The 134773-nt window shown below is 45.0% G+C and overlaps 8 protein-coding genes across 14 annotated transcripts; 5 read left to right on the forward strand and 3 right to left on the reverse strand.

Moving 5' to 3' along the window:
* Positions 1-2219: 2219 nt before the first annotated feature.
* Positions 2220-5393, forward strand: LOC308150907 (monocarboxylate transporter 4-like; the record flags this gene model as incomplete). Its single annotated transcript, XM_080523695.1, has 5 exons — positions 2220-2442; positions 2605-2748; positions 3427-4052; positions 4474-4654; positions 5023-5393. The coding sequence occupies 5 exons, from the start codon at positions 2220-2222 to the stop codon at positions 5391-5393; spliced, it is 1545 nt and encodes a 514-aa protein (XP_080379821.1).
* A 9180-nt stretch (positions 5394-14573) lies between these two features.
* On the reverse strand, positions 14574-56058 carry csnk1da (casein kinase 1, delta a; the record flags this gene model as incomplete). Of its 5 annotated transcripts, none has more annotated exons than XM_080524841.1 (9): positions 55935-56058; positions 45992-46102; positions 42515-42663; positions 41692-41920; positions 30682-30852; positions 30323-30471; positions 29732-29903; positions 28721-28833; positions 14574-14624 (listed from the first exon to the last, which is right to left on the reverse strand). In XM_080524841.1, the coding sequence occupies exons 1-9, from the start codon at positions 56008-56010 to the stop codon at positions 14574-14576; spliced, it is 1221 nt and encodes a 406-aa protein (XP_080380967.1). In that variant the 5' UTR covers positions 56011-56058. The 5 variants fall into 5 exon arrangements, with proteins under 5 accessions (XP_080380967.1, XP_080380968.1, XP_080380966.1 ...); XM_080524842.1 differs by lacking the exon at positions 14574-14624 and adding an exon at positions 27438-27488; XM_080524840.1 differs by lacking the exon at positions 14574-14624 and adding an exon at positions 27438-27488 and having other exon boundaries at positions 28721-28837; positions 29706-29903.
* A 6076-nt stretch (positions 56059-62134) lies between these two features.
* Positions 62135-76103, forward strand: engase (endo-beta-N-acetylglucosaminidase). Of its 2 annotated transcripts, none has more exons than XM_080524783.1 (14): positions 62135-62283; positions 68747-68841; positions 69056-69257; positions 69870-70018; positions 70568-70722; positions 71431-71579; positions 71993-72164; positions 72280-72386; positions 73032-73143; positions 73522-73706; positions 73875-74017; positions 74175-74274; positions 74642-74753; positions 74994-76103. In XM_080524783.1, exons 1-14 carry the CDS (start codon positions 62171-62173, stop codon positions 75396-75398), a joined length of 2199 nt encoding a protein of 732 aa, XP_080380909.1. In that variant the 5' UTR covers positions 62135-62170; the 3' UTR covers positions 75399-76103. The 2 variants fall into 2 exon arrangements, with proteins under 2 accessions (XP_080380909.1, XP_080380910.1); XM_080524784.1 differs by lacking the exon at positions 62135-62283 and adding an exon at positions 63827-63881.
* Positions 76104-83405: 7302 nt separating this feature from the next.
* eef2kmt (eukaryotic elongation factor 2 lysine methyltransferase) lies at positions 83406-87462 on the forward strand (the record flags this gene model as incomplete). Its single annotated transcript, XM_080523159.1, has 8 exons — positions 83406-83501; positions 84248-84310; positions 84429-84509; positions 84629-84730; positions 85055-85188; positions 85404-85648; positions 85763-85912; positions 86650-87462. The coding sequence occupies 8 exons, from the start codon at positions 83406-83408 to the stop codon at positions 86754-86756; spliced, it is 978 nt and encodes a 325-aa protein (XP_080379285.1). The 3' UTR covers positions 86757-87462.
* A 2867-nt stretch (positions 87463-90329) lies between these two features.
* On the reverse strand, positions 90330-94647 carry alg1 (ALG1 chitobiosyldiphosphodolichol beta-mannosyltransferase). Of its 2 annotated transcripts, none has more exons than XM_080550673.1 (13): positions 94388-94647; positions 94106-94183; positions 93784-93887; positions 93505-93653; positions 93179-93268; positions 92777-92887; positions 92572-92690; positions 92213-92251; positions 91852-91911; positions 91648-91758; positions 91442-91556; positions 91112-91187; positions 90330-90801 (listed from the first exon to the last, which is right to left on the reverse strand). In XM_080550673.1, exons 1-13 carry the CDS (start codon positions 94533-94535, stop codon positions 90676-90678), a joined length of 1326 nt encoding a protein of 441 aa, XP_080406799.1. In that variant the 5' UTR covers positions 94536-94647; the 3' UTR covers positions 90330-90675. The 2 variants fall into 2 exon arrangements, with proteins under 2 accessions (XP_080406799.1, XP_080406798.1); XM_080550672.1 differs by having other exon boundaries at positions 93505-93656.
* A 756-nt stretch (positions 94648-95403) lies between these two features.
* On the forward strand, positions 95404-98603 carry cUnh16orf89 (chromosome Un C16orf89 homolog; the record flags this gene model as incomplete). The annotated part of the gene is made up of 8 exons (XM_080523161.1): positions 95404-95572; positions 96150-96302; positions 96463-96613; positions 96954-97071; positions 97230-97392; positions 97844-97948; positions 98112-98201; positions 98472-98603. The coding sequence occupies 8 exons, from the start codon at positions 95404-95406 to the stop codon at positions 98573-98575; spliced, it is 1053 nt and encodes a 350-aa protein (XP_080379287.1). The 3' UTR covers positions 98576-98603.
* Positions 98604-99433: 830 nt separating this feature from the next.
* On the reverse strand, positions 99434-110763 carry ift70 (intraflagellar transport 70; the record flags this gene model as incomplete). The annotated part of the gene is made up of 19 exons (XM_080523942.1): positions 99434-99628; positions 100083-100212; positions 101003-101081; positions 101460-101563; positions 101771-101842; positions 103057-103267; positions 105154-105230; positions 105548-105613; positions 106083-106136; positions 106336-106401; positions 107018-107170; positions 107634-107683; positions 107977-108105; positions 108436-108540; positions 108768-108903; positions 109026-109082; positions 109690-109899; positions 110231-110296; positions 110710-110763. 19 exons carry the CDS (start codon positions 110761-110763, stop codon positions 99492-99494), a joined length of 1956 nt encoding a protein of 651 aa, XP_080380068.1. The 3' UTR covers positions 99434-99491.
* A 2065-nt stretch (positions 110764-112828) lies between these two features.
* On the forward strand, positions 112829-116800 carry LOC308150316 (uncharacterized protein; the record flags this gene model as incomplete). The annotated part of the gene is made up of 6 exons (XM_080523162.1): positions 112829-112868; positions 113234-113298; positions 113459-113520; positions 113780-113877; positions 114904-115016; positions 116501-116800. Exons 3-6 carry the CDS (start codon positions 113495-113497, stop codon positions 116798-116800), a joined length of 537 nt encoding a protein of 178 aa, XP_080379288.1. The 5' UTR covers positions 112829-112868; positions 113234-113298; positions 113459-113494.
* Between the last annotated feature and the right edge of the window lie 17973 nt (positions 116801-134773).

Genomic DNA, 134773 nt, shown 5'->3' on the forward strand with positions numbered 1-134773 from the left:
ATTTCGGATAAGTACAAGTTCATTTCAGAGAAGCCACAGAACCCACACCCATTCTGAGAGGAAGTGGTATGATCCTGTTGGCGACAATTCGGTTTATTCAAACATGATATATTATCCTCATAACCACGGATGTAACAAGTGAGCTGACTCCACCCATCGTCTGACGTTTCTCTCAGCTCTTTTTTACATTACAGACCGTTGCATCATGTTGTCATACTGGGGCTTGAACAAATACTGTGGTTTTCTTTATGTTTCAAACACTAAAACAATAATAAAAATGCGCGCACACACACACACACACACACACACACACACACACACACACACACACACACAGGTGTCAAAATCTGACAGTGAAAACACGTAAGCCCCTCAGGGACCCCCCAGTGGTTTTTCATCTTCTTTGCTGACGCAAACATTAAAACCCCACAATATACAAAAAACACAATTTCTGTTCTACGACCCAGATCTGAATGCAAACTGAAATCTCTCAGCATGAGAGCGAGAAACCTATGGTTTCAGGCTTTGGTTATACCGTCAGGATGTCCAAATGAGAGTGATGCTATAGATCTATAATATAATTAGGCTAGATGTATACATAATATCTAGTAAATAGATCCTACACCCATTGCAATGGATGCCACCGCCGCCAATGAAGTCTCATAGCCTATTCTTTTCAGGGAGCGCGCATTTGAGACAATTGTGGCAGGGGCAGGACCTGCCAGGAATGCTATGCCTAATAGCTGGGCTTGAGATTTACGCTGGGGACAAGATATGTGTGTGTGTGTGTGTGTGTGTGTGTGTGTGTGTGTTGGGGGGTGGGGGTGGGTGGGGGTCCATTGTCTTTGAAGAGGAACAGTGTCATTCTACAGTATGTTGCCTTCAGATAAATAAAACAGGTTTAGAATTGTGTCTCAAACTGCCCTCATGCCATCCAAGGATTGAATGTAGAGACCCCCAAAATATGCACATATATTAGCTGGTTTTCCATAGTTAGAAGTTGCCATGGTACTTGAGTGGTACTTAATTACCAAGCATGATAAAAGGATTGAGGCCAATGTTGCGAAATCACAGCGAAAAAACTGATTCAAGACCATTTATTTCCCTGAAGCCTAACGTGATGTCTCCACACATGGTGTCCATCTATGCCCGGTTTGAATTTGAATTTGGTTAGAGAGGCTTCAGTTTAACCTTACGGCCAGTTACTTTATCACAGCTTAGTACCAGTCCTTGGCTTATTGCTCTGAGACAACGTTTTTCAATACATGTAGATAGCACCTGGTGGCCAAGGTTTCAACCACCCTGTCACGGTCAAGCTAAACTGAATTAGGATTTCGCAAAAGGGTCAAGTTTACAGTAGATAGGAACGTTTGTTTTAATTACGTAGAAAAGCAAGTAGAAGGTCTTTTCTTAGCATTAGTTCTACTCACATAAATAAAAAATGAGCTTGTTTCTGGAAACCTTGAATAAATAAAGCCCTGGCTGGCGCTAAAGATAACTCTTATAGGCAGCTCTCTGGTGACTGCACAGTGGCAATAAACAACCCTGGGTCATGCTTGGCAGGGCTGGTGTCGCACCATGGTGGTGATGTGTGGATGTGGCCATAAAACCATGGCTGTCCCCATTGCTGGAGTGAAACTGTAAATCTCTGGAGTCCATTACAGCTCTCCCTGGAGCCGTGGATGGCCATTATCAGCTGTAATAGAGCAGGCCATGCCTGTAATTCTCATTCATTGTAATGCGGCATGTGATGATTACAGACTGTGTATGCCAGGGTAAACTGAGAATACTGTAGTGTATAAATGCAAGGTTTTCAACAACACTACAACACTCATTGTTTTCAATACTTTTACTCATTTACTGTTATTCTTTGTTACTTTTTCTTTCTTTTGCATTGTGTTGTTTTTAATCTGTGTATTGTGGTGCTATATAAATAAAGCTTACTATTATTATTATTATTATTATTATTATTATTATTATTATATTGGACACCAAACCATTCAGCTGATGGTTGTGTTGAACACCCAAACAGTCTCTGTTCCATACATTGTATATACACTATATGCAGAATGAATAAATGATTCTAATTAGACTTTTCTATGAGCTGTCCCTCTGGACTGGATGCTCTTTGTTTTATCCGTCACACTTCTATGCATAGATATACATGGCTGACCCGTTTCTCTCTCTCTACCTTGTTTTAGAACCAACCCTAGAGGATCATGGGAGGTGCGGCGGTGGACGAGGGGCCTGGAGGGGCGAAGGCCCCTGACGGAGGGTGGGGCTGGGCTGTGCTGTTTGGCTGTTTTATCATCACTGGCTTCTCCTACGCCTTCCCCAAGGCTGTGAGTGTGTTCTTCAAGGAGCTGATCCGAGAGTTCGGGGTGGGCTACAGCGACACAGCCTGGATCTCCTCCATACTGCTGGCCATGCTCTACGGCACAGGTATATACACTCACAGAGTCAAACACAGCCACATACACACAGGAAAGTACACATACACACACACAAACACACACACACACACACACAGACACGCACACATACACACACACACACACACGTACAGATACAGACTCAATGTGGTGTGTGTTCTGTCCTCTGCAGGCCCTCTATGCAGTGTGTTGGTGAATCGTTTTGGGTGCCGGCCAGTTATGATGGTGGGAGGACTGTTCGCCTCTCTGGGGATGATCCTGGCTTCGTTCTCCACCAGCATCATCCACATCTACCTGACCACCGGTGTCATCACAGGTCAGTGTTGCTCTGGGTTTGCCCTACATAATGCCTTCAAAAACGTTCTTTTTTCACACTGTTTACTTAAACTCCATTTCAGTAATCACTATTCTCTCAAAACGTTATTAAAAGACAAATAATAATAATAATAGCTTCAATTTATATAGCGCCTTACAGGGGACCCAAGGTCGCTGTACAGAATTACAAGAAAATGTTTAAACAAAAAACAGTCAGACAAACAAAAACAACAACTAAACTAGAGGCCAAAGGCCATTAAACAGGTGGGACTTCAGGGCTGTTTTAAATGCGTCCAGGGTAGGGACGTTGCGGATCACCACAGGGAGAGAGTTAAAGAGGGTGGGGGCTGCCACACTGAAAGCTCTGTCCCCAAAGGTTCGCAGGTTAGTGCAGGGGGTGGCAAGCAGACCCGAGTCTGAGAACCGCAGGTTCCGGGGAGGGGCATGTTGGCGGAGGAGGTCAGATAGGTACTGGGGGGCCCGGGCATGGAGGGCACTTGTAGGTGAGGAGGAGGATTTTGTAGATAATGCAGGACTTTACCGGAGGCCAGTGGAGGTGGATGAGGGTGGGGGTGATATGCTGCCAGACAAGGTACTATACAGTACAATGAATGCTCTATTCTATTATTTTCGACTCTATTCTATTGCTCGATTTGACTCATCTCTATTCTATCCACAGGTTTGGGCCTGGCGCTGAACTTCCAGCCGTCCCTGATCATGCTGAACCGCTACTTCTGCGAGAAGCGTCCCCTAGCTAACGGGCTAGCAGCGGCGGGGAGCCCTGTAGCCCTCTGCTGCCTCTCCCCCCTGGGCCAGGTCCTCCAGTACAACTACGGCTGGAGGGGGGGCTTCCTCATCCTGGGGGGAATTCTGCTCAACTGCTGCGCCTGCGGGGCCCTCATGAGGCCCCTGGTGGCCCCCAAGATGCCTGAGCTCAAAGGTGAAGAAGAATGGGACGGAGAGAAGGAAGGAAAAGAGGTAGAGAAGATCAAGTCGAAGCCGAAAGCCAAGCTGTTGGACTTCACCGTGTTTAAGGACCGCGGTTTCCTCATCTATACCGTAGCGGCCACCATTATGGTGCTGGGGCTGTTCGTGCCGCCGCTTTTCGTGGTGAGCTATGCCAAAGAGTTGGGGAACGAGGATACCAAGTCTGCTTTGCTTCTCACCATCCTGGGGTTCATAGATATCTTCGCCCGGCCCACGTGCGGCCTACTCGCAGGGACGAAGTGGGTTCGCCCCCGCGTCGTCTACCTCTTCAGCTTTGCGATGCTCTTCAACGGCTGCACGGACCTGGTGGGGTCGCAGGTAAAGTAGGGCGACGTGACGATATGTTGATTTGATTGGTGCTGATGAAATGGATCATGGATATAAACAAGATGTTTCTTGTCAAGATGTCCCTGCATCGATACTCATCTTCATGTATCATACCACTGTCCCGATACTATAGCACTGGGTTGTTCAGAGCCAGCCTTGAGGTCTGTGAAGCTTCAGATTTAATTTTCTCCCTGGTTGCTGATTGGCTGGTTAAAGTCTTTGATTGATTGGCCTGAGAGTCACTCACCTGGCAATTGGTGCTACAGACTTCAAGGCCTGGATTTCCCGCTGTGTTGTATCATTGTGATGTGCATCAATGGCTACTTGTCCGCCCACCGTTAAACGTTGCTTTGCATGGGAATGGTATTCTTCTGCTTCTTCTAACTGTGAGTTTCACCTCTCCTCTCCGCAGGCGAAGGATTACCAATCTCTGGTGGTGTTCTGTATATTCTTTGGGATCTCGTACGGGATGGTGGGGGCCCTGCAGTTTGAGGTTCTCATGGCGATCGTAGGAACGGAGAAGTTCTCCAGCGCCATCGGCCTGGTTCTGCTTATGGAGGCCATCGCTGTGCTGGTGGGACCGCCTGGAGCAGGTACACAGCAATACTATGAAGAATACTACTAATGCAACTCTTACTCAACCACTGATGAAATAGCACTACTAATACTTCTACAATACTACTGCAGCACTGCTACCGTCATCAAGACATACAGTGAGCCCACTGCTCCATATTTGTCCTTTGAAATGTGTTTTTAGATCCTCTCTGAATCCACCCTCCGTGTCCCTTTCTCTTCATCTCCTTTCCCCCTTACTCATTCTGCCTCCTCCATTGTCTTTTCTCATTCCTTCCACTCTTCCTTCCACTCTCTCTCTCTCTCTCTCTCTCTCTCTCTCTCTCTCTCTCTCTCTCTCTCTCTCTCTCCTCTCTCTCTCTCTCTCTCTCTCTCTACGTTTCCTCAGGTCGGTTGCTGGACGGCACCAAGAACTACATGTACGTGTTCCTGCTGGCAGGAAGTGAGGTAGTCCTTTCAGCCCTGGTGCTAGCCACATGTAACTTCCTGTTTATCAAGAAGAAACCATTGGAGCCTGCAGCACAGTTAGAAAACGGAAAGATGGCTTCTGAGATGGAGCAGCTCAGCAAGACCCCCGAGGAAGGGGAGGAGAAAGGAGAGAAAGAGGCGAAAGAGAAAGAGGAGGTGAAAGAGAAAGAGATGGCAACGGAGGAGATCAGACCAGAGAGCGCGATGGTGGACTCAGAGGAGGTGGAGAAATTCCTGAAGGAACCCGAACAAAATGGCGTCGTGGCCTCCAGCCCAGAGACCTGTCTGTGAGGGGAGGAGGAGATCTATAGTCTAGCGACAGACTAAGCTAGATACATTCAACTTTAAAACAGCTAATGGCACTTCTGCTTTGAAGTATGCTAAGAAGGAAGACAGAGCTGTTCCCATTCTCCTGTATTTATTCAAGGTGTTGTGTGTGTGTAGATGTTCCTTATGGGGCTGTGCCATATCAAGACACTCAATACAGACACACACAATAACACTGACACACACACACACACACACACACACACACACACACATACACACACAGACACACACACGCACACACACACATACACGTGAAAAATGTTTATGTTAAGTGATAAATGCACAACTACTCTGCACTGCCATGTAGAAGATGAAGTGATAAAGCATAAAGCACACTTTGTGATAATACTGTAAGATCATGGTGCTGTACAGAATATGGTTCTCCCATAGAAGGTGTTTAGTTGAACCTTATCTCAAAACATTCAAGAACACCTACTGTACTACTACTGGTTCTAGTAGAACATGGAGGATTATTACACACTCTACCTTCAGTGGCGAGAGAGAGAGAGAGAGAGAGAGAGAGAGAGAGAGAGAGAGAGTGGGAGTGAGAGAGATAGAGATAGAGAGAGAGAGAGAGAGAGAGAGAGAGAGAGAGAGAGAGAGAGAGAGAGAGAGAGAGAGAGAGAGAGAGAGAGAGAGAGAGAGAGAGAAGAGAGAGACTGAGCTTGAGGGAATACGGATGGATGAATGAGATGTGGATGGATGGTACAGAGATTTAAAATCATCGGTATCAGGGAATATTGAAAGGTACACTACCTAGCCAAAAGTATATGGACACAATCATGGTTTGGGCTAGGCCCCTTAGTTCTAGTGAAGGTGAAATCCTAATGCTACAGCATACAATGAGATTCTAGAAAATTGTATGCTTCCAACTTTGTGGCAACAGTTCGGGGAAGGCCCTTTCCTGTTTCAGCATAACAATGCCCCCATGCATAAAACGAGGTCCATAATGATACGGTTTGCCAAGTTTGGTGTGGAAGAAATTGACTGGCCTGCACAGAGCCCTGACCTTAACCCCATCGAACCCCTTTGGGATGAATTGGAACGCCGACTGCAAGCCAGTCCTTCTCGCCCAACATCAGTGCCCGACCTCAGTAATGCTCTTGTGGCTGAATGGGAGCAAATCCCCGCAACACAAATGTTCCAAAATCTAGTGGAAAGCCTTCCCAGAAGAGTGGAGGCTGTTATAGAAGCAAGGGGAGGGGACCAACTCCATATTGATGCCCATGGTTTTGGAATGAGCACATCAACAAGCACATAATGGGTGTGATGTTACGGTGTCCACACACTTGTGGCCATGTAGTGTATGTGTTGTAACAGTTGAAACAGAGGTGAATAGCAACGCAAGACTGTTGTGTTCCTGACTCACGGCACAGCCTCACTCAGGCCTAGTATTCACATAAATGCTTTAGTGTTTGAATCACCAGGCGTCATTGAAAAGCACTTATCTTGTGGCAATGTTGTTACTGTTGTGGTCTTGGATAGTTATTATGTTCATGTAAATAAGTGGTTAAATTGATTGAGAGAGAGAGAGAGAGAGAGAGAAAGAGAGAGAGAGAGAGAGAGAGAGAGAGAGAGAGAGAGAGAGAGAGAGAGAGAGAGAGAGAGAGAGAGAGAGAGAGAGAGAGAGAGAGAGAGAAAGAGAGAGATGGCAGAGTGAGAGCAAATTAATACTGTATAATGGGTTGAATTTACTGGTGTATTTTATACTGTGTGAAAGAGATATAGAGAGTTAGAGAGATAGACACAAGAGTATTAAGGGTATTAATCTTACTACTGGTGACATGTTTGTTTGTTTGCTTGTTACATAACATAAACTATGTTGACAGAAAAGGGTCATGTACTAATGGTTGCTTCCCAGTTGAATCAGTAAATATCTTGTCATTGAAGAACTAGCTGACATTAGACATTCCAGAGGAAGCAATGGCCTCCAATACGTTATCTTAGACACAAATAGCTACAGTGGCATTCAACATTTCCAATGCTGTTATTACTGTCTTTAGAGTATATTCATACCTTAAAGTCAGTATTTCTCAAGCAGGGCGTCAACCCTTCTTGGTTCCGCAATGATTTCTATTCAACTTTTCACCATCACTGTTGTTATTACATTGTGTACTATTTTATAAAAGATAACATGGGTAACACTTTAGATTAGAAAACACATATTAGGTTCTGATTTGTAGTTTATACGGGTTTGCTTTCTACCCAGCCCGTCAAGACACCTAAACATACACACCCACACAACAATTGGTGTCAATATTGGCTTTGAGTTTAGGGAAGCTAGCCAGTAACCGCAAGGTTGCTGGTTCAATCCCCAGAGCCATTGATTAGAGGGTTACTGAAATCACATCAAACCTACCACCTCCTACATGACTAATATCATGAGGATAAGAAATCCTTCCCTTATAAGGTAAAAATTACTGCTCCGATACTGAATAAGTATTTTCTATACTGAAGTGTTACCGAAACTTGAATTGAGACGTGCTGCTATGTCTTATTAAGTTGCCGTGTAGTGCTGTGGGCATTATTTTAACTTGATTGTCTTGTCTGTTGGCAGCTCAACCAAAAACCTTGAAAATGTTAGATTGGAAGTACAATAATATAACAAGCCAGGATTCAAAGTCAAGGTTTACATTTCCTTGTCAGGATTTCTAGATGAGTTATTCCAGTTTAAAAAAAAAAATACTGACCATCATGTGAAAGTGTGGTTTCCAAACTCCAAACAACACTTTTCACACACACACACACACACACACACACACACACACACACACACACACACACACACACACACACACACACACACACACACACAAATACACACACCCATATCGGGTATCTGCACTGCCGGATGACTGTTGTCTACTCTGACAGTTTGTTATTTATTTAATCTTTATTTATCCAGGCTATTCTCAGTTAGATAAAAATCTATTTTTCAAGAGACATTTGGTCCAAGAAAGCAGCAGTTGCTTTCAACACTGCCCACGGGGGGGATTTACATTTCCCTTTCCTTCAGCCACCAGCTCAAACTGATATGTAACATCTGATGTCTGATGACTCACCCGCACCCTCACATTCAAGAAAAATGAATAAATAAACTGCCATGGTAAAGCCTCTGGGGAACTGTCTGGTGTTTTGCTGACATCACTTATGCTTGAGGTAAGAGCAGATATCTTTACCCTCACCCTTTGTGGTGTTGCTGCATGTGTGTGGATGTGTCAAGAGGAGGGAGCTTGCAAACGCAGTCAATATCCAAGAGATAGCATTATGACCACACTTTCACCTCACTTTCACCTCAGCTTCCTCTTGCTCTTTAGTTGCAACATCACATCACACACACACACCCTTACAGAAACTGTAAATCATCTCTCAACTCAGCTTATTCATTACATTTATGAAACTCATTCGACAAATATCTCAGCAAGTCTTAGTTTCCAAACTCTGTGAACGAATTGAAAAGCACCCAACATCTCGTCCACCTATTCTGCTGTGTGTTTATGGGCTGGTTTCACAGACAGGGCTTAGATTAAGCCAGGAGTAGGCCTTAATGGGCCGGTTTCACAGATAAGGCTTAAGCCTAGTCCTGGACTGGACTTTCAATGTGAAATCTCCATTAAAGATGCTTTTTAGTCTAGGTTTAGGCTTAAGCCTTGTCTGAGAAACCAGCCCAGTGTGTAGGCCTACTAGTTAAACTAGGACATTGAAGTAGCTTTCATGAACGTGGCTTAAATTTGGCTTAGTTAGTCGGAGACTATGCAGTCCTGGATTAAGGTAAGTATAAGCCTAAATGAGAACGCCTGGGTTAAGCCTCATTATGTTAAGTATGAGCCCATGCTGTTGGTCTGATGGTGCTCATAAAAACCCGGAATGGTATAAAAAAACATTACCACACCCATCCTACTGGTGTGAATCTTTAGATAAAACAATGGCAGATGCAAAAATAATTTGTTCCAAAAACTTTAGTGAGTATGAAAAAACACTACTAAAACTAATTGTGTCAAACCATCCAGGTATTGAAAGTAAAAACCATACTACTGCTACTGAGCAAAAGAAAAAGAGTGGTTGGACTGCAATTTGCTCTGAATTCTATGAAAAGGAAAATGTAACCATGACAACAGTACAACAACTTCAGGTGAGATATCTTCATTGTCAGTATTTCACATTTCTCATATTCATATTTTTGGGACATCACTTAGCCTATATTTAATATCTGCCTGTAGAGACTGTGGAAGAACCTTAAACTGGCTTTAAAAAGAGAGAAATCAAGAGACAAAAATACGATGTTTTGTTATTTGGATATTCATGAGTGAGAGTATTTTTAATCACCACAAACTACATTTTTAACCAGCCTTGGTTCAGTCACTCATTTGATTTCCTACAGAACAAACATGATCAAAGCAAGAATTGTCCATAATGAATACATTCCATGTTCATATGCATCTCATCTAGTTAAAGTACTGCAATGTGATGAAAGCAACTCTGTGTGCAAGTCCTCATTGGTCAAAGTCCTCATTGGTCCTGCCTCAGCCATGGACACATCTGCTTGATCCTTATCTTCCATTGGAGGATCAGGACAGCAATGCTGCTTCAGGTAGTTGTGCAGCACAGCTGTAGCAATCATCACCTCGCAGCATCTTCTTGGCTTGAAACGAAGTGTATTGCGTAAACACTGGAATACATTTTTACCATACTCCAAACATACCCTCGACCATCCCTCTAGTGTGGATATGAGCTCTGTTCCTCTGACCATATATATCTGCTGTCACCAAGGAGTAGTCAACCTGTTGTCCTCTCTGAAACTGAGCACACAATGAAGAGAGCAGAAAAACCCTTGAAAGATGAGTTGCAACTTTCCAAAGGGCAACAATGTTTGAAAACTCTAAATTGGGAATGCATACACGCTGAGCATTGATGGCAAACCAGTTCTTACGGTTCGGTACAGTATGAGTTGATGGACACTTATAAAAAATAAGTTTTTAGGGAATTTATGCTTTATTGGGATAGAGACAGGAGAGATTGACAGGAAGGATGGGTGAGAAAGGAGAAATGGCATGCAGGTTTGGACCGTTCGGAATCAAATCAGGGACCCTGCGATTTCGTGGCATACGCCTTAGTGAGCTACACCACACAGGAGCCCCGTTGATGGACACTTGATAGGAACATGACATCCATCTATACAGCCAATCACTCCTGACCAATCACTCCCGCTTTATAGTTGGCTTGGCCAGCAGCATCAGGAAACTCCTCAGTTCACAAATGGCCCTGCAAACTTGGTGAACAATTCTACACACAGTTGCTTCACTGGCACCACACAAATAACCATCCATTATCATGATGAAAGATTGCAGATGCCAAAAAACCTTTAAGTGATCAGAACTTGGAGAGAATTAGGTAAAGGCCTTCCTCTTTGAGACAGAGAGGAAAGTCTAGGCTCAAGCAAAGATATTATCTCCAATGCATTTTCTTTGTACATAGGAATGTGGAAAGCCTCAAAGTTATTTCATCTAAGTAATTTAATGAATGACTCCTATCCACTAGTACTCATCTGGCTGGTCTCAGTAATGCATGGTGGTCTTCATTTAGATATTCCAAATAGTCCATGCTCCCTCACACACAGTACCAATCAGAAGTTAAACTTGCCTCTTTGAAGGATTAATTAAATAAAATCAATTTAAGGATTCAATTTACAGTTCTAGAGTAGCTCTAATCCTCCCTCTTGCAATCGGCTTTGTTTAATCCAGAACAGGCTAAATCTACGACTATTTTAAGATAAGTCTGTGAACGTTAAAGAGTTAAGACACCTCAAACAGGCATTTTAGATTGGGAGTAGGCTTAAGCCTTGTCTGTGAAACCGGCCCTTTATCAGTGCAGGAGAAGGACAGGACACAGGGAGAGGAAGCGACATTAGACTTTGTCGATGCACCCCATATTGCGGAACTTAATACCTCTTTTGGCCCACTTCCCTCCTTCATCTGAAAGCCCTGGCTGCCTGAGTGTGAATTCACAGCAGGGATTCACCATTGCTTTCACCTGAGCAGTTCTTCCACATCGATGCAGATGAGACTATAAGAGAGAAGCCAATTTTGACTATTGACATGACACCCACCTATCCCTTCTGGCGATGCAGTCCTGAAACATTTCCGTAGCCTATCCTCATTTTTGTGTGTAAATGTGTTGCGCTGTTGTTTCAAACATAAACTGCACAATGTTATCCGTGACATACATTCTGTCTGTTTTCACAATGACCTTGAGAATAAATACATATTCAGTTTTTATTTCTCCTGTGTTGAGGCCCTGTTCATATGGAGGATGGAGGGAGGAGTTCAGATTGTTCACCATGACCTATTGTATAACTGTCCTGTGAGCAGTGTGTAGAATGTAGTAAAACAATGCCACCTAGTGGTGGGATAGTCATACATCACACAATGTTCATCAATAAATCAAGGCAGTTGAGGTCAATGCATGTTCAGACAAAACTGTGATAGAATCATCAAGGTGAAGAAACTGAATTCCATGTTCCATGGAACAAGCTTCTGTCAGTAATTGAATCATCCCATTGCACACCACTGAAACAATGACAAGTGTACAAGTACTTATTCATTTATTTACACAATTTTAAAATACACAAATACAGTGGCATTACAAATGAGGAGCAAAAATCTTACAGGGCGAGAAGATTCCCATGACTCCACAGTGAGTGATGCATTGTGGGACGTGAGGTACCGTCTCCACCAAGACAGTCAAACGCAAATTCAAATCAACCAGGAAAATAAAAACAAAACAAAAAAAGGGAAAACAAAAAGAGAGAGCGAAAGAGACATAAGACCTGAAAACAACTGAACCCACGTAAAGTGTACTTGCGTTTATCGCCACCCACAACTGGAGAGAATGAGTTGGGAGTATCAATTGAGACTATCAGTTGAAGATTAAAACTAAATTTACCCAAAACTACAATGGAGTGAAGAAGCATTCCAACCCCCTCCATAGACTATCATCATCGTCATCATACTACATGCATACAGTGGCTAATGCAGACATGGTAGTTTGCCATCAGTAGGCACATCCTATGTACATGAGAACAGAAGAGATTATCACCACTACACCCACTTTCCCCCAGACTACAGAAAAGGCCTACAGTACGCCACTACGACACTGAATGATATGACGGCACACACGTTTACGTGACCTCTGTGATGGACAGAGCCACCGTTAGGGCTGTTATGAGTCACTCTTCTGACGGCGTGATGTAGTCCTTATGACAGAGGGTCCAAAGAAGGTGTCACCGATATGACAGAGGGACAGACGACTTGTGTCTGACCCATGGGTACCCCCATCAGAGGCCTGACTGGACCAACGGGACATACACAACCCAGAGACCCATAGAACCGCGACATGTACAACAGTCAACCCAAACTCTCTGGTTAACTGTCACTAAAAGCCTGTTGTAAACACTTGAGTTTTTCCTTTAAAATCCAATTTGCATAACATTGTCAATATTTGTAAAAACACAAATCCATAAAAAGTAAAAATTGCAGTGGGTTCCAATGGGTGTGGGGGGCAGGCAGACTGCTCCCAGCGAGATGAGGTGATCCCCGCCCCCATCAGAAATACATCAAGAGCAGCTGAAATATATTTCTCCTGCTTCTCTCTGAAAAGGCGGGCTGGAGGGAATGTGTCCTCCTTTTAGAATCCCCTATTAGTTGTTAAAGCAGACCCTGCCAACCCGCCTTTGACATTTTCACACACACAAACTCCCTTTTTCTGTCCACCAAGGGTCATGGGGTGTCAAAACATTAGGGGGAAAAAAAGCTACACATGAACATCTCTACATCACAGGCGTTTGTTTCACAGCTTTCAGACCCATCACACAATGGTACAAGCCAGGCCACAAAGAGAGCGCTGAGGTGGTGAGAAACGTGTCCTCTTCACCGTGTAGCACACACCATCCCACGCAACCCCCATTCACAAGAGGCATAAACCCTTTAGAACGCACCTTGTTAAAAATACACATCACTCAAAAGAACAGATGAGGATAAGCTTTTTCAATCCAGTCCCACTTTCACATCGGAGACTGGCATCACCCTCTTAACATTGAACGGTGGGATTTGGAGTCTTCCAGGACTCAAAATGGAGACCAAACGGTCCCTGATTACACTAGCAAAAAGCCTGCCGATTCCCAACACGTGATGGGTATCTGCAGTGTCATGATTATTCATTTGTTTTTCCTTCCTTCCGTAAAAATAATAAAAATAAAAAAAAGGAGAGAAAGAAAGGAAAGCCAGACCTTTCTTTCAGACACAATTCAGTTCACATTCTCAACCCATAAAAACAGCAACACAGAGAGTCTGTGCAGTCAGACGAACGCAGCCGGTAGAAACAAGTTTTAATCAGCTAAATTACAAACAAATAAAAACAGGAAAACGACAGTTAAGTAAAGACACAAGGTCGAGAAGAAAGCGAGTTCATGGCTTAATCAGCACCACAGTAGCACTGCTGGCCGGCTGTGTATGTGTATGTGTGTGTGTGTGTGTGGAGGTGGGTCTTTTTTTTCCTTGTTGGGGGAGGGAGGGATGGAGCAGAAGAAGTGGAAGAGTGCAAGGTGTGTTGGGGCAGATTGGTGTGCCCGTCGACGTTGTCCTCCCTGGCGAAGGTGGCAGGTGACTCTGTTCAGGGTGTGCCAGGGTGGTTAAGGCAACTAATATCCGCCCCCCTTCTCCCATTTCTCCTCCCCCACCCCACTCCCCCCTCCCTGTCTTAAGCCAGACATCCTCTGACAGAAAGCGAAAGAGAGAACACGGCCAATCACTCTCTCATAAGAGTGTGTGTGTGTGTGTGTGTGTGTGTGTATACACATCTCCACCCTTACACCAGAGTGAACGGGAAGCTCAGCTGGGTTCAGTTGATATCAATGGGACGGAGTGTTCTCAGTTCTGATTGGTTGATGTGAAGTCCTTGTCCTAGCGTTTCGATTGGCTTACTGGTTGTTTTAATCCAGTCTTGGTGTGTGCGTGTGTGTGTGTGTGTTGGTGCGTGCGTGTGTGGATGTGGGTGTATGAGTGCGAGTGATGAAGGGGTATGGTTTTGGCCGTGCGTTTTGAGCCCCTCTGTGGTGTGATGTGATGTGATGGGGGGGCAGGGGACTCATCGAGGGGCAGCAGACGGGAGGCCACTAGGGGTGACGCGAGAGAGAGCCTGAAAGAGAGAGAGAGGAGAGTTAGTACAGGACATATACGCCTACATAACATAGTGCACTCTGCTTTTAAGAATCATGGATACAATAAATTGCAGCTGAGTGTAAACAACACAATACTTACAATGGAATTCAAAAATCTATTGATTACAACACCAGAATACAATTGTCATAGGGGCATATGATGATTCTTATGAGAAGAGTGCATTCATTGTACTAAGATAGATCTTTAACATAAGTCCCCTTCTGCCAGGATCAGTGTATAGACAGGGTTGACATTAACGGTTGCCCAATTGCCTGGGGCAAGTAAAAAATCACCGGGCGACGACGCTGCTGGATCCTGGATCCTGTGTGCAGGAAGAACAGGAAGAACAACAAACGGCGCAGGCTCCAGACCAGACTAGATGATCGTGGAGTGAAGATATTATTATACGTGGGTAGTGGTGGTCTAGTGGATAGTGAGTTGGACTTGGGATCGGAAGGTTGTGAGTTCAAATCCCGCCTGAAGCCACACCACTACTAGTGTGCCCTTGGGTAAGGCACTTAGCCCTCAGTTACTCCAGGGGGAATGTCCCTGTAATTCGTAATTGTAAGTCGCTTTGGATAAAAGCGTCTGCTAAATGGCAAAATTATTATTATTAAATTAATTATAGCGTACGCCGTCCGTTGTTCTTCCTGCACACCAATACACAGATCCAGGATCCAGCAGCGTCGTCTCTGTCGCGCAAACAAACCCGGTGAATTTTTTACTTGCCCCGGGCAATCGGGCAACCGTTAATGTCGAACCCTGATAGACTACATATTGCACAGCACACTTCAGAGTTTGGTGGGCGGACTGGGTGGGGTTTTAGAGGTAGTACAGGTACAGGCAAACCCTCAAATATTTCTCCTGAATATTTGTTCTGGACTTCAGTCTTGGGAAGATTACACACACAGGCAGGCAAGTGGAAACACACCCATAGAGGAACACCAGGGGTTCAGTCCCATGCACGGATCATTGTCGCCTCTGTTATATATGCAAATGAGTAATTAATCTTTCACGGCCTAGAATATTCATGAGCAGGGGGCTCGTGAAGGTGCAATGCTAAATGGAAAGATAAAACAGGGGGAAATGATTTGGACGTTTGGAAAAGGGTTTTAATATTCTGAATATCGCACGCTGCCCGCTCCAGGCTTCAGAGGCGGGAGTGGGATGCCAAGGCCGTGGAGGACTGTGGATGACTGCTGCTGTGGGACAGGCTAGCCTGCAATGTGGCCCCTGACCTCTAGAGGGCGAGGGAGTTGAGTGACAGGAGGAGGAACTAAAGAAGTCACCTCTGCTACACACACACACACACACAAACACACACACACACACACACTGTGTAGTATAGGCCCTGTTTGAGTACCGTGAAAAAGCATTCTTCTTTCCTCCCTCCTTCCTTCCTCATCATCTCAGAAGATTGAGGAATGCCTCCTGAGCAACGACTCCAGGCGGATGTGGCAGGGGGTTCAGCAGATGACAAACTTCAGAGCCAACAGGCTCACAGCCGCAGAGGACGACCCCCTGCTGGCGGGAAAGCTGAACACCTTCTACGCCCGGTTCGACGAGGGGCGAACGGAGGTAACCGCAACACAAACACCACTCTCTCCAGCTCTCAGCAGCCTCACCCTCACAGAGCATGAGGTGAGACGCGTACTGAAGGCGGTGGACCCCAGGAAAGCCTCGGGGCCGGATGGCGTCCTGGGACGGGTGCTGAGAGACTGCGCCGACCAGCTGGCCGGGGTTTTCACCAACATCTTTAACCAGTCCCTGTCCCAGGCCACCGTCCCACCCTGCCTGAAAACCTCAACTATCATCCCAGTCCCGAAGAAAAGCACGGTGAGCTGCCTAAACGACTACCGCCCGGTGGCACTCACACCAATCATCATGAAGTGCTTCGAGAAACTAGTCCGGGCCCACATACTCACACGCCTCCCGCCCAACCTGGATCCATACCAGTTCGCCTACAGAGCCCACAGGTCCACAGAGGACGCCATAGCGACGACTCTCCACGCCACTCTATCCCACCTGGAGAGGGGAAACAGCTACGCGAGACTGCTCTTCGTGGACTTCAGCTCCGCCTTCAACACCATCCTTCCAGACAGGCTAGTGACCAAACTACTAGACCTGGGTCTATCACACTCTATATGTGCGTGGATCAAGGACTTCCTGACCGACCGCCCCCAGAGGGTGCGGGTGGGCCCCCACACCTCCACAGCCCTCAGCCTCAGCACTGGGTCCCCCCAGGGCTGCGTGCTAAGCCCCATCCTCTACAACCTCTACACCAGGGGTCACCAACTATATTTGTCCAAGTGCCAGAATTTTTCAAAGCATACACTGTGGGGGCCGGACTTTAATATATATATATATATAATTATTTTATTTAGGCATACTATTGTATATAGTACTATTAGCATATTACTGTTTAATATTTTCATTTTCTTACTAAATTAATGTTATTAATGATTATTAGCCTATTATCAGTGTGAACAGACTCCTGACACCTATTATCCATCCAGCCACCAGGGGGCAATCGAGATATTTTGGCTTACATTTACATTTACATTTTTGGCATTTAGCAGACGCCTTATTCCAAAGCGACTTACAGCGGCTTCACTTCATACCTAATTTTCAATGATTGTTCTGACTCTAGTGTTCCACCTGCAGTTCTTATTCATTGCCTTTGGTAATTGGAGCTTCATTCTGCTATCTGTTAGCTATCTCATTCTGTTAACTATCTGTCTAACCAACGGCTCCGAACACAATTGTGAGGACAGACAAAATGTCACTGTCAAAGAAGCTGAAACGTAAAATTGACGTGGAAAACCGCAGCTTTAATGAGGAATGGACTGAAAGGTACGCATTCATCTTGCCCACTTTTTATAACGCAAAACCTGTATGCCTCATCTGCAATGAAACGGTAGCTGTAGAAAAAGAATACAATATTCGCCGTCACAATTACACAAGGCATGCAGCCTTCAGAGAGTCATACCCTGAAAAGTCAGAGGCCCGTCACAGAAAGATTGCGAGCTTAAAAGCTGCATATGGACATGCTAGTGGAATTATTAGCAGAACGTCAACTGAACAAGAGAGGGCAACTAGTGCATCTCTTCGGGCTGTCTGGGTTCTCTCCAAGCATAACAAGCCATTTACTGATGCTGAGGTTTTTAAGGAGTGCATGGTCACTGTTTTGGAGGAACTTGCCACCGACAAATCGATGGACAGGATAATCGCCTCTGTTAAGCAAATACCTCTGTCTTCCACAACTACCGCCCGCCGTGTCCACGTCTTGGCAGAGGACGTCGAACGATGTGTACTTGATGGGGTCAAGGAAGCGCAACACATATCCCTGGCTATTGACGAGTCCACTGACAACACTGACATTTCCCAGTTGTGCGTTTTTGTCAGATATTTTGATGGGAAAGATTTCAAAGAAGAACTTTTGGCTTTGATTCCGCTGGAAGGTAATACCACTGGTGAGATAGTTTTTGGAAAATTGGAGGAGCTATTTAATAAGCATGGCTTGTCATTCGAAAAAGTCAACCTAATCGTCACAGATGGTGCTCCTGCCATGGTCGGCAGAAACAGGGGTCTGGTTAGCAGAATTAAGAATGTCGCTCCCAAAATTAATGCACTTCACTGTCTCATTCACCAAAGCGTGCTGTGTGCCAAACTAAGTGGGGATCTGAAAGAGGTTATGGACAAAACAATGAAAATAATTAACTTCATCAGAGGAACTTCCAGTACGCAGCATCGCCTGTTCCGCAAGTTTGTGCTGGAATCTGAAGCCATTCACGAGGACCTCTTACTCCACAGTGACGTGCGCTGGCTGAGTAAGGGCAAAGCCTTGGAACGCTTCATTGAACTCAGGTATAGTAAACTACCAGACTGTGAACTTTATGCTGTTTAGATGTGAACCTAGGAACTGAAATGAGGAATTAATTATAACTGATAAGCCAAGGACAAGCGATAACAAGAATCCCGTAGCCCAGGGTTTCCGTTAGAAAAATTTGCCGTCGGACATCGTGTCCGGGAAGAATTCGATTTACCGGACAAACGTGATATATTCCGGTCATCATATTAAAATATAACAATTTTTTTTTTTTGCAAAATCATATTTTTTTTCTCCAAATCTAATATAGCTGTTTGTCGCGGTGATTACTGTTGTGTAGCAGCCTATATATGCCATTTAATGTCTATTTCTCATCCGATACGATTAGATGCGAGCTATATAATATATAATAATATAACATGATTTGACGCATGCGCGCTATGCCATGCGTCAAATCCAGCGCTGAACGGGTCCAGCGCTGAACGGGCGCCTCACTGGGAACTGAACAGACAGCATCGATCAATGAACGGACTCCACATTACGTTAACTGAAGTTTGTTAAATTGTTTGGGATTAATGTGAGTTTTCTATTTTCTCTTTCCAGTTTTACCCTTTTTTTTTAAATCAATAAAACAACGTCATTTCTATAACCAGGTCTCGCTGGTTGGGAAGGCATTTCGTTTAGTAGATGTCGTTTTCGATAGCCCTGTAAGCTCATACGGGTCTGTATGTCGTCCTGAAGACCGGCTGTTAGATCATATCGCTGAAGTTTGTCTCCATCTTAGTGTAAATGTTGTCCGTTTCGTTTGTTATCCTTGTTATTGTGCGATAAAGTTAAAGCGCTCCGCTTCGGGACACCATTTTCAGCTGAGCACCAAACACACACACCCAACACTGCCCGAGAGAGAAGGACCCGCCCCCTTTAACTAAAGGGGGCGGGTCCTTCTCTCTCGGGCAGTGTTGTGTGTGTGTGTTTGGTGCTCAGCTGAAAATGGTTAGAGGGAATTATTTTCACCGGACATTTATGTCCGACGAGTTTTCAATGTGTCGGACTTCAACTAATTTTACCGGACAAAGACCGGTAGTTACCGGTTAACGGAAACCCTGCCGTAGCCTACTACTGGTTCTATATTATGGCGAAATAAACTTTCTATTCTATTCTATTCTATTCTATTCTATTCTATTCAGGGATCAGGTTGTGGATTTTCTGAAGCAGAGCAAATCACAAGGAGCAGCTGGCCACCTGCACATCATTCAAGACAAAGAATACATGGGCAACGTTGCATTTTTAGCAGACATATTTTCACATTTAAATGCACTAAATCTGCAACTACAGGGGAAAGGAAAATCCGTGCTGGATATGGTGGAAAGGCTTGATGCCTTTGGGAACAAACTGCATCTATTCCGCGCGGATTTGTTATCAGGGAAGTTGTTGCACTTCAAAACACTGAAGACAGTGGGTGTGAGCAACGTCACAGAGAGTATGAAGGACTTCATCACACAGCTGCGGGAGAATTTCTCTCACAGATTTGATGACTTTGGCATTTCCAGGGATATCATCAAGTTTGTGCGTGACCCATTCACGATCAGCCCAGGCGGAGAATTCTCCGCTAATGCGAAAGAGGTGATGCTGCTGGACGAAGCCGCAATTCAAAGTGAACTAGTTGACATCCAGGCCTCCAGCGAAATGAAAGCTGCTCTCCATAGTGCTGAAAGCGTGAGCACTTTTTGGGTGGCTTGTCCCCAAGACTATGGCACACTGAAGACGTTGGCTATGTATGTGCTCACCATGTTCGGGTCAACTTATACGTGCGAATCTGCGTTCTCAAAGATGAACGCTATCAAGACGCATGAGAGGAACAGCCTGTCAAACGAGTCTTTGGAGGACTGCTTGCGCATAAGCCTAACAACTGTCCAGCCTGATTTTAAGAAGTTGGCGTCAGAGGGGAGATGTCAGTTCTCTCATTAACAAAATGTGAGTATTGCAGACATAGGATTTTATTTTTGCTATGTTAAATGGCATGGTTTATTCATTGTTAAAGTGTAATTTAATGACCTGTTTATTACCGTTTTATTTGATATAGGCTACAGATGCCAGGCGATACCAGGATGCCGCGGTGAACGTTTGACTGACCGACTTGAAAACAACATTTCTGGCAACGAAGGCCTATCATTTGCCATGCAATTTTTTTTATTTAAGTGATGTTAATCTTTTTCATTTTCTGACTGAGAAGTTAGTTATTTAAGTCACTGTTAATGTTACGAAATGTTAAACAAGAGCAACAAAGAGTGAAAAATAAAATAAAACGAAATGTTAAATAGGCCTATGAGTAGGCTATGTGAAAAAATAAAATACAACGAAATGTTAAATGAGAGCTATGAATTTGTCCTCATTCTTGCATGAGAATAGCGCTACGTCTGCCGCATTCCATTTAATAAAAGAGGGGAATTAGTTTCAGCTTCGCTACTGCTATTCAGTGCCCAACCAGAAGCAAGGCTGCAGCTTTGTGAATGAGGTAGGTCTGACTCCTCCTGCATTGTAAGAACTATATGAATCTATGATATATGTTTTATATATGTTTTGAAAAAAAAAAATATATATATATATACATGTTTTTATAATTTTCGAATTTTCAAAAAAAAAAAAAAAAACGTAAAAAACCCCCGTAAAAACATGAATATTCGGCGGGACCGATGGAAAGCTTTGGTGGGCCGCATCTGGCCCGCGGGCCGCCTGTTGGTGACCCATGCTCTACACCCACGACTTCACCCCCGTCCACCCCAGCAACTACATCGTAAAGTTTGCAGACGACACCACCGTGGTGGGATGTATCTCGGGGGGGGACGAGGCGGCGTACAGGGATGAGGTAGAGCAACTGAGCAAGCTGTGCAAGGTTAACAACCTGCTGCTAAACAAGTCAAAGACCCAGGAATTCATCGTAGACTTCAGGAGGAAAAAGTCAGAGATCCAGCCCCTGCTCATCGACGGAGAGAGCGTGGAGAGAGTCTCAACCCTCCGATTCCTGGGACATCACATGCGGGATGACCTGGCCTGGAAGGACAACACAAAAGGCACCATCAAGAGGGCACAACAGCGGCTATACACCCTGAGATGCCTCAGGAAAGAACACAACAAGCAGGAGATACTGGTGGCCTTCTACCACGGCGCAGTGGAGAGCATCCTCACCTACGGCATCTGCAACTGGTTCCACAGCTGCACAACAGCGGAGAGAAACGCGCTACAGAGAGTCGTGAGAACAGCACAGAAGATCACCGGCGCCCCCCTCCCCTCTCTGGAAGAGCTGTACAACACACGCTGTCTCAGGAAGGCCTCCAAGATCTCCAGGGACCCGACCCACCCTGGGCACGTACACTTTATCAGGCTGCCCTCGAATAGGAGGTACAGGACCCCGGCCGCTAAGACAAACAGACTGAAGAACTGCTTCTACCACAGGGCCGTCAAGGCCCTGAACACAGCAAAGGCCTAAGTTCTGGGCCCAGGACAGTCCGGACGGATTGTATGGCAGCTAGTGCTGAGGCACAAACATGTACATTTCAAGCCTGCAAACTGTGACACTTTAAAATAACGTGAAAAAATACTTTTGTGCAATATGACAACCCTAGTTGACTATCTGTGCAGTATAGTACAGTGGATTGTATACATAGCCTTTATTTATGTAAACCAGCTCCTTACCTTCTTGTGATTTTATGCTTTTTCAAAACAAAAACAAAACAAAACAAAAAATCCTTTCCTAACACCAGGGGAGCCACCCCTCCTAAATTTCGTTGTTTGGTACCTGTACTGTAGCAATGACAAATAAAGTCCATTCCATTCCATTCCAGTCCATTCCATTCCATCAATTTCACCTATCATGTCAGATATGATGACGTTAAGGAAGAGAGGAGGGAATGATTGTTCTACACTGGTGTAACACGACTTCTCACTGTGGAGCATTACATCACCCTTCTGTCAAAGACTTCTCTTCCAAGGAACCAACTTGTACTGTCAGTGCTTTGTCGTACATACAGGACTCACCTTAAGATTGGAATTTCATACTCATGAGTGTTAAACTAAATTTCACTCCCAAAGACAGAACAATGAGACTTTTGTACACATGCATTAGGAACGTCTTGGTCAGGGTTGTGTTGCGGGTGGGAGGACAGTCAAGTGGCGCTTTTCCATTGACCGGCACGGCACGGGTCAGCACGGCTCGGCACGCTTTTGAACAGTTCTGGGTACGAGACGTTTTCCACTATACAGGACCGACCCAGGACTGTAGGACGAGTTACGTGTCATAAGATTCCCCCCGCTATACAGATCAGCGGGGGGAAATGCGATAAGAATTCAGTGTTTCCCCTAGGTTTGCTGCCTTGGGAGGGTGAAATGGATCCTCCACCTCCACCCCCCCCGTTGTGAAATGTTAATTTCTCCTCACCCCCGCTCGCCCCCCCCGCCCCCTCCCTGTTGTGAAATGTTAATTTCTCCCCCCCCCCCACAATTAGTGTAGCAGATTAGTAACAGAACAAGTTATCTCTGTAATATCATAATATCAATTATGTGACTAGAACAAATATGATAATTTATAGACTTTATTGTTGAGCCACAAAGCCATCACTTATTTGTTATTAATTGTTTTACTGTTTTGACACTATAACAATCTTGACTTCACTATCTGTCCACTTTCTCACCTGGTTCTTCCTGCTCTTGCTCTCTCTCTCTCTGTGTCATCTCCATCCTCCTCTCTCCCTCTTTGCACTGACAATCACACACAAACATATGTGACAGGGTCTGGTTAAAAAGTCTGCAGTTTTTTTACTACCTTTCATTATCTACCTGTCATCTGTCAGTGATGACATGCTGACATGTTTAAATAGCAAAAATGTTTTGCTAATTCAAGATTCATGTTTTTTTATTGCCATGTGTGTCAAACGTTTATTACATCCTATTACAAGTAATGAAGGGGGGTGCTGAGGGTGCTGCACCAGAACCATAGGTTCTCAAGGCTACTTGTGGTCTTGACTACCTGTCCACTTTCTCACCTGGTTCTTGCTGTCTCTTTGGTGTGCCGACACCATCCTGCTCTCTCTCCTCCTCCTCTCCCTCTCTATCCTCCTCTCTCCCTCTTTTGCTGTCCACCGAAAGGCAAACATAACAACCAGAATATGTATAATTTAATAAGAGGTATAAATTGATCCATATCAATTTATAACATCATTATAATTGTATATTGGGTTGCTGTGGGCAATGCAGTCAGATAATGTCATTTTGACTTGACTCTCTCACCTGAAAAACAATCTTATGTTTTCTATGGAAAAACAGACATTTCCAATGAGTGAGGGTTTGTTCCAATGCTTCAATCCACTTTTTTATTGTATTTTATTACCATAAAGCCCAATTCTAGCAGAATAAGACATATTGTATTATTACTACTACCATCTATTATTACTAATCACCTCTGAGCTAGCTAGCTAGCTTGCTAGTTCGTTAACACTATTCACACAATGGAACTAGACACTTTCTAGTCACCATGGAACTACAATCAGACACTTTCTAGTTAAGTCACAATAATAACGAACAATTTGAACCAATGTTTTCTGTCAGAAATTCAGAAATTATATTTGCTACGGTTGCTTACCTCTCACACACACGCACACACGCACTAAACAGTTATTCTCCGGGCGAAGCGCGAGACTACTTGCGGACCAACGAGGTGCGTGTATGTAGGCTACTGGACCGGAGTTTGTAACATCATGACTGTAATTGGGCTAGAATGATTTCAGAAAATAATAATAATAATAATGATAATGATAATAATAATAATGATTATTCTTTTTTAGGTCGTGCTGAGATGAAATTTAGGGATACTCAAGCACCCCTAAAAAGCGTCTAAAATCGTCATTTCATAAATTAGGCAAATGACACAGAAGAAACATATTTCGACCACAAACATATTTCGGCCATATACAACTGGGAGAAAAATATGATTACTAAATTTTTTTTTTTTTTGACATTGAACATTTTTCTTGCGGGGGCGGGAGGTCCCGTTGGGCAAGGCAATGGTAGGGGAAACACTGGAATTATGTCAAAATGCAGCACTATCGTGCACAGATCAGCCTTACAACATGTAACGTTAAGTGCCTGTTACTTACCGCTTTCAGTTCTAAGGAAATGCCGACATGAAATGCGACACAACTCTCTTTTTATTTCTCCTGACACGTTGAGCACTGTGCTTTTTTTGTTGGTAGACTACCGTAATAAGCCTAAAAAAGTTAAACTGTTCAAAAAGTGCAACTTCTCTGCTTTCAGAAACTGTTTGAATTCTTTAGATTGGGCATATAGTTCATGAATTACGACAGTTTGAATGAACGCTGTAAAATCCTGTCTGCCGACAGCTCCCAGCTCCGGTTTCGGAGCAAGACGCGAATCTATCGGCATTTCAAATACATGCTCACATCCAGTCATCCGCTCACTGCTCTCCATCAAAAAGGGCACATCCATCAATAATATTACATAATAACAACTGCTCTGATTAGATTGCTTAGATTGTTTAATACATCAACGGGGGGGAAAGCGAGATGAACTCTGAGCGAGTATCATGCTTCCTCCATTGAATTCCATTCAAAGTGTTTAAGCCTTCCCCCTTTCCACTGGTAATAAGGAATTGGCAAGAATAGATCGATATAGATAGATCAACATAATGCAGCACTATCATGCACAGATCAGCCTTAAAACATGTAACGTTAGATATATAACGGAGCGATGTATTTCTACGGAAAGGCTGACTGATGCGGGGCTCATACAATCTCCGCGTTTGTTATAGATGAGTGCTCCGGTGTCTTGCTGGTAGTCAAATGTATTTATTTATATATACAGCATATGGATGTTACCGGTACGTGCCTGTTACCTGCCGCTTTCAGTTCTAATAGTTTAGATCTCGCAACCAGGGAAACGCCGACATGTTAAAGGGAGCAAGACGCAAATCTACCGGCATTTGACTGCAGCTGGACTGAGGAACAGCATAGGCACAGCACATCGCCATAATAGCGATTTTTTAGTTATGCTTGTTGTAAATAAAAGTTATATGATGCATTGAAATGACATTAAACTAAGATAGTACGATGGTTAGCATAACTTTTCTAATCTTTATTAACCCTAACCCTAAGTTATTACAGAAACAGTAAGTGACATTTTCCTAGAGCGAAATCTGTTGTGGTATTTAAAGATGGCGGTTAGCGAAGAAATCTATGAACATGGGATGACGATTTCCATTGACCAATCAACGGTGTGCAGCGTCACACGTCACACGCAGCCTGGCAAAAAAGTACCTTTCGCTACCCATCGCGAACAAGAACTTATTAGGGTACTTTTGGCAGCGGAAAAAGGATAATAAACCGGGCCAGCCCGGGCTGACCCTGTAGTGGAAAAGCGCCAAAGGTGAGCAGACAGCATGCTGGAGATCTGGGAGATCAGGTGTCAGGCCAAGCCCAAGCATGGAATGAGAGGAGTGCGTGCACACTCTCGCACACGCACACTCTCGCACACGCACACACACACACACACACACTCTACAGTAGACACTGTGTAATTACTCATACACCAGTAACACACACTGCAAAGACAAGAATTTCTCAAAATAGAAGACCAACTCGTTCAAAAAGGAGGAAAACACACAGGCAGGGGGCACTGTTGAGCACAGAGCAGAACAAGCACCCAAACAAACATTTCCCCAGATGAGGAAGAGCTGGAGCTATTTCTGTAGAAAACCTCCTAGAGATGCCATTCATACAGCAGAAAACTAATTTTAAAAATACAAAAAATATCAGCATGTGGCCTCTTCTGTAGGACATATGGAAGTTACCATAAAGGTAAACTTTAACAATCTGCCTCGAAAGACTGCATTTGTTAAAATCTTTGCACAGCTACCTTTTAGTAGGAATGCATTAACATGACAATGGGACACAATGCTGTAGTCTTCCAGAGGTAGATAACGCACTCCCCGTGTCACTTTCGGGGGCATCACACTGAACAGGGCGTGTGGATTAGGGTTTTTTAATAGAGCAGATGGACTTTTAGTGAGTGGATTATTGCTGTACAAACACAGGCATCTGGTCATGCCTGAATGACACAGCAGCCCCCCCAAGGCCATCGAGAGCTTCTGAGGAGCACAGGAGATGTGTTCTCTCCTAAGGAGATGTGTTCTCTCCTAAGGAGATGCCATCCCACTCTTGACACTTACAACCTGCCCCACTGCTGGGGACGCACCCAAACAAGTCTTCCTTTCCTTCACTGACACTCCTCTTGACACTCCTCTTGACACTCCTCTTGACACTCCTCTGGATGAATTTGACAGGTGAAAGCATGATGGAGGGGACCTACGGTGAACCTGTCCGGTTCTCTGGGACCAGTGCAGACTAAATGAATGAGCAGAGGAACTTGAAACTATTAAGATGCAGCACGTTTCTAAAGGGGGTGGGACACCAGTCTTATCTGTGGTGGTGGTTGAGATACAGAGAGAGGAGGGGAGGGGAGGGGGCACGGAGGGCACACCCACACTTGATGCCTACACCCAAAATCAACCCCTGACCCCAAACCCATAGGGCACTAGTATAGATCTGAGAGGATTGCGTATACCCTGCCTTCCTACCTATTCCATTCTCTCAGATCCAGGCCAGGTTAGAATACTCTTTAAAGGCATCCTTCCTTCCTTCCTCCCTTCCCTTGAAGGAATGACTGCTCTGACATGATTTGACTGGCAAAAAGCAAGGTAGTTGGGAAGCTTGCTGCTCGAGGGACCAATCCAAATCATGATGACAGGTCAGTGTTGACGAGGCGACTTCATATAAGGGAGGCAAGGAAGGATGCATTCTTTAAGTATTTGAACAGAGCCCTATACTTTGCCGAGGAGGTAGGGGGCTAGTGGTCCATTTGGTATTGGGCTTGTCACTCACCCGGTGCAGCCCTTCACACCAGGACGTGTCGAGCTGCTACTTTCCCAGATGATCGAAGGGAATGCTATTCTGAGTTGGGCGGGGGAGGGGTGGAGGAGGAAACACAACCATTTGTGAGGAATATTTTTTTTTTACTAATTTGGTAAGCAAGGTGCTAAAACCAAGATCTAATGTCAAGAATGCCCTAGACAAAATATATATGAACATTACATGAATTATTATTACATGAAGGTTGACGGATGCTTGTATGTCGTAGTGCCTTTAAGAATATATCTTTTTGAAATATGGAACCTTTCCCACTGATCACATGTATGATCCTTAAGACACCAGAAACCAGTAAAAACCTGGTACTGTGGTTGCCTGCACCTTCATCCGAGCCCTGAGTTCATCTCTGACACACACAGCTACAAAGCTCCATCCGCTTCATGTCATCATGCCAACAGCCAGCCAAGCCATATGGCCATCACCAGTTACCCACACAATCATGCCAGCCAGTGCAATACTAAGACAGATGCCCAAATCAACCTCGAGGCTCTTACACACTTCTATAGTTGCTCTGAAAAGATCTGATGGGTGTCATCAAGATGGCTATAGCAGCATGAGTAGCTTGCATAACATTGCGCAACACCCATTGGATCCTCTCAGATGGGTAAGCGGTGTGTAGGAGTGGGGCCTAGGAGTTGATGTTGGTACTGAGCAAAAAGACTTCACTGTAGCCATTCCGGTCCTGAGTCATAAAGCATGTTTGGAAGTACGGTTCCTGCACCCCACCTACACTTTCACTGCCTCGCCGCATCAACAGACGGAGGGTGTTAAGTGTTCCCTTGAACATTATGACCGTGTTATGCTGAAAACTGAAAATGCTTCACATTCCTACGTGTGTGGACTCCTTTTTGTGGAGAACTGTAAAAGTGTCAAGAGTAGAGACTGAACAGGTATAAAAAAATAATAATAAAAACATTTTTTTAAAAGTTGGCGAAAACAAGACTCCTTATGAAGAGAAGCTCCCTATGAAGCCGTGTTGAACGTTCTTCCTTGCGTGTGTGTGCACTGTGAGAACCCCGATTAACTGCTTGTTAATGAGGGGCACAGATTACCTGATCTATAAATCACCTCAATATATATAGAACTTTAAAACATCAACAGATCCTTACTATTGAGAGATTAGTACATCTGCACCACGCCTTGTTCAGGCCGAGCCTTGTGACCTTACAAAACAACGTACTGCTATACTGTGAACCAAAATGAAGTATTGTAAATGTGTGTGTGAGATGGTAATGGGTGAGTGTCTGTCACCTGTGAGGTGGACATGCGGGAGGTGTCTTGGCGTCCTGTCAGGTCAGAGGAGGAGATGTTGACGGGCGCTCCCCGGTGCAGGCGCATGCTCACCTTCCTCTCGCGTTCCATGCCTGGGCGAGGGCACAGGGGTTAGACAGACGCACACACACACACACACACGATAGATATTACATATATAGAAAAACACATTAACATAGCCTGCCATCCTCTTTCAAAGGACAACACAGAAGTCAACAATTCACTACATGGGAATGGACATGTGTTGGGACTGAAATGTAATAATTACACGACATTGGACAATAACAAAGAAAAAAAAAAAAGAAAAAAAATGGACTGACTGGTAAGAAGTCCTCATTACTTCCAGGAATCTCTGGTATTCTACCTTCAGGTGAAGCAATCTCATAACCAACAGCTAGGGGCCTATCACAAATTGCATTTTAATCATTCAAGGAGGTTCGACAGTCCATCTACCCACGACTTTCCGCGTGCGGTGAACTTTAACGGGGCTTTGAGAATGCCTGGGTCTGACGCATACATGCCTCACCACTAGCTGATCATAGGCCTGTCTTAATCCAGCTGCCATTCCAAGTGTGATCTCCACTGTAATTTCACTGCTGCTGTGCTACACAGACAGATGCTTACACACAGCCACAATTTGCACTGACTGAGGGAGCGTTTGAAGGTCACTGTAGCGTGTCGACCGTGTGTATATATATATACTGTCACACACACACACACACACACAAATGCACAAGTGGCCATTAGCTGCCTGTTGAAATTACAGAGGATGGCAGGGTTTGACATCAGTGTGTGTGTATGGTGTGTAGAGTCCCCAGGCTATGATTTACAGAAAGGCTCGACACACGTCAAATGTACGCGTGTCGGTGAGGTAAGTAGGTCTGAGGGGTATGTGAGGTGCGCATATGCATGCCAACCTGAGTGTGTGAGGTGATGATGAGGAGTGAGTGTGTGTGATCAGCACTGACGGCTCATTGGAACAGGCCTCACCTGTGTGTGAGGTGGGGGTGAGGGGTGAGGGGGCGGCGACGACCTCCTGGGTGGCGCGGGGTCTCCCGGAGCCGGAGGGCATCACCCTGGCAGCAGGAGTTCTGCCTTGCCGGAGTCTGTCCTCGCGATCTCTCCTCTCCCTCTCCGCATCCTCTGCCGCCCTGTTAGCGCCCTACACACACCCAAGCCGTTGTTTACACATCAGACCACACACTGCTGCCATCTTGATCATTTACTGTCACACATGATATAATACAACACCTGTCAGAGAGACTTAATATCCTCTACCAACCCCACCACCATTTCCTTACACATCAATTAGGTCTGAAGAAATTCCCCTGGCGGGAATACATCCATCCCAAACTCCTCCCTTTCCTCCTAACCACCAACTGTTCCTCAGATCATTCACCTTTACCTTTCTTAAGTCACTAACACAACTATCAGTAGGCAGACATAACGGCCACACTAAACCACAACATGACTTGGTGTGATGACACGCGTCTGGAGGAACCTACATCTGATCTCAATGACACTAGTCTGGTGACGTCAAGGCTGAAATCATCTCTTATAGGGAAAAGGGGCACAACTCACAAACTTGAGCATGTTCCAGTCAAACACGTAGTCGTAGGAGAAGCCCTGTCTGTGGAAGAGGTTTCGGAAGAGCTGCCGGAGGTACGAGTAGTCGGGCTTGTCGTCGAAGCGGAGCGAGCGGCAGAAGTTGAGGTACGTGGCGAACTCAGCTGTCAGGGGGGAGGACGGGATGGGTCAAAACAAGGAAGAGTACGTCTCTTCTACTTAACAATACATTTTTACTAATGTATGGGATTGGAACAATCCTTGACAAATTAACACATTTCTAAGGGGGGTCGCATGACAAGAACAGCTACAGAACAAACATGCTATGATATTTGGCCAGACCAACATCAACTTCACAGACAGACTTGACCTACAGGGGTATCCTTTGCAGAGCACTTCGATGGGGGTGGACATTTTCTTCTCGCTGATGCGTTCGTACTTCTGCCTCTTGGTGGCGGCCTTGAGGCCCTGCCAGGGCAGAGAGCCCAGGTTGAAGTACATGAGGACGTAGCCCAGAGACTCCAGGTCGTCACGCCTGGACTGCTCTGTGAGAGAAGAGGTGACAGAGGAGCCAGAGAGTCAGGATATGCATGGGCAAACTGGAGCTAACGCTAAGACTAGGCTAAATGCTAATACTAAAAATAACATGATTCAGGTTGAGAATAATATTACAACTGAAAGAAAGTGGAGCCCTACATCGTCCTAGTGAAGGGGATGTTGCTCTACACAACTATGTGTGTGTGTGTGTGTGTGTGTGTGTGTGTGTGTGTGTGTGTGTGTGTGTGTGTGTAGGCTCCGTTTCTGTCCCCAGGTGATTTATTGATATATTTAGTGAGAGATTTCGTGTATCTCACCGATTCCATGGTGTGTAAATTATGTAGTCTAAAGAGTGTGTGCAAAATTACATTTCCTCCGAGTGCATTAGTATGTGTATGTACAGTGGGGAGAACAAGTATTTGATACACTGCTGATTTTGCAGGTTTTCCCACTTAGAAAGAATGTAGAGGTCTGTAATTTTTATCATAGGTACACTTCAACTGTGAGAGACGGAATCTAAAACAAAAATCCAGAAAATCACATTGTATGACTTTTAAATAATTAATTTGCATTTTATTGTATGAAATAAGTATTTGATCACCTACCAACCAGTAATAATTCCGGCTCTCACAGACCTGTTAGTTTTTCTTTAAGAAGCCCTCCTATTCTCCACTCATTACCTGTATTAACTGCACCTGTTTGAACTTGTTACCTTTATAAAATACACCTCTCCACACACTCAATCAATCAGACCCCAACCTCTCCACAATGGGCAAGACCAAAGAGCTTTCTAAGGACATCAGGGACAAAAATTGTAGACCTGCACAAGGCTGGGATGGGCTACAGGACAATAGGGAAGCAGCTTGGTGAGAAGGCAACAACTGTTGGCGCAATTATTAGAAAATGGAAGAAATTTAAGATGACGGTCAATCTCCCTCGGTCTGGGGCTCCATGCAAGATCTCACCTCGTGGGGCATCAATGATCATAAGAAAGGTGAGGGATCAGCCCAGAACTACACAGCAGGACCTGGTCAATGACCTGAAGAGAGCTGGGACCACAGTCTCAAAGAAAACTATCAGTAACACACTACGCCGTCAGGGATTAAAATCCTGTAGCGCACGCAAGGTCCCCCTGCTCAAGCCAGCGCATGTCCAGGCCCGTCTGAGGTTTGCCAATGATCATCTGGATCAGGGGTGGCCAACCCGCGGCTCGCGAGCCGCATGCGGCTCTTTGGCTGTCTGTGTGCGGCTCTTCAATCCATTCATTAAAAGTGTTGGTGTAGCGCTCTCTCTGACAGGCCGCGTTCGTAAATTCACCGGAGCAACGTTCTCAGAGCGAATTTACTGGGCTGGAATCGGCCAAATCAGGCAACACTGTTCCCTAATTGTCCGTTCTGAGGAGAAGCTGTAACACGGCTTTTTGACAGTTCATTTGACAAATTACGGATAACAACAACTGTTGTGAAGGCCCACAGTTTAGAGCCAGTTTAATTTCCCCAAACCAGCCCTATTTTGCCCCAGTTATTTCCTTTCTTATTTTCCATACTATTTCTGTACGTTTCATGAAGGTGTATGTATTATTATTGTAATGTTTATGTATATGTTTGATGACGTAGTATATCCGGGGTGTGTCCGTGACCCGGATGCTAGGTTCGGTGGTGTATATATAAGAGACGGAAGTGGTCAGTGTGTCAGTGTGTGATGAGAATCAGAACGAGAGAGACCAAACGAGAGAAGCAACGAGAAGTCAATTCTAAGATGGCGGATTCAGTAACACGCACACCGTGCAGAAGCTGAAGACGCCAGGAAAGTGATTATTGAGTTTACCACTGTAGCCCAGTTTAGTTGTGTCCCCGTTAGACAGCCTTGCCAGCAGCCGGCTGTTAACGTCGGACCAAGCGAGACGCCAAACTGGACAGAATCGTCGCCTCCACGAGCGGACTGCGACCGAACGCTGACTCCATCGGAGCTTCGACGTGGACCACCGGACCTGGGCCCTTCACCTCGTCGTGGACCACGAAGAAGGCCCTTTCCCTCCGCGTTGCTACGTCACCCCCCCCCTTTTGTCTGCTACCTTCCTCGACGCACATGCCATCCAACCAGGCCTCAACGCGCACCACAGTCCGGGACTATAAGCCTGTTCAGGCCAGACACTATGAGTGAGTGATTGAGTGTGTGTGTGGCCGGCGGGGAGGGAATGTATATATCTGGGGATGTATACATCAGTCATGTAAATAAATGTGTTGTTCATATGTGATACCGTTACCGTGTGTTAGTTGTTTGTATGCTAATGCTAATTCCAAGGCTAATGCTAATGCTAATTCCAAGGCTAATGCTAATGCTAATTCCATGCTAATGCTAACGATAGTAACTGCTAGTCTAACGGTTTGCTGGCGCCCCCTGCCTGTATCCTCCTACACTGCCTATTTAGCTTAGAGTTAGTTAGATAACCAGCCCCTTCCTAAATTATACAGTCCTTTTAGCTACTCCCTGGTTACAATTGGTCCTTCGAGCCGGATAGGTAGTGTAGTGATAGCATGGCTGAGCGCAGCCAACCAGACCAGACAGTTACCCCCCCTTCTCCGCCCCCTGAGCCAGAGCCACGACCACAGAGAGTCCCGCGGTTGCCTCCGAGGTTACAGGAGTATGAGCTTGAGCTCGAAAGCTCACTGAGTGGTAGCGAGGAGCGCACTCCACGGGATACAGTGGTCGGAGAGGCCGAGGTGTCCGCCGGCGCGCGGGTGGCTAGCACTGAGACAGCCCTCAAAGAGCACCAGCCTGAGGATGAGATGGCAGAACCGCAGGGTTTTGCCGTGGAAACGGAAGAGCAGGAAGGAGAGGCCCGGTCCGACAGCGCCTGCGGGCGGAAGAGGGAGGGCCTCAGCCTTAACGATCTGCCTCCCAGTACGGCGCGCTCGAGACCTAGCTCCTGCCGCTCAGTGGCTTCCTCCCGGTCCAGGGTTTCCGTGGGCAGTTCTGCCTCTGGGGCGGATAGCCTGCACTCCAGAGGGAGTAGTGCCGCGCTGTCCGAATGTATGCGCCAACAGGCCGAGGTGGCGTTAGAGCGAGAACGCCTCCAGTTCGAGCGTGAACGAGAGAGGGAACGCCTCCATTTCGAGCGCGAGCGCCTCCAGATGGGGGCGGCGGAGAGACAGCGCCAGGAGGCGCTAGAACGTGAACGCCTCCAGATGGGGGCGGCGGAGAGACAGCGCCAGGAGGCGCTAGAACGTGAACGCTTCCAGATGAACGGAGCGGAACGCGCGGCGGAGAGACAGCGCCAGGAGGCGCTAGAACGTGAACGCTTCCAGATGGAGCGCGACCGCCTCCAGATGGAGAGAGAGCAACTGCACGCGGAGAAGATGGAGGAAGTGATGCAGACCATGCGCGACGTGTGCATCAGCAGAGCTCCGTCGGCCCGTAGCTCCAGAGCATCATCCGCACGGCCCTCTCGAGTGCCATCTCCTGAACCCCCCGCCGATGGCTCCATGACCCCCGCCATGACTGTCCAACTACAGGCCCAGCTGACCACCTGGAAGGAAGAGGACCAGGGACCCGACCGCTACGCGGCCCAGAGGGAGCCAGCGTCGCTGCCCGGGAGGGGAGCCATCCCCCAAGAGCGTAGCACACCCCTAGGTCCTCCAGTGCACCAAAATGCATGCAGGCCGGACACCCAGACCGTCACTCCAGCCCCGATCATCCACTACAGGATGTTTCCCCAGGTGGAGGGACCCAAGTTCCCCTTCTTCAAGGACGAGGACAGGAGCCAGTATGTGGAGCTACGCATCTGCCTAGACACGCTCTTGGACGACTCCTGCTCAGAGTCCTACAAATATGCGATTCTCCTTCAGCATGTGAGGAACCCCAGAGCCCACAACATGGTTCTGGCCCATGCCTCCGCACCGACACCTTACACCAGAGCGCTCGCCGACTTGGATGCCCGCTACGGTCGTCCCTGGAACCACGCCCTTGCTGAACTGCAAGCCCTCGAACAGCAGGCCCCCATCAAGGATGAACGGGCGCTGGATGACTTCGCGCTCCGCGTGCACACCTTGGTTGGAATGCTGAAGACGCAGGGCCCAGCTGGCGCCAGCGAGATCAACAGCACCTCCAACGTAGAGCGGCTGCTCCGCAAGATCCCACGCTTCCGGCAGGAGAGGTTCCGGCGACAGCAGCGCGTTCGTAACCCCGGGAAGCTGGGTCTGAGCATGGCTGCCTTCGCGGAGTTCCTACTGGAGGAAGTGCATGACACCAACGTAGACGCCATGGGTTACGCTGAGCCGAAGAAGGAGAGGGAGAAGGGAGACCGCTGGGACAGGCCGAGCTCGAACAGAGGACGCCCAGTAGGAGTGCTGCACACGGAGGAGGAGCCTCGGAGAGAGAGGAAAGCCCGACCTGAGGGAAAGGATTCCTCTCAACCCCCTCAAAAGGGACGGAGAGGTCCACCGCCATGTCCGTACTGCACCAGCGAGCACTGGTTCAATGAGTGCAGTGACTTCAACAACCTGAGTACCGAGGCCAAGCAGAGGTGGCTCGAGGAGAACAAGAGGTGCTGGAACTGTGGGCGCGACCATCTGGCTAAGAACTGCACCTTGAGGAGAAAGTGCAACCGCTGTGAGGAGGTCCACCTCAACATCTTACACGAGGTCTCCCTCGCCAGGTCCACGGAGGGCACCAGAAGCCCTAGGTCCGGTAGCGCACCGGAAGAGGCAACCCCTGTCTACTACCTAGACCCAGCCCGGAGCAGCGGCTCCAAGGTCCTACTGAAGGTGGTGAAGGTCCGACTTCACCACAACAACGCTGTGTACGACACGTACGCCGTTCTAGACGACGGGTCGGAACGGACCATCCTTCTCCAGGGGGCAGTGCGCCAGTTGGGGCTCCAAGGGACTGCGGAGAAGCTGACTCTGCGCACGATACGTCGCGACCTTAAAGAGGTCACCGGGGCGAGAATCAACTTCTCTATCTCCCCGGCGGGGCGGCCGTCGGACAGATATCGGCTTCAGAATGTCTTCACCGCCGACCAGCTAGCGCTCTCCCGCTACGACTACCCCCTGGAGAGATTACGCGCAAGATATTCCCACCTACGGCGAGTAGACCTACATCCGATAGAAGGAGCGGAGCCAACCCTTCTCATCGGCTCGGACAACGCTGAACTGATCGTGTCGCTCCGTCCTCCGCTGAGAGGACCACGAGGCTGCCCGATGGCTGTTAAGACTGCGCTTGGGTGGGCCCTCCAAGGCGCTACCGAGGGGAGAGATAGAGACGGGAGAGCTACGTCATCCCTCCATGTCCGAACCGAAGAAGCAAACCAACCAACCGGACCGCCTGGAGTGGAATCTATTGCTGCCAGTGCACCTGGAACAGTTAGTACCACAAATGGTTCACCACAGGATGACCAACCAAAGAAGAAGTCTCTGTGGACAGAGCATAAGTCTCTGGATGGGAAGACCTACTTCTACAACACAGAGACTAAACAGTCCTCAGGGGAGAAACCAGACGACCTGAAATCTCCTGCTGAGCAAATGTTGTCTAAGTGCCCGTGGAAGGAGTACAAGTCTGACACGGGAAAGCCTTACTACTACAACTCCCAGACTAAGGAGTCCCGGTGGACCAAGCCCAAAGAGCTGGAAGATCTTGAAGCGATGATCAAAGCGGAGGAGAATGGGACGGTAGAAGCTGCAGCTCCTGGCACCGCCCCCGTCCCCACTCTTCAGGTTGATCCTGCTGCTACCATGGCGACCATGATGGACATGGAGGCCATGGCGGCAACAGCTGTTGCCGAGGAACACCTGCAGGTGGCCATGCACCCTCACGTGGCCGAGGTCAGCATTGACGCACCCGTCAACTCCGTCGAGTACACGTCAGCCATGGAAGTCTCAGCCAGTATTGTAGACGCCTCCAAGGAGGAAAGGCCGGAGTTGGCGAAGAAAACGTACAAGTGGAACCCAAAAGAGGAGGCCAAGCAGGCCTTCAAAGAGCTTCTGAAGGAGAATGGTGTTTCATCCAACGCGTCATGGGAGCAAGCCATGAGAATGATCATCAACGACCCACGCTACAGCGCCCTGCCCAAGCTGAGTGAGAAGAAGCAAGCGTTTAAGGCCTACAAGGCTAAGAAGGAGAAGGAACAAGCCAAGCAGCTCAGGAAGAGGAACTGGGAGGCGCTGAAGAGCATTCTGGACAACATGGCCAACGTCACCTACCGCACCACCTGGTCCGAGGCCCAGCAGTACCTGCTGGACAACCCCACCTTCGCTGAGTACGAGGAGCTGCAGAACATGGACAAGGAAGACGCTCTGATCTGCTTCGAGGAGCACATCCGCGCCCTGGAGAAGGAGGAGAAGCAGAAGACTCTGCTGAGGGAGAGAGACAACTTGTCCGAAGGTGCAGTGGTACTGGTGATCGACCAGTCCCTTCCACGCGCCGCCTGGCAGACAGGCAGAGTGACCAAGGTCCTGCCGGGTCCGGATGGAAGGGTGCGGACGGCCATCGTGGACGTTGGTGGTCGCACTTACACCCGACCTGTGGCACGCCTGATTGAGCTCCCTCAAATTACCAAGGACACTATCACCTCCTACCTCACGCTGCTAGAGCAGCCTAGCCAGTGTGCCTTCCTTAGTTAACTGAAACCGAGGGTTTCATGGGGCGGCTGTTGTGAAGGCCCACAGTTTAGAGCCAGTTTAATTTCCCCAAACCAGCCCTATTTTGCCCCAGTTATTTCCTTTCTTATTTTCCATACTATTTCTGTACGTTTCATGAAGGTGTATGTATTATTATTGTAATGTTTATGTATATGTTTGATGACGTAGTATATCCGGGGTGTGTCCGTGACCCGGATGCTAGGTTCGGTGGTGTATATATAAGAGACGGAAGTGGTCAGTGTGTCAGTGTGTGATGAGAATCAGAACGAGAGAGACCAAACGAGAGAAGCAACGAGAAGTCAATTCTAAGATGGCGGATTCAGTAACACGCACACCGTGCAGAAGCTGAAGACGCCAGGAAAGTGATTATTGAGTTTACCACTGTAGCCCAGTTTAGTTGTGTCCCCGTTAGACAGCCTTGCCAGCAGCCGGCTGTTAACGTCGGACCAAGCGAGACGCCAAACTGGACAGAATCGTCGCCTCCACGAGCGGACTGCGACCGAACGCTGACTCCATCGGAGCTTCGACGTGGACCACCGGACCTGGGCCCTTCACCTCGTCGTGGACCACGAAGAAGGCCCTTTCCCTCCGCGTTGCTACGTCACCCCCCCCCTTTTGTCTGCTACCTTCCTCGACGCACATGCCATCCAACCAGGCCTCAACGCGCACCACAGTCCGGGACTATAAGCCTGTTCAGGCCAGACACTATGAGTGAGTGATTGAGTGTGTGTGTGGCCGGCGGGGAGGGAATGTATATATCTGGGGATGTATACATCAGTCATGTAAATAAATGTGTTGTTCATATGTGATACCGTTACCGTGTGTTAGTTGTTTGTATGCTAATGCTAATTCCAAGGCTAATGCTAATGCTAATTCCAAGGCTAATGCTAATGCTAATTCCATGCTAATGCTAACGATAGTAACTGCTAGTCTAACGGTTTGCTGGCGCCCCCTGCCTGTATCCTCCTACACTGCCTATTTAGCTTAGAGTTAGTTAGATAACCAGCCCCTTCCTAAATTATACAGTCCTTTTAGCTACTCCCTGGTTACAACAACAAAATAAAAATGTCAGGGAAGAAATGTACAGCTAAACGCAAGTATGGAGATGAGCACAGGACGTTTTTAGCCGAGTGGGAGAGTGAATATTTCTTTGTGGAGCGCAATGGAAAGCCATTCTGCCTGATATGCCAAACATCGTTGGCACATTACAAAGCTTCCAATCTCCAGCGCCATTTCAGCACAACGCATGCTAACATTGACCAGGAGTTTCCAAAAGGCACCGAACTTCGCAAGGGTAAATTAAACAGCTTGAAAAGCCAGACACAAACACAGACCAAGTTGTTCCAAAGATTTGTTAAGCAATCAGAGACAGTGACACTTGCGTCCTATCAAGTGGCCTGGAACATTGCACGTGCTAAAAAGCCATACAATGAAGGAGAGTTTATTAAGAAATGCATCACTGATGTGATGGAAATATTGTCTCCAAATGAAACACTGAAAAAGATGGCCTCAGACATCCAACTGTCACGCCACACCATTGAACACAGAATATCAGACATAAACAGTGCCATTGAAACAGAATTACATTCTGATCTTCAGAATTGTGAATATTTCAGTGTTGCATTGGATGAGTCTTGTGACATACCACAGTTGGCAATATTTGCACGGTCAGTTTCAAAAGACTGTGTGATCAAAGAAGAGCTCCTTGATATTCAACCTCTGAAGGACAGGACCCGTGGCATAGATGTGAAAAAAACCATGACTGACGTGTTTGCAAAAGCAAATCTGCCAATCCAGAAACTGACAGCAATAGCCACGGATGGAGCACCCTCAATGGTTGGATCTGCAAACGGGCTAGTGGGGCTCTGTAAAGCTGACAACACTTTTCCAGAGTTTTGGAATTTCCACTGCATCATTCATCGGGAGCAGCTTGTGTCTAAAACCCTGAATTTAGACCACGTCATGAAGCCTGTGATGGAAATCGTCAATTATATCCGCACACATGCTCTTAACCACAGGCAATTCAAAAATCTGATTGCTGAACTTGACCAAGACCTTCCCAGAGACCTGCCACTTCACTGCACTGTGAGGTGGCTTTCTAAAGGCAAAGTGCTGTCTTGCTTCCTTGAGCTGTTGGATGCTGTGAGGCTGTTCATGGAGGATAAGAACAAGGACTATCCGCAGCTGTCAGACCCCCAGTGGATTTTGGATTTGTCTTTTTTGGTCGACATGCTGAGTCATCTGGACAGGCTCAACCTGGATCTGCAAGGGAAGTTAAAGATGTTGCCTGACCTGGTGCAAAGTGTGTTTGCATTTGTCAAAAAAATCAAGCTGTTTAAGGAGCATCTTCAAAAGGGAGAATTAACACACTTCGCCTCTCTGAAACAAGCAAGCAGACAAGCTGCACCTGCCGCCCTGAGAAAGCAGACTGCCCAATATGCGACACAGATTGAAAAGCTCCAGGAGAGTTTTGAGACCCGATTCCAGGACCTACAGCAGAAAAGGCCTCAGATTACGTTCCTCATTGACCCTTTCAGTGCAGAGACAGACTGTTTAAAAGCCCCCCTTGTCACAGATGAGGCAGCGTCAGAGATGGAGATGATTGAACTGTCAGAGGATGACAGACTGAAGTCTGTTCTAAGAGATGGGACCATTGAGTTTTGGAAAACTGTGCCAATGGAAACATATCCCCATGTCAAACGGGCTGCGCTCAAGCTACTCTCAATGTTTGGGTCAACATATGTTTGTGCGTCTGTGTTTTCTACCCTGAAACATGTGAAATCCAAGCACAGATCTGTTCTGACTGACACACATGTGAAGGAACTGCTTCGAGTGGCCACAACAGAATACAAACCAGATTTGAAGAGGATTGTGGCAAGCAAGGACTGCCAGAAGTCCCACTGAGTCAAAGGAGCAACAGGTAAGACAAAAATATGTGTCACATACACTGTTATTGTGAGGTAGGCTATTGTAAATTGTTATATTTCTGTGTGTGGAGAGAGTATGAGAGAGGGAAAGACTGTGTGTGCATGCTAACCTTGACAAGAAATAACAGAAGCTGCCTCCTCCCTCTCTCTCGTTTCAGATCTCCGAGGCAGAGAAGAGATGATATTTAGCAGCTTTCCCACCTGCTTTCATTTCATTCATGCATATTCAGTCATGTGTGAGAAAGAAAAATAAATAAATCTGTCTGCAAAGTAGCCTATTGGAAATGTATTATTGTGTGTGTGTGTGTGTGTGTGTGTGTGTGTGTGTGTGAGTAAGAGGGAGTGCTTTTGTGAGCCCGCATGTATGATGTGGCTCTTTGTGGTACCCCAATATTTTTTTGTGGCTCTTAGTCTCCGACTGGTTGGCCACCCCTGATCTGGATGATCCAGAGGAGGAATGGGAGAAGGTCATGTGGTCTGATGAGACCAAAATAGAGCTTTTTGGCATAAACTCCACTCGCCGTGTTTGGAGGAAGAAGAAGGATGAGTACAACCCCAAGAACACCATCCCAACCGTGAAGCATGGAGGTGGAAACATCATTCTTTGGGGATGCTTTTCTGCAAAGGAGACAGGACGAATGCACCGTATTGAGGGGAGGATGGATGGGGCCAAGTATCGCGAGATCTTGGCCAATAACCTCCTTCCCTCAGTAAGAGCATTGAAGATGGGTCGTGGCTGGGTCTTCCAGCATGACAACGACCCGAAACACACAGCCAGGGCAACTAAGGAGTGGCTCCGTAAGAAGCATCTCAAGGTCCTGGAGTGGCCTAGCCAGTCTCCAGACCTGAACCCAATAGAAAATCTTTGGAGGGAGCTGAAAGTCCATGTTGCCCAGCGACAGCCCCGAAACCTGAAGGATCTGGAGAAGATCTGTATGGAGGAGTGGGCCCAAATCCCTGCTGCAGTGTGTGCAAACCTGGTCAAGAACTACAGGAAACGTCTGATCTCTGTAATTGCAAACAAAGGTTTCTTTACCAAATATTAAGTTCTGTTTTTCTGATGTATCAAATACTTATTTCATGCAATAAAATGTAAATTAATTACTTTAAAATCATACAATTTGATTTTCTGGATTTTTGTTTTAGATTCTGTCTCTCACAGTTGAAGTGTACCTATGATCAAAATTACAGACCTCGACATTCTTTCTAAGTGGGAAAACGTGCAAAATCAGCAGTGTATCAAATACTTGTTCTCCCCACTGTATGTATGTATGTGTCTTACCTATCCCCAGATGTGTGTTGATGGAGGCGTAGCGGGCGGTGCCCGTCAGGTTCTTGTTCTCGCGGTAGGGGATGTGCTGGTGTGTGCGGGCGTCCCGGTACTTCTTGGCCAGGCCGAAGTCGATGATGTAGACCAGGTTGCCCTTCTTGCCCAGGCCCATGAGGAAGTTGTCGGGCTTCACGTCTCGGTGGATGAAGTTCTTGGAGTGGATGTACTCGATTCGACTGATCTGAGGGGTGGAGGATCAACAAGAGGAGGACTAGCGTTAGCTTGTTCGCCAAGTCAATAATGTATACACAATATATCAAAGTCAACAAAAAAACTTTGATACTCGGGAGACCAGTAGACTGGTTCAACAGGAAACGATTACACTGCCCATGCAAAACAGACACACTCAATGCAAATAGAAGGCATTAAGGACAAAGAGGTCCTTCTGCACTAGTAGGGGTCTTTATGATGTGAGACTGAGTGACACTGTGTCATATGGGGCTTTATGGCATCTATGGAAAGCAACATGGAGGTAAGAGCAATGGAGTCATGGCACATTCAGACTGAGGGTGGCTGAGGCCAGGCTTCCTGACATTTCAAAAGGAAGCTGAAGGACAGAGAGCCTGTGGAGACATACGGTCCCAAACAGAGATATGGATTTAGCCGATGGACGTCAGCAAAACTATCCTTCAGGATGCCACCGAGTGTTCCCTCCATCACAATAGCATACCACCAACATGGCACTCAGCCAGCCAGCCCCCCCCTCCCCTCCCCTCTCCTCTCCTCTCCTCTCCTCTCCTCTCCTCTCCTCTCCTCTCCTCTCCTCTCCTCTCACCATCTGGTCAGCAAGCAGCAGGACGGTCTTCAGGCTGAACTTGCGGGAGCAGAAGTTGAACAGGTCCTCTAGGCTTGGCCCCAGAAGCTCCATCACCATCACATTGTAGTCTCCCTCCGCCCCGCACCACTTTATCGTAGGGATGCCCACTACAGAGAGAAAGAGAGAGAGGGGGGGGGGGGGGGGAGAGACAGAGATTATAGTTAGCTATAGCACAGTCATTTTACAGGCTAGCTGATTACATAATGATGAGGAATGTTATTGGCCAGCAACAAGAGCCACTCCAGTCCAGGGGAACTAAACAGGGCAGCATATGAAGGTCAAAATATCATGGGAAGGATTGACTGGCACAGTTCCATTACCGATGAACCCCCCCCCTCCACTAGCCTCTACCCTTGCCGGATCCAAAGACTGGATAGATGTAAGCAAAATGTAAGTGATAGCTGATGCTGCCTCTACCTAGCGCCTCAATAGCGCCTCCACCCTATCTCTTACACTGGTCTTCAGTCTTTTCAGAGCACCTCAAGGGTTTGACAGAGCACCAGGAGAGGGTGAGGAGCTGAGAGGAATCCAGGCCATTGTGTTAGACAGGCTTAGTTTAGTTTAGTTTAGTTTAGTTTATTATATCGAGGACAATCCTAATACATGAACCATATAAAATATAGTAAAAAAAGGCAGCGTTAGCCTAGTCGGCAGCAACACGCCATCAAGACACTGGCCTATTTTGAACGGAACTAGACAAGACACCTTAGCTGGTGGAGACAGAGAGACACACACACACACGCACGCACACAGCGGTGAAGGTGACCTTCACTCTCAGGCAGAGAGCTAAAGGAGGGGGGAGGAAGAAGAGGAGGAGGACAGGGGGAGTAGGTGGAGGGGACGCCATCTGATTCAGTTAGGGTGTAAGATGTAATAAAAAATGAGAAGAGGTCAGCTCATATTAACCAGGCTCTCAAGGCTTGGTCTCATCGTGTGTGTGTGTGTGTGTGTGTGTGTGTGCGTGCAGGCACAAGAGAGGCAGAGAGAGCTCTGAGGGAGGCTATAAACCATACACCATGCCGACAGGCGACCTTGAAGGTAGGGTGTGTGTGTGTGTGTACATATGAAATCGATACAGAGCGTCTCCACAGGACAGCAGATACCCAATTAGATCGCCACCACAGGGCAGTCTCTTCCCTGGCAGAGAGAGAGAGAGAGCTAGCCCTCTGTCTAAGCCAATACCACAACCCTGCAGGAGGCCAGGGGGTGGAACCAGAGAAAGGGAACCATTCCCAACTCCATCATACAAGAGACTATTGGCTGCTCTATTACATTACAGCTCCATCCGCAAATCGAGCCCTGTGGAATAACCCAGGTCAGGGTTTTCCATAGTAGTACGGATAGCTGCCAATAGGCTACTTGAGACGGCTGAAAACTCGGGCGGGTAATTTTGGAGCAATTATCTTGTTTTAGCTAGGCAGATGGCCAAGTGTGATAAATCAGAAAAGGTGGCTATGGAGAAGATTGGAGAAATCAGATCATGTATTACACTTGGGGACCATAATTCTGTCGTCCCAGTTTCAAGTATCTTGACTGTGTTAGCTTGAATCTCTCCAGACAGGCAGACCCGCGCGTTAAGAGAGTAGCGGGGTCACAGACAGCTGGTATAGTAGTCATGGCAGCTGGTGTCGTCGTGCCTAAGCAGTAGCCCGTACCCTATGCTTGGCATTTTCAGAAAGCAAGGTGCAGTATTCTGGTGCTCAGCACTTTAAACTACACGGTTCTCCAGGTCAGCTATTTCCTCACACACGCACGCAGCCAAATATATCCCCTAGACTGGGTCATTCTCCATGCATCAGCGAACCCTCCCTGGTCCCCTTACGAACACAGAGCGCGGCGCATTTATAGCGACGTGTCTGCTTCTGAACAGAGATGGGTACTAAGTCCTACTGGTTACCTAACTCGTCTAGCGGCGTACTTACGTACTCTTTTTGACGGAAGGAGGTTATTTGGAGAGGTAGAGGAAAAAGGTATAGCTAAAGCTAGCAAATACAGTAACCAGTAGTACCCAACTACTCCAGAGTCATATATAGACACTCTATCTAAGGCTCTGTGCTACAGAGGCTAGGCTAAAATAGCTTCAGTTCCCTTCCTTACCAGTGACCTATTATAGGACCTGAGCGAAAGCAATGGGTTGCCTTTCAGCCGAGAACTTTAGGGCATTGAGTCTCTGTAGAGACGAAGAGAATATGAACGTGATAATGAAGAGATGTGGCGCCCCGGTGCCCCCCGATTCCTCCCCACCTCCCCCCCAAACACACACACGTCTGCCAGCGTATGAACACATTAATATTCATGTGGTGGCTGTAGGCTGGAAAAGATGGAGGAAGGCGCCCCGGAGAAGAGGAATTTCAGAGACTCCGCCCCTCCCCCACACATCCACACATGCCTGCTCTTCCCGTCGCCGCAACACCCCCACCCCACCGCCCCCTCTCCTCCCCAGGCACGCACCATCTGGACAGGGAGAAAGAGTTAAAGAGCGTAGAGATGAAAGAGGATGGGAGGGAAAGAGAGAGAGAGATGGACTGAAAAGGGGAAACAGTGGTGAGAGAAAGTAGAGACAAATTGATAGAGGGATGGATAGATTACAGATGGGGGGGGTGAAGAAAGGACCTGGAGAGAGAAGAAGAATAATGGGAATACAGGGGAGGAGGACAACAGGGCTGCCAGGTTATCACCTCCATCCTCTCCCAACGTCAGCGCACCCTAATGGGGTAACACTCCTGAGGGGTAGGGGGGGCAGGGTGGAGGGTGGTGGGGGGGCAGGGTGGAGGGTGGTGGGGGGGCAGGGTTGGGGGTGGTGTGGGGTAGGAACACTGTGAATGTAGGCAGACTGGAGCATCTCTGAGGAACAAGGGGGGGGATGGAGCCACACACACACACGCGCACGCACGCCACAGGGACTGTGTAAACCTCCAGCAACTGCTGCTTACAGATTGCCAAACATCTACTGGGCGAGAGAGGACCACATTTACTAACACAGAATAACCAACAACTACAACAAAAAAACACACCTTAACACACACAGATAAGAACACACATCCTGCAGGGCTTTACAAAAACACACACGCACACAGACCATCATCATGACTAGCCAGTGGAACGGCTACTAAGCAGGTCTGAGTGACATGGGTGACAGGGGGGGGTGATGCTGTGTGTGTGACCTCCATTAGCTCAGGGCAGGAGAGGGCAGGCACCGCTCAGCTCTCTTCTATTACTCAGCTAATTAAAGCAGACTTCCCTCACCACTACGGAGATCAATAACCCACATGGCGGTCCCGGGTAGCCGGACAAATGCATTAAAGAGTGTGCTTGGACGACTGTGTTGAGGTGATGAGAGGGGGGAGCGTCTACGGCCGTGTCGTCACAGAGGGGGGGGGGGGGGGGGGAAGCAGCGTGTGGCGCTGCCGGGGGTACACGGCGTGGATACCGTACCTCCTCCCTGCATCATCTTGTAGATCTTGCTCTCGATGTGGAGCTGGGGGTGCTTCGTCTTCACACATTCCAGCTTTATGGCCACTTCCTCCCCCACTGAGATGTCCGTGCCTGGATGGAGGAGAGAGAGAGAGAGGGAAAGGTTAGATACGTTACCATGGTACTTAAGAGTATAGTGTTAACTTCATCATAGAAGAATAGACATGTGAGGGCAAGGGGGCGTAGAGGGTAAGACATTAAGCTACAGGTCTGGGGAGTTCCAGCTCCACACAGGTTCACTATCTAGACACGGACCGTAGGGACCCGTCACACGGTGGGAATATCCGCACCGGAAGGCGTGACGACGCTGCGCTCGTATCTCTCCGCACTCCGGCTTCATCAAGTGGAGTATAATAATAATAATCCACTCCATTAAGAGAGGCTTGGCCACGTCTAAGCCTGACTGATCAGGAACATTATCATGAGTCAGCAGCACGCCGCAATCAAATACGCCCCTACGGAAACACGGCCTCGGCGTGATTAAGCCATCTCTGTTCCCGTGGATAGTGGTCTGAGTCACGAGCAGTCGAGCACCAACTCATATTCTCTCTCTCTCTCTCTCTCTCTCTCTCTCGTCAGCTACTACAGCCTTCCCTGCGTGTGACGACCCGCTGTGACAGTGGCACAGCTATCAGTCACTCCCACCAAACGCACCGACTGTGTCACAAAAAGACCCTCTCCATCCAACTCATTAGCCGACCCCCGCTCTCCATCCAACTCATTAGTCAACACATGCCCCGCCCCGCCCCCCCCCCCCCATCCCATAGGTCCTTCGACCCCTTATGCAAATAATCATCCAAAACTGGGACATCGACGATGAGACAAGGGCTGTGATTATATAGTCATGGCATTTCAAGGATTTGTGTGTGTGTGTGTGTGTGTGTGTGTGTGTGTGTGTGAGAATGTGTTGTAGGCTACACTGTGTGGCCATAGAGTAATATTACAATGTCAAAACTGAGTATCAAATGGTTTGCAGCAGCAGCAGCAACCCCCCCCCCGTCCCCCCAGCCCCTTAGTTCACCAACCCCTCAGTAACAGCCAACACTGACACACCACTGAGTGTTCAGGACCCACAGAGCTCGCTTCTGGTGTGTCTGAGGGGCTGTTTGTTCAGTCCACTACTTCCCCCGTAAGCATCATGGCTTCAATACGATCTTATGCAGCAGGGGGTTTGTTTATCCTTGTTCAACTCCAGGGAATACAAAGACCTGTCGAACTCCAAATAGGCCTACAGAAGCAGGGGCCCATCTAAATAACCCACTGGATTATCACGGGACAAATCGGTCTCTCCCCCTCCCCCTCCTCTGTTTCAGGGGTTTGTTCCTCTCGTAGGGGTGTACAGAAACTCAATACCACATTATGTAAGCCCTTTCCTGGCCAATGCATCAGGGCTGCTGGCCTCCTGGGGAGCGTTGCAGTGTTTAAGGGCTGCGTAAAAAAGAGAGCACTCAACGAACAATCCGACATTGATTTCCATGCGTGTTACCGCTAAATCACTCCCTCAATTCCTCTGTGTAACCGATAAATCATTCCACGTTGGCATTGGTGACTGACACAGGGAGAACGGCGTTCTTGCCTGAGGCGGACAGACACAGCGAGCGTAAATGTAAAGTTACAGTTGCGAAAGCACGTCCGTTATCACAGATCCGGGATAGAGCCTCTCCCTTAGGCTGTGTGTTCCATCAGTGTGTTCACACTTGTATATCACGTTTCAGACGCCGTGCAAATGGAGGAGCCAACGGCTCACATGCGAGCCAGGTCAGACAGCAACAGAGTACGATTTCGACGCTCTGATTCTGCGCAGCAAGGACCTTCAAAACGCCTCGAGGAGCATTTAACACGTATAGCCTGATCTGCTAAATGATCCTATATTTGGTGCATCTCAAACACACTCATTATCATTAGAGAACCAGGCTGTTTGAGTCTAGTACAACCCATCAACCTATCCCTAATCCCCACATCTACCCCCCCCCCCCCCCCATCCACACCCAAATGTGGGTTCACAGGGAGGGCTGCCAGGGTGTTCAGCGGCTTCCATCATGTCGTCTGGGCACACTCCATTGCACATACCATCCCATTTCCATTTCAATGGAGCCGCCCCCTTTTGTTCAAGGGAAGGACGCAATCGTGCACAATACGCACTTTCCTGTGCAGAGGTTATACAGAATGCACACAACAACATAAACAAATGTTTACTGTCACACATGTTTTTGCGCGCACACACACAGACGATCGGACAACACTGCCTTTAGCATTGCTATCAGGGGGAGACAGAAAACACACAGACAGAAAACACACATACACACACACACACACACACACACACACACACACACACACAGTGATGAGTACGGTCACTGTTCTACAAGGTCCTCTTTAACTTTGGACTTGGGTTACATTTATATTACATTTTAGGCATTTAGTAGACGCCTTTATCCAACTTACAACAAATAGGCTACATTTGTTTAAGTAGGCTAAGTATGTTTTGTATTCATTTCACATGTAGGCCACATACTGTTGACTTATTAGTATAGTATTGTGTTGGATTGTTTTTAGTTTACTTTATTGTATTCCTATCTTTATATTTCACTGCACTGTTGAGAGAAACTTGTAATAACTACTTAATCGTACCATTTACAGCTGTATATGACACACACACACACACACTTTGATTTGACACACTTTTGGCTCTATATTGGCATAATGAATCTGACAAGTCTAGACTTCAGACCATGCCTCTTCACGTCAGACAAGGTAAGGTTCAAGCACTGCAGAAACACACACCAGGCCTGGCCGTGAACAAACTCAACGCTGTGTTGCTCTCAAGAGCCCCCAGTCTATGAAACTGCCTACCACGCTTGTGAAACACAGGCAGCACATACAAAGAACGAAAGAACAACATGCAAGAGACAAAATCATCACATACACAAGGACTGTGAAGACTGCACAAATTATCTGTTTGCAGCATCTGAAACAACATTTTTGGGGAGGTTCTTTTTTGCCTGACTGTTATCTTTATAGGAATTTGATTTGTCTGGACACATTCAGCAGGGGAGTGTTCCTCTCCTCCTGCCCACAGCATGCTGCTGTGTGTGTGTGTGTGTGTGTGTGTGTGTGTGTGTGTGTGTGTGTATCGTGGACTAGACATGCTCAGACACATCGTTGTGCGTGAACACAAACAAACAGCTCAGGAACAGAATCAGGAACTAACTACTCCCTAGTATCCCATATGCAAATAAGACACACACACAGGCACACAAACACACACACACACACACACACACACACACACACACACGCACGCACACGCACGCACACGCACACACGCACAGGCACAGGCACACAAACACCCACACACACACACACACACACAACCACACAGGACAAAGCTGCTAACATGAGCATTGTGCATACATGCATGCACTACACCCAAGGCAAACATACATGCTGATACAGAACATAAACCTGACCCATGTGGCATGGACACACACAAGCCTACACATTCATATGATAATAGTTTCTGTGTGCTTATGCACACTCTGGCATTCAATCCATTAGGCCTACACTCGTCAGCAGTATGGGTGATCAAAACCCTCTCAGAGCCTCGTCATAATGGCATGGATACTGTATCCGTGCTGGTGTTGGGGAACTCATTAAGAACACTGGCTCCCTCCCACACAATGAACCAATGGCACAGGGCCATGGAAGCCCACAGGTTTGCACAACCGTCCTGCTGGGTTTATTTTCCAACAACACCACCACCACCACCAACACCACCTCCTCTGCTCTCTCTCCCCGATCCTTAGCGAACAAAAACTGTGTGAGGAAAGCCAAGCAGGAACCCGTAACGTTCATTACGCAACAACAGACAAGAGAGCAGCAGAGCTGCCACCACAGCCAAACCCCCCCCCCCCCCAAAAAAGAAAAACAATAGGCTAGGCTACACTTTCATTAGTGAACAAAGTCACGCAGGGCCATATCATATTTCTAAAAGGGAGAGAGGGGGAGGTGGGTTCACTTGGCTTCGTGTGGCCATGGGTTTATTGTGTCCTTTTTTACAGAGGGACTCTGGCTTTACTCTGGGACTCTGGCCGTAATATTTGGTTCAATGCCCAAATAATAAATAAAAAACTGTTCCAAAATCAGTTGTGCTGTCTGAAATAACATGAGGTAAATGAAGATCACAGGGAGTGCTTGTTTGACGTGTATTTCAACGTGCCATAACCCCTAACCCCTTAAGAAGCATGTTTCTTCCTGTACAACCTTACTGATTCCCTCTGAGGACCAGATGGACTGAGACTGAGAGTGATACTGATATTCCCTGAATCTATTATGACTAATGGACAAAGTAACCTGTGACACAAAGCAAACTATTGAAGACATATGTAAGAATGCAATACCCACAATGACCCGTCTGTTTTTTTGTGTATAAAAAAAAAAGAATAAAAAAAAAAGAAGCATGTTTCTTATTTCTGAAAAACAATATTAAGATTAATCAGCACCTCAGTCACTAATATATAGGCTAGGCCTGGTTCCTCATATGGAGGTAACCCAAGCTTTATTTGTCTACATCAATAGCTGTTCCCTTTCTTCCTCTCCCACCCTGCCCTCCATAGCCTGCAGGCAGCTGGCCCCCATCTCTCCCTCTTCATCTCTGCCTGCTCTGGGGCCTCCGGGAGGGGAACAGGACAGGGGGTGGGGGGGGCAACAGGGCCACGGAGGTGGGGGAGGCTTTAGGGGGGGGGATTCTAGAGGGGGGACGACTGTCTCGAGGATAGACTGTTTGCAATCATACCATCCATGCGTACAGGAACACAGATCCGCTCGGTGAATGCATGAATGTCGCTCTACGGCACGTGAGGTTATGTAATCAAAGGGAGAGGAGAGAGGAGGAAAGGAAACATAACCAGGGACTAACTACAACACACACACACACACACACACACACACACACACACACAGACTCTCTCAAAGACACTCAGGCACTACTGTCGAGCGCATGCATGCATTGCATGCATGCTCAAACACAAACACTACTTAAAATGTATTGGATAAAAGCTGCTGTAACCGGGCAGTGCTTCAGTGATGACCAGCCACAGAGCGTGTAACACTGCGTAGGCTCTGACTCATCATTCACACGCGATGAAGAGACTTTCGTCGTCGCATAACCACAACCACGCCTTTGTTTTCATGGCCTTTCAAAACCACTTCTCACTTCACATTTACCAAGTGCCAGAGATACACCAGTGAAGGGGATGAGCTTGGATCTGTTTGCATTGGAAAAGGAGAACCAAGAGCCAGACCGCGGAGGGAAGTACGCCAAGCAACCCGATGATAACAGATAGTGGCCCGCTAACACTGTATCAGCATACTGCGAGGTGTTAGCGAGTCCGCTAGCAGATGCATTACATTACATTCATAATGTCAAAAGCTGCAGCCGTAATCCCATCCCTTCCTGAGTGTGTATGAGAGGGCCACAGAGGCCTGTGGTGCATCCAGATGGTCCTGGTGTTGTCGTATTGGCTTGGGACCCGAGGAGATGAGAATCTCGCGCGCCTCCTCTCCGGCTCTTCCGCTGGGGGGGGACTGAAGCCAATGCTGCAGTTTTCTCCTAAGAGGCTTGGGGTTGGGGGACGTGGACGCTGAATGTGCATGTGGTGTTGATCAGGCAGCCCGGATTTCCAGCGCAAATGACAGGGCAAGCGTACAACGCTGACGCACGCACACGCCAGCCCTGGTAATACACATGTACAGAACGTGCAGCTCCATCCACCCCATCAGGGGCATGCCGGGGTCAGTCACCCAGCTATGAAGAGCTCTGGTGTCTTTACATAAGCCCCCTAAGTAGATGAACGGCTGAATCCCCACACCGCGTTGTTACGTAACGCAGTTTAGTCATCATATGAAATAAAAATTAAAAATCGCACTAGGAGCTGGGCTGACACCAATGGAAATTAGGGATGCTCCGATCTGGATTTTTGGGGCCGATACCGATCACCGATTTTTTTCCTCAAGATCAACCGATACCGATACCGATTTTTTTAAAAATACATAACTGTAGGCCTACTGACTGGATAGCCTACATATTTTTTGCTTTTTAGACAAAAGTTTTGATCCATTAGGCACCAAGCAAACGCAGACCCATTTTTATGGCATAGTAAAAGTCTGGCCTATCACCCAGTTAGGGCCTGAAGCCCAAGTCAGTCGATATGGCTGTATAAAAGACATCATAAACGTGGCCTTCATGGTTTACATACTGTTACGTCCTCCTATGTTTTCTGTTCAGTTATCTGTCTTCCCCAGAAAAAAAAAAAAAAGATCGGTTTTTGCGATCGGCCATTTTTGCCGATCACCGATCGAGTCATTTGGAGTGAAATCGGCCGATTTAAATCGGTGGCCGATAAATCGGAGCATCCCTAATGGAAATGTTGCAACACCGTTTTGATTCTTACCAACATGATGTGTTTGCAGCTGAGGCGAAGGAGAGAGAGAGAGTGAAGAGAGAGGTAGCGAGGGAGAGGCCTGTTTGAGTTTCACTCAAGTGCTGAGACATACAGTCAGCGGAGTTAACACACAAACTGTAAACACTGATGTTCCAGCGGAGCTCAACTTTCAGCTGGTTTGACATGAGCCAAACACATGCAGATGAGGCCTCTCTACGCCCACCGCTTGGGGCGGGACGAAATCCATCAACAAGGCGAAATTATACACAACAGCATATTTGGCTAATCCATACTACACCACTGACAAAACAAACTCTAAACATGTCAGCGCGGGGGGAAAGGGATACTAGAATTTAATTCCAATATAATTTTAGACATGAAGACTGTTGTAAAGAAATGCTTGGCTTATTCGAGCATCATCAACTCCTCCTTGGTGAGCGACTGAGTGCATGTTCTAGACTTCATGCACTTCTGGAGTGCTGGGCTTATCATGCAGCTGTGGAAACATTTAAAAGAATGGCTCATGTCGATCACTACTGGACTCCAGCGTCATCCTCGAGTGGTGGCAGTAAAACAGTGGAGAACGAGTCGAAAAGTTGTTTTTGTTCAGTCGGTGGGGCAAGAGAAAACGAAGAGCAATGCCAGTCAAGATGCATTAACCAACCTCCTTTCAAAGATGCTACATATTAATACAGCCTAGGCTTCTGTGAAACCAACGAGCATTGCACGTCTTCATGCATTACACTGATATATGCTTGTACTATTACTGCGGGGAGCCTATTACACCAGTATCACAGGCCAAGCGGTGACCTCATCACCGTCTGTTGCCAATCACAAAAAAACACTACTTAGAACACAGAGTGCAGAACACGGTACTCCGAGACCCTTAAGAGATTCCAGCTGTTCTCAAGCATTGACCGCCTCAATAAATGAGACCATTACAACACATGAACTTGAATGAATGTTTGTCCAACGTTGTCGATCCATGCATGACAGCTACAAGGACACGTCTTGGCGGCACTCAGAAAGATGTGTTATTGTCAATGAAGCAGGTAGGCCTACCCCTACTTGAAAGGGGCAGAAAATGCAGCTGCTTGTAACAATACCTCTCGCCCTAGGGCAACACTGTGTGCAACATATTACATCCATCACTTGACAGAGTCTTTGGAGCTGTGTGCTTCTAACACTTGCATTCTGAACTGAACCAAAGGTCACAAGGAGGGAACGGTGAATTTCTTTAGAAAACATCAGGGAAGTCAGCAGTCACCACAGGTTATATTTCACCTCTTCGCACAAGCTACCAGTCATCTACACTAACGTCCTTAGAGGATTGGGCTAGGTTCAAATACTAAATCGCTTCCTTAGCTAGTGTCCTTTCCACGCTGACTTCTGATGCGGCAGAACTTGAGGTGAAAACAACAGTGTGTAGGCCCTAATACAATCCATTCCAGACTGTCAAGAAAAGAGGATAAGGGGAGGCAGCAATGTGAGAATATAGGGACACAGTCACTGACACACACACCGGCATTATCTGTGTCCTTTATTGTCCTGCATCACTTAGCAACAGAGACACATTGTTTGACCTAATAACGGGTCATGTTGTTAACCAGGAGGTTCATGGTTCACAAACAGGCCAGAACCTGGAAACAGAGGAAAGCTATTAGGAGGCCATTCAAGCAGCAAATCTAGTTTAGACCACATGTGTCAAGCACAGTGGTCTGACCAAACCAACCCCCCTAGATGGGACAAAGACCACCAGCAACCTCTTGGGCCTATGACAAACGAGTACCTGCACCTCTGACACTGTTCTAGGACAATGAGGGGCAAGGCTGCCTGTCAATCATGACAAACAACTGCTCCAAATCCAAATTGATCACGAGACCATAACGATGGGAACTTGATGTAGAAAAGGCCTTGATTTGAAAAGATTGAATGAAATATGGTGAAAATTCCACAAAGCCTATCAGAGGAAAATGTAAGGCTATACAATAGGCAAATAGAAATCTGATTGTAAAACCTTTGTCAACAGATAGACAGCAACATTGTGTGTCACAAACATGACCATGTGGTCAAGAAGACATCACCACAAACATCTCAATCGTGGCTGTGTAGAGATGAGGTCAATGAAACATAAAAGACCTTCCCATTTTCCTCCTAGGGGACTATGTTTGACCTGCAATTAGATCTGAATGATGTGATGTGATCAAAAAGCCTACAATTACTCAGCTGTATTGACATCTCTCTGGGAAAACCTGTTGTTTCAGTGCCTAATCCCTCTATGCATATGTTAACGGCCTCAATATCAGACAAATCCTCTCATGTCCCTTGCCAGTCTTCATCTCCTGATTGGATTCAACACAGCTGTCACAATGGCCCCTCATCACCTGGACAGGATGATGGATTTCCTCAATGCCTTGGCTCCTAACCTCATTAAGCAACACTGAGGCATTTGTCTCATCATACAACAGTGTTGCCTTATCTAAGCTGAGGCAGAAAGGGTGAGAGAGCTCTTCATCCAAGCACTACTTTTGCTCAGTCTGTTCAAGTATTACAAACACCACGATTCAACAGCCAGTCAGCCACCTATCCTTGTTCATGGATAAAAGGACCACTAGCCTACAGTTGATAGGCAGACTGATACTGTACTGTAGACAAAGCTAGTGCAAAATTGTGTTCAACGACGTCCTATAGTTAACGTTAATGGACATAAAAACCGATGGATAATAATGTCTAAAGATAAAACGCTGTTTATTGGAGAGAATAAGTAAGCCTTTATGATTTGGTGTTCATTCTTGTACGTGGGTTAAAAAAAAACTATGCACAAAGTACTACGGACTGTATAACCCTCCCATACTACTAGACAGATACATTACAAAGATAGCATCATAATTCAAATCAAAAAGTGTCATGGTGAACGTGTCGTTTTCAGACATTGCACCTGACATGAGATGTCACTTCGGTCGGGCCTACTCTGTATATTAAGATTATTATTTTTTTTAACAGTGCCAGTGATTTGTCACCTGTGAATTAGAGGCATCGATACCTATTGTCGAAGTCTGATCGCTTCCAGATATGCTATAGATTGCACACAATCTAAACGTCAGATTGTAACCTGACAATACCCCCAAAAACAGAATCTTCACTAGCCAATACAATAACTAGACATGGGATACCGAACAAGACGAATTACTGTATTTAGTGTATAGACGAATTTAGTCCATATTCTCAATAAGGTATCCCCAGCAATAATTATACTACAAACTGTAAACATTAGATAAACAAAATCGTTACTAATTCATCTGACTTAACAGCTGACGACCGTACAGCTCAGTTGGTCATTGGAGCCAGCCAGCAACCATATTATTGCTAGCTTCTGTACTGTATCATAGCTACCTGGCTTTAGATATTACAAAAATATCGACAACACTATGAACTGTTTCTGTTTGAAATTAGCTACTCACCCAAATAAATGTCTCCAAACGATCCGCTTCCAATTTTCCTGCCCAGTCGGTATCGGTTCCCCACTCTCAGTTCCATGATAGACAAGTTATAGCTAGCAAGCAAACAAGCTCGCTAGCTCAAAATTCACACAAAAAATGTATCGGTTTTAAGTCCAAGAAAGTTTCAGTCAAGACAGAAAAATTAACAGTCAAAACTATTTCCCCAAGTAAATAGAATGTCACTCTTCTTTCTGTCTCCCCTAGTATCTCTCCTCGGATATAGAAATTCAGTTCCTTCAATCCAACAACCTATCTTTCACCATTCGTTTTAAAACACTCCTGATATCATAGAATAATAATAATGAGCTTGTTTTAAAGGTTTAAATGTGTAGTTTAGGCTCTTGCTATTTTCGATACCATTCCCTCAACTTTTCCCGAGGATGAAGATGGATTTTGAAGACGTTGTCCTTGTACTTTATTCTCGGCTCCAGTCTTGTCTCTGCGGCTGCCTGCTTCCATATGCGGCTGTGCACTAGTCTGTTGTACGTCGCTGACATCACTTCCCGTAGCAACGGCAGGCCACAGCAAATATCTGGCAAAGGGGGAGGGGAGGGCTTGGGGAGGGCTTGGGGGGGGCTTGGGGAGGGCTTGGGGAGGGCTTGGGAAGGGCTTGGGGAGGGCTTGGGGAGGGCTTGGGAAGGGCTTGGGGAGGGCTTGGGGGGGGCTTGGGGAGGGCTTGGGGGGGGGGCTTGGGAAGGGCTTGGGGAGGGCTTGCACAATAACAACAAAAGCAATGGATTGAATCAATTTCCTTTGTCCAGTGTGCCCTGTATGCTTGCATGCAATGCCCGGTGTATTATCTAACTGCCATGTTAACGGTGAGTTTGATTCTCAAGAATAATGTTAAATGAAATATCAACCTATTAGCTTTATTTGTGTGTTTATGTGCACTTTGGTATATAGGCATCTGTAACAAACAAACCCTTGATAAATCTCTAGCTCTTTGCTATACCTATAGACATTATTAATCAAGGTCTACAGTTCTTGGTTCCAGGGGGAGAGTGACATACAAGTGAAACCAGGTTAAATGTTAAGCTGACCACAAGCAAAAAAAAATCACCCTCTGACGTGTCCTAACAGCAATCATCCGAAACAAAACAAAGTAACAAAGTAAAAGTACAGAATAAGAAAGAAACTAAGTTTCTAGTTGGTAGGGCCCAACTACATTTCAAAACACCAGGGAATTGTGAGGGTATATTCTACCAAGTGGTTTCATGTAATGAGACCCTATTATTGTCTCAGAAGTGGGTCTGTGGTGTATGTCTTTGGCAGTGTGTTAGTACTTGCTACGCCTACCTCCCACAACCTGTGGTCATGGATATTTTAGCCTCATCTCCCTAAATATTTACACTTTAGATTTCCTACTTGTTTTTTGGAACTGTGTCCCAACCCTCTCTGTCAATATCTACTCCATCCTGCCTAGCCGGCTCTCGAATGATTAACGTTTCAGAGGACTCAGAGCAGTTATTGCATTATGCCAAAGCCTAATTCAACCTCTAAAGGCCCTACCAATACATACTTGAATTAATGTCCCCTGTAGATCTGGAAGAACTGGATAGGTGTGAAGAGAAACTCCATTTAACCTTGCTAAAGAGCTCGGTAGAATTGATACCTCATGGCTTTCACCCATCTTTCCTGTCAGATCTAAGGAGAAGGTTTCTGAGGGGAGAGTAGAGAGTTGATTTGGGATTGGGCATAACCATCTGCCTCACCTACCTATTTTCAATCATTTTAATCATGCTTTTGTGTTTAGACTTGATCAGTCCATTTGGCTGAGCGGCATCATTCTTCCATGGTGGGGGAGATCTGCCTAGGCATGTTGCTGTGACGTTGTGATGACGTGCAGGACAGGGCAGGGCAGGGCAGAGTGATAACTAAATCAACCTGACTGTGGGGAATTCAGACTCAGCATGACGTCACACTACAGTACATGTAGGTCAGGAGGATCAGGAAAGAGGACTAGGATATTATGAGTCACACATAGAGATGACATCCATTCAGTGGGTTCGTCTCCTGCCCAGAGGTAGTGATTAGCCTTTAGTAAATCGCAGATTGTGTGGAAAGTTTTTGGTGAAATTCATTGAACTACCACACCTCTCAACCCGATCTCATCAAATTCATCACTAGAACTTTTGAGCATAATGACTCAACTATTACTGTTTCTGTCCTATATATATATATATATAGGACGGAAACAGTGATGCTCAAAAATTGAGAGGTGGTAGTTGAATTCATTTCACCAAAACCTTTTCACCAAAACCTTTCCACAATCTGCGATTTACTAAAGGCTAATCACTACCTCTGGGCAGGAGATATATATATTCATACTTATCAGTGAGAGATCAGACTTATTGAGGTCAAAATGGCATTTATTAATCAATGGAAGCCAATATTTTGCCCCTCTAAAGCATGTAACCAAAACATTTTCAACCTTGTCCTTATCATCATCCTTTCATGTTCACCTACTGCATGAGGTAGAAGGTGTATAATGCTAGGGCCAGTATTCCACCATTGCATTATTAACTCTCACTTTCATTTTCAATATAATTATCCCTGTGTGTGATTCTATCCACTACCATCTAGCCTGGCTGCCTGGAACTTCAATGGGAATTACTTCCAGTAACCGTGGCAGCATGTGACACGTGTGTGCTTCATCTGTGCTTCCCGGCTTTCTCTCTGAGTGAATCTGGAATGATCCGTATCCATTCTGCTTCAGCAGATATAATCCCCAGAGAGTACAGCTGCCGTATGTTTAATTCCAGTCTGCCAACAACACAAAGGGTTAAGGGGACACTCTGATATCGCCACAGTGATTCAATTAAAATTCCCTAATTAAAATAAAAAGCGCACATGCATGTGAATTATGAGCATGCACACACACAGCATTATGCAGAGACATACTGACAGATGAGCACACACACAAACACACAAAACCTGGACATAGGAACCAATATACAAGCATGATATAGAGGATTTTGTCAAAATCCATTCTGTGTAGCATCTGACAGAGAGTATCCCCACTTTTCATTATTTATGGCATTAACACAAAATAGTACAGAGTAAACAGTTTGAATGATTAGACAGGCCAAATATAAATACAACAGTATATAAAAGGATTTTTCTTCAGCGTTTTGGAGTGTGTATAACCATGACCAACCATACTAATTGAATCAAGCTGCACTGGAAGGCCCTCTACTGTATCAATGACAACTAGAATAATCATTGAATTGAATGAGCATGCTTAACTGTTCCCAAGTGTATCATTTCCACACCCGGCTTTGACATAAATCTAGCAGGACATGGCCCTGTTGTCCTGGGAAAGGTATCCCAAGGTCCCAAGGCAGATGAGCCTCTCTGAGGGGCTAGAGGTAGGCAGGATCTTCAGCTGGTGGTGATGGTGTGTGTGTGTGTGTGGGGGGGGGGGGTTGAGTATGATGGGTTTCTGAAAGACAGGCAGGTAGGAAGTCATTGAAATACTCTCACATTTTGAGCACATTGGATTATAGTTAACGAGGTGTCGTGACGCTCACATTCTTCTTCTTGGTTGAACCTGCACTGTTCAGCTTCATTTGTACAATGACCTGCAAGGTTACTATTGTTTCATAGGGGTAAATATAGATTAATAGCCATCAACCACATCATGTGAGTTATCTGTAATAGAGGTCATGGTAAAACAATGAACCTTGAGCACTCATTACGCCTGTTTGGTCTGAAATGCATCTAATCTGTAGTTTGCATCGTTATCGTCCCACTGGTCTCACTAAAGCCAGACCTGATTGATGAGATTCTAGGTTCCGAGATGTAACCATCCCACACATTAGTGTCATGTGGGTTAAGATGGGCCTAAACGTTTGTTTACATTGCCCTTATTCACTTTGAAAGGCAGCAGTCAAGAACAACACCTGATGTGTTAACATGGGCAACACCTTACAAAGAATTACTGCTGACATGACATACATGTATTATGTGCAATCTGTCTGTGTGCATGGATGCCACCTATGCCTACAGAAGGGGGTTAGCATGAAATTTGATCACTCAAATTCTCGGCACGCCCACGGGCCCACTGATACTATCTGATAGTGGATTGTGATTGGCCGTGGAGGAACCAATGCCTGAAGCCATGGCAAGAGGTATCACATGGCCTTGGATTTGGCTTTACATTACATAATAGAGGTTCATTCTCTCACATTGAAACCAATGCCCACTGCAAGCCTATTAATGCCTACCAAAACCATACGTACCTTGTTAAACCGCCTTTAAGTACATACAGAACAGAGGGCTCACCAGAGACAAACAAAACATGTTGGCCATAAGACAACACAGAATGTTCAAGTCCAGAACATTGGACAACAGGTTGTAATGTGGAACATATGAAGCAGTGAGTCACTGGGCTATGTGAGTTTAGAACGTGTCCTGAGTCTCCACACCTGTATCTGTTGCACAGTTAATACACATTGATACACATGAATAATCATAGCTATCAGTGCTCTCTCTCTCTCTCTCTCTCTCTCTCTCTCTCTCTCTCTCTCTCTCTCTCTCTCTCTCTCTCTCTCTCTCTCTCTCTCTCTCTCTCTCTCTCTCTCTCTCTCTCTCTCTCTCTCTCTCTCTCACTGAAGATCATCACCTAAAAGCTCATAAAGATTTTCCCAGAGATGTCAGTGTACACCTCTTCTACAAAGAGGCTTGTGATGATGTTGATTACCACCACTGCTGTAATACTATCACTTTACCAGATTACTTCACTGAGGTAGAGTGCATTGAGCTGGCTATACTTCATTTTAAAAAATCAGGCAAGCGAGGGAAAGGATTTCAAGCCTGCAGGGTCTGTAAAAATCACATCTCCTAACATTCTACTGTGTTCCGGATCTCAGGCTCAGCACGCATTCACTACAGAGGTCTACAGAGGTAGTTGCCGCACTGGGGACCAAATTAACTCAAATCAGTATCTAATTCAAACCAGAGATATGAGATCTGAGAATTTCCCACAAACAAAACATGCTGCAGATCCCTATGGATTCTTTGTCAAAAGAAGTCAAACCAAGACTGTCCCCTGTATTCATCCTGTCTCTTACGGCAGGAAATATTCCGCACAATTAAGTCCAAGTGCCAATATCGGCATGCGCTCTACATTTAATCCAATTAACATTTGTTTCTTTCTTTTGCTCTGTGAAATAATTAGTCTTGATAAAAATTATCTGTGTGTTTTCTGGAACACATTGCCTATGCATCACCCCCTACTGTGGTTGAGATCCGTCTCGCTGTACACATAGATGGGATGACTTAAGAGTTTTAACTTTACACTTTTTTCATGATCTAATTTTCATCTTAGTTACCCCCCTTGTCAGCAGTAATCTTAGAGTAAAGTCACTCCGAGTATGTACTAGTGTAGCACCTTTTTGTCCACCTTTTTCTCCATTTACAGTTTTGTAAGTTTCAACCACATGCAAAGGGATTTAATGCGTCTCCAAAGTAAAGACCAAATATCAAGAGCTCACTACTGCACTCTGCTGGCAATCTGCTCCAGACTACTGGCTTGAGCTCAGTGGACCGTGAACAGAGCATTGTAAAAATAGGACCAGCTCCTTGTTGAATCACTGACCAGGGCCAGTTGCTCATTGCTCACAAGATGTGAAGTGATTTTCAAACACTCCTTCTAACCCTCAGTGATTGTCAATGGCAACCTTTCCATAGACTGGTTGAGAAAGGCTGCATATTCTAAGAGGCAACAAACCTCTAAAATCAGCATTAACGTTGAGTGTCAATTTTGTTAACCTCGCAATTACATGGACACTTGAAATTCCTTGATATAAAAGCTTTTAAATCCACGGGTGCTATCTGCCAATGCTCCATGCCGGGATTTCTGCACAGCCCCAGACTTCTGACAGCCGCCGTCAAAACAGACCCCCACGTGATCCTAAGCGTCAAACTACGGCTGCGTTCGTAAATTTGCTCTGAGAGCGCCAGAGCGCACACTGGGTTCAACGTCATAAAGAGACCAAGTAATTTGATTGGACAAGAGGCATTCCATGAGTGCTGATCAGATTTCCAGAGCAATTTTACGAACGCACTCTACATGCAGCCAATCGGAGAACACAAGGAAATGTTTTTTTGGGTGTGTGTGTAGTCTCCAGTCCACTGTACATCTCAGTCATGGTCTCATTTTAGTTGTAGGTCTTTTACATTTCACACTCCTCGAGATGGACGGTGCATTGACAACGGAGTCCGATGATGAGGTTTCCTTACGGAGGAGAAAGAGAGAAGAAGGAGCCGATATTGTCGGGATGAAGTTAGCGACAACAGAAATAAGCGGGTAACTTTTTTGACAGCTCTGGCGTTCAGTGCAATTGTGTTAGGAGAGGCCTCCCTCGCTCTGAGCTGGGCTGTAAAACTGCTGATAAGGGACTTGTTATACGTTCATATATGTTTAACAGTCATGTTTTACACGTATCACCTACCATGCAACATATACAGTATATCTCAAAAGTGAGTACACCCTTTAGATTTTTGCAAATATTCTGTCATATCCTTTCAGGGAATAACACTATCTTAATGAAACTTTGATGTAACTTAAAGTAGTCAGTGTGCTGCTTGAATAACAGTATAGATTTATTGTCCATTGAAAATTACTCAGTACACAGCTGTTAATGTCTAAACAGCTGGCAACAAAAGTGAGTACACCCCATAGTGAACATGTCTAAATTGTGCCCAAAGTGTCAATATTTTGTGTGACTGTGGTGATTCACATTAAGAGACATTCACCAAGAAGGGTTTGTACCTTTAAGAGTGGGGGTTAAAGGGGCAAGGGTTTCCGGTTCCGGGGGTAGTTATTGTGGTTGTCACGGAGAGTGTATGTTAGCATGTAGCAGAAGTGAGTGAAGTAAACATCCTCGACTCCAACCTACGTCTGTCGTCTCTTTGTTGCACTTCCCACATTGGTGACCCCGACGAAAGCGAACGAGATGTCTGTCCAGAACCCCGGAAACGCCGCCGCGTTGCCCGCACCGGACTATGCTAACATATACGCAGCAACCGTCAAGCTGCCCGACTTTTGGCAGCAGAACCCACGGGCGTGGTTTCACCACATAGAAGCCCAATTCCGGCTGAGAGGGATAACGCAGGATGGGTCTAAATATTTCCATGTGGTGTCTGCGTTAGATGCTTCGACAACGGCGCGCGCGATGATGCTGTTAGAGGATCCACCGGCTGTCGGCATGTACGGTGCATTGAAGACATTCCTGCTGAAACTTTATGAGCTGTCAGAATTAGAGAAAGCAGACCGCCTGCTGTCACTCAATGGCCTCGGCGACGGCAAACCGTCGGAGTTGATGGAGAGAATGTTGTCGGTGCTGGGATCAGCTGATCCCTCGTTCTTGTTTACACACATTTTCCTGCGGCAGCTCCCGGCGCCTGTGCGCACAGCACTGGCCAGTTCCCCCCTCTCCTCCACCAAGGATTATCGTTCTCTGGCTGCGGAGGCCGACAGGGTGTACCTCGCTAACCGGCAGCAGTTTATCCATGCGCTGCTGCCCCACCCAGACCACTTGACCCCACCTCCACCCCTGGAGGACTATACAGACACCGCGGCCGCGGTGACGGCCCGCCGCCAAGCCGACGACGGGCTCTGTTACTACCATGCAAGGTTTGGGTCCAAGGCCAAGCAGTGTCGCAAGCCATGCAGTTTCAGGGTACAGGGAAACGCCAGGGCCGGCGCTCATTAGCGGCTATGGGCGCCGGCCGTGACTGCAAGCTGTTGTTCGTCGCCGACTCCTTATCTGGCCGGCGGTTGCTGGTCGACTCAGGCGCTCAACGCAGCATCCTGCCAGCGCAGGCAGTGGACACCATGGCCGGCGGACACGGCCCCCAGATGGACGCCGCTAATGGCACACCCATACGAACATTTGGCATCAGGTATGTGGAAGTGTGTTTTGGCGGGCGCCGTTTCGGCTGGGACTTTGTTATGGCTGCTGTATCCACGCCACTTCTGGGCGCGGACTTCCTCTGTGCTTTTAACCTGCTGGTGGATATTAAGAACTGTCGCCTGATCGATGCCCTCTCTTTTGCTTCGTACCCCTGTACGCTGGGGGGGGCGGGAGCGCTTTGCCTGGCAAACACGCTGGCCACCGGGGATCCATATCAACGCCTGCTCGCCGGTTTCCCTGACCTCACTACACCCACGTTCTCAGCGGAGGTGGCTAAGCACGGCGTAGAGCACCATATCACCACCGTGGGCCCCCCAGTCTATGCCCGGGCCCGACGCCTCGACGCGGCCAAGCTTGCAATCGCCAGAGGGGAGTTTTCGACCATGGAGCGACTCGGCATCGTGCGCCGCTCAAAGAGCCCGTGGGCTTCCCCCCTACATATGGTGACTAAGGCCGACGGGGGTTGGCGCCCCTGCGGCGATTTCCGTCGCCTGAATAACGCCACAACCCCCGACCGGTACCCCGTTCCACACATACAGGACTTCTCTGCCCACCTGGCGGGGGCCGTCATTTTTTCCAAGGTGGACCTGGTGCGCGGGTACCACCAGGTGCCGGTCCATCCGCAGGATGTGCCAAAGACGGCTGTCATCACACCCTTTGGACTTTTCGAGTTTCTGCGAATGCCTTTTGGCCTCAAAGGGGCGGCGCAGACGTTTCAGCGCCTGATGGACTCTGTGCTCCGAGACATGCCATTCATGTTTGTTTACCTGGATGACATTCTGGTGGCCAGCGCGTCCATGGAGGAGCACATGACACATCTCCGGCAGTTGTTTGAGCGGCTCAGGGCCCACGGCCTCATTGTAAACCCAGCCAAGTGCCAGTTCGGGCAGTCATCCATCACCTTCCTCGGACACCATGTCGCTCCGCAGGGAGCCGCCCCTCTTCCCGCCAGAGTGGAGGCCATCACCAGTTTCCCCCGTCCCCGCACGATACAGTCTCTACAAGAGTTCCTGGGCATGGTGAATTTTTACAACCGTTTTATTCCCCATGCCGCCCACCTCATGCGTCCCTTGTACGAGACCCTGCGGGGAAAAGGGCCCAAGGACGTGTTGGACTGGTCCCCGGAGATGGACAAGGCTTTCGGGGCTGCTAAGAACGCGCTGGCTAACGCTGCTCTACTGGCGCACCCGTCTCCCACAGCCCCGGTCGCCCTCACGACGGACGCCTCTGACTATGCAGTGGGGGCGGTGTGCGAGCAGTGGGTGAACGGGGCTTGGCAGCCGCTGGCCTTCTTCAGCAAACAGCTCCGCGACAACGAGCGCAAGTACAGCACCTTTGACAGGGAACTGCTGGGTCTTTTCCTGGCCACCAGGCACTTTAGATTCCTGTTAGAGGGCCGCCAGTTCACCGCCTTCGTGGACCACAAGCCACTGACATTCTCCATGGCCAAGACCTCGGAGCCATGGTCTGGGCGTCAGCAGCGTCAGCTCTCGGCGATCTCCGAGTTCACCACGGACATCCAGCACTTGGCGGGCAAGGACAACTTCGTCGCCGACTGCCTCTCACGGGCGGTCGTCGGGTCTGTGCACTTAGGACTCGACTATGCCGCCATGGCGGCGGACCAAGCCGCAGACTCTGACATTCAGGCCTACCGGGTCGCTCCTACTGCACTGCAGCTGGAGGACGTGGTGTTCGACGCGGCCAAAGCCACTCTCCTCTGCGACGTCTCCACCGGCCAACCACGTCCTATGGTGCCGGCTGCCTGGCGGCGCAGGGTTTTCAACACCATCCACGGCCTTTCCCACCCGGGGGTGAAAGCCTCGGCTAAATTGGTGGGGATTAAGTTTGTTTGGCCTGGCCTCCGGAGGGACGTTAGAACCTGGGCTGGCTCGTGTGTGGCATGTCAGCGCGCTAAGGTGCACCGCCATACCAAAGCCCCTTTGGCACCGTTTGTGGTGCCAGAGAGGCGTTTTGACCACGTGCATGTGGACCTGGTAGGCCCCCTGCCCCCGTCTCACGGATATACCTACCTCCTCACCATGGTGGACCGGACCACCAGGTGGCCAGAAGCTGTTCCCCTGGCCTCTACTACGGCAGCGGAGGTGGCCCGGGCGTTCATTGGGTGCTGGGTGGCCCGCTTTGGCACACCAGGTGACATCACGAGCGACAGGGGCCCCCAGTTCACCTCGGAGCTCTGGACTACGGTTGCTGAGCACCTGGGGGTGAAGATCCACCGCACTACGGCGTACCACCCGCAGGGCAATGGACTTTGTGAGCGGTTCCATCGGGACATGAAGGCCGCTCTTCGGGCCAGCCTGATGGACAGTGGCTGGGTGGACCGCCTCCCGTGGGTCATGCTCGGTCTTCGCTCTGCCCCCAAAGAGGATCTCCAGGCCTCGTCCGCCGAGCTGGTGTATGGCCAGCCACTGCGGGTTCCTGGGGAGTTTCTTCCAGAGGCTGCAGCTCCCTGGTCGGCCGCCTCTCATAGAACTGTGTTCCGGGGCATTGTGAATGACCTCGTCCCTATTCCGACATCACGTCACTGCCTCCCCCAGTCCTACGTCCCCAGGGACCTGCCATTGGCTAAGTACGTTTTCATCCGACACGACAGCCATCGGGCTCCACTGCGGCCCCCCTACGACGGGCCCTTCCGTGTCCTGGAGGCGGGCGCTAAGCACTTTGTGGTGGACATGGGGGGCAGGTCAGAGCGGGTCGCTATAGACCGTCTCAAGCCTGCTCACTTGAACATTGACGAGCCAGTTCAGTTGGCCCTACCCCCGCGGCGGGGGCGGCCCCCTACCCCAACCTCTGTCCCTACCCCAACCTCTGTCCCTACCCCAACCTCTGTCCCAGCTCCAGTTCCAGTTCCAGTTCCAGTTCCAGCTCCAGTTCCAGTTCTCACCCTTAATCCCCCTCCTGCAAAGCGCAGCCGTTTCGGCCGCTTGATCCGCCCCCCGCCACGTTAACTGTAGTACTGTTCATGGATTGCCTGTTCAGTTGGACTTTTAATGGTTATCTTGGTTTTTTGTACCTTCTGGGTTGGTGAATTCTGGGGGGGCCTGTGTGGTGATTCACATTAAGAGACATTCACCAAGAAGGGTTTGTACCTTTAAGAGTGGGGGTTAAAGGGGCAAGGGTTTCCGGTTCCGGGGGTAGTTATTGTGGTTGTCACGGAGAGTGTATGTTAGCATGTAGCAGAAGTGAGTGAAGTAAACATCCTCGACTCCAACCTACGTCTGTCGTCTCTTTGTTGCACTTCCCACATGACCACCATTGTTATCTAGCACTGCTTTAACCCTCCTGGGCATGGAATTCACCAGAGCTGCACAGGTTGCTTCTGGAATCTTCTTCCACTCCTCCATGACGACATCACGGAGCCCACGGATGTTGGACACCTTGCACTCCTCCACCTTCCTCTTGAGGATGCCCCACATGTGCTCAATTGGGTTTAGGTCTGGAGACATACTTGGCCAGTCCATCACCTTAACCTTCAGCTTCTTCAGCAAGGCCGTTGTCATCTTGGAGGTGTGTTTAGGGTCATTATCATGTTGGAAAACTGCCCTACGGCCCAGTTTCCGAAGAGAGGGGATCATGCTCTGCTGCAGGATGTCACAGTATATATTGGAATTCATGTGTCCCTCAATGAAATGCAGCTCCCCAGTGCCGGCAGCACTCATGCAGCCCCAGACCATGATGCTGCCACCATTGCTTGACTGTAGGCAAAACACATTTGTCTTGGTACTCCTCACCAGGGTGCCGCCACACACGCCGGACACCATCTGACCCAAACAGGTTTATTTTGGTCTCATCAGACCACAGGACATGGTTCCAGTAACTCATGTTCTTGGATTCATTGTCTTCAGCAAACTGTTTGCGGGCTTTCTTATGCATCGGTTTCAGAAGAGGCTTCTGTCTGGGGCGACGACCATACAAAACGATTTGATGCAGTGTGTGGCGTATGGTCTGGGCACTGGCAGGCTGACATCCCACTTCTGCAACCTCTGCAGCAATGCTGGAAGCACTCGCACATCTATTTTTGGAAACCAACCTCTGGATATGACGCTGAGCATGTGGACTCAACTTCTTTGGTCGACCCTGGCGAGGCCTGTTCCGAGTGGAACCTGTCCTGGAAAACCGCTGTATGATCTTAGCCACTGTGCTGCAACTCATTTTCAGGGTGTTGGCAATCTTCTTATAGCCAAGGCCATCTTTGTGAAGCGCAATAATCCTTTTTTTCAGCCGCTCAGAGAGTTCCTTGCCATGAGGTGCCATGTTGTCCAGCATTCAGAGAGAATTGTGCCCAAAACACCAAATTTAACAGCCCTGCTTATCATTTACACCTGACTCCTTGTAACACTAACGAGTCACATGACACCAGGGCGGGAAAACAACATCATTGGGCACAATTAGGACATGTTCACTATGGGGTGTACTCACTTTTGTTGCCAGCTGTTTAGACATTAACAGCTGTGTACTGAGTAATTTTCAAAGGACAATAAATCTATACTGTTATTCAAGCAGCACACTGACTACTTTAAGTTATATCAAAGTTTCAGTAGGATAATGTTCCCTGAAAGGATATAACTGAATATTTGCAAAAATCTAAAGGGTGTACTCACTTTTGAGATATACTGTACATACATAACCACACTGGTTTGCGTCAGTTAATTCTGTTATCAATTACATAAAGAATTATTGTCATTTATTGTATATCCATAGTACCCCTTGCGGGGCTGCACATCTCATACTCATTCACAATGTAGTCGAGGCTTGTGAGTTCATAGTGAAGATGATCTCCCATTCTTGACACACTAGTACACTGTTGTACATCCATGTAACATCTTATTTCCCCAGTTTGGATCAACCAGATCAACCATCTTGTTTGGATAAACCAGTGGATTTAAGAAGTGTTCATGAAGTCATCAAGTTTGGACCCTCACCTTTGCCAGGTAGGCTTTAGCGCCGTATGGCTTAAGGACCTGACTGCTTCTGAATTCAGCATTGCTCGGACATTGTTTTGATAAAGAAGACAATGACAAACCTTTTCAATACATTAACCTGACTCTATTATTTTAAATGCAAAACACAAGAGTTAATCATGAATAGCAAAACATGTGTTACCTAATACACAATAACTGACCAATGAGTGTCATTCGCTTAAAGCCAAGCATTATGACCCGGACACCACTGAGCCAATCAGCTCCGGCCTGCAGACAATGGAGGAACTGTTGTCTTGGCGACGGAGTGAGGCCAACCCCTTTAACGTGGCAACGGTTCCTCTGGCTAATCGGGAGCCATCTCTGGCCAGCTCTCAGCGCAGGACTCTGGTGTCTCATGACATGATGGGCGGTTACCTGGACGACAGGTATGCATTCACTTCTTTAGATTAGATTAGATTAGATTAGATTCAACTTCATCTCTGGCCAGCTCTCAGCACAGGACTGTGGAGTCTAATGCCATGATGGCCGTTTACCTGGATGACAGGTATGCACTCACTTCTGGGGGGCAGCGGTACTTTTATCATTTTGATGTCTCAACAGTGAACCTTTATGATGTTCTAGTCTACACTGTTGTATTTAGTATGATGTTCTAGGGGGGCGGCTGTGGCGCAGGAGGTAGAGCCGGCTTCTAATGATCGCAAGATCGGCGGTTCAAATCCCGGCTGGCCACATGTCAAAGTGTCCTTGAGCAAGACACTTAACCCCAAATTGCTCCCAATGAGTGGGCCGGCGCCTTGCGTGGTAGCTTACTGCCATTGGTGTGTGAATGTGTGTGTGAACGGGTGAATTTGGAAAGCGTTTTGGAATAAGGCGCTATGTAAGTCAGTCCATTTAGTCACTCAACACTCTTATTAAGAGCAAAACACAAAACGTGTGTTGCGAGTAGACATAAGTGGAGACTGGAAATAGCCACAAACTCCCTTTGAGCATCAAAAGAAAGTCCTCCCTGCCTGTCTGTCTGTCCTGTCTGTCCTGAGGTTTGTCCAGGGGGTCGAGACTGAGGCTCCGTATGCCTTCTACCACTGGCAGTACATCGACATCTTCAACTACTTCACCCACCACATGGTGACCATCCCCCCAGCTGTGTGGACCAACGCTGCACACAAGCACGGGGTTCTTGTCCAGGGTGAGATGAGAGGAAGCTTGAAATTAGTTGAAATTAGTTCACTCAGTTCAGGTCAGAGATGCATTGAAATGACCCTCATTTGGGGGTTATTTCCAGCTGTGCGCACACATATACCAAGGAAGCTGTAAGAGGAAGCAGACCCTAAAAGTGTTTCCTTTCCCCCTTATCACAGTTTGTTCAGTTCATTTGTGTGTGTGTGTGTGTGTGTGTGTGTGTGTGTGTGTGTGTGTGTGTGTGTGTGTGTGTGTGTGTGTGTCAGAGTAACTGTCTGACTTGGGTCATATTGGGTTACAATGATGGGGCCAAAACGTATTTGACAGCAGATAAAATGTGAAGACTGTAGATACTGTTGTTATCTTGTATGGAACAGATAACATTATTTTTGGAACTTCTGCTTTCTTTTGATAAGGCCAATATTGAGGGTGATGTAATGTGGTTCTACTTGATTGGTTTAAAAGACAGATTGACTCCGCCCATGTGCTGATTCTTTTATTGGTTTGTTTAAATGTCACAGTAAGTAATCAGAGGCTCTGATTGGCTTGCTTCCAGGCACTTTCATCACTGAGTGGACGGATGGGGGGAAGGTGTGCGAGGTCTTCCTGAAGGAGGAGGAGTCTTACCGCACTGTAGCTGATAGGCTGGTACAGATCGCTCACTGCTATGGCTTCGATGGCTGGCTTATCAACATAGAGAACACCCTCAGCGTGAGTGATGGGTTTCAATCAGCAACTCACGACATTTAAACATGAATCTCTTATTGTGCTGAAATCTAATGACGCAACACATAATAGTGAAATTAGTTGGGAATCAATTGAAATAGAAAAGATAAGGGACTATTACGACAGTAATACAGTTAGTTGTTGATTTGCTTGAGGCTTTCTCCAGGATGTCTCCTCGTAGCTGAAATGTTGACAGTCCAAAAGACTCCCTTGTAGGCTACTCTTTTAAGGTTAAATGACTGTGGAATGTATTGTATATGGGCCTATTACTGTGCAATGGAATGTGCATTGGTCTACGGCTAGCTACAGTATAGTTGAGGAGAATTCATCAGAGCAACGCATCCAGGTATTTTGCATACCTCACATCATGCCCCCGCCCCTTTTTGGGGGAAACAGTCCCTTTCGTTTGACTGGCGGTAAATACAAATTCGAGGTCTTTGCTAATTTAATAGCATAAAATAAGTTAACAGTATTGCTTTTTAACTATTAGGAGCCCAAATCCATTGGCCAGTCAGACGAACAATTATGTAATGTCGTTGCCGATCAACGATTAGAGTCGTTATATAGAAGAAATTAATGAAAAGGTGCCGTGGTCGTTCTGATGACAGGGAGGTGACATATGACTGCTCAGATGAATGAGACTAGCCTAAATAACCCTAACATATGTCTCTCTTACGCCCCCCCCCCCGGTAGAAAACGGCGGTGAGGAACACCCCTCTGTTCCTGCGCTACCTGACGGACCAGATGCATGAGAGAGTCCCTGGCAGCCTGGTGCTGTGGTATGACAGCGTGTTGATGAACGGCCAGCTGAAATGGCAGAATGAACTCAACCCGTCCAACAGGTAGGGAAGGAGAGGGGGGGAGAGGAACTGAGGGAAGGATAACTAAATGAATGCTAGAGAGGAGGGTTATGACAGTGTGCTGGAGAACTCCTCAAATGGTGGAACAAACCTATTTAGGGGAAGTGAGTAAGAGGAAGGGGTGTAGGTTGGGAGCTAAGAGGAGGGTGTATGGGGGAATCGGCTAGGCTTGGCTAGTTACTTGGCCTGTGGGATTGAAGTCTGGGTATCTGGCATGAAAACAAAATAATGACCAATGAACCATTTTATGACAGTCGTGCATTATTGAAGAAAACAACAGATAGATATCGAACAAACACTTGTCTCCTCTCCACTTGTTCATATCTCTCTCTCTCTCTCTCGTTCTCTCTCTCTCTCTCTCTCTCTCTCTCTCTCTGTCTCTCTGTGTCTCCCAGAGTGTTTTTCGATGCATGTGACGGTATCTTCACCAACTACAACTGGACAGAGACAAGTTTGGAGGGGATGAAGGCCTATTCAGCAGCCCAGGGCAGAATGGCCGACATCTATGTTGGTGTGGACGTGTTCGCCAGAGGAGAGGTGGTGGGAGGGAAGCTTGAGACCAATAAGGTAAACACTGGTGTGTGTGTGAGTGTGAGTGTGAGTGTGAGTGTGAGTGTGAGTGTGAGTGTGAGTGTGAGTGAGAAAACGCCAAGCTCTCTAAAACGACTCTCATCTTCCTTAGGCTCTGGAACTCATTCGTAAACATGACTTCTCCACGGCCATCTTTGCTCCAGGCTGGGTGTATGAGTCAATCCAAGACAAGACTGAGTTCCGCAAGAACCAAGACAAGTGAGCACCTACTCACATTTGAACCAATGCATTTTTGCACATTATCGTCAGGGCTGCGTTCAGGAAAGTGCAATGTGTTGATGGTTACGTCATTTATAGAGATGATATTATCCCTCTCTACACCACAAGCTTGTATTATACGCCTATTCGAGTCTTCCTTGGGCCCAACGGAATGCAATCCAACTTATCTGCTCAATTGACACTTTCTACTTGGGCAAGGGCACAAATGACACATTTGACGTTTTGAGAATGCCTTTATAATACTGGAATGGATCATGTTGATATATGTTATACTGGGGGTTCTCTGATTTGATTTGCACCCTCGGACAACCCCTATAATACAACCCCATGTCTTTCCCAGTGACAACACCATAAAGATCCAAGGGCCTCTATGTTCTTATCTACTACTTCAAACGATCCCTCAAAACCCATCTTTTTAAACTATTTTTATTGTTGTTTTTACTGACTGTGCTTTTCTTTAGCTTTTTATTGATCTATCTATTCTTGTTCTCTCCATGGAATTTAGTGTCTTGGAGTACAGTTAAAAGCTATACAAAATAAATGTATTATTATTATTATTATTATTATTACTACTACTTACTACTACTATGGTTGACATCCTCGTATGTCATATCCTGTTTTCAGGTTCTGGTCTCTCCTCTCTGACTTCCTGTATCTTCACCGTCCGTCCTTGCCCCTCCCCTTCATCTCGTCCTTCTGCCAGGGCTTTGGGAAGAGCGTCTTCTGGAGAGGACAGGTACCAGACAGCAGCAGTGTACACGTGGAAGAGCTAGAACACACTGTTGAATGTAGCTTTGAGAAATGACTGTGTGTGATATGTCTGGCTTTACCTATCTGATACTGGTGGATAATCAAAATACTCCCTGTGCTTTTTTATTAAACTGACATGGTCGCTTTCAGTTTTCCTCAAGGGCCAGAGTTACTCCTGATCAATTCAAGCAGCCAGGAAAAACTCCTGGCCCTATTCATTGCACTGCTCTAGCTACTGAGGTGGTGGGAGGGAAGCTTGAAACCAATAAGGTAAACACTGGTGTGTGTGTATGTGTGTGTGTGTGTGTGTGTGTGTGTGTGTGTGTGTGTGTGTGTGTGTGTGTGTGTTTCCCCTTATGTGTAGATGGAGGTGCAGAGAAGCTGGTTCAATCTGAATGCCCAAGAGCTGCAGCCTCTCTACTACACAGAGTCTCTGGAGGACAAGGGCTGGCTGAAGACCCGAGGCTGCCCTGAGGGTGCCTGGAACGGGGGCTGCTCTCTGCTCATAGAGGGCCTCATCCCCTCCACCCTCTCCAAGGTCTGCGCCAGGTAGGTGTGTGTTTGTGTGTACCTGTGTACCTGTGTACCTGTGTACGTATGTGTAAGTGTGTGTGTGTGTACACGACACGTACAGGTAGGTAGAGAGGGGGTTACTTTTCTTCAACATAACTCTCATATCTCTCTCTCTCTCTCTCTCTCTCTCTCTCTCTCTCTCAGTATCTTCTCTGTGCAAGTGCCCCTGGCCTTGAGGACGTTTGTGTCCTTCATCTATAAGCCATCTCCTGGGGTCACTGTCGCTCTGGAGCTGAAGACCACCGACGCTACGCTCTGCACACACAGTGGCGTCCAGGACCTATCCAGTAAGTTACTGACTGACCTCATCATCCCTCGCCCTTAATCACTGACCTCATTATTATACGCAGCTCACCCCAGACCCACACCGTGAAGTCATCATTGTTGGCCTCACACAATAAATAATGTGTGTGTGTGTGTGTGTTCGTGTTTGTGTTCGTTCAGGCGGTAGTTTTCATGCTGTACCCTTGGGTGAAGACCACAATTTGGTGAAACAGTTTATTCAGAGCTGTGGACAGTGGAATCCAGAAGGGTGGACTGTGAGGTAAGAAAAACAAAAAAACAAGGTGATAGGCTGAATAGATTTCTGCTTCTCTCTTTAGTCTTTACCCAACACGTTCTACAGCAGTGTTCAATGGAAAGAGGCTGAGTAAAGGAAGATACTAAAGGAAGAGTATTTGGACACATTGCTTAATGTTTATGCTTATCTTATTAATGCTTATCTTTTCTCTCTCTGTGTGTGTCTGTGTGTGTCTGTGTGTGTCTCTATGTGTGTGTGTGTGTGTGTGTGTGTGTGTGTGTGTGTGTGTGTGTGTGTGTGTGTGTGTGTGTGTGTGTGTGTGTGTGTGTGTGTGTGCGTGTGTCTCTGTCTGTGTCTCTGTGTCTGTGTCTGTGTGCACACATGTGTGCAGGTGTTCCTTGCTGGAGCTGACAGGCTGTGCCCTGAGGGACGTGTGTGTGAGCGTGCACAGGGAGGAAGGTGCTCAGGATACCCCCTTCGCCTGCAGGGTCGGGGAGATCATGGTGAGAGAGATGAGCCTCTAGTGCCATTATCAACCAATTCCGAGTCTTCAGTGCTGGTTTCCTGAACCAGATTGAGATTGATTTTCAGTCCAAGTGTCGATTTAATCTAGGCTCTGGAAACCAGCCCATATGATTTGTCCACCAGAGGGCTTTCTTTGGCACTGTTTTGTTCTGGCCTGTCTGGGTTTGTTAAAGTATTCATATCTTTCTTTTCCCCTCTCCCCCCCTCCATTCCCCCAGATCCTAGATGCTGAAAGTCTGTCCGTGCCCCCTCTCGCTGTCCAGAGTGTGTGTGTATATGACGTGGTGTGGTTGAATGGTGTGGGCACTTCCCCAGACTTCATCCCCCAACTCCACCTCAATGCCACCCTGCGCTGGCTCTACCCAGCCCAGTTGGTGCGCCACTTCCGGGTGTACTGGCGGCGGATGAGGGGCCCGGACCCTCGGATACCCCCCGGAAAACTGGTTCTAGTGGGTCGAGCTTATTCCCTTTTGTTTCGGGTGTCGGAGCTTGCCATTCCGGAGCCACCAGGATTAATAGAGTTTGTGGTGGAACCGGTGACCAGAGAAGGATTCCTTGTTCCAGAGACCCACTGGGGGAGACGCAGCCTTACCTATACCAAGGAGCAAACTGTCCCATCATAGAGACAAGGACTGGACTTCCTGCTTCCTGTTCCTAATGTTTCCTGTTTGTGTTGAGTAGGAGGAAATGGGAGAAATCATTTTGAAATGGAAGAGATACTAGCTGCCTGAGCTTGCCAAGTTTCAACGTGTTTTGTCACATTGTACTCTGCTGAGTGTGCCCTAAATACTATATAACAATAATGGTTTTATAAACATTTTGAGGTTTTCATGCCACCTGTTGGTAAACTCCTATCCGGCATTCTCCACTTGTCAGGACAGTACATTTGTTATTAACTGACCTGCCTGGATAAATAACGGTTACATTCAAACATTTTAAAAACATTTTAAAGACCGCCTTAGAGAACCTTCCTTTGCATCACCTCATCCTCAGTAACTGTTGTCTTATCTGCCGTACGGCTTAGGGTGAAGTTGTCTGGTTTACGGTTAGTCCTCATAGGTTGTGTGGAGGATGAACTAATCCTAGATCTTCCCTCTGCTCATACACCGTCTCTGATATTCTTTCAAGCTGAATTCCATTCCTCTTCTCTGTATCTTGTGTCACTGCTTGCTTTTTTTTGAGGAGCACTCAAAGCCTTGCAGAGCATATTTATGGAATTTCTCACTTATGCAGCTCAAGCTCAACAATTGTATGATGCAGTGTTTTTACAGAGAACTCTATTGTTCTTAAAATGAAGAGTATAACATGTATGGAAAAATAAATAAAATACCTTCAAAAGATATTCCCTAACTTGTTCCCCCCCCAAAACATCTCAAGTACAGCATTCAATGTCAATTCAGAAGATTATGCTAGACAATAGGCTAGGTGCACGATCTCACTACTTCCTGAAAGGCAACTGGTATGAACATATCCTGTCTCACTCTATTGGTTTAATTGATTAATCAGCTGTGCGGTAAACCGTTGGAACACACAGTGCACAGCTGATTAATCAATTAAACCAATAGAGTGAGACAGGATATGTTCATACCAGTTGCCTTTCAGGAAGTAGTGAGATCGTGCACCTAGCCTATTAGAAAATAGAAGTTGTATTGTTCTCATGGCTACAGTGACAAAGAAAACCATCACAATCAACATTAAGACAAGGATATTTAGAATTCCTGATATAGAGCATTATGGAGAGAATACTGACATTTAAAGGTGGAGAAGTATGCTGGACTGTGCAGCTGTAAAAAAATATATATAATAATAATAATAATATATGACTGTGGAGACAGTGAAGAATAGGTGTCAGGGTAGTGTGTGGTGGCACCTTTGTTTTTATTAAACTTGTACCAAAAAGTGTACCAAGTTTTGTGCTTTTATGAAAAAGTGAACTATTTTTTCCACATATTAACCGGACTATACCAACTAGTGGACATATTTTAGATTGGAGCAAATCGCATGTGACTAGATTATGTAAATGAGAGGTAGGTCTCCCCGAAATGTCCATGGTCGTAGTGATTACTGCGCCATTACTACCAAGATATAGTTCTCTCTCCTACCCAACTGCCTACTATACAATGAGTATGTGTACAGTATAGTAAGACATTTGTTTTACTTCCTTTGAGTCGAAAATAATGCCCGTGTATTCAATAAATAAAATATTTATAGAATTCAGTATTCTGTGAACCAATGAATGGTTCACAGAATACGTGCGCAGTGATACTCAGGGTGATACGTGCGCAGTGATACTCAGGTGAGAAGCCCTATAAATAACCTGATACAATTCGTAGCAGACAGTTCCCGTTGAGAATCGAAAGAAGTCAAGTCTATGTAAGTACATCTAAGGCGTTCTATGAACAAATAGAGCTAGCTACATGATGTTTATTACCGTACATGCTGCCAGATAATCACTGTGAAAGTAATTAAAGAATATAAGCTTTTAATTGAGCCACAAGAGATGGTTTCAACTAGTCCAGTTGCCAGCGAGCTAGTTAGATAGGCCGCCTGTTACGCGATGTTTCAATTTTCAATAATATTAGCCAGTTAGTAATTAATACATCGAAAGCAATGCATTTTAACTGTAGACTACAGAAGCAACGATGACTCCATTAGCTAATTTATGAACTACAAAGTGGTTGTTAGTTAGCTACGTCTGGTTTCTTGCCTCGTGCAGCACTTTGCACCAGTATGTGGTCACGACTGTGGTCACGACATGTGCTCGTGACTGTCTTTAATTGTGTTCCAAATGTACACGTGGTCATGTCAAACTTTGCTATGTTAAAATTGTAGAATGAGAAGTTTAATTTGTATGTTTCTTCCAGTTCCACTCCAGTGTTAATCCAAAACCTAATATGGCGGGTCGCGCACGCGGTCAAGAGACTGGGCCACCAGGGGCGGTGTCGGTGAGTTCATTAATAATCCTTATTAATTCTGCCCACAGGATTTCGCCGTTACGCATGGCTGTACCAACATGGCTGTATGAATTTAGGCTACTGTAGGGTCTTGATGGTCAAATCTTATGTAAATGTATAAATTAAAATGTGTGATGTGAGAACCCCTGATCTTGGAGAGAGCAACAGCAAGACACAATAATTTGGGCAAGGGTGATCACAAAATGTCAGAGGTTTTCCGGTATGAAGATTTTATAAATTGTGTAGTGTATCCTCGATATAAATATAATAGGATGAGAATGGATCAGCCTAAATAATCCTATGATGTCATCTCTGCCAGAAGACAACAAATGTAATGCTGAATTTATAAGGTCACTATTGTATTCTGTCACTGTAATAGTTTTTAGGCATATCATTAATTCAGTTCTGACTGTATTTGAATGCTCTTGCACTGCTAATTGAGTGGTTAAGATTACTTCACTTACCTTTATGAGTTTTCACAGTAATTTTGTGGAGTGTTGTTGATATCAGGGTATCCGCGGTGTCTTGAAAAGTATTAAAAGTTGATAAATCAATTTTGGGAAAATCAAGACCCTTAATAAGGGTTAGGGTTAGTGGGGTGTCCTGCTACACAAACGGGAGATGGGGATCCTGCGTTATGAGCCATTGCTGGTTCATGTGACCTGGTTTGCACAAGGTGTAGCCTACTTACAGTTCACATAAAAAGGTAAAGTATGCAGGTTCCCAGAGAGCTGATCTGCGTTGTGGTAAATGGTAATTTATTTATTGTGTTGTCTGTTTCAGAGTGAAACGCCACGGGGCTTTGCCAGGAACCTTGACCCAGAGAGGATCATCGGTGCATCAGACAGCAGTGGTGAACTGATGTTCTTGATGAAATGGTGAGTCTCACATGCACAAATGCCGACCTTGTACTTGTTGTCAAGTCACACATTCACTCGTATTGCTTTTTGTAGTCACTTTGGAACCCAACTTTGTTTGGAACCCAACTCTACATGGCAATACTTGAAATTGGGGGTGTTCATGATTAACAGTTATTAGATTACGTCTAGTGATCGCAAGGTCGGCAGATCGTTGGTTCGAACGCCGGCTGGCTACATGTCGAGGTGTCATGGGCAAGACACTGAACCCCAAATTGCTCCCAATGAGCAGGTCAGCACCTTGCATGGTAGCTTGCCACCATTGGTGTATGAATCGGTGAATGAGAGGCCATTGTAAAGTAGGGCTGCCACAAACGATTATTTTCATAGTCGACTAGTCACCGATTATTTTATCGATTAGTCGACTAATCGGATCATAAATTACAGCTTATCGCACAATTACTCAATCGCTCTTATTTAGCTATCATCTTCTAAATCAGCTTCTAAATTTAGCTTGAAGTTGTTAGTTGTTGTTGTAGGCATGTGCTAACTAAAAATAAAGACAATTAAAATGATTGTTCACTCAAAAATAGATATTTTAATGAACTTTGCAGATTTATTTCTGGCATCACATGCATGTAATGTAATGTAAAGAGTAGTAGAGAGTGCAAACTGCTGAGTAAAATGAGGTAGGCTAGGCACTAGGCAACCAAAAGAATACAAAAACAAAAATAAATACTTGTACAGAGTACAAAAGTTTTGCTTTGCTTCACTCATCTCTGGCATCAAACATACATTTTAAATGTATTGAATAGTGCTGCAAAATAAAATGAGGTAGGCACTAAGGCAACTAAAAAAGAGCAATTATCCACAAAAAGAAATGTTTGTAGAGAAAAGGTTCGTCAGCAACCATGGACAAGGGTCTCATATCCTTAACCAGCATGTTCAGGATTGATCCGGTCAGGACGGTGGCTTGCTGGGGTGTGCACGTTGGCAACTTGACAAGATAACTATCCATAGTACAAACGCGCCTTCTTAGCACTGTAACGTTAAGACAACATTTGTAGCTATTTGATAAGTATCGCTTTGATGACAACGTTACAGCACATAACGTAAAATAATGTAAGAAGGCTTTTAATGTAACGATATCGTTAGCCAATAACAAGCTAACTAGCTTACCGAGACGAGCCATCGTCTTCCTCGTCATCTGCCACAACGTGCTTCCTTTTGAGATGCTCGCGCATCATAGACGTGCTGCCATGATAAGCGAGTTCAGCTTTGCAAATTTTACATTTCACATTCTTTTTTTCAACGTTGTGGTTGAAATGCCCCCACACTTTAGACGTACGAGGACGGGAAGACATTTCAAATCAAATCAAATCAAATTTTATTTGTATAGCGCATTTCTTACAAGATGCAACTCAATGCGCTTCACACAATGAAATGCCCCCACACTTTAGACGTACGAGGACGGGAAGACATTTCTCTGTTTGTTTTTCCGAGGATGTCACGTGTGCCCCGGATGACCGACACTGCGCATGTACATCAAAGACACTGGGAGACGCTAGCCAGTGGCAGCTTCAGGGAAGAAAAACGAATGCTTATCGCTTATTTCAGCTACAAAAAAACATGCGACGACGTCGATTACCAAATATGTCGGCGACGATTTTGGTAATCGTCGTCGTCGCGACTAGTCGACTAATCGTGGCAGCCCTATTGTAAAGCGCTATGGAATAAGGCGCTTTAAGTCAGTCCATTTACCATTTAGATTAACCGTTGACTAGAAATGTAACCGGTTATTCTTATTGATTGATTTGATTAATTTAGTAAAATAACATTGGCAGATGGTGGTGGGTTGATAAAACCAGAGGTGTAAGTTTGATAATTAAAAAATTGACTTTCTGCTGGGTTTTTCCCTAACTGAAAAAGGGTCTTAGATGGGGGTCAGGGGAGAGTTATGGCTGCTAGGGGGGTTTTAGGACGGCTTTTAAGGCCCATTCCCGATTCCCTTCCCTACGGCTCGTTTTGGAGTGCTGCTCACTTTGGAGCCAAGGCCTCTGAACAGAGCCACAAGGCGTAGGTAGTGGTTGAAATCTTTCCCAATTAAATGGGACAACCCTTCAAGACCCTGATGGGTCATCAGTAGTGTCATAGAAAAACATTGACGTTAGTGATTCATTCACAATTTAAATTTTTACACTATCAATCGATCAAACCCGTCAAATCAAGTCATCAAATAACAAATAACAATACTTAATTATCAGACCATGACAGAATAACAGTGCTCTGTAGGCTATCAACTGTGCTCCTACCGTGCCAGTCTGCACTGATATAGGACAACCGTGCAACAACTTCGTGGCTTTAGTTAAATTCGGGTGTCATATGCCATCAAAGGGGGGAAATACGACATGGAAATATGTCAAAATGCATGACTATCATGCCCAAATCAGCCGTAAAATATGTAACATTAGGTAGATAACGTTAGTAGACACGGAGCGCAGTTTTAGTTTAATAAGTGCAATAGCGTCATATGCCATCAAAGGGGGGAAATGCGACATGAAATGTTAAAATGCACCACTATCGTGCACAAAACATGTAACGTCAGATAGATAACATTAGACACAGAGCGCAGATTTATTTTTATGGAGTTCTAAAATCCGATATGACAGGAACGCTGGAGAAACAGCCGCTGTCCATGTTATTAGTCAGCTACATGATATAACCCATCAATAATATGGCATAATAACAACTGTTCGGATTAGATTGCGTGTTTTGGTTCAAGAAGTGCCATAGCTATAGCTTCATGCCATCGAAGGGGGAAAATGCGACATGGAAAAATGGTTGTGCTTGTTATAAAGAAAAGGTCTATAATACATTGAAAGGACATTAAACTAAGATAATAATATGGTTATAATTTTTCAAATCTTTATTAACAAGTAATTACAGAGAAACTAATAACATTTGTGGTTGTCTTCCACATTGCCTAGAGCAAAATCTGATTTCTGATGATTCGCAAGGCATCCTGGGAGGTAGGGCCATGGGTCTGAATGTAGTCTTGTCATGAAAAATCTCCAAACAGAGCCATACTCTAAATGAAAACAAGAATTGGGACACCCCTACACGTGAACGTTCAAAACTGAGCCGAAGGGGTGTAATGGGATTGGCCCTAAATGGTCGATTCTGGTGGCTCGTAATGAATACTGGACATTAATCACAGACAATTTGATTGCCATTAAGTTGGCTGGTATACAGGCTATATGGTTTTACATCCTTACTATAGAATTACTAAAACTGAATCATAACCCATCCCTGCGTACTCCCTGCCTTTTGAAGTCCTCCTTACTACCGTACTTTTCATAATGCACTTCCAACTTTTGTTTACACTTATGTGAATCTGCCTTTTTATTAGGGACATTTTCAGAAATGTCTTAAATAAATACGCTAACTGTCCTTGCTAGTTTGTAAGCTTTGGGTTGCCATGGAAATGAGAGCATGACTGACATGATGGAAGTTTATCAAACTTGCTACTAAAGGTCTATAATTAGTATGAGTCCTGAGCTATTCTTTTTCTCCCTCTGCTCTACAGGAAGGGGTCAGACGAGGCTGATCTGGTTCCGGCCCGTGAGGCAAACACTCGCTGTCCTCAGGTGCTCATAGCCTTCTATGAGGAGAGGCTCACCTGGCCTGAGAAACCTGAAACCTGAAACCTGGCCTGAGCACCTGACAAATGTCCCTGTTCAAATGTCAAATGTCAAATGTCCCTGTTCAAATGTCAAATGTCAAATGTCCCTGACAAATGGCCCAAATGGCCCTGTTCCTGCCATGTTTTGCAAATAAAAAGACAAACAGGTTGATTTATTTTCCAATGAGGAATAGGTTTAACAGCCAATGTGACATATATGTATTTCAGATCTTTGCCACTAGGGGGTGGTATTTAGAAAACAATGTCAGATGTGTTCTATGTGGTCTATTTAATCTGTTTTATGTCCCCCATAATTTTTCTTGAAGGAGAAATGGATCCGGGTTCTTATGGGTTAAACATGATCATGTTTATTAAGACCCAGCAGAAGCTAACCAAATAAACATATGTTTATAGCCACTCTTCAGTCCTAAGCAATGGGAGGAACTAAACGAAATGATATGGGAAGGGAATTATAAAAGTTACGTTGTTTGATATCTCAGGGTATCCGCGGTGTCTTGAAAAGTATTAAAAGTTGATAAATCAATTTTGGGAAAATCAAGACCCTTAATAAGTATTAAAAAGTCTTATCACGATTTTTTGAGGTCTTGAATTTTGTAGGTATTTTTCTGAATTAGACTGTCCAAAGAGTTTGAGTCCTAAAAACTTTTAGTAAAAGTTCGTGAATTTATTATTTTTATTAAAAAACAAAGATGAACCGGAAATTCTGTTGTATGATAGTGGTCTAGTCTATTGCAAACTCAAACTGTTAAGGTCTCACTGATGTAAACGGTTACAGCTCGAAGTGGCGGTGAGATCTGGAAAAATATTGACAAGGTCTTTAAAAAGTCTTAGAAAGGTATTGAAATTAACCTCAAGATTCCTGTATATACCCTGTATCTATCACCAGCAGAGGAAGTGACACTACAGCAGAACCGCACAGTCGTGTGTGATAGCTAGTAGTAGCTAGTATACTACACACACCTTTAATAAAACTACAATACCCACATGGCTTCACGACAGGAGAAAGGCCTCATGGGTAACACGGAAGAAAACAAACGGGGGGAAAACACATGTTTTTCAAATATAGATCTAACGGAAATTGAATGATATTAACCACTCTAAAGATAAGACAACAAAATGAATGCTTCTTCTATTAGGAATAGAACAGATGTATTGTGTGCCTTCCAAGTGTCTTTTTTCGCTATGAGCCGATTGCCTACTTTCCCTTGGAATGTAAGTAGCCTAGCCTACAGTGTTTTATAAAGATGTATTGTATTATTATAATAATCAATTACCATATTATAGAAACGTTCACCCACATAGACATGAAAATATCATGTGCTTCCTTTGTCATTTGATATTTCAAATGGTAAATAGTATAGCTTTGCACTACAACAATATTGGAGAGAATGGGAGGAAGCTCTGCAGCCTTTAGTCTGCAGCCTTTAGTCAGAACATTAGCTGTCCTGAGAGGCCACTGGTTTCACACCGGCAATTCCGAACGCCGGTTCGCGTTCGGAAACCTCCGAACGTTGGCGCTGTCTGGCGAACGATACACTGGTATGAACGCGGGCTCGGAGGTTTCCGAACGCGAACGCGAACCGGCGTTCGGAACTGCCGGTGTGAAAGCCCTATGAGTTGAATGAATGAATGAATGAATGGTCTTTATTGTCATTGCTATAGTACAGGTACCAAACAACGAAATTTGGGAGGGTTGTCTGTAACTGTACAGTTCTGGCCTTCATACAAGTGAAGTAGCCAGGCTGTTTACCCCAGGAGGAAGGTCTTAGGCAGCTTAGTCATGAAACCCTGCATTTCTATAATTTTGGGGGTTTCTTTCTCTGTGTTTTAAATGTGTTGCTTTGTACTCTTAAGAGGATAATAATGCATAGTTTACACACTCTAGAATGTCTCCCTTGTTTGTGGGTAGCCAGATATAATTTGTTCTGACTTTTAATAGTAAACATGATTTTTCACAGTTCCTTGAAAGAGAACTTGAGAACGACCGATCATCAGAGTTGATTGCAGATATTTTAAAACAGGTAAAAACAACGCACTCTGCCACACTACATCTCTTTGATTGAGGATTTGTTTAAATAACCATTGAGACAGACAGTGAGAGGTACAACTTTAACAATGTTCATATCCCCCCTTTCACAGACATGCCTTAATCCGCTGGTTTGCAAGTATCCTCCATCAGTTAAATACAGGAGACAGTTTCTCACAGAGTTGATCAAAAGGGTTGGTTTCTGTTGTTCATCTTCCACTTCCGGACATGTTTCCCTTTTTAGCTGTGTACAATTGATAATTGCTCTATATGCCACGATTTCACATGGGGGCTTCTCTTCTCTACTCTACAGCATGAAGCCACAGAGTCAGAACCCATAGATGAGCTTTACGATGCGTTGGGTGAAGTCCTGGGTGCAGAGGAGGGAACTGAGTGCTACAAGAGCTATTTGCTGGTACTCTCAAAACTCACTGTGTAATAACATTCAACACCACATGAAATCTCTTGTAGGCCTATTTAGCGTCAATGCATATAAAAGTGTATACTGTATGTCAAAACATGCACCACTCATTGTTCAGTGGCGTGTGAAGAGATTCAAACATCCTGTCTGAGACTCTGAGATTATTACCTCATCAGACACACACAAGCATAACTTCCCTGCAAACTGTCTGTTTCTACCACCTCACATGATGTTCCTTGTCAGAGATTTCTCATCAGATACCAAGTATGTCACTGACCAGGTGATGGTAACCTGCGTGTTGTTGTCGTCGTCCTCTAGCCTTGCGGAGATGCTGTGAGTCTGTCAGAGAGTGTGGCGGTGATCTCAGAGGGCACCACAGGACTGGTTACGTGGGAGGCTGCCCTCCACCTGGCAGAGTGGGCACTGGACAACCACCAGGAATTCACTGGCAGGTAAAGGTTGTGTGTGTGTGTATACATTAGACTGTTCACCAATAGGTGTTTATGTACTATCCATAGCCATCAATGATCTTATTCTGTAGGACAGTGTTGGGACTGGGGTGTGTGTCTGCGCTAGGACTGGCAAGTGGGCGAGATGGTCGTGTGTTTGTGTCTACTTATGTTGAAACATGCTGTATGTCTGTGTGTTTGCTCTCCTTTCTACACAGGACTGTGCTGGAGTTGGGCAGTGGGGTGGGGCTGACAGGGATAGCGGTCTGTCGATCCTGCAACCCCTCCAGATATGTGTTTAGTGACTGTCACACCAGCGTACTACAGAGACTGAGGGACAACATCCAGCTCAACGGGCTGGCCAACCAAACCTCTCCCAGAGTTACTGTGGAGGAGCTGGATTGGGGAGCGGTGACAGAGGAACAGCTAAGAGAGATCGGCGCCAACACGGTCATTGCTGCAGGTGAGGTGATAGCCACGGCTCGCTCTACAGGACAGGATAGAATAGAACATAGTTGTCCATTCCGAACGTCCATAGGGGAAGAGTTTCAAAGGCAAATTTCTATCTATGTTACAGATGTGGTGTATGATCCTGATATCATTGGCTACCTGGTGAAGCTTCTGTCTAAGATCCTGAGGTCGTCTGGCCAGAGTAGCCCTCCTGATGTCTACATCTCCTCCACCATCCGAAACCCAGACACATACAACTGCTTCAAGCACCAGCTGGGTAAGAGATTCTCTAGAACAAATGTGATTTAACAGGGGGCGCTTAGGTGGCGTAGCGGGTTAAGCGTTGACCATGTAACCGCAGGGTCCCCGGTTCGATTCCGTCCGGGGACATATCCTGCATGTCATCCCTCCTCTCTCTCTCACCCATCCTTCCTGTCTAAATCTCTACTGTATCTGTCAATAAAATGAAAAATATGAGTGGGATTGCCCCACTCAGGAAAGAAAAAAAGAAAGAAAAAGAAATGTCACTTAACGACAGGAGCAATGCCTCATTGGTAGAAGTGGAGTTCTACATTGTCGGAGATGCTCTTATCCAAAGGCACACTCGGATGGTAAATCGCTCAAGTCTTTTTTTTTTTTACAGGTAGAGAAAAATTCCCTGGCCCTACATTGAACGCATTGTTGACTTAAACAATGCAAGTTAAGATTCAAAGCAAGTTAGTTTCAGGTTTCAAGTGAAATAAGCTAGATTTAACTGAGAGGTTGCAGGGAAAGGGAGTGTTTCATTGTCACTCATCTTTGCTTCTGCTGTGAGGATTACTCATTTTGTGACAATTGTTTCTTTATTTCTGTAAAAAACACTTGTATAAATAGTATTTTATGTATGACCGATTCATAGGCAGCTGTACAGTATGTGGTACAAGGGCACAATTAGAATCCATCATTCATAATGATCCACATACACTGAAATTAAAAGACAACTACATAAGTACTTTTTTTGCTCTCCATCTACAGAAAACGCTGGAATCAGCCATGATGTCATCACAGGATCAGTCACCCATATCTTCGGCTACAATAGAGTTTCCACCATAGAGATGATAAAACTGTACATACATGTATGACACCAAGACTGTCTGTGTTTCACTGTATAAAATCGTCATTGACAGTAGTCTTAAATAGATTCATTTCCTTAATTTGAGACTCTTGGGAGTCTGTCATCCCCAGAAAACACACCAATCAAGCATGACCTCATCATAGTACCTATCACCCATAGTCTTCCCATACAACATAGAGATGAAGTTATGCATGATGACACCAAACCAGTCCATGTACTACTGTATTAAAAAGGGATTATTTACATAAATGTACACTGCAGCTTTTATACATTCAAGTGTTATTCATACATTCAAGCCTTTAAAGTGTGGAATACAGTAGCATTGGAATAAAGGGATCTGCACAGAGCAGCAGAAAAGCCTGTGTAACAAGCCTTTAACCAAAAGGTCCCCAAAACCAAGAATGTGTATAGAATTATTAGCAATGCTATTGCAACTTTTGATATGACATGATCAGTTCAGCTTCAATGTGGTTCCATTTCAAAACTGTTCAAATGGTCGTCTTGAACGCAGCAGTGCAGGTCCATCCATTGTTAAACCTTTGAGCACTCTTGCTGCGGCAGACGTGGTTGCGTTCCAGGTCGTCTACAGTACATTGCATCATTGTTAATAACCTCACATCAATATGATACATCCAACTAAACATCAATATGATATAGCACTCGACTGTGCTTTGCAGCCCAACCCAATCGTGTAGATCAGGCCTATTCAATTAGCGGCCCACGGGCCGCATGCGGCCCAGACGCGACCCCCGATTGGCCCAGCCATAAAAGTAGAGAAAAACGTATTTCGCGAGTGTTCATACTGTAGCGAACGGAGACTTGGTAGTGTAACTCGCCCCATGCGGGAATCGAACCCCGATCTCCCGCATAAACGACGACCGCGCTAACCATTAGACCAAGATAGTTAACTCCCTTGGTGGAGCTGTTAACGGGCCTCATACAGGATCGTTACCATACAATAGTAGCCTACAGAACGTGAATATAACACCAGGGCTCTCAAATGTCACGCATTGGGCGTGGCAAGGTGTGACGTGTGAGCGTGTGAACAGTCAACCCAATCAGGGCATTGTTTAATATAACGTTGCTAGACACACTTTAACAAACAATGCCCTGATTGGGTTGACTGTTGCTAGAGCGTTATATTCACGTTCTGTAGGCAGGCTAGCTAGAAGTCCGATATCAACTCCAAAAATGTCTTCGACTTTCTCCACCCTGAAACGCAAAATTGACGATGAAAACCGTCGGTTTAACCCTGCCTGGACTGAAAAATACGTGTTTATTTTACCACAAAGTCCAAATGCCAAACCGATGTGTTTAATATGCAATGAGTGCGTTGCGGTACTTAAAGATTACAATATTCGGAGGCACCACATGGAGAAACACCCGACTTTCCGGGCCAACTTTCCAGAGGGATCTCAGGAGAGGGCTGCAAAAGTGCAGAGTTTGATTGCATCCTACAATCGGAGCTGTACAACGATGGTACGGACATGCACAGCCCAAGAGAGAGGTACAGCAGCATCCCTTCGTGTTTCCTGGATCTTAGCAAAGAAGAAAAGGCCATTCACTGATTCTGAAACCATGAAAGACTGTATGCTGGCCGTCATAGATGAAGTGATAATTGACAGCAAAATTAAAACGAGTGTGTCATCTGCTATTAAAAACGTTCCCCTGTCAGACACTTCAAACATTCGCAGGGTTGAAATTCTTGCTACAGATGTGTTTGAAACACTGTTAAAAGAACTGAAGAAAGCTGATGTTATGTCTATAGCAGTAGACGAGTCCACAGACAGAACCGATATCGCACAATTGTGCATATATGTCCGTTTTTTTGACGGCAAATGCTTCCGAGAGGAATTGCTCGGTTTACTGCCGTTAGAAGGACACACAACTGGCGAGATAGTCTTTAAGAACATTTCAGAATTTTTCAAAGACAATGGTCTAGATATGAAGCGTGTGGGAATGCTTGTGACGGATGGGGCTCCATCCATGACAGGGAGAGTAAATGGTTTGACAGCACGCTGGTCCGCTGTTGCACCTCAGATAACATCCTTACACTGCATTGTGCATCAGACGGTGTTGTGCGCAAAACTCAGCGGGGAGCTTAAAACAACAATGGACAACGTGATGGCTACAATTAATTTTATTCGCTCCACTTCGAGCCTCCAACATCGCTTATTCCGCAAGCTGCTGTCAGAAATGTCTGCTGAGCACCACGACCTGCTTTTGCACAACGACGTCAGGTGGCTGTCCAAAGGCAAGGCACTGGAGCGTTTCTGTGATCTCAGAGAGGAGATTACAACTTTCCTCCGCAGCAGCAAGCAAACGAAGGCAGAAACACACTTGAATCGCATACTGGACGACAACTTCATGGCTGATGTCTGCTTTCTGAGCGACATGTTCAAACACCTGAATGACCTAAATGTGGGGCTACAAGGCAGAGACAAAACTGTGATTGATCTTGTGGAACAGACGCGCGCGTTTCAAATCAAACTGGACCTTTTCGCGGCCGACTTGTGCACCGGCAGAATGCTGCATTTTCCAACGCTCCGCAAATGCGTCTCATCCCCGGCACAAATCACAGATGTGATGACTGATTTCATTGCGAGGTTGAAAGAGAACTTTGCTGGTCGACTGGATGGGCTTGCTCTGCCCGCAGAGGTGATGGGCTTTGCCAGAGACCCGTTCACTGCTGCAATAGAAGGGGACTTATCCACCAGAGGAAAGGGAGTGGTGCCTTCCATCGACGAGGGGAAATTCGTACTTGAACTTGTTGACATGCAGTCATCCTTAACCATGGCACAGGAGCTTCGCACTAATGGACCTGCGAAGTTTTGGAGTGATGTCAACGTGCACCAGTTCCCTAACATTAAGAAAGTAGCAATCCATGTGCTCAGTATGTTTGGATCAACATACACCTGTGAAGCAAGCTTTTCACACATGAACACAATAAAAAGCAGCTCTCGTTGTTCTCTGACTAACAGTACTCTTCACCAATGCCTTCGGATTGCATTGACATCTTATGAGCCAAATGTCACTGCTCTTGTTCAGAATAAAAAATGTCACTTCTCACACTAAGAAAGTCAGCGGGGTAAGATTAGATTAGATTAGATTCAATGTTATTGTTTAACTGTAACTGTAACTTGTTTAATTGTGCACTCAAGGCATTGATGGTTATTTTCATTCAGTTAAAAGCACTTTGTGATGTGCCTGGGTCAGCTATGACCAAAATGTTTATTTTACAAAAGGACTTTTTTATTTATTTGTATATGTACACTTTTTTATGCACTTTGAGATGTGCATGGGTCAGTTGAGACCAAAATTTTGTTGTTTTACCTAAAAAATTAAAAAAGTATTGATATTAGGTTCTGTTCAATTACAGCTCTTTTATTGTGTTCAGCTATGACCAAAATGTTTATTTTACAAAAGGACTTTTTTTTTATTGGTATACTACTGTACACTTTTTTATGCACTTTGAGATGTGCATGGGTCAGTTGAGACCAAAATGTTGTTGTTTTACCTAGAAAGTGAAAAAAGTATTGCTATTAGGTTCTGTTCAATTACAGCTCTTTTATTGTGTTCAGTCAAGTCTTTTTGACGTGCCTGTGTCAGATGTTACCTAATTTAAAAGGAAAACTATAAATAAACTGCTTGTATTTCATTAGGCCTACATTCATTTGTGTTGGTTTGAAATGTGTAATTACCTGGTGCCTAGGCTACTGGTCGCTGAAAATGTCTGGCCCAGCAAAATTTCTTGGTTTTCAAATCTGGCCCAACTGAATTTGTAATTGAATACCCCTGGTGTAGATGATGTGGAATGCAACCATTGGTTGATTTGTGCAACACGACTGCTTTGTAGACAGTCTGGAACACAGCCTTTGTGTCAGCCTTGCTCATGTCCCAGGTACAGGGTTGTCTGTGGGAGGGAGTCAGGTGAGCAGAGGTAGGACGTTCTGGTCCCAGTTCTCATCCCAGCGCTGCCCCTCACTGGCCCGGAGGTTCTTCCTGAACAGACCCAGCCTGCCCTCAGGGTTGGGGAAGTCTGACAGCAAGGACTGCAAAGACAAAGACACACGCACAAACAAGATGAGGCTATAACAGTAGTGTGCAAGGAGTACAGGCTACTAACCATGGAAATATCACATAGAAGGACAGTAACATTTACTGGTAATATAGTTGTGCGATTCTATGTCAGGGTCCTTTCAGTTTCAATTCAGCAAATTCAGGGGATGAATTGGACCAACAAAATAATAATTAATGCAGTGAATTTCTTTCCAATTCCCTAAAATGTCTGTTGAAAGTAGACTGAACCAAAGCCAGACATCAAAGGTTACACAGTGTTGTGTGTGGCTGTGTACACTCTACCTTGAGCTGCTCAGCCAGTTCCTGGGAGTCCTTGAAGACCAGCCCGTTCTCCTCATGCTTCACCAGCTCATGTAAACTAAACGAGGAAAGAAGTGAGTGTTAGCTAGTCATAGCCAGAGATTGAGAACACACATGTATCAATACAATACTATTGAGTAATAGCTTAAACTAAACAGAATGCTGTCCTTTCTCTTGTGTTCTAACTTTTAGTGCACAGCAGTCTTGCACCATGGACTTCTGCTGAGAAACCATAACATAGAGGTTAGGCTGGCTGTATCAGGGCTAAAGATCTCCCATCTACTCGTCAGAGTTCTACCTACTCCCACTCACCAGTTGAAGTGGATGGCACAGACGGGCAGGCAGCAGCCAAACATGTCCACCACCTTCATAGGCAGGTCCAGACCGCTGGACGACTTATGTAGGCACACTCCCAGATCAGCAGAGCCTGGTTGTCAAGCAGATACCCACACAACCATGTCAGTATAGTCTCTTTATATCTCTCTCTCTCACACACACACACACACACACACACACACCTAGTAAGACAGGGTAGTCCTCAGCCTCCAGCCAGGGGGTACAGATCTTCACATGTTCTAGGTGTAGCGTGTCTATCAGCTTCCTGTAGTACTCCTTCTGAGGACCCTTACCTACAAACACAAGTTAGAAGGTTTGAAACTCACATGGCAAATATGACATTAGACAAGTAGTTGAGTAAAAAGCTCAGCTTTGTAGATAGTTACCAGTGATCACGCAGACCAATGATGGAAGAGAGCCTCCTCCTTTCACTAAGTCTTCATACTCTGTAAAAAGGAAATACACAAAAAAGAGCTACTACGGCACTTTTTACTTATTTTATTGTTGATTTTGTATCTTGCTGAAATGCCAATGTTGAAGAACCGAAGCCTAAGAATTTTACTCTTTAGTGTACCTGTACAATGGATGTAATAAAAGTCATTCTGATTCTGACATATGACAGATAAGAAAACATGTTGATTCCTTTCAGAAGGAAGTGCAGGGAATAACCCTGAGGCTTCAGACTAAATGTTTTTCCTGGTTCTGAACAAAAGAAATGGTAGCACCGTGCAGTAACAAGTGAATTACCTTCAAGTGCTTTCAATAGAATAGAGAAATCTTCATCCTCTGTGAAACACAGAGAGGGAAACACACTGTAAGACACCAGACACACAAACAGCGCTCACGACTGAAACGGCCACATAGCAATGAGTATATACCACAATGTGCTGGTCAATAGTTAACTCTTTTGGCACGTTAACAAAGGAATATCACTCTCCAGGGTTAGGGTTTCTAGTATTTGATAATTCTCTTGATAGAATGCTGTGGTTTTCTTGTTCCTATAAGTTTCCTCTTACAGTACACTGTTCCTATAGTGTATATGGCCTATTCAGTTCCTAGAGTTCCTTCTACTCCAGGGTTCCTTCCTATAGTTCCTCACTACTGACCAGTCCAGCTGGTGCTGCTGAGCAGCAGAGCAGGTCGTCCAGGGGTCAGGGCCACGGTGCTGTCTTTGGGGTCGCGACTTGTAAACGCTGTCATCTCCCTCTCACACTCAGGGGTCTCACTGTATGAGACAGATGTCAAGTGTATCAATGATGAGGTAACAACAACAACAATATAATGAGTGATTGATTAAGATAGTCCACTCACCATGGCTGGAATTGAGGATAGGTCTTGGCCAGTGTCATGAACAGATCGTGCTGGAGCTTCACCGGCGTCTCCTTGAATATTGCAGGTGGCTTGTCGTACAACGTGGTTGCCCTAAAGAGGGAAGAGATTAACGACAGTGACATATTCAGCAACCTTTATGTTACCTGCAAAAATCTGTGATCTGATCTCACAATGACAACTGAACATGTTCTGTGTAAAAAACATTCTAATGTATAGAAACGGATCAAGTGGCATTCAAAGCATGAAATTCCCACCTCTGAACTGTTATCCATCTACTGAAAGGTGAATGAATGAATGGTCTTTATTGTCATTGCTACAGTACAGGTACCAAACAACGAAATTTAGGACATAAACACTACCAGATACTCAAATGGCCCTTACTTGATTGCCCAGTTCCTCTGAAGGTCCTCCTTCATAGCATTGGTCACACACAGGTTATAGCTGGAGAAACGGCCAAAGAAGCGCTCATACCTGACAGAGGGCGAAGACAAGAAACAAGAACAACACCAGTAAGTGACAATATACAACCAATCCCTTTCAATTCAATTTTAATAAATGAGGAATTTGCCAGCAAGTAATGCATCGAACAAACAGAAAAGTCAACAACTCAGTCACACAGAGTGAAAACATTTAAAATGACACACACACACCATACATACTGTAGCATTATGTGCAACACATAGTCGTGACATGGCTGTTATACTGACCACTTTGCCAGCCTGACGATTGGCTGACCCTGGCCGTGGCTGAGTGCCATGATGGTGTACCCATAGTTGTGCCAGTCTATGATGAACTTGGAGCCACGCAGACTGCACACCAGCCAGGCCACCGCAATGCTGGGCAAGCCTGGGGGATTCTGCTGGGATAGAAGTAATAGAATAGATGACGGTTAGTGCAAGATATTCCAGCAGTCAATAATGTGGACCTTTGCAAGTACAAATGCACGCACGTATGCAGCATCAGGGTGTACTGAATAAAGGGCGTACCTGCATAAGAATATGGGATTGGACGTCCATCTTCACTAACACAAAGAGAAGCTGAAGCGACTGGAGAATCACCTTGGTAATGTAAGTGAGGATCCTGGGGCCCACTGAAATAAAGACAATCGGATTTGTTTATGCAAGAAGTATCAATAACTTTGTACCAGAGATACACCATATAGGATATAATATGTTAGACCTGGAAGGGGGTACATTTGTGTCTCCTGGCTCCATTTTGTAACCGACTTTCTAGTTATCATTGGAGTTAATTATCAGATCTGTTCTGGAGCCAGGCAAGGAGCAGCCTAAATGCTATCTGTTTCAATACCTTGGAGCCCTTTCACTTCTGCAATGGAGGTGATTTGTATTCTCTCATCTCCAAGGATCTCCTGGTGAGGTTTTGTGCCTGAAAATTAAGTAAGATGGATAATTGAAAGCTGCCACAGACAGGTATGCTCGCAGGCAGCCTTCATCATCATACAACTTGTGTGGTTGTGAGTGGATCTGACAGCATGCACCAGTGACAGTCAGTCCACGCTGGTCTGATGAGCTAGATTATATATTATAGTGGTTATAGTAGCGCGTGGACATTATTATTCAATTACTTTACCAAGGAATCCAACAAACGTCACGCTGTAGCCGTTTTTGCTGAGGGAGATGGCATGGTATTGCATGCGGGGGCTACGACCAATATCTCCCAACACCAGTACACACACACGCCGGTCCGTGAGTTCATCGCGTCGCCGTAATTTCTTCATAAAATGAAAATAAGAGGCATAAACAATGACCGCGAGAATTGTCCACCATGCACCTATACTGACCAGGTAACACCCTGCCGCTGATCCGAATAGCAGTACTATGCCTGCCGTAACAGAACAGTTATTAACATCCGCCATGATTGTTGTTAGCTCGATATGACGGATATGACGGATATGACGTCTCTCTCTCTCTCTCTCTCTCTCTCTCTCTCTCTCTCTCTCTCTCTCTCTCTCTCTCTCTCTCTCTCTCTCTCTCTCTCTCTCTCTCTCTCTCTCTCTCTCTCTCTCTCTCTCTCTCTCTCTCTCTCTCTCTCTCTCTCTCTCTCTCTCTCTCTCTCTCTCTCTCTCACACACAGAAGATTTAAAGGGCCCTGCACTACGTGCGATCGAGTGTACTATTATAATGATAACCAATGTGTCTATCACTGTAACATGGTTGGACTAATTGTAACCGCCTCCATAGTAGTAAGCTACACCTTCCGAATTGAAGAAAGATCCAATATGACCACTGCAGCCCATCAAAACATAAGAAAGTTGCATTAGGCCTCATTTTAACTAGCCTATATAACACAATGTTTTATTTTATTTTTACTAAAGCCACGCTACAAGTTCAAGTACAAGTAGCCTACAGTTCGAAGTAAGAGCCGATTTAATTTAATTCCATGTCCTCTAAAGCAGGTTCTCAAGCATGTTCCCAAGCAGGTTCTCAGGGGGATGGCCACGTGACATCTGTTTTACGCCAAACAAGCCGCTCACTTTTCCATTTAGTTAAAGGAAAAGTCCCCCCCTACATCCGTCCCACTTGTGATAGCAAGGCGCGGCAACCATCTATAAGATACCGGGATTGATTCTTGAATGTTAGGAAAACATGCTAAGGATTCACCTAGTCGCATTGTGTGCCCTTGTTTCGGTCACCGCGTCGCATGAAGAGGCCATCGATGCCATCCTCAGCAGCCTCTCCAAAGGCGCATCTTTCCTTGAGCAGCAGCACCAAAACATCAATCTCGATGGGGTGGTCGGATATCTCATTCTGCAGGGTATGTTTATAATATAACATATATTATATAAATATAAAATATATATATATATGAAAAGCCTACTTTGATGTCTTGATAATACCCTGTGAGGCTGCTGTCATTGCTGGCTCAGCATCCTGCGCAGCCTTTTATTGCTGTCCCGTTAAAACGCTTGACTTTATTTGATTGCAGTGTGGAAATAAAAATACAAAATAGCATATGTAATTTTGTCGATGTTGAACTTGATTGATGATGTTGATTGTCTACAATTTGCCCAAGAGAACAGAGTTTGTTATTAGGTTACGAGGGTGTGCCCAGTGCGCTGCGTGACTTAGCCTACTTTCACTTAAAACAGAAAATAAGGAAATATTCCGATAATTAATATATGATTGTTAATCAAACTGAAGAGTAGGTTTATTGGATTAAGGATTACGGAAGATAACGTTTTTCGCCATCTCCATCTCAAAGTTTAGTTATCAGGCCTATGTCACATATTTCAATTGGTTAGATTAAAAAATATATATTTATATATTTGGCCCCCAAAACGTGGTTTGTTTTCCTAATCCAATTTCCATGTTGTTATTGTTCCACTCGGTAGCGGAGCTGAAGGAGGCGGTCCGGACATGGCCACACACAGACCCAGTCAGCTGGTCCCAGCGCACCGCGGCGGTGGCTCTGGTCAAACTGCTCGACCAAAGTCTCGCAAAAGCGGTCACAGCGCTGGATCAGACCGACCCCAAATACTACCGAGGTAAAGACGAGACTAGTTGGACCTTTTATTGTTCAAAAAGTTTGCGATATGCCTCTGACTCTTTAAGTATAGTAAATCCTCAAACCGGTCATCACTGTCCTTAGTTATCGAAGGACATTCAGGCTAAGTTGGTTGTCCCATGACCCTTGTGCCCCTCCAGAGTTTGAGCCCCTGCTGACCTGGTCATTCTGGGCAGTGCCCCAGGAATGGAGCTCTACGGACCCCTCGCTGGTCTACTCCTCTCACAGGGCCATGGAGTGTTATGACGAGCAGCTGAGTGACAAGTGCATGACCCTGCTCCTGGGCACTTGGTAAACACACACACACACACACACACACACGTAACTGACCAGCACCTGGTAAACATACTGTACATTCATACACTCACACATTGGCATTGGTTAGAGAGGTAACAAAAAATGTCCACTCACAATCTGTTGTGTCAAAGCCTTGTGTAAGGCCAAGTCTTTATTGAGTTAGGGATGCCGGAACATGCCAAAAGCATCGAACTGCAATACACCACTAAATATTTCATATTTTTATAAGGCCAAGTTGGAGTGGATCAACACACTAGTGCCAGGTTGTTTTTCCCTGTGGGGCACTTTCTATAAAACAATCTGCTAGCCTAAATGATTGTTTTCATATTGGAAGGAAGAATAATGGAACCCCTTGCATCGTAACCAAATCCTGCAGAGACACAATGACGCGGTTCGGGTGTCCTCACTACTCCCTGTCCCATCAACTGCTCTACTTCATGATCGGAACAATGGTGAGACACAGCTTAATATGACACTGACACACACACACACACACACACACACACACACAAAAACACGCATGCCCGCACACACGCACACACACACACACACACACACACACACACACACACACACACACAATGAAATAGAATCTCCCTCCCTCTCTCAGAAAGGCTGTTCTAACATGCTGAAGGGCGACATGCGTATGTCACGTGCCAACCTCACAGAAAAAGGCTACCAGAAGATATTCTGCTCCAACATGATGAAGAGCAACAATGAGATCATCAAGAATAGCTTCGCCGGCCAAACGCAGGACATCTTCATCGAAAACAGTCAGTGTTAAGAAAACGCAGTGTGATAGATTGTGATAGTCCTTTATATATGAGCCTTATATTCAATATTGAGATTCAGATTTAGGAGAACTGCACTGCAAGTTCATTTGGAAGGTTTACAGTTGTTATGGACAGGTGTGGTTTCCTGTCAATATCCAATGACATTGTCCATGAGGGAAACAGTTCGCAACAGTTAATGTAAATGGCCCCCTGCACTTAAATTATTATGACTGTTGTCATAGATACTGAAAGTGTCACAGACATCCTTCTTTGGCAGAGCAAAGGTACATTGTTATGAGACAGTTAAATCCGTCTCAAGTGCAAGGCAATTAAGAGTAGCCTCTGAATCCGGAAGGTACAGCCCAATAACTAACTTTTAATTAACTGTTACCTGTAGAATTGTGTTATTTCTTCTAGTCAAATATCCTAACAACATCCTCACTGTTCACAGTACTGCTGTGTGGATTGGCTGGCTTCTCTGACTTCTACAAAGCTGATTGGCTGCAACATGTTCTGAGGTTGCAGGACCAGGAAGTGGGATGTTTTGGGAAAGACGGTAAGAGGGTGTAGACAACATTTGCACTCATATGCTATGTAAATGAAACCCCAACAATGGTATGGTTCAGCTGCTTGTAATTAAACAAGGACATAGAAACGTATGTTTAAATTACTACATGTGCCTGTGAGGTCATGTGTCATTTTTGTATGCTTATGATCAGAGACAGAGATCTCCCAGGTGATTGGAGATGAACTCTTGGAGACACTACAGCCTCACAGAAGAGTGAAAAGAAGAGAAAAGACACTGAGAGGTGTGTGTATGTGTGTGTGTCAGAGCTTGTCAATGGCCATGTTCCAGACCATCTGCAAAGCAGTCAATTAATCAATGGTTGCGTTCCATGTACTCTACATTGCAGTTGGGCCATGCAGCATAGTAGATAGTTACTTATTGCAATGGTTAGCCAGTCATCTATCCTAGTATCTCAGATCTATGAAAAGAGCTTTGGTGTAGAGGCGAGGGGTCGATTTTGTCCAATTGGAATACTACTAAAGAATTCAGTGTCACTCTTCTCTCTCTACAGACGGCTGTTCCAGTCACATGACGGGCGTGGCTGTGAGTGCCCTGGGAGGGTACCTCAACTACTATCTGACAGAGCAGGACATCACAAAAAGACCACTCTCCTGAACCCAACCACACCTGGGTTGTGGTCAATGTGCTGAAACATTCAGAATGTTGCATATGGAAATGAGATGTAAAGAGCTGACAATCCCCTATACTGCATGACAGACAACCATTATCTATCTACACAACACATTTCTATCTGAGCGTTTTGTATCGTTGGACGCCCCCTGGATAGGCCCCCGAGTTACATCTAGTAGGCAATTATTTTTTTAAAGGAGTTACTGAATTTGGCAAATAAGAATGTGTATTAATATTTTAAGTTTTCTAGAAATGTTGTCCTGTTTGTGCCAACTAAAAGCAACCCTTAATACACTAATTGGTCAAAGTGTATTTAGCATTAAGATAACAATGTTAAGTGTTAAGCTAACAATATCTGCATTACCAATACAAATGCAATGGTTAGATGGCGAAAACTACTCTCATCATGAACATTTTTATTCTGTATAAAAATAAATACAATTGATTATAGACAAACACACAATGACTATCTTTTCCAACAAACATTAAAAGAGAAGTTACAGACTCACAAAATGGTCAGGGTTGACCCACATACAGCCATTTGTTTGTAGCCTCCCCAAAATACAAAACAAACTGGGTCATATGATACAGTATCTCCTTAAACATGTCTCTCTCACTGTCTGCCAATATTTTTCTAGTTACACAAATCCAAACAATGCTGGACAGCAGTCACAAAAACGGTCTGCTACCATTGGAGTATATGAGGAGTCCAATATATATATATATATATATATATATATATATATATATATATATATATATAGAGAGAGAGAGAGAATAAAAAGTGATCTGATCTTTCTTTTTTTATGACTTTTTACAAATGGAAGCCAATGCTTTAACGGTCTTTGGTGTGTAGATAACTAGTTCCATTCGATGACATCGCTGATTCCATTTGAAGAAATCACTGATTCCACCCGATGACCTCATAGAAGAGAGCCTTGAGCAGACGGGACTCGTAGGTGACTGTGTTCTTGCCAATGTGCATGCGATCCTCCTCCAAGGGCTGCTCTATGATGGCTGGTTCATCTTTACCATACACTGGAGAGAGAAGAGAGAGAGATGGAGAGAGGGAGGTAGAGAGATGGAGTGAGGTTGAGCAAGAAAGAGATGGATGGAGAAAGAGGTAAAGGGAGAGAGAGAGTCAGGTACAGTAATGGATGAGAGGAGAGGGGAATGAAAGAAAAACATTTACAGTAATCCCTTGGAGGAGGAGAGAGCTGGAAATCAATTAGCTGCCTGAGGTCTCAACAGTGACAGTCCCAAATTAATTTCTTCAAAGCAAAAGCAATAACACTCCAACCTCCACTGTCCCTTAGCAATGCCACAGGGATCAGAAATCCCTTCTCTAATGTAAGAATACCATCAGGACTGTATCCTAACAGCCACACCCTTCCCTCGGCTGGGCAGTACGTTTACAGTGCTGTGTGTGTGTGTGTGTGTGTGTGTGTGTGTGTGTGTGTTCGTTTCCCCCCCTGGTGTTGTAAGGCCTTACTTTCACAGTGCTCCAGGAACTGAATACTGTCCTGCACCACCGAGTCTCTCAGCATGATCATGTGCTTGGCCATGTTTTCCAACAGCGATAAAAAACAGCGCTTGGCGTAGAACCACGTGTCTGTACCCAGCTACACAGAACGGAACACAGAAAAAGAAGAGAATGGTGTAAAGAGAAGTCATGTACACCTTGCTCCCATTAGAGCTCCTCCCATACACACTCATGTGTATACACACATACTGTACATACACACACACACACACACACACACACACACGCTCATCAGTGGCCCAGTGACAACCCCACAGGGACATTACATCCAGTCAATAATCCCACATGTCTAACAATATAGAAACATGTCTTGTCATGATGTTAGTCCCCTTGACTCTGAGCACACGCCATCACATCCACTATACCAAAGCTTATGTGATCTTGAGTAGTGTACATACATAATATTGTTGGTAGGACTTGTCAAGGACTTCTGTAATTCTAGTCAGTCTGTGTAGGTCTTAGAGTATGTTGCTTTTTGATTTCTGTGGGGAGATTTCTTTTGGGGTGATGGGGCGATTATTTGTGACAGATGTAGCCCTTGTTTCAAGTGTTGTGTTGCGTAGGCTTTGACTACAGGGAGGGGTTCAGTGGGAGAATAACAACTTTGAAGTGGAATGACACCCCTGCAGAGCGTCTGTGTGTGTGTTCAGCTGGGCTAAGTGGACACAGGTGCAGCACTCTTGGTTATGTTTTGGTTGGACAAAAAACAAAAGTCAGAGACGGAGAACAGAAGAACATCAAACCAAGCCCTTCACACATCAAAATAAATACACCCCTGCGGTGATACAGTTGTCAGAGGTGACTTGGCAATGGGGAAGCGACAGAAACATCAGAAACAAACAACCTAACGAAAAAACTGAATGTCAGACCTTCTTGTTGTACGGCTCCAGACTCTTGATCACACGGGTGATGCCAAAGTCATAATTCCCTTTGGCGCAGTACAGGGTTCTGAAAGATAAGATATGGACTAACTCTAACAATTCAAAAAATGGTTGGTTGTCAAACATTTTGGGGGGGCAGCGCAAAACAGCAAAATCCCCAAATTGTCAGTATTACTCAAGTGACTTGTAGTGGCATTTAATCAGAAGCCTCTGAAGTTATCATCCATTTAGACAGCGTGTTATAGGTGATGCAAGGGTTGTAAATTCTGCAGCTTTCCAAATCTGGTTTCAATACAGCACAGAGATAAGTAGTTGAAATAATGTGGTATCTTTGGTGTTTTTTATGCTGTTAAACTGCCATTCTTCAAGTCAAATGTGATTCTTGTTTATGAATGCTAATGTAGGCCTTAATACAGTGAGGAGTGCATTAGTCAGTATCATTTACCCGATCACCAGGTTGACAATGCACAGGTGAAAGACCTTCTTGTCAGGGTCGTCGTAGGAGATCTGCTCCTCCTCTTTCTCTATCTTCCTCATCAGCTCTTCTGCCTGAGGAGGTGAGGGTAAGGGAATAGACATGGTACTAGTCATATTATGTGCTCTGTCGATTAAGCACACACTCATACATAGATGTGCATTAACAAAGCAAGCTCAAAACACACGCGCACGCACACGCACACACGCACACGCACGCACACACACACACACACACACACACACACACACACACACACACACACACACACCTCCTCTTACCTCTTCATTCTGGCTGGTCATAATGTAGGACACACAGAGGTTAGCCAGTACCACAGCACTGACGTTCAGGATCTAGGGGAGGACAAACACAAACACACACACACACACACACACACACAAACACACACACACACACAAACAGTTGATAAGCTATCTGACAGTGTTGAAATGGAAACAGGATGATGAAAAGAAACCATATAATTAAAAGAAAACCATCAACGTCTGGAATAGCAATGAAAAGAAACTAAAGCGGCTGCCCATTGTTCGCTGCTCCCAAATGTGAACTTTACGACTCCACATTCGGGAGCACACACAGTGTGCACGTAGCTATTTTACTTTCATTTCATTGAGAGAAAAAAAAAAGAAAAAAAAAGAGGGGATCGACGCCACTCCAAAACCACCACACGAAAAAAGAATCCCATGCCAGGATGAGACACTGTATTTAGAAAGCACTGCATTGTGAGAGCACCAGTGAGGACAGGGCGACCGGGCTGTTTTACCGAGGGCTTGCGTTTGCAGGGACACTCCTGAATATTACACTGCTCCAGCTAGCGAGCAGAAGAACGGAAAAAGAGACAGATTTTATTCTTTATAATGTACCGTCTGTCACTAGTGCAGACTGGTAAAATACAAAACAAGTACATTTCAACGGCAGTGTATTTGAAACCTGTTCATCTCCTATTTACAATTTGTAAATCAGGTTGGGTCTCTCTTCACCCTGACTATGGATGATTAAGCTTAAAGACAATCAGTCATTTCAACCATCCATCCCTCCACCCACACACCCACCTACTCCTCCATCTATCCATATACATGAACCCATTCCACCCATCCACCAACACACCCATCCTAACATTTTTGTAGTGCTCCTTGCCAATGGCCTCATTACACTTGTTCTCATGCATCCATCCACCATATCACCCACGCATCCATCCATCTATCCATCCATCCACCCATCCATCCATCTATCCCCGACTCACGTCATAGTGCTTCTTGACGATGGTCTTGTAGAAGCTGATGGCTTCCTTGCACTCCTTCTGTATTCATGCACTCACTCACCCATCCATCCCTCCATCCATGCAGTAACCCATCCATCCATCCCTCCCTCCATCCATCCATGCAGTAACCCATCCATCCCTCCATCCATCCATCCATGCAGTAACCCATCCATCCATCCATGCAGTAACCCATCCATCCCTCCATCCATCCATCCATGCAGTAACCCATCCATCCCTCCATCCATCCATTCATTAGGTAACCCATCCATCCATCCATCGTTCACTCACATTGTCAAAGTGCTTCTTGACGATGGGCTCATAGAAGCCGATGGCCTCCTTGTATTTGTTCTCCTGCATGAAGAGCACGTGGGCCACGTTGAGCTTCCAGGTGTCATGCTCGTTGCAGAACTCCGCTGACTTGCGGAAGATCTTCTCCACCATGTTGTAGTTCTCCCTGTTCCAGTAGATCTTCGCCTGAGCCATCAGCACTGGGATGTACCTGCAGGATAAGACACCAATCAGGGGAGAGAAAGGAAGCCACCAATCAGACGGGAAAGTGGAAAAAAGGTGACCAATCAGACAAGAGAGTGGGGAAGACAAGTCACCCATCAGAAGGTAAGGCAACCGACCATCAAGCAGAATCAGAAAGGAGAGTGAACAGCAGTGACTAATTAGGAGAGCGATGGCAAGAGCCACCAATCAGCTGAAAGTGTATGTCAGACTAGAGAAGTTGCATCAGAGTGTACACTCACACTTAAGCCCAGTTTATGCTTCTGCGTCGAATTTACGCGCGTCTACGCCGTAGCATACGCAAGGGCTCTCCTAATTTATACTTCTGCATCGCGTTGATCCGCTCCGTTGGAACGGTGTACTCATAGTGGCATAATCTAGATTTTTCTTGTTGTAAAGAAAATGTCCATAATGCATTGAAATGACATTAAACTAAGATAATACGATGGTTATCATATAAAATCAAATCTTTATTCATAAGTAATTACAGAAAAGGTAAATGACATTTCTGTCATGGCTTCCGCATTCCTACGAGAGAGTCGGAATGTGACGCAACTAAGCGGACCAATCATAGTTCTTATAGATAACTTTACATTAAATATGTCTATCATAAATATAATTTAAACCCAACGAACAGCCATGGGGCTCCCTGTAACTAATCATTTATTTCCAAATAAACAGGATTGTACATCTCGTAAATGTGAATCGCGCTCCTTATAGGAAGGCTTCCATGACGCTTCCATAGGGCGCTCCGTTGGAACGGTGTACTCAAAGCGGCATAATAGCGTTTTTTTTTGTTATGCTTGTTGTAAATAAAAGTTCTATGATGCATTGAAATTACATTAAACTAAGATAATACGATGGTTATCATAATTTTTCAAATCTTTATTAATAAGTAATTACAGAAAAAGTAAATTACATTTCTGTCATGGCTTCCGCATTTTGGGCGACGAGAGAGTCGTAATCATGTCGTAATCATGTGCTACCAAGCGGACCAATCACAGTGCTTACGGTTGCGTAGGCATTGCCGCGTAGTTACATTTTTGGAGAGGTGCGCGTCAATCTACGCCGTAGCCTACGCCGTCGATTTTACGCAGAAGCATAAACTGGGCTTCACACTACAATCTATATTTGAGTATTGTTGCTGGCTATGTGCATCCCTTCATGGCTAAAATTACCCATCTTCTAATGGCTTCCAACCTGATAATGCACCATGTCACAAAGCAAAAGTCGTCTCAAACTGGTTTCATAAATATGACAATGAGTTCAGTGTTCTTCAGTGGCCTGAATCCAACAGAACACCTTTGGGATGTGGTAGAACGGGAGATTCACAGCTTGAAAGTGAACCTGAAATATCTGCAGGAACTGCGTGATGCAATCATGTCATCATGGACCAGAAGGAATGTTTCTAACATCTTGTGCAATCAATGCCACGGACAATTGAGGCTGTTTTGAGAGCAAAGGGAGGCCCTACCCAGTATTAGTATAGTGTTCCTAATAATGTGCTCAGTGAGTGTATAAGTTTAGTGTATTCCATCAACTAAGACACCAATAGGTTTCCTCTAACTTTTGTATAGATTAACACTATCAGGGAAGGATTAGTGGTATCTTGGTAACTAAAGCCCAGTTCACATCTAAGATTCGCAACGCAACGGGTCAGTTTTAGAATGTTGCAGAGAAAAACTCGGCAGACATTCCAAAGAATCTGGACGTTCTGCTGAAACGTGACAAGTCAAATCACTGGCGACACCTTGCACGTGCCGTCGCAGGGCCGTAAGCAGGGTAATTCGGATTATGCGTTGCGAATCCTAGATGTGAACTGGGCTTTATGTTGTGTAATAAGGTGACTCCTGAAAGGGCTACAACTGAACTCACTTCTCCAACATGGCATCATACTCCTGCAAGGCCTTCTTCAAGGAATCGTCATCACGGGCTTGTCGGGCCTCCTGCACCTTGGAGTGAACACAGATCAGATGGTCAGCGACATCTATAGAGATATGCACTTGTCCATCTCCTGCACGTTACCTGAACGTGACTATGTTGTTGACTCCGTGTCTATGACTGTTGAGTCTTAGGTTTTGTGTGGATGCCAGGAGGGGTAGTGTATTGCTATAGTAACAGGAATATACAACAAAGCTCCAGTGGAAACAGAAGAGATCGCGCTGTGAGAGACTTATAATAGACTCAAGCGTATGATCGGCTAGCCAGCCTTACATCTTAATAAGGGAGGCAAGGAGCATGGGAGAATGGGAGGATGGGAGAATGTAACCTGTTTGGCCAACTTGCGTAACTGGTTGGTCAGCTTGGCGTTCATCTCGTCGTACTTCCGGAAGGCCTGCGTTGGTCGAACACGAAAGAAACACAAGAGACGTCAGACTACAAATATTGATGTATCAGTTGGAGGGTTGCAAAATTCCCATATGGAAACGATAAGAACGTTTCCCAATCAGTTGTAACACAATGTTGTTGTTTCATTCCAATAACAATAATAATAATAATAATAATAATAATAATAACTTTTATTTGTATAGCACTTTTCCTGCAAACGTTGGGATGCCTATTAATAATATAATAATTAATAATAATACAAGGGACGTAGAGGAAGAAAAAAGCTGGGTAACACCTAAACCACCACTATACAGAACATTTTGAGAGTAAACTATAATTTTAATGGCGATTCCCTTAAAAAATCTTAAAAAAAAGTCTGCTGTGAAGGGCGTTCACATGTGTTTACCCTCCACTACATCCCTGAATAAGACCACTGAAGGCTGTAAAGGTTGTGTCATTATTATGGGATGTATCACCTCCTCGGGAGCAGTCTGGCAGGTCAGCATGGCGTCCAGAAACTCATACAGATACTGGGAAGGACAAACCAGATATGGGTGTTCATATTAATATAGGTCATTATTTAGCTCAAGACCGTATAGCTTGACACCAGAGCAATCTACAAGAATGGTGAGGTTGGAGTGAACTACTGTATTTCTTCATGTTGTCAAGTCAGTTTGAATACAAAAAACAAGGCAAGTCGGGTGAAAGTAGAAATGTGTAGCTTCTCACCGGGGTGAGGAACTTGTATGTGAGATGTGCATTCTCCGCCAGCACGTCAGCAGCCAGGTCAAAGTACTGAAAGAGAGAGAAAGAGTGTGAGAAAATGAGAGAGAATAGGAGAGAATGAAAGAGAGAGACAGAGAGAGAAAGAGAAAGAGAGAGAGAGAGAGAGAGAGAGAAAGAGTGTGAGAAAATGAGAGAGAACAGGAGAGAAAGAAAGAGAGAGAGAGAAAGAGAGAGAGCAAGAGAGAGAGAGTGAGCGAGTGAGTGAATGAGAGAATAGAGAGAGAAAACCCAGCAGGGACATTAATTCCATTTTAATTAAACTTGCACAAGCCTGCTGAACATGTGTTTTAATCAAAGAACAGACGACATGGGGTGCTTCAGATCAAAGTGAATAAAAAAATAGGTATCTCACAGCATGGGATCATTCAACATCAACACACACACACACACACACACACACACACAAACACGGTAGAATAAGTGTGCAGTGGAGGGGCAGACCAAATATGGGTGGTAATAGTATTCATCCTGTTCCAATGAACTTTAGGTGTACTTCATTTACAGAACGCAGGAGACACATTTGAGTTGGGGGAGGAGTCAAACACGTCTGCAGCACCACTGGAAAAACCATTGCAGCCACTTTAAAACAGGTTTTCAGTGTGATCTCCGGTGCGGGGTAACGTACCTCATATTTGCAGTAGAGCAGCAGCAGGTTGCCAAAGGTGACGGGGGGGAAGGGGATCTGCTGCAGCAGGAAGGCCAGCTTCTGAAAGCCCTCTGAGGGCTTCTTATCCATGTTCATCAGAGCCTGGTTATGGAGAGTCACTGGGTCCAGCTCCTACATACAGGGAACACACACACACACACACACACACACACACACACACACACAGTTGTCTCCAGGATGGTAGAACACTCAGCCAGATCACAGCTGTGCTGTGAGTAGCGTGTATGGACACTAGAGGGCAGCAGTGAGTCGACAACGGTCATTAGAACTTAGCACTCATGAGTAGAAGCCAAACTGAAATGTTTGCATAAGACATGTTACAGCAGCCTAATGTCATTCCAACCTACAGGTGTGGTTAGTGATGCCTAGTGCTCACATTCTCTCTCTCTCTCTCTCTCTCTCTCTCTCTCACACGCACATCTTTCAGTCCACTGAATAACACTGAGGTTAATAAGAGCATTACTCCTTTCTCCACCTCTACATTTTATACACACACACACACACACACACACACACACACACACACACACACACACACACAAGATATGTAAGAGCCAAGGTCAGTGTGCAGTACCTCCTCTGATCTGGGGGGCATGTCCGTCAGAGCCTCCTGGGCTGCATCATCTGGAGAGATTCAGACAGCAGAGCTCAGGGTCAGAACTGATGCTTCAGAGTACGACCGTACGATAGAGTACTTCATACAGAAAACATTGGCACTTTACTTTATGGAACAGGAATCCCCATGTCAATTTGCTCGAGCCTGCCTGGAGTGCAGTGGGATGGGTGGGGTTTGTGTCACTTTTGTGACTCACCAATTGTTTCCATTGCGCCAGGCAAGCTCAATGAACCACAGTTAATGGATTCTAAAGTTTAGAAAATGTCAAATACTTATTTGAATCCAGCCAGGTCAGACTTACAGTTCTTGAGCTGGTATTCGATGGCAGCCTTGAGGTTGAAGGCCTCAATTAAGGCCGTTTCGTGCAGCACCAGAGTGTTGCCCACGCTCGTCACGTCAATGCCCTCCGTCGTCATGCCAACGCTCAGCTCTGGGGAGGGGGGACAGGCATGCAACACGGTCATGGAAATAAAAAGGTGGATGGGAGCGACTCAGAAAAGTAACGTGTAGGGTCTCATGACACAAGTTAATTTTGTACAAACACAAAGGGTAAGACTTTCGTTGAACCACCTGTGCATAATCATTTATAATGCAACACATTCATAGCGTATTTTAAGACTTACTATGAGCATTTGCTACCTGCTGGAGACTCTTTAAAATGTAAAAGCATATAAAGCCAAGGCTCATGGCTGGTGGATAATTGAAAGTATTACCGTTTCACGAACCGGTCAACTACTGCCTCTCACTGAGCAGCTCTTACCTGGGTGTTCTCTGATGCCTCGCTCTATGATCTCTCTAGTGTATTTGAGCGCTGGAGCGTACTGCTTCAGACTGTAGCAGCACAGGCCGATGTTGTACGACAGATCTGGGACCAAGAATGGAGAGCGTGTTTTGTTTTGGTTAGAATATACAATAGACACCCAAGTCAAAGGTTCCAAACCAACACACAGAATGATCAAATCAAATCAAAATAACTACACTACATGGTTATATAGTAACAACATATTATAGGTTGTGTGTGTGTGTGTGTGTGTGTGTGTGTGTGTTTTCATGGTTTAAATAACCAGGGTTGAGAATAGGAAGTGAGGTCACCTGGTTGATAGCCCAGCACCTGCATGGCAGACATGAACTTCTGGCAGGCCTCCTCATACTCTCCCTCCTTATAGAGCAGACAGCCCATGTCCACATCATAGTCTGGGTCCTCCTGAGGCAGCTGCTCTACCAACGTCTGAGAGAGGGGAGGGAGCGTTTAGTCTGTCATGTTCTCTTTACCTCAGACCTGGGTTCAAATAGGATTTGGAATCCTTTCAAATATGGGAGTCATAAGCAGCACAAATGGCCAGTATTAACCTTTGCTCCAGAGTACTCCTCTTCCCCGTATTTGATAGCCGCTTGCAGTTTAATCATCTGTGTGAGAGAGGAAAAGGTCCAAAATATTATAAAGAGAATATGGGGTCGAGGGGTCAGAGAACTGCTGATGGATCAGCATCTTTATTCACATTTCTATCTAAAGAAAAGGTCCCTCCCAGTAAAAGAACACTATATTGGGGAAATACTGTAATGGTGCAAATGATCAGTGCAGATAGCAAAATGTTTGTATTTCTTTGCGACAACAAATCTGTATTTCATTATATAATGTTTAACTAATGTTATTGTTATGTAAGGGAGGACATGACTGGCGGTTTAACAATGCCTTTCAAGTTAGTTTTCAGCTTATTTTTAATACAGAAAACACATTGCTGAGATGTTCCCTTTGTATATTAAATATTAGCTTCAATAAGCAACCCACTGTATCAAGGTAACATTGGTGTGGAAGTTCTGGTTGTTTGTCTCTAGGCTTATACCTTACATATCTTGTGTGATGGTTTAGGGTTGTCAGGTTTAGGGTTGTCAGTCTTAAAAGTTGTATCAACAACACCCTTGAGTGACTATTGAGGTAGTTGTAATCTTTGGACTACATTTTGTATCGATGCTACCTTGGTATGATTGATGGGGTTCTTAGTGTCAATGTTACCTTGCTGTGGCTGTTAGGGTTGTCCAGGAGGAAGGTGGCCTTCATGGCCTCTGGGTAAGCACAGGCCCCATACAGAGACTGGGCGTAGTACAGTTTGTATTCCTCCACTTCTGGGTGTAGCTGAGTAAGCTGCTCGTAGCACTCAGCCGCGTTGGTGAAGTCTTGCATGTGGTAGTAGCAGTAGCCCAGCAGAGATAGAGCTGCCCTAGACTGGAAGAAAAACCAACAGCCAAGTTTTTACGGAAACACTAGTGAACCTTGAATGTCTTAATATCTTCTGTTGATGCAGTTTGATGTATGCATCTTGGATGGACTGTAAAGTGCCAGAAAAACAGTAGAGTTGATTAGGATGGCATCTGTGAACCCTCTGCAGTCTGGAGTGGACACACAATGTTTTGAATGAAACTGTTACCCAAATATTTAAATGTATTATGTGAGTGCATTGAATGGTAAGGAGGTCCACAAATGCAGGACAACAGGACTTTCAATTCCGTCTCTTTACTTAGGCCTACACAGTAACTCTGAGCAGCAACAAACGTACCTTCATTTGTTTCTGGTGTTCATTACTTAGGATGTGGATGGCTTCGGCATACCGCCCATCTTTGATCTTTAGGAGGATAGGGAAGAGCACTATTAAGTTTGCAAGGCAGTTCAAGTCACTGTCAAAGACATGTTCAGTATCTAAAAATAATATACTGAAATAAACCCGTTGCTTATAATAAATACGACGTAGGCCTATTTAGTTTACTGTCTGAGAGTACACAACTGTACCATCCATTTCATATAGGCTACAAGTTATTTTTACATGCGCGTTGAGATACATTTGTCCATTGTTTACGTTGTTAGTGACCCTACTTTCAGAAAACGGTCTTTTGGCTACAAGGCGATGGATAGCTGAAAAGCAAGGAGGGTTACTTTACTAGCTAACACATGTCTGTAGCTGCCTGCATCACCTTCACAACTAGCTAGCTAACGTTAGCATGATTAACAACAATTACTCCTGAAATGCAAGCGACTCACCATTTTGTAGACCGTGGCTGTGTATTCACCATCTTTAATCGTTGTCAGTGTCATTATATTTAAGATAGATAGCTTGTCAGCTAGCTAAATATCATTGGTAATAATGTTTGAAATAACGGCGCTTATTCACCAAAAACAAAAGTCATGGAGCGTGTTTCTGTTACTTAGCAACCGTCCCGGAAAAGGAAACTCCCCAAATGAAGGAGAACCAAGGAGAGGCTTTTACTGAACCAACTTCCGGTTTACTTCCGCCTTCTTTCAATTCTCATGTTACTTAATGCTACTGCGACATTTATTCCCTTAAAATGTCCAAATTACAGTCGTTACATGCGTTTCTTAACGAGCGATTATCAGCAGCAGCCGTCGAAATATTCGTGGTAATTGAAACAACTATTATAGAGTACGAGGAAGAAATCTTCCGATCACAGAAAGAGAACGAACGACTACGAAAGCAACTGGATTTGCTCTACAACCCCGAATTAAAACTACATAGAGCAGGTTTGTACCAGTCAGCGACAAGTAACAATATAGTATTGGGGTATTTTTTGGCTACTTGGCTTTGCCTTTATATACCACATTACATTAGGCTAATACATGTTTATCATGCCAATGCATTGCTATATTCATCAGCTATGTGACCTGACAGTTATTTGATCACGTTCACATACTGTATCAACATATTTTGGACCCCAAAACACACAAAAAACAACTAAAAACGGATTTGGAAAATGATGTTTATTTTTACTATCCAAAACACAAACATGCTCCATCAAGCATTTCAATGGTTTCAAATGTTAGCACAGGTTGCATAATGCATGTGAACATATAAAGGTCACATTGAGGTAAATCAAGCAATATACAATTATTTACCACAAAAAGCAGAGCTACACCTAGGTGTTTTTTTCTTTTTAGTTATGCCACTCTTCAAAACTGTTGATGTACACAATTAGACAGAGAGCTACATAACAGGCCTTGCATTCCCAGTGTGTGAGGGGTTCCCCAAGTGCAATATAACATATACAAACTAAAATTTAGATAAAATCAACCTATAGAAAAAGCAGGTATGTAGGTGTTTATTTTAATCAAATGTTTTTATTTTTACTTTTAATCACCACTAGCTAGCTATCTTGCCAAAGTAGCCTCATGTATACATAGCTGTCCAAAAACAACCTCATGCAACTCATGACTTTCAAGTTGCAATAGGCCTAGGTTCTCTGATCAGTATCTGGACTGTTGATCAGAGAACCTAGGCCTATTGCAACTTGAAAGTCATGAGTTGGATGAGGTTGTTTTTGGACAGCTGTGTGAGTAAGGTTTAACATAAGATAGATAACTATCTATTTCTTAAACAATGCACATCTCCCTTTTCTTCTCTTCAGATCCCCAGCCACTCACTTCCCCAGTTACTAAAGAGGAGGTTTCTCTTGACAAGCAGCACTATGAGCTGGAGTGGAGCCCCAGTCTGGGAGAGGAGGACCCAGAGCCACAGATTACACAGATTACGCAGATTAAAGAGGAACAGGAGAAGCTCTGGATTCATCAGGAGGAAGAGCAACCTCTAGGGCTTGAGGCTGATACCATGGAGTTAATATCTCCTCTCTGTGTGAAGGGTGATGGTGATCAGGAGGATCCACTTCAGCCATCACATCTTTACCTTTACCAGACCCAAGCTTTGGAGAACAGTGGGAGTAACCTTCTTCCCAGCAACACAACTGAAGAGATCCAAACATATCCTGATGGAGAGGACTCGGAGCCTACCAGTGACTCTCAGCCTGTCTCTGCAGTAAATCTAGACTGTTTTGTAGCACAGAATGAGAACCAAGGACAGATGGTATATAAGTGCTCGTTCTGTAGAACATGCTATCTGTCCGAAACTGCACTCCAGCACCACGTGCTAATTCACACTGGTGAGAAACAGTATTGTTGCCATTATTGTGGCAAGTGCTTCAGACAGAATAGTTCATTGCAAATTCACATAAGGACTCACACAAGTGCGAGACTATACAAGTGCCCTTCTTGTGTGAAAACCTTTACTACTGCAAGCCAGCGAAATTTCCACAAGCAAAGTCACCCTGGAGAGAAACTTCATCATTGCAACACTTGCGGCAAAGGCTTTGACGCTGTGAGATACCTAAAAGTCCACGAGAGAATACACACAGGTGAGAAACTGTGTCAGTACAAGCACTTTACCTGCAAATGATTTATGTCTGTTAGAGAATACACACTAGAGAGAAACTGCGTTTATTCAACACCTGAGGCAGAATTCTTTTTTTTACCACTATGCTGATGACAGTCTGCTTGGATGTCTGATCACCACCACAAGCTCAACCTTGACAAGCCAGAGTTATCTTCCTGCCTAACCAACAGACCTTCCCAGGGAGGAAGAGTAGCTCTGTCTTGTCAAGGTTGAGCTTGAGGTGGTGAGCAGACACCCATGTAGATACATCTGCAAGATAGACATGCTGTACTTTGATTTAGAATATCATTAAATATAAACAAAACAAATGCTATACTGTTATTGTAGGACTTGAGTCTGAGCCTAGAGCACCAAATGGTCCCCGTCGTCAGGCAAGACGGTATGAGTTGTCTGTAAGTCCAGTTTCTTTTTTCTATACGTTAACACTTTCATACATTACAATTTCATACATTAATGATAGCCACGTTATGTCCTGTGAGTGATTTGTATTAGCCTACATCATCTTCGATGGCTGTTATTGTGCCGATGTTGATCCTCCTCTGTTTTCCGTAGAGGGCAGTAAAGGACCTGTACACTCGTGGTGGTGAGATGGATCAATATAAGCCTCAAGAAAAGTGAGTTGTAATTCAAATGTACTTGTTTGAGAACATCTAAATGTCTTATGCGGGTTCTTTGTTCTGTCAAATGTTAGCCACATCAAACTAGATGTGAGTAGCTATCATGGAGGTATAACTTTCTTAAATGCACATATTTACATAAACTCAGTCACGTTGTCTATGGAAGAGAAAAGACAAGACATCTTGATTGAATTCAATCAAACCAGAGAAGAAAAACATCATCTTATGGCTTTTCAATGATTCTCATGTGTTCCAGGAGGAACAGTGTACACAATGCACGTGTGTGGAGGCTCTTAGTGGACCAACTCTGTGCCAGTTACAATGGGACGGATTGGAGTGTGAAAGACTTTGAAGGTGAGTTTTCTCATACTTGTTCCACCTCTTACAACTTTCTAATGTACTGTATATACGTATATATATATATATATATATATATATATATCTTATTATGTTTAAACTTTTGATACATTCACTTCTAGCCTTTTTTACACTGCATCATACAATTCTATCACAGTGGTAGTCTGTCTCACAGAGCTCAAAATAAATAATTGTTAAAGTTGGTTAATTGGTACTTATTTTAGAGAGCTGTGGCATTAGGGCTGGGTTCAAAAAATCGATTTCCCGATTCTGAATCGATCTTCATTAAAATGAGCGATTATCGATTCATAAATCCCGAGATCGATTTTTTTTTTTTTTTTTTTTTTTTGCTTGCAGCTTCAACCCGCAACGAGATCTCGTGGCCAGATCTCGCGCTACAAGAATTTATCATATCTCACGCAACGTGAGGTCTCAACACTAAAATCTAAAAACATGGCGATGGCAGGGACACTCAAGTCACCACCAGGCTTAAAGTCAGATGTCTGGGTGCATTTTGGATTTTAAAAATGTGACGATAGAGATGAGCTGGACAAAAGCAAAGTCATATGTAAATAAAAAGTACATTCATGTAACTGCTTTGGAGTCAATTCATTGATATGTTTAACAATGCTACATGTTATAGGGTTCCTTGAACCATTTATAGCATTAGTTCAGAGAATCTCTTTCATATTCAAGCAAAAAATGTATATTGTAACTAGATCGAATCGGAATCGAATCGAATCGAATCGAATCGTGAATCGAATCGAATCGGGCTGTGAATCGAGCTGTGAATCGGAATCGAATCGTTTTGGGAAATCAGTGGCGATACCCAGCCCTATGTGGCATACATCTTTATAGTGTAAATAAATATAAAATCAGATTTCTTGGGGATGCAGTAGCATGTAACACATATGCCTAAGCAATATTGGTAGTAGTGAGTAGTAGGCATTAAATGTCAAGGTTGTGTGATTGTTATAACCAGTTAACTTGCTTTACTTATACAACACATTGTTGTCTCTTCAGACGCAGCAAGAACTAGATACTGGACGGAGAGGGACAAGCACATATTGACACACACCCCAAGCAGAGCTGATGAGAGGGGAATGAGGAAGCGCAGGCGTCGACGTCAAAGACAGGTCCGTTTTTTAAACTTGAAACTCTTTGACCCGTCTTATTTCCTATTTCGGTGTCAACGTTTCTTTTACGTTTCTCTGTGACATACTGTTGTTCTTTGTGTGCACCTACGTTGAAATATGAAATTAATACAAGCTGCCAAATGGGGCTAACCAATAATAATTTTGGCTCTGTACGCTACCACAATGGATTTGAAATGATTTTTTTTTAGATGCAATTGAAGTGCATACTTTCAGCTTTAATTTAAGGGGTTGAACTAAAATATTGTATGAAACGTTTAGGAATTGCAACCATTACACAGTCCCCTATTTTCAGGGGCTCAAATGTAAATGAACAAATTATAATCATAAATAAAATGCTAATTTAATACTTTGTTGAGAATCCTTTGTGGGCAATGACTACCTGAAGTCTGGAACCCATGGACATCACCAAATGCTGGGTTTCCTCCTTTGTGATGTTTTGCCAGGCCTTTACTGCAGCTGTCTTCTGTTGTTGTTGTTTGTTCGTAGGTCTTTCTGCCTTTAGTTTTCGGGTTGAGATCAAGGGATTGACTCGAAATATTCCACTTCTTTGCCTTAAAAACTTTCTGGGTTGCTTTCGCAGTATGTTTTGGGTCATTGTCCATCTGTACTGTGAAGCACCGTCCAATCAACTTACTTTGCAGAATTTGGCTGAATCTGAGCAGACGGTATCCCTAAACACTTAAGAATTCATCCAGTTATCATCAATAAACACTAGTGACCCAGTGCCATTGGAAGCCATGCATGCCCACGCCATCACACTGCCTCCACTGTGTTTTACAGATGATGTGGTATGCTTCGGATCATGAGCCATTTCAAGCCTTCTCCATACTTTTTTCTTCCCATCATTTTGGTATAGGTTGATCTTAGTTTAATCTGTCCAAAGAATGCTGTTCCAGAACTGGGTTGGCTTTTTTAGATGTTTTTTGGCATTTTGGCAGGCCTTTCTATTCTTGAGGCTTATGAATGGTTTGCACCTTGTGGTGAACCCTCTGTATTTTCTCTCGTGAAGTCTTCTCTTTATGGTAGACTAGGATAATGATATGCCTACCTCCTGGAGACTGTTTCACTTGCATTGAGAGCTCCTTTGACCACATGTTGTGTGTTCACAGCAACAGCTTCCAAATACAAATGCCACACTTGGAATAAACTCAGTGACATTTTACCTGCTTGAATAATAAATAAATAACAATGGAATAGCCCACACATGTCCATGAAACAGCTTTTGAGTCCAATTACTTTTGGTCCCTTGAAAGAGAGGGGGCTACATATTAAAGAGCTGTAATTCCTAAACCCTTCCTCCAATTTGGATGTGAATACTCTCAAATTAAAGCTGACTCCTGCTGCACGTTAAGCCCATATTCATTATATAACTGTAACTTGAATATGCTTTGGTAAAAAAAAAAAATGTGTCAGAGTCCAAATATATATGGACCTAACTGTTTATGCCCTTACATTATACACAGGCTTTAATTCGTCGTTTCAAGGAACTGACACAAGAGGAAAAGGAAAGATGGAGAGGGGCCACGGAGGACATGATGTCCGACGTGGAGACTGATCCCGAGGACCCCCAGGGCTTAGTAGTCTTCTCGCCGTCCTGGCGGTCCCCTGAGTTTGAGAGTCTGATAAGGATAGCCGAGGAGCGTCGGCAGAAGAAAGGCCCGTTTGACAAAAGGCACCGCCGCCAGATGCTGACCAATAGCGTCCGACAGCCCCCTCAGCCGCCGTACCCGGGACATCTGATTCAGCTGTCCCCTCATCAGTAACGCTGACCATCACTCTCAAATCATGTGTTTAATAAAGATGAACATGTAATAGTACTTGAATGGTTCCATTCCTCATTCGTTTGGGATGTTAGGAGAGAATGTGAGATGTGCATGTACATGTTCCATTCCTACCAGGTTCTTAAAACTCACCCGGGACAATAGAGAAGGAGATAATTGTGAAAAACACACTAGGCTACTGCCCCATAAAAGTTTCTCTCTCTCTCTCATGCTCACACACACACACGTACACACACACGTACACGTACACACACACACACACACACACACACACACACACACACACACACACACACTGGGAGAAAAGCAGTGGACATATGGACTTTCCCACACCCAGAACACTGGACTTGATGTCTGGGGCTCTGCCTGCAAGCCAAACCATACTGACCACATGGCCCCGCCAAGCAGGGGGACTGTGTAAGGGTGAGACACACAGAGAGGGAGTGTATAATTTAGCTCTCAGTGCATGTGCATGCATGCTTTGTGTATTTAAAAAAGGGTGTGTATTTGGAATCTTTTATGCACGGTGAAATCTTGGAGTAGAGTTTAGAGGAGCAACAACTTTTTCTCTTCATTGACCAAGTAAGTAAATACTAATATAATCATGGGGGATAACTTCATATGTCATCATTTATTGAAATACTCAATGTTATCATTGAATTCAATCAACAACCCTTTGACATGTATCTACAGTATGTGTATATCATCATTTAGAGGAATTATCAAAGAGAACTTCCATAAAGGAAAAAAGGAAGAAGAAGGACATGTGATTATATTAACTTCTAGAATGTAGAATGTAACTTCTAGAACAATATGTAACACATTTGAGGTAACTAGAAAATGGAATAGATAAGGTGTGTGAAGTGTTAGTCTACATTAAGCAATGTTTCTGCAACAGCAACAGTTAAACATGTTACACATGTCTAAATAGTAAAAGAAAACTGTAAAACATGTTTTAAAAGAAATGTATAATGCTATGAAACAGATTTTGTAAATTTAAGAATTTGACTTATATCTATTCAGTTCTGTAGTACAAGATAATTCCGTGATGCTTGATTCCAGAGGGTTTTTACATACATATCTGGGATAATGGCCCCGACTATCATCTATTCACCAAAACTATAATCAACATTAACTAATTTCAAATTCAACACTAACGCTTAATGCACAAGAGGAATTTTGCAATTGATTAAATTGGGGCCTGTGAGAGATAAGATGTCAGTTCCTTTCAGTATCACCTGCGTTTTGCATAACATGATGATCTTCAGGGGGAAAATTGCAACAGCATGCACTGAGAGAGAGAGAGGGAGCAGCGTGGAGGAAGTAAAGCATAGAGTCATGAATAGAGGGGAGAGAAAGAGCGGATGGATGGGGAAGTGAAAACATTGGCATAAAGAGAGAGAGAGAGGAAGAAGGAAAATATAAAGGCGAGGCATGCAGAACAGATACAGAGAAAGAGAGAGAGAAAGAAACAAAGCGAGGGAGAGAGATGGGGATTAAGAGAATGAAGCTGAGGGCCATGGTAAAGCTGTTGTGTTGTCTCTGCGTGTCGGTGCACATCTTCCCCCTAAGAGAGTGTTTAATTTGGCTCTGTCAGATGTGATTACCCAGCGGTACAGTGACTGACTGACACTGAGACAGGGCCCGTCTTCATACCCTCTGTCTCAACGCTCCACCCCTTTCCCCTTCAGGTGTGCAAATCCATTCTTGTGGATTTAAAAGCTTAGGATTGATGTAATCATGAGCCCCTTACACTAATCTTACACTTTTAAATCCATGTAGCGTAAAGGAGTCAACAAGGAAAAGGGGGGATAATTGGGACCCAGGAGAGGCGATCACATGTCCTCTGTTCCACCCAATAACTTAAATGTGAGGGTGGCAAATCAAAATCGTTTTCTTCGTTGTTTGAACGTCTCTCTTTCCTATTTTTCATTTCAAGGGGATACTGTGCTCTATTCAAAATATGAATTGACGTGAATATCCGCTTACACCTACCCCATTGGCTGTTGTCGATTGACTCCCAAACAGTTGTGAGTGCATGATACTGCATGCTTGGCAAAGCTTTAGCCACATAATGAAATGGACATTTGTTTTGCAGTGTTGTAGATCAACATGAGCTGGCTTCACACTGGTGAACACTACACTCCTGAACCTACCCCCTAATGCAAAATCATACATTAAGGTATTAACCGTTTTTGACTGTATTTAGGCCCTTACTGGACAGGTGGAGGTGTGACCATGGTTCCCAAGCTAAGCGTGCTGCTGTTATTGGCCGTTGCTATGGTAGTGGTGCTGGGCCAGAGGCGACGCCCGGTGACCGCCAAGGCGACTGCCAAGGCGACGGACGAGTGGAACTACAAGGACGGCTGTGAGCTCTGTTTATTCACGGGGGTCAAAGTTCAAGGGTCAGAGAACATCATGATAATGCTAGAGGTGAAAGTGAACGATTATACAGTAAGAGCCAGCCATTCTGCTCCATAAGATGAGGATTGTTATCAAACAGGTTTCCCTGGTGTACCAGACCTCTTGATTGACTCTGATTGAGTCTGACACATACAAATTGACTGAAATTGATTTCCTATGCATAATCATGATTGATGAGTTTAGTCTTGCAACAGTGTAGCATTGTTAACTGCAGAGATACTAGCCAGGCTACTAGAAATAGACTGTGAGAAGCTGGAGCAGACTGTTTTGCCGGTAAGAGAGGTTGATTATTATTATTTTTGGTCTGATATGTAATGTTCCAGCGGAGAAGGTGAACATGCGTGGGGTGGCCAACATTACCGAGGTTCTGGACAACTGGAGGTTCGACATCCTCGCCCAGATGAGAGCCATGCTGCAGAACGACCACCAGCAATTACTGCCTGACTATGCCAGGTAAGAGAGAGAGAGAGAGAGAGAGAGAGAGAGAGAGAGAGAGAGAGAGAGGCATATAAAGAGAGAGACTCAACTCCAAACATGATCTGCTTTTAATATATGCTCAGGCGGAATATATATTTATCTTACGGTATTTTCTGTTCTTCGAGTAAAGCTGAAATGGACAGAACAGAACATTGTGTGGTCAGTCATGTAATAACAACACTTGGAACTGGAGACTGGACAAAGAGTTCCACAGAGAATTTCCTGCCTCTCTTGATGGTTTGGAGGGGTAATCGTATTTGTGTGCCAACAGTGCAATAACTACCTCTGGTCACGTTATATTTTAAGTTCTCACTCTCTCATACTCTCTCTTTTTCTCCTCCTCCCACTTCGTCTTCTGTGCCTCCCTGTCCTCTCCTCTCACTTTCAACTTTCCTCTTCTTTTTCCCCTTCTCTATCAATGTTTTTGTTTGTTTGGTCTACTCTCCCTCCCTCTCCTCTCACTCACTTTCTCGCTCAATTTCTCTCTACTCTCTCTTTTTCTGTCTATATCTTTCTCTCTCCTTTATCACCTCTCTCTCTTTCTTTCATTCTCTTAGGATTCATCCCCTGTCAGAAGCTCTGGATGACCTCTACAAGGAGTTCAATGCCCTCAAGGCTCACCTTGGTGACCTCACAGAGAAGTTTGGTGCTATAGAGACCTTCATTGATGAGGTCAAGATGGAGAGGGCTAACGCTGGCCCTGCCCCTCCCCCTCCCCCTCCCCCCGCCAACGGCCCTGTTAGGAGGAGATTGGTCAAAAAGAAGATCACTGCCTCCTAAACACTCCTACAACTATTTTGGTTTGGAAGAGGGAGAGAGAGAGAGAAAGAGAGAGAGAGAGGGAGAGGGAGAGAGAGAGGGAGAGGGAGAGGGAGAGAGGGAAAGGGAGAGAGGGAGAGGGAGAGAGGGAGAGGGAGAGAGAGAGAGGGAGAGAGAGAGAGAGAGAGGGAGAGAGAGAGAAAGAGCGAGAGCAGTGTGTTCACTTGTTTGATCCATGTTCCCTAAAGATCATGTTTACTATCTGTACGATATTAAGCTACAAATAAAGCTCTTTTGCATAACAGAAGTTTGTCAGTCTTTTCTGATTCGTGTACGAGTATATATCTGATTCACATGCATGCATGTGTTGTTATTGCTGGCAAGTCAAGCTGTCATAGAGCTCTTATTAGTGGGCCATACTGACAGCAACTGTGGTGTTTGTGAGACATGTGGGAGTAGAGAATGATAGGATATGAAACTTAATCATAGCTAGTTTATATGACATCACGTCCTTGAAGGACTTCATTTAAGAATGTTGTGCCATATGAGCCATTTCTTTGCTTTGAAATGGAGGATTAGAGCAGGCTGGTACTTTCAGCTGTCAGCCCTAATTTGGAGGATGACATCAGAACATAAGAAATCCCATATACAGTAATGCAGTAATGTCTTCACCAACACGTGATGTTAGAATTATAAGGTTCTATCTCCATTTTTGTCAAAATTGAGTTTTTTTACATAATCTGATCCATTAGGTGTTTATTAATGCCTGTGTGGTGTTATTTTTAAAAAACATTGAACATTGAACATTTTGAGTTAAAATACAAAGGTTCCATCTCACAAAACATAATGGAATGTAAAAACTTTGACGCTCAATATCTCTGAACTACCCTAAATGGAGATAGAACCTTAATAATTCTAAGCTCACGAACACTCAATCTTGAGATGGGTCAGCTGAAAAATGACAAATGAAAAAGGATTGAATGTAAACAAACAGATATGACTTATGTCGTAGACCATATCACCAAGGGCAAGCAGGGACAGTCATGATTGCTGTTGCGTCTGAAACCCTTCACCATTTTCAACCTCATATTCATTATATCCATCACAACACCAGTGTCTACTGTACAGCAATTTTCTACATTTGTAGTCAAAAAGATTAGATTAGTGTTACAAGCTCTTACCATTGACAATCAGATAACACCCTTGATTAAGTCAGAAGTTACAAGTCTTAGGGCCAGTTTCACAGACAAGGCTTAAACCTAATCCTGGACTAAAAAGCATCTTCAATGGAGATTTTACATTGAAAGTGTGATTTAGTCCAGGACTAGGCTTAAGCCTGAAACTGGCCCTTGGTGTTATCTTAGACTCTGACCTGAGTTTTAATTCCCACATTAGCAAGGTGACCAAGAGAGTCTTTTTTCATCTGAGAAACACAGTTTCAGGCCGTATTTAACTCGGCAAGATGCTGAAATACTGATTCATGCTTTTATTTAAAGTAGACTTAACTACTGCAGTGCTCTCTTTAATGGCCTCCCCAAGAAGTTTGTAGAGAGGCTCCAACTAATTCAAAATGCTGCTGCTAGGCTGCTGACAAAAACCAAGAGGAGAGAGCATATCACTCCAGTCTTAACTGCTCTGCACTGGCTCCCTGTATCGTTTAGAATTGACTTCAAAGTCATTCTACTCGTGTTTAAAGCACTAATTGGGCTGGGACCAGCCTACCTCACTGACTCACTGTCAACCTATACGCCCTCAAGAGCACTCAGGTCCTCAGCTAGCTTATCGAAGGTTACCATCAGAATCCAAAAGAAAGGTGGTGATGCTGCATTTATTATTTATGCTCCTAAACTGTGGAGTACGTTACCTCAACAAATCAGGGAAGCAAGTTTAGCAAGCTCACCTTTAAGCGCCAGTTAAAAACATATCTCTTCGATTTAGCTTTTAATTAGCATTTTATCTATGTTGCTGTCTTTTATTGTTTTAGTTGTTTTTGTCTTTAATCTGTTTTTATTATGTTTTCAATACTCTTTTACTCATTTACTGTTATATACTGTATATATACTGTTTAATCTGTGCCCTCTGGTGGCCAAGACAAGCAAAAAGAAATCCTTAGTGGTGACCCGCTCAACCAAAATAGTCTGAGGTGATCTGCATGGGAGTTCTGCAGACTACTTCTATCACAGAGTTACACCGTCAGAGATAGTGTGAGTAGGCAATATTTACTCCAATCCATCATTGAAACAGAAACTAGCCATATTTTAATTAACGGAAGGTTAATTACGTGGGCCCGTATAATCCTGAATGTTTGAACACATCTGGAAGCTTGTTTGATTAAAACTACATCATGACATGGCTAGTAGAATCTGACTGTAAACCAACAACTGTTAAAGGCGGCAGTGGACCACTCTTGACCAGATAATGTTTTATCATGTTTTTAATACTCTTTTACTCATTTACCGTTCTCCTTGTTAATTCCTTGTTACTTTTTCTTTCTTTTGCACTGTTTAGTTTTTATCCTGTTCTTTTGCACTGTATTGTATAGCACTTTGAGTTGCATTCGTATGAAAGCTGTTATATAAATAAAGCTTATTATTATTATTATTATCATTATTTATTTTCATGCATCCTAACAGGGTCTTTGTCCACCTTGAGATCCACAATGAACCCAGATTGAGGTGATAAGAGAGGATAATACTTATTTTCTCACACTAATCTTAAAGCTGAGTAGGAAAGTAATGCTCTTAACCACAGACCCTGAGTCAGTTTTGTATTATAGACCTTGAGTAGTAAGACCTGATGCCAAATCAGTAGAAAGAAAGTGGGCCACCCAGAGAATGTGAGTTGACTTGCCGCTAGGGTTTCTGGTTACAGGAGGTACTGGTCATTGATCTCACAGACATTTACAATAATCAGAACTCCTTTCGCAGTAAAAAGGGGTGGTTGGAGCACTAAACAGGAAGACTGAATAGTCTGTACTTTGAATAAACTATGGCTCCCGTTCCCTCCCAGCCACCTGACAACCGATTCATCTCTCTGTTTATGTTTATGTCCACCTCTGTGTTGATGTGTTCAATCACATGGATTGTTCTTGCTCTTGCTGTAGTTGTGCAGTGTGAGGAGAGGTGGGCTGGAAATGGCTCAGCTGTGCATAGCTTCAGAGTGTATTGATTTAGCTTCCTCTGTTGACAGTCTGTGGGTATTGCAGTTTCAGGCAGCCCCAGGCAGTGCACAGTTCCATTCAGTATATTTGCTGATTTATTGTTTATACTATAGTTGTGAGTTGCCCTCCACTAAATTGACAATACAGCATACAATATAGTTTCAAGTTTCAAGATCTTGATCTTTTTGAAGGATAGAAGTGGATTTTTGGTTTTGGTGGGTCCTGTGAGTGTGAGTGTGTGTGTGTGTGTGTGTGTGTGTGTGTGTGTGTGTGTGTGTGTGTGTGTGTGTGTGTGTGTGTGTGTGTGTGTGTGTGTGTACTTGTACTGTATGTGTGAAGTGTTTTCAACATTGAGTTCAGTTTTTAAAGGGGGTGGATAGAGTATGTCTCCAAACTCTGGTTTCTAAACAGATCTATTGATTCAATATCCTTATACACAACACAGTCTCTTTGATTCAATATCCTTATACACAACACAGTCTCTTTGCAAAATGTATGGGCAGAAATTACAGTACAAGGCCACCATAACGTGCACAGATGGTGGCCTTCCCTGACATGTCCCCCCTCCCATTTCAACCCATGTGTAGGCTACCATATGTGGCAGGAGCTGAAATCACCAAATTAACTACAGTCACCGAACACTTTACTAGGAACACTATACTAATACTGGGTAGGGCCTCTCTTTGCTCTCAAAACAGCCTCAATTCTTCGTGGTATTGATTCCACAACATTTTGGAAACATTCCTGAGAGATTCTGGTCCAAGATAACATGATTACATCACACTTTTTTCAGGTGCACTTTCAAGTTGTGAATCTCCCGTCTACCACATCACAAAGCTGTTCTATTGGATTCAGATGAAGAACACTGAACTCATTGTCATGTTCATGAATCCAGTTTGAGACAACTTTTGCTTTGTGACATGGTGCATTATCATGCTGGAAGTAGCAATTAGAAGATAAGTACATTGAGGCCTTGAAGGGATGCACATGGTCAGCAACAATACTCAAATAGCCTGTGGCATTTGTGTCAGTGTCAAGCGATGATTGATTGGTATTAACAGGCCCAAAGTGTGCCAAGAAAACATTCCTCACACCATTACACCACCTGAATGAATGAGAAGGTGTACATGTGTTTCTAATAAAGTGTTCAGTGAGTGTATATCTGTGCTTAAAAGTTTGATCATTCAGCCCCACTACCTCCAGTATCTCCCCAATCCTTGCTAAAAGACCCCTCCTATCTCTTCCATTGACGTCTCCAGCTAGAACATTGGGTCTGGCATACAGTAGTTTCTCTACATAACATAATGGCAAATCCTGTTTTATCTGCCTCTTGAGAAAGAGCCATGAACATACATTTGTATGGGAAGAGGGAATTGGATCAGGGCAGTATTCTTCGACATCAATCAAGTCTGGCACATGCAAACACCGGATGATTGATCTATAACTTATTGAAGAGAGAACAAGTATTTTGCACCTTTTTTGCCATTTTCAATTCAATAAACTTCCAGTCGCTAGGTGATGAGAGGGCTCTCTCTTTTGCCCTCTGGTTCCTAGGTATTTCTTTGATACACACTGCATTTGGATTTGTCTCCACTTGGCCCTGAGGGCAAAAGGAGGAGAGTTGAAGGATGATGCGGTTGACTTGCACTTCGAGTACATTCAAATCACAGTGCAAATCTCCACCACCCCAGGGATGAGCCCCTCAATGAGCCCCTCAACTTTGAGATCTTAATCCCTAAGGATATTGAAGAAGGTCTTACAAGAGCTCACTGGGTCAAGTCAAGTGACATTCTCTCAACTCCTTCTGAGGACACTTCCCCAGAGTGACAACCAGCAAGTGAACTGCAATAACCCAGCTGGGGAGAAGAAATCCAAAATATAACACATCTAAAACTAGTTTTAGTCCTTGCCTGTGACTGTTCATTTATAGATAAAACACAATTCAGATTTACACACCAGGAGGAGTGGTTTACTTTGTTTAGAAAGGAGGGCAGAGTGATGTTTCTTTGACAGTACTCACATTCACATCCATGACAGTCATGACCATGGTGTGTTGCAATGCCTGGCTTCAGGAACTCCAAAATATGAAATGCTCTGCACACCTGGTGTGCTTTCTAAGTGGATTCAGAAGCCACATTTGACCTCTCTTGTATCATCATGTATAGGGGAGATCACAGCTATGAGTCACAGTGGTTGGTTGTCAAGTCACAGCACCCTCCAGATGTTGGGCTAGGAGCGCTGTGACTTCATTTTGAGAAAAATATAACTTGCAGTGACCCCCATGATGTACCAGGTATTGACACCAGCACAGCGGCCATTCCACCGGCAGGACAGAGTGATAGTGGGTTGACACCATAACAACGCACGGCTGCCACGCATCCCGCAATCTGGCGGGTGGCCTTATTAGTCCCCTTACAGGAGCTGACACCAGGGGGAAGAGCAACGAACAGACGGCACGATGTCTGTCGCCAGACCGATCCTGGCCATAGGCTGTAAAGAGAAAGAGATGGAGAGAGAGCCCATAGTGAGGACTGTATCCACCTCCGACCCACGCCCACGGAGCCACCCCTGTCGGCCCTCCTACCCCCCTGGCCTACGACGTGCCGAAGACCTAAGTTGGATTATATCCCTGGAAATCTTAGTGAACAGACTAAGAGCCTAAGTTGGACTTTAGTTCTTTTGTTGAGACATTATTTTTATTAAATACACCTGGTGTATGTAAGGGCATGTTTATACAATGTAATTATTACAATGTTACTACACAGGACAAATAACTTAATGCTGTGTTGGGATGTGTTGGGATGGTCCTAGCATAGTTTTTCTTATCACGACTGATGTATAGATGATTCACTTACTTAGACAAATGTACTTGTTGTAAGTCACTTTGGATAAAGGCGTCTGCTAAATGTCTAAAATGTAAATGAATCTTTGAGGACTTACATTCATAAAGCCACCCTAGCTAAACAAGATAAGAATTAGTCATTTTGGGTGACTACGTTTTTTTCAAATGCAACATTATTCATATTCTAAGAAAGCCTCTACCCTTTTTAATTGTCAGTACTTTGGTCACACACTGGGTGTTTAATGAATAAACAAGTATCTATCTCAGGCTCGGAGAGGGTTGAAATCTTAATGACAACCGTTGCCATGGGCGATACAAATCCCAGGCAATGTCTGAGACTGTGGAAATGTGTCTCAGCAGGACAGAGTGTAAATACTAATCGGCCATATTGGAAACTGAAAAAGTAATTAATCATTGAGTAAAAGTGTAATTTGAGCAGAGCTCATTCATTTATATTTTGGCTATTTATGATTTTTTTTCTCATCAAAGAATGACCCAATAAATCTCTGATTGTGAATCATAATTGAGAATGCATATTTCATCTATAATTAACTCACATGTTCATGCATATTTGAATAAAAGCAATAACATTAATGTATCACTTTAATTAAACATAGAAATATTTTAATAGACAATATTGAACTTAATGGAGCGTAAAAGACTCAATGAGATTCATGTTATATTTGTACATACAGAAAACGATGTAAAATGAAGTTTGGGTCCTAAGAGAGGTTCAGATAGCTCATTACAGTACGACACGATCTGTGCCTCAGGATTACCTTTCCCATTATCCTCTGAAATGATGCGACAGATGATTATCTATGATTATCTATGCATTATGACACTGTCTTGATTATCTATGCATTATGACACTGTCTTGGGGGGCACAGTACTAAAATGAACTAATGGATCGACTATTTCTATATGGAGTTACATAACTGTATTCATTTCCTTTTTAAAATTAAATATAATATTGGGATTCAACATGCATGGACACACACACACACACACACACACACACACACACACACACACACACACACACACAGTTGTCTATGGTAGAACGTTCAGCCAGTTCAGCTGTAAGCATGCACCAAACTAATTTACATGGTTTGTTTTCGTTTCCCAATCACGAAAAGCTCTGTCTTGGTATTGATTCAAATGAGAAACAGCACAGCCTGGGAATTTTAAGTCTTTGGGTCCCCAAACATATTAACAAAATCCACAAATTTGGTTTGTTTTTGTTTCCACACAAAATCCCTGTTTGGACAAAGAGTGGTCACACACACACACACACACACACACACACACACACGCACACACACACACACACACACACACACACACACACCCTCACGCAAAGCCAAGACGCCTCGGACATCTGGGGGTTGGGATTAGAGGAATAACAGGGAGATAGACGGGGGATTACATGATTCCTCCTCTTAAAACCTCCCTGCCTGTCTGTGGACCGAGGATCACAACAATACTGAGGTAGTGTTGTCTCAGTGTGGAATCAGGGCTGTGCCTCTCTGACACAAACCTCAGCAAGAAGCTAGCAGGTGATTCAGGATGGAAACTGAGACCCTCTTACAGTCCCTTAGATGAGTGCTCCTTCAATACAGCGGCAGGCAAGCAGGTAAATCCCCTACAATCGTATAAAGGTCTCGATTATAACAAGTGGAGTCGTTTAATCCAATGCGTTAGTGTTGGGCAAGAGCAAACCTTTTTGGAACACTACAGTCTAGTTGTTGAGAGCTGCATTGCATCCTTCCTTTAAGAGGCGTTGGTCAGGAAAAAGATGGAGAAAACACGGCTAGCTTCTCAAATGCTTCAATAATTTCATTATGAACGAAAAACAAAGCAAGCCAAGATAGAATGGTTGGATTTTACAGGGAAAAAGTGAATGCCTGGTGCATGTTTTTTTGATGGTGTTTTAATGATGACTATGTGAGTGACACGCACCTTTTCAGAATGCCGTGCGGAAATGTCGGGTGACAGAGAAGAAGCCGAACGCCTGAGCCCTGTCACAGCTCTTGACATGGTCGCCGCAAGCAGGTGACATCACTTCCATCCCATCTTAACGCCCTCCCCAACCACATCAGACAGGCCAACACCCTCCCAACATTTAAACAGGCCCTCAAAACCCACCTCTTCAAGCTTGCCTTCACCAGTTAACCCTCTCCCCCTCCCCTTCCCATGTGTCCCCAGCACTACCTTAATTAGACCCCAATACTTTCTTTCTCTATTTCTTTCTTGTTTCTTTTTATTATTACTACTCAATCTTTTCAGTTTGTAAAGCGTCTTTGAGTGTCTAGAAATGTGCTATATAAGTCTAATGTATTATTATTATTATTATTATTATTATCTTTTGGATCGGGCGAATCTCAGGATAGTTCTGCTGACATTTGACAGGGGTCCTGGTGACAGCGGGTTATGCGCTGTCTCTCATAAGGGGTCAGGGATCAGGGCTTCAGTAGGAACACTCTTTGACATAATATCGTATTGAGATATCTGTCACCAACTGTCGAAATTTTTTGAGGACGAACAATGTTTGTCATGTGACTGTGAGAGACCTCATTTTGTTGGCAGACGGTGTGTTAGCGTAACTAGAACATCAAAGACAATAGTAAACTTTTTGTTTCTTTCGGGATTTCAGTTGGAGTTGTATTCAAGTGTGCTGGAGTTTTATAAAAAGTTTCGTAAAAAGAGATGGAAAATGTAGAAGCTGTGAGTAATATGGCAGTCCCACTATCCTCCATCCTCTTCATCTATCTCTCTCTCCTTTTATCTACTCAATCACCTCCACCCCTCCTTTCCTCCTCTTCATCTTCCCCCACCATTCATCATCCATCTCTCATCATCTTTCCCTCTTATTTTCTTTAACTCTATCTCCCCTCTCTGCCTTTCTCCCCTCTCTCTCTTTCACTCTGCCCCCCACTCTCTCCCTCTCTCTCTCTCTCTCTCTCTCTCTCTCTCTCTCTCTCTCTCTCTCTCTCTCTCTCTCTCTCTCTCTCTCTCTCTCTCTCTCCCAGGCTGAAAGGACACTCCAATAAGGCCCCAGCCACCAACAACCCATCCATCTCTCATCATCTTTCCCTCTTATTTTCTTTAACTATATCTCCCCTTTCTGCCTTTCTCCCCTCTCTCTCTTTCACTCTGCCCCCCACTCTCTCTCTCTCTCTCCCAGGCTGAAAGGACACTCCAATAAGGCCCCAGCCACCTTAAGGCCTGATGGAAACCACTGTCCCATGAATAGACCATAATAACCCCACCCACCTGTTACTATCAGCCCCTCTGACATCTCAACCTTCCTCCCGGATCCTCTCTCCCACAACAATGCATGTTGCAATGCATCAGCTCTCTTTCTCTCTCTCTCTCTCTCTCTCTCTCTCTCTCTCTCTCTCTCTCTCTCTCTCTCTCTCTCTCTCCCCTCTTTTTCTATAGGTATCGCTTTCTCTTTGGCCTTCTGATTTCCATCTCCCCTCTTTGCATTTCTCCCCCTCTCTTGTTCACTCTGTCCATCCCTCTCTTTGCCTCCTCACTTTCTCTTTCACTTTTACTCCCTTTCTCTCTCTCTCTCTCTCTCTCTCTCTCTCTCTCTCTCTCTCTCTCTCTCTCTCTCTCTCTCTCTCTCCCAGGACATCCATATTGTGACACAGGTCGACTGGAGGGTTGTCCCTGCATCAGGTGTTCTGAATGGTACTATCAGATTAAATGAGGTGGCACGTTATATTCGATGGGGCCAGATTCCATTGCCCTGTTTTAGCCACACGTGAAATGAGGTTTCACTGTAACGGTCCCAATGCTGATGGAGATGTTGGGGGAATGTTTTCACCGCTACACACCCTAGGGGTATTTATTCCAAAGGGGGCAGGTTTTAAGACTGCATGGAGCACTGGGTTAGATATTGAATGGTGTAAGGGAACAGGGATATGTTACCACACGCGCACACTCACTCTCTCTTTCAGCTTAGTGTTCTATTCTCCGCTCTGCATATCTGATTCATAGTGTCTTGTAATTCTATGATTAAATAAATCTTATTTCCAAAACATAGAGTTATCTCTATGTATTCATAGAATCCAATGTGTTTTCACAAGCGGGTGATCTCAGTATCGCTCACTCAGACCAATGTTGAAGATTGGTTCCTATTCCCACTGTGCTCAGACACAAGGGAAAACAGCGTTTACAGTAATTGGGTTTGTGGTTCAGGTAATTGTTTGTTATGTAGCCCGTGTCCCTTACCTTCACTTGGGTACAGTACTGCTGATATGTATGCCTGATACAATTTGGAGTGAGTAAGTTGTAATTCCTTTCCTGCTTCTGGAGATCCACAGAGGGATGTCGGATATTGGATGAGTTAAGTTTGTTCAAACCTTAGCCTTAAGGGGATTTGTTAAGGCAGTCACTCCAACTTGGCGAAGGCCACTTTAGCGAAGGCCACTAGTCCTTGGAATGCAATTGAGTACCTGGCAAAATTAGTGAGGCGGCACAGCGCAGCGCTACAAATCAATAATTGCCCCCCTGCCAATCAAACTGGGGGAAAAGTCATGTTCTTTAATCAACTGATTTTATGACTCTCACACGTACATACATACACTAACATAGTATGTGTGTGTGTGTGTGTGTGTGTGTGTGTGTGCGTGCATATGCACAGTAGGTATGTGTAGCCTACTGTATGTGTCACACACACACACACACACACACATACTGCATATGCAGTGAAAACACACACAAACACACAAAACACATGCACACACACACATATAGACACATACAGGGAAGGCAGAGAAATGCCGTTGAAAACATCAATAACAAACAAGGAGATGTGCTTTGTGTCTTTGTGTCTTTGTGTCTTTGTGTGTGTGTGTGTGTGTGTGTGTGTGTGTGTGTGTGTGTGTTTGTGTGACTGGCACACAGCTGGTGCAGCTGGCATCAAATGTCAGAGCATGGTAAAGAGTGAGACAGAGGAGGCCATGCAGTGTGACAGCAGTGGCGGCAACCTCATCTACTGTACATCCATCTGAGACAGAAAACACACAAACACACACACACACACACACACACACACACACACACACACAGACACACACACACACACACACACCTTTGCGGAAAGCTGTCCTTGTTATGAAGCTGTTGCCAGCTTCCTAAGAACCTGGGGGGCCAGGTTCTTATTACCACGGCAGCATGTGTTCTTAAAACTTTAATGATAGCCTCACTTTCAATTACATTTTGACAGGGTTTCAGCTGTAATTGGATGTACCTGTGCAATGTTCAGGGTTTAGGCCACACCAAACTATCATAAAACAGATAAAAAGTATACCTATGAAATCACAATCGAACTGATCCTTGGAATTCTGGTGTAACTTTTGAAACAACCTAGCAACTAAATAATGCAATCTAGCAACTCAATACGAAACTGTGCTTCTAATTGGCTAAAAGGATGAAAGAGCTTTGGAAAGTTTAACTCCTTTGAACGTTTTTTTGTCAGTCGGAAACTGCTGAAGCATATTAAACAGACACGGAGAGACCCATGTCATTTTCGCTGTCCGTCAGCGGATGACTCCCACAGAGAAACCATTGGCTCACTGCGTAATTAATGGGTAGCATAGTTTGGTGTCGCCGGGGCCTAATTAATCTCATCGGCCGTGTCTGAGTTACAAGTGTTGGTGGGCAGATACAGCTCTGGACAGAATTAAGAGACCACTGCAAAATTATCCGTTTCTCTGGTTTTACTATTTGTAGGTACCGGTATGTGAGTAAAATGAAATGAGTAAAATGAGTAAAATGAAAATGTTCGTTCTATTCTATAAACTAGTGACAATATTTCTCCCAAATTCTAAATACAAATATTGTCATTTAGAGCATTTACTTGCAGAAAACGACAACTGGTCAAAATAACAAAAAATAGTGTTTTCAGACCTCGAATAATGCAAAGAAAACAAGTTCATAGTCATTTTTAAACAACACAATATCATGTTTTAACTTAGGAAGAGTTCAGAAATCAATATTTGGTGGAATAACCCTGATCTTCAGTCATAACGTTCATGCATCTTGGCACCTCTGCTCTCCACCAGGCTTTCACACTGCTGTTGGTGTCAGACCACTCATGGCACAAACATTGAAGCAGCTCAGCTTTGTTTGACGGCTTGTGACCATCCATCTTCCTCTTGATCACATTCCAGAGGTTTTCAGTGAGGTTCAGGTCTGGAGATTGGGTTGGCCATGACAGGGTCTTGATCTGGTCGTCCTCCATCTACACCTTGATTGACCTGGCTGTGTGGCATGGAGCATTGTCCTGCTGGAAAAAAAACAATCCTCACAGTTGGGGAACATTGTCAGAGTCATTTTTCTTCCAGGAAAACCTTGTACGTGGCTTGATTCATACGTCCTTCACAAATGCGAGACATTGTGGCTTGTATGCCTGTGGCTTGTGTTGGGTAAAGCTGAAGATTGGACTCATCAGAGAAGATGACCTTACTCCAGTCCTCTACGGGCCAATCCTTATGCTCTTTTGAAAACCTCAGCCTGGCTCTTCTTTGCTTCTTATTGAAGGGCTTTTTTCCAGCTTTGCAAGACTTCAGCCCTGCTCTAAGGAACCTGTTTCGAACCGTCCTCGCCGTGCACTTCATCCCAGCTGCCGTTTGCCATTGTTTTTGTATGTCACTTAATGTCATCCTATTGTCGTTGAGTGACATTCGAATGAGTTGGCAGTGATCCCAGTCAGTAGAGAGTAGTTTTTGTTGTCTCCAATGTCTGCTTCTTAACCTTGTTCTTAGAAACCATCTTTGAAATTGTAAGGATGGAAGCAACCTGATGGTCACTGTATCCTCTTCTTTTCCTCACTCAAAATCTTTATTTTCAACTCAATGGTCAATATAACAAAACATTTCAAATGTATAATGACATTGTTTTGCGCGCAATAAATGAAGTTTCATTAGGGCTCAGACACTGTGATCTGTTTATTCTTTGGAATCTTAATTCTCGCAATGCACTCATACATATGATTTTAAGTGACTCAAACTCGTCATCTGGAAAACACAAAACAGATGATGTAAATGAGCGGTGGTGCAGTCAGTGCAAGTTGTGTTTCCCACGTTCTGCTACGTTCCTTCAATAAATATTTGCTTGTTAAATGGATTTAGAAACTTTTATTAAACCCACTTATCATAGGCTTAAGGGCTCTGCACACAGCGTGCGATTTCTGTTGCGCGTCAACGTTCCATTTTGAAGTTTGAATGGAAGTCTATGAGAACATCGCATTTACCCACACACGGCCCCGATTTTAATCGCACGGCGAACATTCGATTCCATTCATTTGACAGTGCGACAAAACTCGCACGCCGTGTGCTTTGTCCCATTCAAAATGAATGGAATCGAATGTTCGCCGTGCGATTAAAATCGGGGCCGTGTGTGGGTAAATGCGATGTTCTCATAGACTTCCATTCAAACTTCAAAATGGAACGTTGACGCGCAACAGAAATCGCACGCTGTGTGCAGAGCCCTTTATGTTACATAAGCCCAACACACACAAATCCACAGCTGTTCCTTTTGAATGAATTGATTGATAACCATTCCTGTCTTTGGTTGAACGAATTGCGTTATGCCAAGTTATAACATCATATTAGCCAAGTAGCTTATGTTGTAGGCTACACCTTTATTAGGCTACAGCACATTAGGCTACAGCACATCCTTCAAATTATGTCCAGCTTGCATCAAAGTGATAGCAACCTACTCAGGTTAACTAATCTGTAGCCCGCAAGTTGCCTTGCAAGTAGAATACATTGTTACCAGGGCAGTGGTTTATATCATTACCGAAATGTCTAACGCACAGGCACTCACACACACACACACACACACACACACACACACACACACACACAAACTCTGACCCAATTGAAGGACACTGATCCATCTTTGTAGTAGCCAGTCCTGTCAGCACCTCACAGAGAAGCAGACGCCAGGCACGGCAGGACAGAATCACACACACACCTCTCTAACACACACACACACACACACACACACACACACACACACACACACACACACACACACACACACACACACACACACACAGACATACACATGCATAACTCAGTCACAGAGAAAGAGCAGCCGGTGGAGCCTGTCCCTCGCATGGCAGGAGGTGTGTGTGTGTGTGTGTGTGTGTGTGTGTGTGTGTGTGTGTGTGAGTGAGTGTGTGTGCCAGTGTGAGTCCAGGGACAGTCTCATACTTCAGCTATTAACATACCGGCTTTTCATTACCGACGCAGGGCCAAAAGACTGCACAGGG

The sequence above is a fragment of the Nansenia antarctica genome, assembly GCF_963989245.1.
Source record: "Nansenia antarctica genome assembly, chromosome: 2".
NCBI classification, from domain to species: domain Eukaryota; kingdom Metazoa; phylum Chordata; class Actinopteri; order Argentiniformes; family Microstomatidae; genus Nansenia; species Nansenia antarctica.

Bases quoted from the DNA above. Each gene is read 5' to 3' on its own strand.
- engase (XM_080524783.1), top strand. From the start codon at position 62,171: ATGGACGGTGCATTGACAACGGAGTCCGATGATGAGGTTTCCTTACGG. The intron at 70,723-71,430 runs GTGAGTGATGGG...CCCCCCCGGTAG, and splicing joins ACATAGAGAACACCCTCAGC to AAAACGGCGGTGAGGAACAC. The intron at 74,275-74,641 runs GTAAGAAAAACA...ACATGTGTGCAG, and splicing joins CCAGAAGGGTGGACTGTGAG to GTGTTCCTTGCTGGAGCTGA.
- alg1 (XM_080550672.1), bottom strand. From the start codon at position 94,535: ATGAAGAAATTACGGCGACGCGATGAACTCACGGACCGGCGTGTGTGT. The intron at 93,657-93,783 runs GTACGCCCTTTA...CTTCTATCCCAG, and splicing joins AATCCCATATTCTTATGCAG to CAGAATCCCCCAGGCTTGCC. The intron at 92,691-92,776 runs GTGAGTGGACTA...TGTCTCATACAG, and splicing joins TATCCTCAATTCCAGCCATG to TGAGACCCCTGAGTGTGAGA.